The 144,179-nt window shown below is 37.2% G+C and overlaps 10 protein-coding genes across 12 annotated transcripts; 6 read left to right on the forward strand and 4 right to left on the reverse strand.

The window, feature by feature from the left end:
* Positions 1-1,606: 1,606 nt before the first annotated feature.
* LOC306868782 (F-box/WD repeat-containing protein 9-like) lies at positions 1,607-17,759 on the reverse strand. The gene is made up of 9 exons (XM_079415154.1): positions 17,603-17,759; positions 17,443-17,479; positions 16,997-17,109; positions 16,690-16,837; positions 8,799-9,543; positions 4,693-4,841; positions 4,384-4,584; positions 4,236-4,301; positions 1,607-2,468 (listed from the first exon to the last, which is right to left on the reverse strand). The coding sequence occupies exons 3-9, from the start codon at positions 17,104-17,106 to the stop codon at positions 2,394-2,396; spliced, it is 1,494 nt and encodes a 497-aa protein (XP_079271280.1). The 5' UTR covers positions 17,107-17,109; positions 17,443-17,479; positions 17,603-17,759; the 3' UTR covers positions 1,607-2,393.
* Positions 17,760-20,015: 2,256 nt separating this feature from the next.
* LOC306868335 (uncharacterized protein) lies at positions 20,016-23,925 on the forward strand. The gene is made up of 4 exons (XM_079414439.1): positions 20,016-20,997; positions 22,500-22,649; positions 22,775-22,866; positions 22,939-23,925. Exons 1-4 carry the CDS (start codon positions 20,158-20,160, stop codon positions 23,804-23,806), a joined length of 1,950 nt encoding a protein of 649 aa, XP_079270565.1. The 5' UTR covers positions 20,016-20,157; the 3' UTR covers positions 23,807-23,925.
* Positions 23,926-24,660: 735 nt separating this feature from the next.
* On the reverse strand, positions 24,661-30,337 carry LOC306868796 (mitochondrial thiamine pyrophosphate carrier-like). Of its 2 annotated transcripts, none has more exons than XM_079415174.1 (7): positions 30,249-30,337; positions 29,539-29,707; positions 28,908-29,063; positions 27,837-28,007; positions 27,447-27,621; positions 26,552-26,682; positions 24,661-25,883 (listed from the first exon to the last, which is right to left on the reverse strand). In XM_079415174.1, the coding sequence occupies exons 2-7, from the start codon at positions 29,668-29,670 to the stop codon at positions 25,707-25,709; spliced, it is 942 nt and encodes a 313-aa protein (XP_079271300.1). In that variant the 5' UTR covers positions 29,671-29,707; positions 30,249-30,337; the 3' UTR covers positions 24,661-25,706. The 2 variants fall into 2 exon arrangements, with proteins under 2 accessions (XP_079271300.1, XP_079271301.1); XM_079415175.1 differs by having other exon boundaries at positions 24,824-25,883; positions 30,218-30,329.
* A 3,631-nt stretch (positions 30,338-33,968) lies between these two features.
* On the reverse strand, positions 33,969-43,942 carry LOC306868790 (N-acetylglucosamine-6-phosphate deacetylase). 2 transcript variants are annotated; one of them, XM_079415166.1, is made up of 12 exons: positions 43,872-43,942; positions 42,924-43,041; positions 42,503-42,639; positions 42,226-42,365; positions 38,150-38,204; positions 37,506-37,718; positions 37,343-37,431; positions 36,967-37,111; positions 36,701-36,808; positions 35,734-35,802; positions 35,494-35,595; positions 33,969-34,660 (listed from the first exon to the last, which is right to left on the reverse strand). In XM_079415166.1, exons 2-12 carry the CDS (start codon positions 43,004-43,006, stop codon positions 34,587-34,589), a joined length of 1,215 nt encoding a protein of 404 aa, XP_079271292.1. In that variant the 5' UTR covers positions 43,007-43,041; positions 43,872-43,942; the 3' UTR covers positions 33,969-34,586. The 2 variants fall into 2 exon arrangements, with proteins under 2 accessions (XP_079271292.1, XP_079271291.1); XM_079415165.1 differs by having other exon boundaries at positions 43,857-43,930.
* Positions 43,943-49,774: 5,832 nt separating this feature from the next.
* On the forward strand, positions 49,775-50,736 carry LOC306868345 (noggin-2-like; the record flags this gene model as incomplete). Its single annotated transcript, XM_079414450.1, has 1 exon — positions 49,775-50,736. Exon 1 carries the CDS (start codon positions 50,107-50,109, stop codon positions 50,734-50,736), a length of 630 nt encoding a protein of 209 aa, XP_079270576.1. The 5' UTR covers positions 49,775-50,106.
* Positions 50,737-54,818: 4,082 nt separating this feature from the next.
* On the forward strand, positions 54,819-62,176 carry LOC306868798 (uncharacterized protein). The gene is made up of 12 exons (XM_079415177.1): positions 54,819-54,888; positions 58,428-58,487; positions 58,568-58,669; positions 58,787-58,844; positions 59,490-59,545; positions 59,679-59,762; positions 59,835-59,930; positions 60,534-60,623; positions 60,717-60,776; positions 60,855-60,935; positions 61,018-61,149; positions 61,538-62,176. The coding sequence occupies exons 1-11, from the start codon at positions 54,876-54,878 to the stop codon at positions 61,089-61,091; spliced, it is 774 nt and encodes a 257-aa protein (XP_079271303.1). The 5' UTR covers positions 54,819-54,875; the 3' UTR covers positions 61,092-61,149; positions 61,538-62,176.
* LOC306868784 (elongation factor Tu, mitochondrial-like) lies at positions 60,354-67,735 on the reverse strand. Its single transcript, XM_079415156.1, has 10 exons — positions 67,453-67,735; positions 66,915-66,961; positions 66,429-66,567; positions 66,183-66,349; positions 65,468-65,737; positions 63,316-63,448; positions 63,080-63,184; positions 62,000-62,151; positions 61,792-61,911; positions 60,354-61,704 (listed from the first exon to the last, which is right to left on the reverse strand). The coding sequence occupies exons 1-10, from the start codon at positions 67,487-67,489 to the stop codon at positions 61,534-61,536; spliced, it is 1,341 nt and encodes a 446-aa protein (XP_079271282.1). The 5' UTR covers positions 67,490-67,735; the 3' UTR covers positions 60,354-61,533.
* LOC306868794 (hsp70-binding protein 1-like) lies at positions 67,517-74,843 on the forward strand. Its single transcript, XM_079415172.1, has 8 exons — positions 67,517-67,748; positions 68,397-68,516; positions 68,665-68,872; positions 68,966-69,190; positions 70,265-70,420; positions 71,456-71,552; positions 71,661-71,772; positions 73,112-74,843. The coding sequence occupies exons 2-8, from the start codon at positions 68,397-68,399 to the stop codon at positions 73,190-73,192; spliced, it is 999 nt and encodes a 332-aa protein (XP_079271298.1). The 5' UTR covers positions 67,517-67,748; the 3' UTR covers positions 73,193-74,843.
* LOC306868783 (N-acetylmuramoyl-L-alanine amidase-like) lies at positions 74,616-83,663 on the forward strand. Its single transcript, XM_079415155.1, has 5 exons — positions 74,616-74,696; positions 77,962-78,771; positions 82,844-83,054; positions 83,136-83,430; positions 83,544-83,663. The coding sequence occupies exons 1-5, from the start codon at positions 74,642-74,644 to the stop codon at positions 83,556-83,558; spliced, it is 1,386 nt and encodes a 461-aa protein (XP_079271281.1). The 5' UTR covers positions 74,616-74,641; the 3' UTR covers positions 83,559-83,663.
* Positions 83,664-86,035: 2,372 nt separating this feature from the next.
* Positions 86,036-102,121, forward strand: LOC306868771 (uncharacterized protein). The gene is made up of 17 exons (XM_079415119.1): positions 86,036-86,286; positions 86,757-86,937; positions 87,865-88,042; positions 88,503-88,587; positions 88,726-88,880; positions 89,011-90,498; positions 91,994-92,443; positions 92,580-92,948; positions 95,476-95,619; positions 96,117-96,686; positions 96,852-97,307; positions 97,421-97,936; positions 98,076-98,609; positions 98,948-99,159; positions 100,684-100,975; positions 101,069-101,231; positions 101,649-102,121. The coding sequence occupies exons 2-17, from the start codon at positions 86,833-86,835 to the stop codon at positions 101,980-101,982; spliced, it is 6,051 nt and encodes a 2,016-aa protein (XP_079271245.1). The 5' UTR covers positions 86,036-86,286; positions 86,757-86,832; the 3' UTR covers positions 101,983-102,121.
* The last annotated feature ends 42,058 nt before the right edge of the window (positions 102,122-144,179 follow it).

Genomic DNA, 144,179 nt, shown 5'->3' on the forward strand with positions numbered 1-144,179 from the left:
CTGGTCGTCCCAAACGTCTTCCATTTAAGGATTATGGATGCCACTGTGCTCTTAGGAACCTTAAGTACAGCAGAATTTTTTTGTAACCTTGGCCAGATCTGTGCCTTGCCACAATTCTGTCTCTGAGCTCTTCAGGCAGTTCCTTTGACCTCATGATTCTCATTTGCTCTGACATGCACTGTGAGCTGTAAGGTCTTATATAGACAGGTGTGTGGCTTTCCTAATCAAGTCCAGTGTAAATATATGAGTGTCACAGCAAAGGGTCTGAATACTTAGGACCATGTGATATTTCAGTTTTTCTTTTTTAATAAATCTTCAAAAATGTCAACAATTCTGTGTTTTTCTGTCAATATGGGTGCTGTGTGTACATTAATGAGGAAAAAAAATGAACTTAAATGATTTTAGCAAATGGCTGCAATATAACAAAGAGTGAAAAATTGAAGGGGGTCTGAATACTTTCCGTACCCACTGTAGTAACTAATACATATATTTTACGTCTTAATGTGTACTTTTAAAGTACTAAAATGTTCCATTTAGGGGTAAATAAGGTACAATGTTGTAGCTTTTACACTTCAGGATACCTCCCAAGTGCTGATCAGTGTTGGGAAGGTTACTTTGGAAATGTAATAGGCTACAGAGTACAAGTTTCCCTTTTTAAAATATAATAAGTAATGTAACTGATTACATTTGATTACTTTTCTAAATGTTTAAGTTTTCAGCTGTCAGTTATTCTGAAACCGTTAAAGCTGGCAGGGTTAATCTTACAGTAGCACTGATTACTGTGAGACTTTCAAATTCCTTCATCACTTGAATTAAGATGATATTACTTTCATTTTAAAGCACAGCCACGGCAAAAATCAGACTTTAGCAGCTCTTTATACTGTGAGCATGTTCTGAGGTTAAATACAGATATAAAATCATGACAAGAAAATAGTTTAATAGCTATGATACTGCTTGGAAATTAAATCTTTGCATAGCTATGACAGGAAACACTGGCATCTAACAATACCTTGGAAAAACAGTTCATCTAAAAAAATAAAGCATATACATAAACCCGACTAGGAAATAAAACTGTTGTGGAATAAGCATATGTCCTAAACTCCTGAAACATCGGTGTCTCATATTTTAGAGCAGTCAATGCAATTTATAAAAAATCAATTAAATCTGTATGTGTGTGTGTGTAGGTGTAAGAGAAATATTCAGATCATTAACATCTTCATAAGTAACTGTAATTTAATTTTTCTCAGTAACTGATTACAGTTACATTTTGTAATTATGTAATTCCATTACATGTAACTAGTTACTGCCCAACACTGCACAAGTGACATAAGTACCTTTTTTTCCTAAGAGTGCATACAGTAAAGGAACACATAGCGTTAACCAAATAACAGGTTTTCACCATAGCATTTTATCGCTAAATTATGATTTTTACAGTGTAATATGTGTGTATCATATTATACATCTGTTGGCATATGTGTGTGTGTCAGATTTCATCAGCAGCAGAGCAGCTTGTTCAGTACTGTCAGGAGCACAGGAGAGCCGATCCGCTACTGACCGGGATCAACGCCTCCTCCAACCCGTTCAAAGACAAGAAGACCTGCGTGCTGCTGTGAACTGCCTCTGCAGCAGTCGCCATTTTATTTGCAGCATTAAGAACGACACACTGACGAATCCAACTGAATTATCAAATTGTGCATTTATAAAGCTTTTTAAAAATCAAAGACAATTTGATCACAGGACATTCAGTCAGTCAAAGAACAATACAACAGCACTGTCTACAATAACTATAAATAATAAATAAGTTAAAACATTATAAATTAGGATATTTAGTAGTTTGCTCTGGTCGTGAAGTGCATACATTTTAAAGCATTGTGCCTCATTTGTAAACTGTATACTTGTGTGAGTACACTGACAAGTATACAAAAACAAATTGAACTTAAATCACACATTTGTAATAACTGATTTCCTAGTTAGTGTACTATATATAGAGAGAGCTAGATACTGAAAACAGATATATTTTTATTCTTGTCTGTGCATTACTATATTATACTGCATGTGCTTCAGAATTCACTGTATTTTCAATTTAAGTATATTATTGGCATCAATTGTGTTGAAATGTTCAAGAAATGATCACATATCACAAAAGGTGTTCTTGTGTTATGAGGCACTGAAATGTTTAGCACTCTGCCTGTGCAATCGTAGTGCGACCCCTTCATGAAGAATGACAGAAAACTAGGAATGTCATATTTTTTGTATCAGACACCTAAAACATTCATTTTCATATTTTTTCCATTCAAATTAAACAAATTAAAGCATAATGCATTGATAAATTCCTGGAAATACAGAGTTGAGGAACTGATTGGTTTCTTGTTGTTCCCTGCTATCAGATGCTTTTAGACTCTAGGCCTCCAAACTTCCACATTCATGTCCCCGGAAGCGATGGCCAGCGTTCCTCCTTCAACACTTAACTGAGAAGAGAAAAATCATTTATTTATGATTTTATAAAAGAGTAACAGTGGTATCCTCCAAACAGAAGTATTTATGAGACATACAGTAATGGCTTTGAATGTGGCTCATCCAGTCAGAGTTATAATGCATTTGTGTGTTGAGTCTTTGTTTTTAATTCAAGTCTTATATAATGTGAAGCTCTTTTTGCATTGATTCCAAACAATTCATTTGTTTTGAATAATCTAAGTTTTTTGGTTTGCATCCATTAAATTCCAAATAAAAACAGTATATAATGATATTAAGTATCTTTCATATAATTTAATAAAAATATTTAATTCAATGCATTATAAAAACGAGGCACTAAAACATGGTTATATAATAAATAATGACGAAAAAGTAAATGCACACCTGAATATTAAGGTGCAAGTTACTAACAAATTATATCAACAAAGAGAAAGTATAACTGCACAACTCGACCAATAGGTTTTGTAGATAGATAGATTTCTGACTAAATATAATTCTTTCATGTAAAAAATTAAAGTTTTATTTGAATTCCCAGCAAAAATAAATATAATGTGATGAACAGATCTAATTTGATTTAAAAAATGCAATAAAACAGTTATACATAAATACTGAAAAATATTTTTAAAATATTATTACAATTTAAAACAATTTTCTATTGTAATTTATTTAAAATTTTCATTTATTAGTGTGAATTTTTAGCAGCCATTACTTCAGCCAGCCAGTAGGGTTGGGAATCGAAAAACATTCCAATTTTAGAATCAGATACTTAAGGTCAGGAATTGGATATTTGTTGTAAAATTTCAATTTCAATTCCGCCTATCAATTCCTGAGTGCACATCTTTTATTTAGGTGACGGAAAGGGGCTGTTAAAATTTATTTGTCTTTGAATCATTCATTCAAGAGATTCATTGAAAAACACTGATTCATCCAGTAAAGAAAATCTAAAAGTAAATCAGCGAAATCATTCCATTCATAAATTCCGTGAGATTTTGTTGTCTAATATTTTTTTCTTTAGAATTGTGAAAGGACAACAACCTCCATTTAAAAAAAAAAAAAGTCTCAATTTATTTATACACAAACAGCTCTTTTCTAAATCGAGTCTAGTTTTTATGTAGCCGGCTGATTTTTGTTCAAGGTATTCAGCTGCAACTAAACATTTTACAAAAGGAGAGACAGAATAAAAATGTTTGACTTAATTTTTTTTAACCATACTGGGAATCGATAAGATTCAAAACCGATAAGCGAAATCGGAATCCCAATCCTAGTCTTCAGTGTGAAGTAACATTTCTTATTATTAACTATTAAAAATTGAATTCTTATTATTAAGAACTTTTTCAAAGTTGTAAATAAAAACTAAAAATTATTGGAGTGCATTTTACAAGAAAAAACATTACTTTTTTTTCTTCTTCAAAATGTTCAATGTATTACTTGCCATTTCTTTGTAATTGTTTGTTTAATTTAATAGCGATTTCTGAGTGGAATATGTTCCTAAACCATTTTTTTCCCAGTGTATCAATGTTGAAAAGAGTAATGCTGCTTAATACATTTGTGGAAACGGTAATACTTTTATTTCAGGATTCATTATAAATGCCTTTACTGATATGTTTGACCAATTTAATGCATATCTGCTGCAAAAAATATTAATTTCTAAACAAAATATCTCACTGACACAATATCTTATACAACGCTAGTGTATAAGATATAAGATTTTGGTTATATCGTCTGCTTCTATTACCACCTGAATATACAAAAAAGAAACATACCCCATTTACTCCTGCCTGATGGTGAAGGGTGCACAGTGTCTTGGGTGGAGCGCATGGAAGGTGGACCTGCATCCAATAAGAGATGTGAGCTGCCAATAACCTTGGATAAAGATCAAATAAACAAATTTTTAACTGACAGAAGACTTACCTTGATAGTGCGGTCAGAGGAGCATGTGTAGAGAGCACCAGGAGAATAGTGAACGCCGGTGACCAGTGACCTGTGGATGTTAAACTGGGATATGGGCGTCAGGGAGCTGTTGTGCATGGAGAAGGTGTGCACGAGTCCACGGTTATCCCCGGCCCACACCTCTCGACCACTGTAGGACAGAGACAGCAGGTACGACCTCAGCTGTAGATGTGTGAAGAGGACACAGAGAAGTGCATTAGCTGACTGTAACATAGATACTTGTTAGGATTGTGTCATTTATTCATTGACTTGTAGCTTGTGTGTGCATACCTTAACTTTCTGCAGGAGTTTTTCCGCCCTGCGGTCAAACAGAGCGACAGTTTGGTCTTTACTGCCTGATAAGATGTACTGGTCATCAGACGCCAGGCACAACACAGCATCACTGTGAAGACGAAGACTCTTGACCAATGGATCTGCAGCTATATCACATGAATGAGAGTTGTCAGCAAACACAGTTAAAACGGGCACATTACAATTACATTAGGGAAGTCATGGCCTAATGGTTAGAGAGTCGGACTCGTAATCCAAAGGTTGCGGGTTCGAGTCTCGGGCCGGCAGGGATTGTAGGTGGGGGGAGTGAATGTCCAGCGCTCTCTCCACCCTCAATACCACGACTGAGGTGCCCTTGAGCAAGGCACCTGAACCCACAACTGCTGCCCACTGCTCCGGGTGTGTGTTCACGGTGTGTGTGTGCACTATGGATGGGTTAAATGCAGAGCACAAATTCCAAGTATGGGTCACCATACTTGGCAGCATGTCACTTCACTTCACAAATGACTACTAGTGTCTGAGTGGACTTCACAGGGTATTCAACCATCTTCAAAGTGTATACAACATGTGTGTGTTGAAATATACACCATTCAAATGTTGGGGGATGGTAAGATTTAATGTTTTTGAAAAAAGCCTCTTATGCTTACCAAGACTGCATTTATTTGATAAAAAATAGAGTAAAATCAATAATATTGTAAAATATTTTTACAGTTTAAAATTGTTTTCTATTGCAATATATTTTAAAGTGTAATTTATTCCTGTGATGCAAAGCTGAATTTTCCGCATCATTACTCCAGTCTTCAGTATCACATCCTTTTATTCTGCTTAAATTCTTTATTTGTTATTTGTCAGTATAAAGCACAGAAGCTTTGATATTTTGTTATTTAATGCAAATACATTTATATATTTCTAATTGTAGCTTAGTTGTTCAAATAGTTTTTGGGGCTTCTCTATATGTTATAAACAACCCAAATCACTTATTTTCACATTAAACATTGCAACAGTCATTTATCTCTAAATTTAGTGTTTTAGGTACGAGTATTAATTAAAATAAATATTTAAAAAATGTGACTAAATTTGAATCATTGATATGCAATGTTGCTATTATGAACAAAAACTAAAACGATTACAAATAATGTTCGGTAATTAAAATAAAGCTGAAATTAAATTAAATAAAAATATTATATATTAAATATATTAGATAAAATACTACATATATTTTAAATTATAGTTGTATACTTGTATATTAAATTATACTTATATATTATACTTAAATAGGGGTGCTCCGATCAGGGTTTTTGAGGCCGATCACCGATCACAGAAAGCAGTATCTGCCGATATGATCACCTATACCAGGGATCCTCAAATCTGGGCATTTTCTTTAGACATTTTTCAAAAATATATTAATCTCACCTAAATGTTTGATATAACCATAGATATAGATTCCCCATTCGACCGCTCCAAGCATGTACACGCGTCTGCCATCTAAATAATAGGGAATCTGCCTTTACAAATCTATGGTTGTACCTGCATGAATGTGACGTGACATGTGTTTTAGGTTGTGTAGTGTAGACGGAGATCGTTTCTGAAATGCAGTGAAAACACCAGGGTAGACGAGGATCGTTTTCATTTTAAAATGCCGTATTAAAAATGAAAACGCACTAGTGTAAATGGGGCCTTAAAAGGCTTTTTCAGCATTGTGATTCTTTTTTACACAGTACAGTCAGACAATCTTTCATAGATGTGTTTAAACACAAATATAAGACACACATTATTCAATGCCTTTCACTTTTGAATTTACTTCTAGATTTATACATTAAGTTGCTCAAGCAATTGTCAAAACATTTAAACTACTTTTCTTACAACATCACAAACATTGTAAATTAAAACGGACCTCTGACAGAAACATTCAGCTCTTCTGCCTTTTCTTTAGCATTTAAATCTTTATTACAAGCAATCCTGCGCTTCATAAAGAACTTTATCCTACCTCCTCGAATGCCATCTATTATTGCCTTGTTTATCAAGTGCTCTTTTCATTTATGCCTAGCCAAAAAGCCATAGCCTGTGTTGACTGTGGAACACAGTAGACTTTAATTATATGCATTTATTGTGTAATTACTACATTTTCATGTCAATCTCTGTTCATATTTACCGCAAAGCGTGCAGCGCAGCAAAAATAATCTTGATGCAGAAGTTATCTCTGTACTGCCAGACCGCAACCGCGTGCAGTGTGAAGGCTTTGAGTGCGGAGAAAATATGCACCTGGCATTATATGCGTGATTTAACTTTTTTGGTTAAAATGATCTGAAATCAATATTTGAGAAAGTATCTATCGCCATACTTTAGCCCGATTCACAACGGTTATTTTATAATAATGTTTTCTAATTTGAGTGGTACGGGGGTACGGGTAGGTTTTCGTGGGAAATTCGAGCATGGCACTGCATCATTACGTCACGTCTGTAAACAAAGGAGTTGTCCGGTTACTCGGCAGTCGCCATCGCATGTGAGGATCCTGCAGGTAGTGGCTCGTTTATAGCCTTTTCTCACAGCAGCATTAAATGTATCATTTTGATGGCAGATTGTAATCCAGAAAGGATTGTGTTTATGAAACACATGTGAATGAAATTAAATTATATTCCAGTTTTAAATGTGATTCTGATTACAGATAGTCTGGGATTACACAAGATTTGTATTTTAAAGAAAACCAGTTTGAAGGGAGCATAATTGGCTTTTTGGATTAAAAGAATTTCTTAATATGAAATTTGAATGGTATGATAATTAGTTTAAACTGTACAGAAATTGAAATCTACATGCTAATACACACTATACTCAGTCACGCAATGCTGATGTTGTTAACATTAATAATTTGAGAATAAAATATAACAATAATAATCATTTGCACGGTTTGATGTGATATAAGCTAACCGATCTTTAGATTTAAATCACCATTGGTAGCGCGATTTATTGTAATGATTTTTTCCTCAGTTGGTCAGAACAAACGTGGCAGATTTGTTACTTGTTCAGATGACAATATACGGTGAAAATTCTTATTTGGTCATATATTCCAAGACGCAGGTTAGAATCTGTGATTACTAAATACAGTATCCACACCAGTGCGGTGACTGACTGCCACACATACTCCTCAAAACATCAGATTCATCCGTGCTGCAGCCGTGCCGACTCACAACCACACTCAAGGAAGATAATTCCACAAGTAACTGCAATTTCAGGTTTTCAAACAGAGATGGTGACAAAGAGGCAAAATTTACAGACTGCAGCTTTAACTTAAAAACTTAAAAAACCTAAAATTATAAATGTTGACTTGCCAACTAGCTGAAACAAATAGGCTGAAGTACTACAACTGCTAAAACTGAAATACATTCAATTAAAGCTATCTAGAAATATATTAAAAAAAAAAACAATCTAAATAGAGAAATTAAAAAACTAATAAAAATGTCAAAGCACATAGCCAAATTACCAAAACCTAAACTAAAATTATAATGAAAATTGACAATATAAAATAAAAGATAATTCAAAATATCAACAAATACTACAATAGTACATAAATAATACTAAATCACTCTGGACCCCTCACATCCAGCACACTCGCTCTTTGAAGTGTTACTGTCTGGTCGACGCTACAGAGCTCTGAGCACCAGAACAACCAGACACAGGAACAGTTTCTTCCCTCAGGCAATCCATCTCATGAATATTTGACAATAAACGTGCACACAACTATAATACATAATCCATTCACCACACTCACTTATTTTATTTTTATTTCTCATTAATTTGCACATACGTAATTTGAACATACTTGACCTGTACATACATAGTTGTCTATATTATATATTGTGTTTTTGCTGTTTTGTACATTGCCTATTTGGATATTTGTATATTATTCTTTTATTATCTGTGTCCTGTCCTGTTGCTGTCTTTCTGTTGCACTGCAGAGCTTCTGTCACTACAACAAATTCCTTGTATGTGTAAACATACTTGGCCAATAAAGCTCATTCTGATTCTGATTCTTCTAAATCAACACTTCACATTCACAATAAAACCAGGAGTGTGCTTAAAGAAAATAACAATTCTGAACCTTGACTCACCTCGGGTGTCAAAGATGCTTAATTTCTGGTCATGTGACCCAGCCAGCACCATGTCCCTCTCACAGGACAGACATAATACAGCAGCTTTGCACTGGATGAGTCCCCGTTCTGCTCCTCCAGCTTCAAGATCCCAGAGCCTGAGGGTGCTGTCAAACGAGCCAGACACCAGCAGAGGTCCGCTGGATGCCAGGCACCACACCCAACCCCGGTGGGTACTAATGGTCCCGCGTCCCGCTAGAGTGTGCATCAGCTTGCCTCTGGGACCCTCCCGAAGGTCCCACAGGTTCACGTTTCTGTCTCTAGAGCCGGAGACGCACATCGCCTTTTCTCCACCCAGGAGGAGGACACAATTCACATCTGCAATGTGGCCAGAGGGAAGGATGATGTGCTCCAAGGGTGAAGAAGAGCTGGATGACTCAATCAGATGGGGACTATCAGAGGCATTCTGGGACTGAACTTGCACATTCTCTTCTCCTGCTCCCACTGCACCGTTTAAATCGACATCCAGCTGCATCTCCACCAAGTTCTCACTGTTCACCCCACCAGCTGCCTCTTCCTGTCTAGCTGCCTGAATCTCATGCCCTGTCCAGCAGCCAATCATCTGCTCCAGTTCCAAGCATGCCTTGGACCAATCAAAATCCTCCTTTGGCCCGACTGGGAAAGATGCTGCGGGACCCGAGAGTTTTTGAGCCCGAAGCTGCCATGCCAAGCGATCCTCGCCAAGCTTTCCCAACGTCTGACATACCTAAACATAGAAGAACATCAAGAGTTCAAGAGGTGTTTTTGAAAGAAATTAATACTTCCATTCAGCAAGGATGCATTAAATTGATCAAAAGTGACAGTAAATGTTAATGTTACAAAAGGTCTGTTCTTTTGAACTTTCTATTAATCAAAGGATCTTTAAACAAAAATATGAAGCAGAACAATTGTTTTGAACATTAATAATAATAAGTAATGTTTCTCGAGCAGCAAATAATCATATTAGCATGATTTCTGAAGGATCATGTAACACTGAAGACTGGAGTAATGATGCTGAAAATTCAGCTTTACATCACAGGAATAAATTACATTTGAAAATATATTTGAATAGAAAATAGCTATTTTAAATTGTAATAATATTTCACAATATTCACAGTTTTTACTGTATTTTTGATCAAATAAATGCAGCCTTGATGAACAGAAGAGACTTCTGGAAAAAAAATATTATTGACCTCAAACTTTCAAACCAATAGGATCTCTGAGCACAAAAACAATTGTTTATCATATAAAAGTAAGCAACAATTCTTAAAATGTATTATTACTATTATAGAAAATTAGCTCAAAAGGGAATTGTATACAATTACAATTAATTATGATTAATTACAATTACTTATATTGGCTGACAGTAATAACTGTAGCAGAAATAAATTCCCATCAACTAATCTGTTCGTCCAGCGAACATTCAGTGTAAGTTCATATCAACTCTAAGAAAGGATATTTTCTTGGCCACAGAAAATACTTTCCTAAATATTAATGCATTAGAGCATGTAGTAAGGATCAAAATCGTAAAGGGACATTAATATGCAAGGTAGAATCAGAAACTTGTGTAATTTGTGCACACAACTTTTATTAACTAAACACTAACGCAAACTAGTCTAACAAACAAACAAACAAACAAACAAACATACAATCACTCATACATGAGGAAAGGGCAAATGACAGTTGATGGATGAAACCATCAGGAAACCAGAGAATGAAGCTATGAAAAGAGTCAGTTAACCACCTGAATAAAACCATCAGCGCCGTTTATAACGGGGTCTATAGCTTATACTAAACCTCTGTTTTGTTATATTAAATGTACGATACTTGCAATGCCTTTGTCGTTGAACGAATGTCCGGATGCAGTCTCGGATGAAAGTTCTGATGGTTTGAAGGTTTGGTGGTGTTGGAGTTCTTCAAGTTCTTCCGGGTTTGAAGGGTGATGAACTCCAAAAGATGTTATTCTGGCTCGGTGGTAATTGGGAGTTTCTTCCCAGGTAGAAAGGGAAAAAGAGCTAAGAAAGAGATCTGCTGAGATCCGAGGATCCTTTGTTGAATGGAAAGTCAAAAACTTAAGGATCCAGAAGAGTTCTAGCTCACATTCTCCTCATCCTCATAGGATCTAACAGAACCGCAGACTGTGAGGACGTCACTGATGTGAGAGCTTTATCTGCTGTAGATGTCACACCTCTGGGGTGTCAAAGAGCCAATGGAGTCCTGAACTTTTGGAGGGAAGGTTTTACGACTCTTTGTCTCTGAACATGGTAATTTGCATAGGTAATTCGCCTGGGTTAATGCACAAACTATTAGGACTGATATGTTGCATAGGTATCAAATGTAATGTTCACTCTCAATTAGAATTGATAGAGACTAAATATGATGCAGCTAAAGTGATATTAACTAGTGATCTATCATAAGCATGCAGAAAACAGTATACAATACACAAAAACATATACAAGAACAGTAATAATATACACAATGACCTGAAGATATGTGTGTTCATTCAAAGAAAGGTTTTTCTATTAATTAATTAGAGAAGAGTCCATTTTTATGGCATAATGTGACCAAGATGGCGGCGCGAACACATCGCGAGGCTCAGCGTCTCTCCAGTTTTTGCAATTTTGCAGTATTTTTCCTGCTCATCTCGGGTCTGTTCTCACTGAACAGCTTTGCCTTAACATCATACACCCGACAGGAGCTTTTGGATATCGGTCTGCACTTTTCCAACAGTTTTATAACCAATCATCGACTCATCCCGGAGATCTCCAGAACACCCGAGGCTACGCACTCTGCTCGGCCGGGCGGAAGTGCTCACAGGCGGCGTCGAGATCGTAAACAAAGGCGGGGGAAGCGTGGAGGACTAAGAGCTAAGCTAAAGCTAACACCGCACCGGCTCTCTTTACCCAGCATTTTCCTCGCTAATGTGCGGTCATTGGTGAACAAAATGGATGAAATACGACTTCGCATCACCCATAGTAAGAAACTTTTGGACTGCAATGTCATGGTTTTCACTGAAACATGGCTACATAGCGACATACCAAATAATGCTATTGATCTAACCGGACGCTACACGCTCCGAGCAGATAGAACGGCAGATGACTCCGGCAAGACCAGAGGTGGAGGATTGTGCATTTATGTGAACAAAGCTTGGTGTACGAACTCTGACACTGTTGGAAAACACTGCTCACCTAACCTAGAGTTTCTCATGGTTAAGTGTAGACCTTTCTATCTGCCGCGGGAGTTCACTTCCACCATCATAATTGCAGCCTATATTCCCCCGGATGCTAATGCCAAGCTTGCTATGAACGAACTGCATGCGGCCATTAGTAAACAACAGACTGTACACCCGGAAGCTGCATTTATTGTTGCGGGTGATTTTAATCACTCCAACTTAAAGACAGTGCTCCCCAAATTCCATCAGCATGTCTCCTGCCACACTAGAGGAGAAAAAACTTTGGATCATGTTTACACAAACATCGCAGGAGCTTACATCGCGACTCCCCTCCCCCACCTGGGACAGTCTGATCACCTTTCTTTGTTTCTCACCCCCAAGTATTCACCCCTCATCAACCGTGTGAAGCCATCAGTGAAGACCATCAAAGTGTGGCCAATGGGAGCAGAGTCTGTACTTCAGGACAAATTTCAACACACGGACTGGAGTATGTTTGCTTCCCAGGCTGCCAGTGGCTCTCACACGGACATTGACATCTATACCACCTCTGTACTGGATTACCATCAATACCTCCATTGACAGTGTTACAACAGAGAAACAGATCACAACGTACCCTAATCAGAAGCCATGGATGAACAAGGAAGTGCGGCTCCTGCTGAAAGCCCGCAACACTGCTTTCAGATCAGATGACGCTCAGGCCTACAGCATATCCAGGGCTAACCTGAAGAGGGGCATCAAGAAGGCCAAGCACTGCTACAAGCTAAAGGTAGAGGAGCATTTTTCCAACTCTGACCCCCGGCGCATGTGGCAGGGCATCCAGGTCATCAGTGACTACAAGCCATGCAACTCCACTCCAACGGTCACAGACGTCTCCTTCCTTGATGAGCTAAATGACTTTTATGCTCGCTTTGAGAATAACAACAAGGAGACAGCCACCAAGATCACACTCTCAGGAGACCATCAGACCTTCAAACTCACCTCCACAGATGTCTGCACAGCATTGAGCCGGATCAATGCATGCAAGGCCACTGGCCCTGACGGCATTCCTGGAAGTGCTCAGGATATGTGCAGAGCAGCTCGCAGAGGTCTTCACAGACATTTTCAACCTGTCCCTCACCCAAGCAACTGTGCCAACATGCTTTAAGTCCACATCCATTGTGCCAGTGCCGAAACACTCCTCCCCGACGTGCCTGAATGACTACCGCCCCGTAGCACTCACACCCATTGTAATGAAGTGCTTTGAGCAACTGGTCCTGGCACACCTCAAGAACTGCCTCCCACCCACACTGGACCCACACCAATTTGCCTACCGTAGCAATAGGAGCACTGAGGATGCAGTATGCACAGTACTGCACTCGGTACTCACACACCTGGATAATAACAACACTTATGCACGGATGTTGTTTGTTGATTTCAGCTCAGCATTCAACACCGTCATTCCCTCCAAGCTGATCACTAAACTTGGAGACTTGGGTGTTAACACCTCCCTCTGTCGCTGGATTATGGACTTTCTGACCAACAGACCTCAGCATGTTAGGTCAGGCCACACCTGCTCCACCACCATCACACTCAACACCGGCGTACCACAGGGCTGTGTGCTGAGCCCATTCCTCTACTCCCTCTACACCCATGACTGCAGGCCTGTGCATGGATCCAACTCCATCATCAAGTTTGCTGACGACACCACAGTGATTGGCCTCATCAGAGACAACGATGAGACTGCCTACAGGGAGGAGGTACAGCACCTGGCTGCATGGTGCGCTGACAATAACCTGCTCCTCAACACCAGCAAGACAAAGGAACTTATTGTGGACTTCAGGAAGAAGAAAAGTGGAACGCATGACCCCATCCACATTAACGGGATGGTTGTTGAACGTGTCTCCAGCTTCAAGTTCCTGGGAACCCACATCTCGGAGGACCTGACCTGGACCACCAACACATCCAGCCTAGTCAAGAAGGCTCACCAACGCCTCTTCTTCCTTAGGACACTGAAGAAGAACCACCTGTCTCCAATCATCCAGCGGAACTTCTACCGGTGTGCAATTGAAAGCATCCTGACCAACTGCATCACAGTCTGGTATGGGAACTGCTCAGCTGCTGACCGCAAGGCACTACAGAGGGTGGTGAAAACCGCCCAACGCATCACAGGGACACCACTTCCTGCCATTGAGGACGTCCAGAGAAAACGCTGTTTACGTCGAGCTCGCGGCATTCTTAAGGACTCCTCTCACCCTGACCATAGACTGGTTAACTTACTGCCTTCTGGGAGGCGCTTCAGGAGCCTCCGATCAAGGACAAGCAGACTCAGGAACAGCTTTTTCCCTACAGCTGTTTCCCTACTAAACTCTGCCCAATGATACCCCCCTCACACACCACCACAAACTCTTCACCCCTCCCCATCATTAAAATCGGTTAAAAAACAAAAACAAAAAAACATCCACACACTGAGTACTATGCACTGGAAATTTTTATTTCTATGCACTTTCAATGTTCATTGCACTAGTATTTATATATCTTAATGTATAGCTTATTCATATCCATTTGTAATTATATTCATAGTTTTTTGCTCATAGTGTACATACATTTACTGTACAATCCATCTGCATAGTATGTTCATATCACCCATCTGTATATCATACTGATAGTATTTAAAAAATTTGTAAATTATGTCCATAGTACTACTGCCTTATCTGTATATTCTGTACATATGTAACATATTGTAGGCACTGTATATCCTGTACCTCTGCTTATTGCACTTCTGGTTAGATGCTAACTGCATTTCGTTGCCCTGTACCTTACATGTGCAATGACAATAAAGTTGAATCTAATCTAATCTAATAATGTCTCTTTCCTAAGGAGAAATGAAGTGAGTTTCTCTGCCCGCATTCCTTTGAGCAATAAAACAAGTGCTATCAGATGGGTTGCCATGGAACCAGAGGCCTGTTCTGCCTTTCTTAGGTGTTAGATGCATTTCGGGGGAAGGGTCCACAGACCCTCATAGTTGGCCCTTTGGTTAGGTGAGGGGGCATAAGAGATTATTTGTTAAATATAACAAATAGTTGTGTGTCTGACTGGTCCAAATGCTACATAATTATGATTAATAATAATAATAATATATAAAAGACATTATAATATAATACAATAATTTATAGAATAATAAAAACAATATTAATTAATAATATTAATTAATGTTTGCCTACAAAACCACCACTGGCTCTGCACCCCTTTAGCTAAATTCATTAATTCAGAGTCAGAATTACGTGCCTCTAGAAGCTTGCATTCTGCAAATGAACGTCGCTTTATTGTGCCATCCCAAAGAGGCACAAAATCACTTTCACAGACTTTTAAATTAAATGTTCCCTCCTGGTGGAATGACCTGCCCAACTCAATCCGAGCAGAATTCTTCTTCAAGAATTGGCTAAAAACACATCTCTTCCATCTTTATTTGACCCTCTAACTCTAGCACTCTCTATTCTAATTGTATTCTTAAAAAAAAAAATAAAAAAAAAAACCTGTCCCTTTTAGACTTGCACTCTATTCATTTACTGCTTGTTTTCTTTAAAAAAAACGAAAAAACAAAACTCGCCTTTCAATATTTTTTGTATTGTATCTATTTGTTGTCTTTTTCTTTATTATACAATTAACAAAAGCAAAATAGGCATCTAACACTATCTTGCTCTATTCTTTTTCTATTCTATCTGTTTTCTTTTTATTTATTACATAATTATAATAATTACACCATATGTAAAGCTGTACGTTAAAAATCTGGGTGTGGTGATGGACAGTGCCTTAAAGCTTGATAGACAAGTCAATCAAGTTGTGAAGTCAAGCTTTTATCAGTTGCGAACTTTGGTAAAAATTAAGTCCTTTCTTTTACTAACTTTGAAAGAGTAATCCATGCTTTTATCACCACGAGGCTTGATTATTGTAACTCTCTTTATTTGGGGATCAGTCAATCCTCCTTAAACTGCCTTTCAGATGGTCCAGAATGCGGCTGCTAGAGTCCTGACGGGAGCTCGAAAAAAGCGTGAGCATATTACCCCAGTCCTTCAGTCATTACATTGGTTACCTGTGCGCTAAAGTGCTCTTACTGGTTTTTAAGTCTTTAAATGGTTTAGCACCCTCTTATCTCTCGGATCGAGCATTCGCCGGAGCTGCTCCGAGACTTTGGAATAGTCTTCCTACAGAAATCAGAACTGCCCCTACACTATCCACTTTTAAATCCAGGTTAAAAACGTTTTTATTTGATCTGGCTTATTATTTGTGATTTGCATTTGCTCTGCCCTGTGTCTTGCAGTTTAATTTGTGACCTTGTCTTTGTTTTTAATTGTGTTTGAGGTTACTTATTTTGTACAGCACACTGGTAGTTGTACTTTATAAATAAATTCAAATTGAAAATAATCAATTTTTTTCATAATTGAAAAAAAAAAACTTGCTACATGTAATGCATTAGGCTAACTGAGACTTGTCATAACATTTGCATATTATTGCTCTTTTGTTAGTTTTGATTGCTTCCATTGTCCTCATTTGTAACTCGCTTTGGGTAAAAGCATCTGCTAAATGGCTAAATGTAAATGTAAATATAAAAATGTGTTAATATTAGTAAGAACTGCATACCCCTTTAGTGAAAGAAGCTTGCCCTGAATAGAAGAAAATTTCAATTTTGGCCTCTAAACGTCTCTTGAATTTGAAAATGTTTACCCGCGGTAGCACGTTCATGACACACTGTGCTGGGAGATGTGAAGCTATCTGGGTAACTATCTCCCATGGCAACGACAGGAGGTTGATTCCATTGCTAGAAGGGGAGGGGCTTGTCTCCATAGCGCTGACGGATGGTTCCAAACTCAATCTGTGAGGGAAACGTCAGAACGCACAAGTCTCAAATTTCAACTAAAGTTTGCAAACATACAGAGCTCAAGAAAAGGCATGAGTCACTGCAGTCAGTGATAAACCATACAGTAAACTATAATATATTACAGTGAATGTTGAAACAACTTTTAATACAGACCTCTCGGGTAAGGAATGTGGGGTGTCGTGGGTGAAGTTGGGTGGATTGGCACCAGCAGGGCATCTCTGCTTCTCCTCCTCGTCCTCCAGGGCGACGCTGGTTCTCGACATCCACTGAATCACAAGAGCATAAAATTATGCTGACATCACTTTCTGTTATTCACATTTACATGAACCAATTTGCTCTGAACAGATTAATACTACACATGTTTCCCTGATTACCTCCAAGCTGAATAGTAATCAACATTATGCTCTTCTTAGGAACTAACATAGAAACAACAACAACAAACTGCTATAGATACAGATTATAGATGCCAGTTGTCTAATTCTTAGATGCTTACTGTATAAATCTAATTAATTAGGAATGGATAAATTAACGTATTAGGCTACATCTAATAGACCATATAAATAGGATTTAGGTAAATATGAGATTTGGTGGACACATACCTTATTTTAATCGAAAATCCTTGTATTCAAAGACAGACTGAAAGGGTAAACAATCCACATTTCTCATCCACCTGGTTTTGGTCATGGATTATTGATCGTTTTAATATGACACTGCACAATTATCTGTGTTCACCCTGTTTTTAAATCTGTTTTCCCTTACGTATGTTAAAGGTGAGCGCTGATGTCAGACGAAAGAAAAATCATAGAAGAGTGAAACGTATTTTTTGACCATCTTCATCGGAGAATATATGAATACAGTAACAGTTATATTGACATCTCTATGACTGGCACAAACAGACGCTCCTCCGGCGCACACTATTTGCGTCATCGGTGTTTCCGTGTCGGGCGTCGTGATGACAACAAACTCAAAACTCAAGGTAAGTAAAATAAAATTAAATAAATAAATATTGATACCTTCTAATAGTATTTATTTTTTTATTTCATGTACTCTCAATTGTATTTAATCATTTTGTAATATTGAACAAAAACAAAGCAAACATTTCATAATATACTCTTTCACAAACTTTTTTTTTAAATCATAATAGACTTAATTTCCCAATGGCACTTAATGTTAAATATTCCACTATCCATGATAACCCTTTTATTTTAAATCGGATCTTATCTTCAAATTAAACACTATTGTGATATTGTGGGTCGTTAAGAGATGATGTCTGTTATGCCTGTAAAAACAAATGTAATATCTCTAGTTGCAGTTTAGCAGTTAAATCATCAGGAAAACACAATGATGCAAATGTGAAGTTGTAATGAAACACACTGAAATTATACTGTAGTAGCCTAAATGCAAAATATCTGAAAACATGAGATAAGGCAATATTTTAGGTGAGTTGTGAATTTTTTTCCATTGATATCAATAAAAAAATATGTAGTCAAATGCACTGAGATTATTTACTCAATACTCGTATATTTAACATACATATTTAAAATATACGGCTTAATTTTATATTTAAAATGAGACAGAGGCATTTCTAAGAGTTTATATCTGTGTCAATAGGTGTGATCTCACTCTGTACACAATTACAGTAAGGTCAAAGTCCTGCACATTTTTTCTGTTTCTCCAGCACATCCCTGTAGAGACACACAACCTCATTTGTTTGCTTTTCTACTGCAATAGAATTCACTTCTCTGTATAAGACAATAACTAAGGTACAGTGGTGAAAGCATACTTTGGAAATGAAATGTTTCACAAACTATGATCTCATGACCCAATCAAACAACTGGGATAAAGAGTTTACAGTGGTGAAACTTCTAGCAGCAGATGATCAATAATTAGTTGGATATTTGGACCTCAAAGATGATTTTAGCTAATGCAAAGTAAGGCTAGTACTCTAACATGTTATAGCACCTTTTATACATAAAATGCAGTTCAAAAATATAAACATTATTCAGAGAATAAAACATATAAAAACAATAACAGGGATCAGCAATGACAAAAATGCATATAGAAAATAAAGTAGCAATTTATTTTACAGGCCTACTTCACATGCACATACTATGTAGTTAACTATAACTAGTAATAACCCTGAACCTACCCCTAACCCTCACCTTAACACTCGTAATTACCTTATAATGTGGTACTTTTAGGTAAGTACACTGTAAGTAGACATGCGGTAAAATAAAGTACAAACTTGTTTTCTATAGCACCTTTAAAATTAAACTCAAAATTTTAAATTTAAATTTATAAAACATGGGGGGGGGGGGGACAATAATAAGCAACAAAAAATCACAAAACAAGCATATAAAAATAAATATACAACATCAATTCACACCTTTCACACACACACACACACACACACAAAACAGTTCCATATTTAAAAATATAAACATTATTTAAAAGAATAAAACAACAATAAGCAACCAAAATGACAAGAAAGCACATTAAAATGAACAAACACAAAACATATAAAAACAAAACAAAAACAAAATGTCATTTCTATACCACCTTTCACGCCTAAAATAAGCTCAAAGGTCAAAATATAAACAATATTTAGGGAAAAAAACAAACGAAAAAAACCAATAAGAAATGTGAATGACAGAAAAGCATATCTACGTAAAATATGCGTTTGCTTTATATAAAGAGAAAGCTCAGATCGTGTGTAATTTTGCATGGTAAAAGCTGCCAGGTTAGGTGCATATGTCATGGAGAGAAGCTGAACATGATTTCTTCAGGATTTCATAGCAGAAATAAACTGCATCAGAAGACCTTAATGTCTCATCTTCGGTGCATATCTTTCCATCTTTTATAGCCTCGTTTTGCTCTAGTAATTTACAGAACAAAAATCAAACCCATAATTTCTTCCCTCCACCTTGAGTATTCAGATGCTTATCATTTTATTTAGCAATGACATTTCTGGGTCCACCCAGTTTCTTATGTTCACATTCCACTCATTTGAACTTCACACTGACTGGACATTTACAAACCAGGGCCAATCTACGGAGGTGTTACTGATAAGGTAATGAGTAATGAGAGGATGTGGCCACTCCCTGGACCGCTTCCCTTCTGGGTGAGATTAGTATGTGAAGACTAACCTGGAGTTGATACGGACAACGACCGAGAAAGCAACCGAAAAGCAAAGAAATTTTGGGAGTATGAGAGAGAGGAGTCAATGAGAAGACAACATTTTGAAGGCTGAAGGCATCAAAATCAAGGTGGAATATCAATTTAAGTGACATTTAAGGAGGAACAGCACCATCATCATGGTAACCCTGAACACTCAATCTCTCACCGTGCCGGTGGGAATAATCCGCCTCTTTGAGTTTGCGCTAACGCTCATTACCTTCAGCCTGGTGGCTTCTGAAGGCCACAACAGCTCTTCATTCTGGGCCTGGTGCATGTTCACCTGGTGCTTCTGCTGTTTCATGACCCTCCTCATCATCATCCTGGAGTTCACCAGCCTCAATGCCAAGGTGCCCATCTCTTGGGACGACTTCACAACGGCTTTTGCGATGTTGTCCACGCTTATGCTGTTGGCCGCTTCGGTCATCTACCCCACTTTCTTCGTACTCTCCTCACATTCGGTCAGGATTGCAGCCGCAGTGATGTCCTGTGTGTGCTTTGGCCTGTACTCAGCCGAGGTGGGACTGACCCGAGCCAAACCCGGGGAGATCAGCGGGTTCCTGTCCACTGTGCCGGGCTTGCTGAAGGTCCTGGAGGCGTTCGTGGCCTGCATCATCTTTATCTCTCTAAATTCGGCCTTTTACAGCAGGTTCCATGGGCTCCAGTGGTGTGTGGCCGTCTACTCAATCTGCTTCATCATTGCTCTCCTCATCATCATCCTCACCATCGGCAGGTTGTTGGCTCGAATCCCCATCCCGCTGGACAAATGTCTGACGGGGTACAACATACTGGCGGTTTTAATGTACTTTACAGCTGTGGTGATATGGCCTATCTACAGTTTCCAGAACAATCCAAGACCTCAAGTCTGCAATCACTGTCCCTGGGACAGCCTGGTTGTTGTGTTCTGCATGACTTGCATCAATCTGATCGTCTACATCGTGGATACGGTTTACTCAGTGCGTCTGGTGTTTGTTTCACCTGCCTAGAAAACCATAACGGTTGAGTGATAAATTGCTTGTGATGTTCCTCATTTGTAAGTTGCGAAATATAAAATCTATTGAATGTAACCTGGCATCAGCTTGGATGAGAAGTACAGTTGTTATATAGGTAGTTTTAAATATGCCCAAACTTATTTTGTTGACTGGCAAACTGACCGGCAGTTTATTACTATTAATCCTTAGAAATGTTGGCTTTTTCAGAATTATTACAAATAAACATTTTTGTATGACAAATATATAATACTCTTGAATAACATGAATTTTATGTGTGTGTGTTTATGCATTATGTTTCATAGACATTTGTCATTCTCTGTCGCTTCTGCTGTTGTTTGCAAACAAACCATCCAGTGAAACTGCAGAAAGCGAAAGAGAGAAAACATATCAATTCATCTCCATCATTATGTATGCCATTTATGGCATCAAAACTGTAACATTCAATATCAGCGTAATATTGATCTTTGATCCTAACAATGACTCAGACGAACGCTTATGTAATGTATGCTAACACGGATGTATGCTAACACGGATGTATGCTAACACGGATGTATGCTTACAGAAATAACAGCAAATATTTGAGAAATACTGTTTCATTCAGAAATGCATTACAATATATGAATGCCATTTCAAGTTGACTGAGGTGAATATGTGCACTTTTTTGCATTAAATTACCTGTAATATCTTTGCTCTATTTCAAATTCTGTCAGATTATAGTTTGCCAGCTAGTGCAAGTATACTTTAATCTCCAGTAACACTTCAGTTTAAACACAAACTAATAGGATAACAATGTACGGTCAAGTCATTATCATGACCAGCTGACTGCAAACAATTAAATTATTAAAGTATTTTTTGTTGTTGTTCTTGTTGTTGTTTTTTTAGTTTTTAAAAATGTATCTTGAACACAACTTTTTGTTGTTGTTGTTGTTTTTGTTTTATCATCAATACTATTATATTTTAACCTGGATTTCAACATGAAAATAGCAGCTGGCATTTAAAACAACACACATGCAGACAGAAGCAAAACAGTTAAAAGGTGTAATGTGACACCTTCTGGTTGTCATATGCTAGTGAAAAATGTTAATTTGATGGCTTTTGATAGGACTTTTTATCTCATAATTTTGACTTTTCATGTCATAATTCAACTTTTTATATCATAAATATGACTTTGTATTTCAATATTTCAACATTTATGTCATAACTATGACTTTATATCTCATATTTTCAACTTTTTATGTCACAATTTTGATTATTATGTGGTAGAAATGGGCTTTGGTAGCAAATAAAACTGAAGATGTTGAGAAATAAAGAGAAAAGTTCTAAATTACTTTACAAGCCGTAGACAAAGAAAGCATTCTGCAACATTGTTTGCTTTAACTGTAAAACATTCTTGGCCTATCCTGTTATCAGCACAAGTAAAAGAATAATCCTAATTAAACATTCCTGTTTCCTGTTTAAGAACCAGAAGGTGTCTTGATGTGGGACTTAAGCCCATAGGTGAAGGTGATTATAGAAGGAGCCTGGCTCGAGACCAGAGTTCAGAGTTTGGAATCAGCTCATACGACAACAGCAGACCAGCAACCAATGAGAAACTGGAGAAGGGTCATAAATGCGATAAGCTCGAAATGGCTCGACTGATAGTTTGATAGTGTCAACATGATCAAACATGTTTGCTGCCACCTGAGAAAGAACTGAAGTTTTACCACAAAGAGGAACTTTTGGCTATTGATTTTTCAAGGTTCCCTGTGCAATACAAATTACGCAGGACGACGTGAGGAGAAACTGGATTTGTTATGGATTTGTTGATATTTATGGCACAGTGAAACTGCACAAAGAAGCTCAGAAGAATGTAACACGGTTATGAGAAATCAGAAGCTTTGGAAATCTGAAAAAAACAAAGAAACAAAGGCTTTGGGATTCCTGAAACAGTTTTGTCATGTTGCACGTGGATTTCAGATCACTGATTCTGCCTATTGGCATTGTTCGGATGGTGGAGGTGGTTCTAACTTGCATCTGCTTTGCATTGGCGGCATCAGCGGGAATCCCGAATGAAGCCAAGTCCCATTGGGCTTGGTGCATGTTCTGCTGGTGCTTCTGCTGTTTCACAACCTTCCTGATCATCATTTTGGAGTTTACCAACCTGAACAGCAAAGTGCCTATTTCATGGGAAGACTTCACCATGGCTTTTGCTATGTTGGCCACACTTATGATGGTCACCATTGCAATAATCTACCCCACGTTCTTCGCCTGCTCCTCCTGCCCCAGGCAGATCGGGGCATCTGCGGTGTCCTGGTTGTGTTTTGGGCTGTACGCCGTCGAAGTCTGGTTGGTCCACAAAAGACCTGGTGAAACCAGCGGTTTTCTCACCACCGTTCCTGGTCTCCTCAAGATCCTGGAGACATTCGTCGCCTGCATCATATTTATGTCTTTGAGTCCCGTCGAATATAAGAAGTCTCCGGGAACAGAGTGGTGCGTGGGCGTCTACTCCTTATGCTTCATTTTTTCATTGTTGATTATTTTCCTCACCATCGCCAAGCTGTCTTCCATCTTTCCAGTTTCTTTTGACAAAGTGGTCATTAGCTTCAACATACTGGCCGTGGCTATGTATGCAACCGCTGTTGTTATCTGGCCACTGTATGCGTTTGACAAAAACTCACGTCCAACAGATTGTAAACGCTGTCAGTGGGATGATCTGGTGGTGGTGACCTTCATGACTGTCATTAACTTCTTGGTATATATTGGAGATATGGCCTACTCTGTTAAAATAGTGTTCTTTAGCCAACATGGGCAGGAGTAACCAATGTCATAGCTATCTTTGGATTATCATGAAAATATTATGTATGTAACATGAGTAGGCTAAGGATTTTATATGGAGTGGACATATTAGCGAAATACGCAAATTTCGCGGGCAAGAAAATCGGCCATTGTTTGTCAATAGGTGTAGCCTATGCAAAAATCGCTTACTGAGAGGCTAATTCCAAACTAAGCAGTTTCAACAAAGGTAAAATTAGTGTTTAATGTTGAACAAAAAGTCAATTTGATGCGGAAAACGCGCGGGAAAACATTTCGCCTCACGCAAAATACCAAATCGCTTGGATTCTAATTCTTGATATGAACGGATTTCGCTCACGGAATTTCTCAATACAAAGGTAAATGTGGCCGCACCCTAATTATTCAGTCACATTAGGCCTATGTAGGGTTGAGTACAGAGTTCCCAGGATGTCGCACATGGTTAATGTTTATTCATAGTAAATCATTTCGTGGGTTAATTTTGAAACCCTACTACAGTAAGGTATCGATATGTCATTCCACTATAATATACTTGACTGTAACACAGTGATTTTTTATTTTTGTTACCAATATGTTACAAATCTTATTTTTGTCTGTTGTTGTAGGCTACATTTTCGCAGAAAGCCGAAAGGTTTGATGTGATAAATATTCAGACAAGTTTATGAGATTTCGTAGCTGTTTAATCTAAAACCAGCATAAACAGAGTCCAAAAAATGAAGAAATGGTTGAAGTTTACTCAGTTGATTTTAATCTGAAAAATTTTTTTTTACAAAAATTAAATTAAAACATTATATTTTTACCTTGTGTTTGTGTTTTGGTTATAAAATTAATGACATTTTTTGTTAACAATTTTTTTTTTTTACAATAATATTAACATTAACTTTGTCCATTAACATTGACATTTTTTTGGCTTTTTAACATTATTGAGGAATCTTAATATAACTAAAGATAATCTAATAATTAGGAAACATTTTTATATGAAATAATCAATTCTCCAAACATTAAAGCTGAACAGGACAACAACGAAAATTAAAATAAAATAATTTTATTAGAAAAATAGTTGTTTTTTTTAATCTTACATGTCACCCATTTGTATGCCATACATCTTTGTAATATGAAAGCGATGTGTTTTTGTATATGAGTACACAGGTGTAAAAGTAAAACCACTATGATCCTCAGAAGAGAGTTTGTTTTTACTAATGTCAGTGAAATACAATAAAAATGCGTAAATATGGGCACAAATAATGCCAGAGTAACAGGAAACATAAGTTCAAACTGGTCCAAACAATCTTCATCCATCCGTTAATATGGAGCATAACATTTTTTTAAATTTCATCCATAACATTTTTGACCATTCACTGTTTAAAAACCTTAACAATGACATAAAGCACACACACAAACAAAAAACCTGAAATTAAACTGTAGAAAACAGATGACTGAATATTTCATGCACTGTATTGAGTATGTTTTTTAAATGCAAAACTGCAAAAGCTAGTAAGTTAAAACATTCTGATTTCCAGTGTTATGTATACAAACAATAAAATAGATCCTAGTGCAGAGTACAAACCAAAACATACAGACATTATGACAAAAGTTAAATTTAAAATCTTAATATGTGTAACAATGTTTTTCCAGTCTCCAGTTGAGAGAGACAAGAGGTAGAGTTCACTGTTTCATGTACATTTCAGCTGATTGTTCAGTTCAAGGCTTTAGTAGAGCGAGTCAGAGGTAAAAAATCTGGTGTGGTAAAACAGCTCCTGACTCAGAGCCTGTGTTTTGAGAGCAGCTACTGGTTCCTCTTTACTTTACGTCCTAATACATCTACACACCATAAAACACACACTGAGTTCCATCTGATGATCTAAAATGTCTTTCAAGGACCTCTGTAAGGTTTCCCTCATTGCTCACTAGCTGCTCTTGAGGCTGACAATGGCATTGATGAAGAACTCGTACCAGAAGAAGGTGAAGCCCGTGGACAGAGCGGCTTTCAATAGACTGGGGGAGAGACCCTTAAGGAAACCCCGGAGCCCTTCCTCTCTGCCAATCCTCACCACACAGTCTGCAAATCCATGATATGTCCGTACCTGCACAGAAAATACAGGAATTTTCATTTGTATAACATTTGTATACAGACAATTTATTTGTATAACAGATAAACAACAAAGAAGTCTTTTATTATGTTCACCAAGGCTGCATTTGTCTGATCAAAAACACAGTAAAAACGGCAATATTGCGAAATATTATTACGACATAAAATAACTGTTTTCTATTTGAATATATAATTTATTCCTGTGACGCAAAGCTGGATTTTCAGCATCGTTACTCCAGTCTTCAGTGTCACATGATCCTTCAGAAATCATTCTAATATACTGATTTGCTGCTCAAAAAACATTTATTATTATTAGCAATGTTGAAAACAACTGTGCTGCTTAATATTTTTTCGGGATTCCTTGATAAATGTTGATCTTTTGTAACATTACAAATGTCTTCACTGTCACTTTTGATCAATTTGCTTAATTTCTTTCAAAAAGTGTCTTATAGACCCTAACATTTTGAGCTAAAGTGTATTCAGCTCAGAAATGCCTACAATACAGGTATGAATCAGCAGAAGTGGAATGCCTTAGGGTTTAGACATTAACAACAGTAATAGTGAAGTTAGTTTAGCAAGCAGAAATAGTTATTATAGGCACACTGAACCTACAGTCTTTTGGTTAGCAGCTCAGATCTTTAACCACTACAGCGCTCCACCCACCTGTCCAAACTTCATCCTTGCCTCTTCAAACCCACCCACTTGTAGTCTCTTTTTAATCAGATCAAAGGGATACGTGATTGTTTTACTGATGACTCCAGCACAGCTACCGCTGATCAGACTGTGTAAACCTCCTGAAAACAGACAAGACACCACAGCAACATCAACACCAGGACAGAATGCACCTTACACAAGGATTAAATTCAATGTTGATTCATGGATATGTGCTTTAAGAACAGTGTTGATAATGTAAACTAAAACTATAAGAAATAGTTTCAGGTTCTTTAAATACAGCTGAAATAAATAATAAAACATAAATATTATATGAAAGCATTTAAAAATCTTAACAGAAAATGAGAAATGTTGCCTTGAAAACTTAAATGAAATAAAGGCCTGGATTCACAGGCCTTTCATTAGGCCATAGTTCAATTAGGACATTTAAGTAATTTTTATGAACTTGCCTTAGAAAAAAAACATTACTGGTGTCCACCCTGAGACAAAACAAAGGCATCGATACGTTTTAAGATCAATCAGTGGAGTTTTTTTTCAGTTGAAACAGCTCAGACTTACATTTTAGTCTGGGACTAGGCTCAAGACTTGTTTGTGAAACCTGGGGAAAATGTTTATGTTGAAGTGCTAAAATTACTAAAACTAAAATAAAAATTAAATCTAACTAAAAAACAATTCAAATGTAAAAAATGCACATAACAAAATCACAAAAACTTTTTAACTAAAATAAAAGTAAAAACTGAAAATATAAAAATAAAAGCTAACTGGCTGAATAAAAAAATAAAGAATTTTGTTTAAACAAACAAACAAATAAATAAAAGCCTATTCAAAATATTAATAAATATCATACTAGCACATACAAAACTGAAATAACACCACATGCTCTGACCTCTAGATTTGGTGTCTTGTGGCTCCAGAAGATTCTTCAGGATATTATAAAAGAAAAACTGCAGGCCTGCGTATGGAAACACTGCCACTAGGGTGGGTGTGAGGCCCCTGTAGAAGGTGAAGGGCCCCTCTGTGCGGAACATTGTGGCCACAGCATGTCTGAGGTTACGATAGATCTGTACATATGAGAAAGCCTTTGAGTCGTGGTTTCATTAGAGCTCACCAAAAAGAGAAATGCAGGGATTTTGCACTGATACTTGACTTGCGATTTATTCTGTTATTTTTTAATGCGTTTCTTTTACTTGTCCACACTTTCAGATGCATTCAGACAAAGCACATTAAAATGATTTTGCAACAGGTAATATCACACTCCTGAGGTTTGACCCCTGACCTTGGGTTCGCCCTGAGCAGCGAAGCGTGTGCGGAGGGTATCCAGCGGCTGGCAGGCGACGGTGGCGGAGCAGGCTGCCAAACCGCCGCAGATGAAATGCGCTCCTGGTGTCCGGCTGTTATAGCTCGTCTTCTTATGGACCAGCTCTGTCAAGGCTTCGAAACTCGCAAACTAAAACAAAAAACGACAAAAGAGAAACAGTGTGAAGGATGACCACAAACGTTTGGTCTATCTTTCTAAATTACTAAATAAAATCAGCTACATGTCTACAATAGAATATAACAAAATGAAATATTAATTCATTTACTGCTACAAGATCAAAGCAGAATATAATATAATAGAACATTTATATTGGTTTATTGCTACATCAACATACCAGCATTACTAATATAAACTAAAACTATAAAAAAAAAACATTTCCAGTAACTGAAATAAAACATTACATATCAAATAAAAAACTTTAACTCAAAAAAGTAAGCAAAAATGAGAAATGTTGATAATTGAAATAAATATTTGTTTATAAAAATGACTATAACAAAAACTGAAATAAAAATGAATTAGAAATTGAATAGAACAAAGAAAAAAAGAAATAAAAATGGCACAAGTACACACACATAAGCAATTGAAAATATTAACAAATAAAACAGTGAAATAAAAAAATTGAAAGCTCAATTAAAATATAAAACAAATAAAAAAAATAACAGAAGTAGATAAAATAATTAAAACATTAATTAAAATTACAAAAAATTAAAACTGAAAATATAAACATAAACGTTAATTCAAAATATGAATAAATACTATAGTATATGAATAATACTAAAATAATACTGATCAGGACAATGTATATTTATTTATGTCAACAAAATAGAATAGAATAGAATATTTTTTAAACAAAATCGTAGCAGAAGAGAAACTTTTTCTACCCTTACAATAGGGTCAGTTTACAATTTCAAGTTCAATTTAAGGACAAAAACATTTTTTAATGTGGCTTAATAATTAAACAGGAAGATGATTCTGGCCTCATGAAAATGTTATATATATTATGAATACATATTATTTATCTCCAAATACCTGAACAGCCCCATAACACACAGAGAGCAGCTGGGCAGGAATGTGACCTTTCCAGAAAGCAGGAAGTCCTTCTTCAGTCATAATACAGCGTGTGGCCTGCCATAAACCCCAGTACTTTCCCTGACGACTCCTCCAGGACACCTTCTCGATCTGCAACTGCAGCATGCACAAAACAGTCAAAACGATCCTGCTGTGCCACAATAAAACCAGTCTGAATGTGAAGATTTGAGAAAGGCTAAAAGTGTAACACACTGCCACCTGGAGGCCTGTCCCTCAGTTGCTATGGCAGAGAAACTACAAAACAAACGAATTCAAGCTGATAGACTGCATCTTCTGTGCATTTATAACCAGTCTAAAGCAGATGAACAGGCCTCTTTGAACTGAGCATGCTCAGTGCAGCCGTGGATTTGGGAGTGGTGCTAAAATTCCACAGGAAAACGTGACTCATGTTTTAGGCACGATGATGCTCAAATGAATCAGATGTACTAGAACAGAGACTGCTGTGTTAGCTGTGGATGAAAACAGCTTTAGTTGAATGTGTTAATATTTATGTTTTCATTTCATTATTATGTAGAGAAAAACAGTTCGGAAACTCCAGAGCCCTTTGGCTCCGCGAAATGAAAGTTGTTACCTGAAATCTGATTTTGATGACATCCAGAGGGCTGATGAGGGCACGGGTGACCATACCTGCCGCTGACCCGGCCAGAGCAGCTTCCTCTGGGGAGAGAGCCGTGCCGGGGGAGTCTGGATCATAGCCCACCATTCCTGCTCGGATCAGATGACAGAAACACAGCCACCGCCTATGGACAAACAATTCAGTCGAATTAAATCAAATAAAAAACAATCAAATATTTTTTTTATTTATATACATAATCAAGTTGGCTGATGTGGTTGGATAATAATTTGAGTGGAATAAATTAAAATAATGCAAGTAATAAAATAAAAAAATTGAAAAATTATAATATTAAAAAAAATCAATATGACTGGTGTGCATGGATGACAACTACAGATAAATAAACCAAATAATAAAATAATATCAAAATAAAATATAAGATATTTGAGTTATTTTGGTTACACTTTTATTTTAAGGTATCCTTCTTAATTATACATTTAAGCACTGAGTAATATTAATTAAATACATGTACTTACTATGTGGTTAGGGTTACTTGCATGTAATTACGCACATTTTTTGTTATTATAATAGAAAGTACATGTAACGTGTGCAACAAGGACAGCTTAAAATAAAGTGTTACGTTATTTTATATTGAGTATTTTCAAAATATAAAAACATGTATGTTAAATGTACTCACGATGACAGCAGTTGACATAAACACAACTTACACAACTTTTATGAGTGCATGGCAGCAGTGTGATGTTAGAGGACAGGACACCTCCTCATGCTCCTCTGTGACAGAGAGGCGCGACTGTGTTTACTGACCGTGTCTGACTTTACACCGAGCACATGGTTCCTACCGTAGTACTTTACATTTGAATTGTGTATTTTTTATTAATGTTAAGTAGTTAATCTTAAAATTAAAATATAAACACATGCTCATAAAGCGAGGTGAAAATGTTACCACCCCTACACACACGCAATATATATATATATATATATTTTTTTTTTTTGTTTCATGTCTATTACTGAATACGTAATAGAAAACATGTAGAGTAAATACAAAGCAGAGGAAAAATTCTTAAATATTATGAAAAATAGACAAATAAAAATATAAATAAAATATTATTCTTTACCACATCAAACCTCTGAATGATACAAGAAACAACATGTATATACAGTATACACCATTATCCCCGTCCCAAAGAAACCCAAAATTACAGGACTTAACGACTGCAGACCTGTTGTTCTAACATCTGTGGCCATGAAATCATTTGAAAGACTGATTTTGGCTTATCTGAAGGACATCACTGTCTGGACCCCCTGCAGTTTGCCTACAGAGCAAACAGGTCTGTGGATGATGCAGTCAACATGGGACTGCACTTCATCCTGAAGCATCTGGACAGACCAGGGACTTATGTGAGGATCCTATTTGTAGACTTCAGCTCCGCTTTTAACACCATCATCACGGAAACCCTTCAGAATAAACTGACTCAGCTCTCGGTCCCCACCTCTGTCTGTCAGTGGATCACCAGCTTCCTGACAGACAGACAGACAGACAGCAGTTAGTAAAGCTTGGCAAATTCACATCCAGCACTCGAACCATCAGCACTGGAGCTCCTCAGGGCTGCGTTCTCTCCCCACAGCTCTTCTCCCTCTACACCAACGACTGCACATCTAAAGACCCCTCTGTCAAGCTCCTGAAGTTTGCAGACGACACCACAGTCATTGGCCCCATTCAGGATGGTGACGAGTCTGCTTACAGACAGGAGGTTAAGGAGCTGGCTGTCTGGTGCAGTCTTAACAATCTGGAGCTTAACATGCTCAAAATATGAAAAATGGGTGGGTTCAAACAAAAGGTGCTATCTTCTAAATTGTGTATCAGATCCAGATGAAAATACCTGTAAATAAAAGCTGAAATGTTAATCTCTTGGGTAGGAAAAGGTGCACAGGCAACAGGGATGACAGCAAGCTTGAGAATACTGTCAAGCAAAGCCGATTCAAACACTTGTGAGAGCTTCACAAGGAGTGGACTGAAGCTGGAGTCAGTGCATCAAGAGTCACCACACTCAGACGTCTTCAGGAAGAGGGCTACCAAGCCACTTCTGAACCAGAGACAACGTCAGAAGCATCTTACCTGGGCTAAAGAGAAAAAGATCTGGACTGTTGCTCAGTGGTCCTAAGTCCTCTTTTCAGATAAATTTACATTTTGTATTTCATTTGGAAATCAAGGTCTGGAGTCTGGAGGAAGACTGAAGAGGCACAGAATCCAAGCTGCTTGAAGTCCAGTTTGAAGTTTCCACAGTCAGTGATGATTTGGGCTGCCGTGACGTCTTCTGGTGTTGGTCCATTGTGTTTTATCAAGTGCAAGGTCAATGCAGCTGTCTACTAGGAGATTTTAGAGCACTTTATGCTTCCATCTGCTGACAAGCTTTATGGAGATGCTGATTTCCTTTTCCAGCAGGACTTTAACACCTGCCCACAGTGCCAAAACCACTTCCAAGTGGTTTGCTGACCATGATATTACTGTGATTGATCGGCCAACCAACATGGCTGACCTGAACCCCATATGGAATCTATGGGATATTTTCAAGAGAAAGATGAGAAACAGTCGATCAAATACAGACGAGCTGAAGGCTCAATAGTGCCTCAGCAGAGCCACAGGCTGATCACTTCCATGCCATTCCTCACTGATGCTGGAATTTGTGCTAAACGAGCCCCGACCAAGTATTGAGTGCATAAATGAACATACTTTAAAGAACATACTTTAACTTTTCTGCTTTGCAAATCCTTTTTTTGACTGATCTTAGGAAATATTCTAATATTTTGAGATACTGATTTTTGACTTTCATGAGCTGTAAGCTCTAGTCGTCAAAATTAAAACAAAAAACTTTTGAAGTGTTTTACTTTACATGTAATGAATCTAAAATATATGAAAGTTTCACTGTTTGAAATAAGTTACAAGAAAAAATGAACTTTTTCACCATATTCTAATTTTCTGAGATGCACCTGTATATATTTATTTATTTATCTATCTATATTTATATATGTATTTACAATCTTCCATATGCATAATGGAGAGAAAGTAATTAGAAACAAACTAGTATAAAAAAATAGTCACCATACATATCACCCTGCAGCCCAAGGCTGGTTGCCCACTGAAGCTAAGCAGGGTTGAGCCTGGTCAGTACCTGGATGGGAGACCTCCTGGGAAAACTAGGTTGCTGTTGGAAGAGGTGTTAGTGAGGCCAGCAGGGGGTGTTCACCCTGTGGTCTGTGTGGGTCCTAACGCCCCAGTGTAGTGACGGGGACACTATACTGTCAACAAGCACCGTCCTTCAGATGAGACGTTAAACGAGGTCCTGACTCTCTGTGGTCATTAAAAATCCCAGGATGTCCTTTGAAAAGAGTAGGGTGTTACCCCAGCATCCTGGCCAAATTTCCCATTGGCCTCTGACCATCATGGCCTTCTAATCATCCCCATACACTAATTGGCTTCATCACTCTGTCTCCTCTCCACCAGTAAGGTGGTGTGTGGAGGGCGTTCTGGCGCAATATGGCTGCCGTCACATCATCTAGGTGGATGCTGCACACTGGTGGTGGATGAGGAGATCCCCCCTTTCTATGTAAAGCGCTTTGAGTACCCAGAAAAGCAATATATAAATGTAACTAATTATTATTATTATTATAAACTTAACATTACAGTCATTACATTAATTATTCATGAATGCTTACAAGATGAATACAAAGATGTCTTTTTATTTATTAAATTCATTATTGAGAACATAATACAAACATATACCTAGAATAGTTAACAATTATTGAATAAAATAAAATAAAATAAAAGAGTCTGTCCTGAGGTATAGATTGTGAGGCCCCGCCCACATCCTAGTGTGACCTCCGCTGATTGGTCAGTGACGCGCGGAAAGCAGGAACTGAGGGTCGTGGGATTTTGAAAGCGATTGATGGTGAAATAGTCAGGTGCTGGCATGTGCGTGGGTATTTAATGACAGGTGATGAAGAAACATGAATCAGGCTGTCAGGGCTTTGGTACTGCTCCTCTTAGTGCAGTTACCGGCTTCATTTCACTGCAAAGATGCGCCCAGTGGAGATGATGGAGGATGGTGAGAGAAATACCATATGGATCACTGGCCATGTCTCAAAACCAAGCGGCTCACTTTGTTTTGAAACACACACACACTGCGATTCATCTAAAATCCTGACAACATGCAGTTTATCATCTAACTGAATAAATAAAGCTGTGTGAGTGAGATTAATTATGTTTTGTCTTTCAGGGGACTGGGTTCCAGTATAGAAGATGAAGGTGCAACATTGAGATCAGAGATGTGAACTCAATAACACACACACAGTTCATTAAAGAGTAAGAACTACAGACATACACATTTAGAGTTAGTTGATAGTATTTAGACGCATAAAAACACGAGTTTCATTGCATTTTTGTTTTATTCTGACACATGAAAAATACTACAGTAATTTATAGTAAATACATCCATATATGTGTTTTCTTCATTCAGACTCACAAAAATAAATGTTTATCAATAAAGGAACATTTTTATTATACTGAAAAAATGATAAAACCTTACAAATGTGAACAAATAAAAAGAATAGAATATAAACATTATTGAAATCAGTTGGTTAAACTGTCCAGTTTCACATTAGATTGGGAGCATTGAATTATGTAGGTTATTACTGAAATAACTGGACCATTGAGATTTTTTTTATTTTTGCCTTTCATATTTGAACAAGTTATATTTGTGTTCGAAATCCATACACACAGTATGTGATAAAAATGATTCTGGCTCTTTTTAAATGCCCCAAGATGCATTATGCTACAGCACATGAGCATAAAGTGTGTCATAATGGTGCTTGTATACATGGAGTAGTTTTTTATATTCAGGAATTAATCAATAGAATTCAAATTTATGAGAATAACACATATGTTTTTGCAGTAATGCATCTTTTTGGTGATCCAAGTCCAAAGAGAGAAAGAAATTCTAACAAAAAAACTCTAACGATCCCAGTAGAAGACGGTCTTCCAGATGATGTCACTTCCTCCAGACCTGCTGTCCAGCAATGTAGGTTTCCCTGACTGTCAGTGTATCATCAAGCACTACAAAATCTACAAAACAACACAAAAATAGGCATTTCATATCAAAAACACTTTATTGTGAACACATCATCTATCCAGTGGACACAATAATGCCTTAACCACTAATAATAAATAAAATAAAATATACATTTTTTAAATTCCGACTTTTAACCCTTTTAACCTTAATTAAATTAATTTTAAAATACATCCAAATTCAAAAGAGTTATTTTAATTTCCAATAACTTTAATATTTAACTGTTAATGACCCCCAAAATGTGCAGTTAGATCTTCATATATTCTAGTATATGTAGTATATTCTTCTCCAACAAAGATGATCACATTTGATGACAAGGAAATCAAAGCAAAAGTGGTAATGCTGTGATATGCTATTAACACATTAAATGTGCATGATATTTTTTGAAAATTGTGTATGAGTTTAAAGGAGTAATTCACCCAAAAATGAAAATTTGCTTAAAATTGACTCGCCCTCAGGTGATTTCTTTTACCAAAAGTAAAAAGCTGATAAAAACATCACAATAATCCACACCACTCCATTTCATCAGTTAATGTCTGGTAGTGAAAATCTGTGTTTGTAAGAAACAAATCCATCATTAAGGCATGTTTGGACTCTCATTCTGATGGCACCCATTTACTGCAGAGGATCGTGACGAAATGCTAAATTTCTCCAAATCTGTTCTGATAAAGAAAGAAACTCATCTACATCTTGGATGGCTTGAGGGTGAGTAGACTTTCCACAAATTGTCATTTTTGAGTGAATTATTCCTTTAATAAGCAACTATGTAAATTTTATAAAATAAAAATTCAATAAAATTTAAAATAAGCCCCAAAAGACGCATTTATACCTGCATCAGTGCCGTACTCCAGTGTTCCCTTCCTGTGACTGATACCCAGCAGCTGAGCAGGATGCAGCGATGCAGCTTCTAATGCAGCTTCTATTGTGCAACCTACACACACAGACACATCAGTATAAAACCTCTATGATGGACACACAGTCACATAATGGGATAACATGCAGTGGATGTCCTCGGGATTCCTACACAGTGAACATGCAAGTGTAATCAGGCACACAAACACACACTGACCTGATGCCTCTCTGAAGTGTCTCACACACATGTCCATGGTCGCAATGCTGCCACTCAAAGTTGTAGTGCCTGAAATCAAGAATGAATGAATAAAAACATGCTACAAAAAATTAGAGAATTTTTTCTTGTATAGCACCACGCATCTACGTAAACAAAACACTCAAAATCCTTTTATGAATAAGAGCAATACATAATAATACCATGCAAAGCATTTCACAGTAAAATAACATAATTATAAAAATGCATAATAAAATATCACAAAATAATACAATATAATATGGATCAATAAAATAATTTTTCCAAAATCTTATCTACTAAAATACACTAACATTCAAAGTTTGGGGTCAGTAAGTTTTTTTTAAAAGAAATTAATCCTTTCAATTGAGAAAGGACACATTAAATTGAACACAATTGACAGTAAAGACATTTATAATGTTACAAAAGATTTCCATTTCAAATGAATGCTGTTCTTTTGAACTTTATATTCATCACAGTGTCCTGAAAAACAGTTTTCACAAAAATATTAAGCAGCAAAGGATCATGTGACACTGAAGACTGAAGTAATGCGTCACAGGAATAAATTACATTTTAAAATATATTCATTAAAAAAACTGTTATTTTTCTTTATGAATCAATATAACCCAAACTTATATCTTTTTTAACTCCACCTTGTTATTTAAATAACATTATATTAAAACAATTAGACTAAATAATTAAAAATACTCTAAAACAACCCTACAATCAGCAACCAGCAACAGTATTACAAAGAATTTTACTCAAACTTTTCTGTATGGTTTGAAATGCCTTTCACTTTCTAAATCGAATTAATCTAAAAAAGAAAAAAGGTAAATAGAAACTGTCAAACTCAACACTGCTTCAACTGACATACAAGCAATTTGTCACCAAATTTAAGATGCATCTGGGTTAACTTGCTACACACTGAAAGCAGATAGAACATGACGCAGACCTGCGACGTAAGCATGAAGCCCCTGGATGTCTATTTGCTGCTGTCCGAGTGTGTGTCGACCAGGAGGAAGACCCATCGCCGTCACAGCGTCAGTGACCAACATCAACCCTGCCACACACACATACTCTATTCTTACACACACATTAACTTTAATACAGTGAAAACCTGACATGCATTTCATTAAACTAATTTGTATTGTCATATATATATAGTCAGTATTATGTACAGGTTTGTAGTTTTGTGTGTGTGCGTGTGTGTGTGAATACCTGCGGGATGAGCTCTGTGTGCGATGCGCAGCGCTGCAGGGTGTGTGTGTATCCCATCTGCGATCATACCGTAGTAAACCGTCCGACCTGGTGGAACACGATCACTTGTGAGCAATCCCACAATGCCCGGGTCTCGATGATGAAACTATAACAAAACAAAATAGCATGCGTCATCCATGGTATGCAGATTCAAGTTTTAAAATGATTAAATTTATTTATTTTCATGGTACGGTAGCGTACTAGGAATATGATGTTATTTTAAACATGTATAAGTGTGCACAAACTCACAGTATCTGATCTAATGCAATTACCTGCTAATTACTGAATGTGCATATGTGTGTGTATGCCTTTACATTAATATGTGTGTAATACTAACAGGCAACATTGCATTAAATAAGTGTGTAATGAACGTGGCTCCATTCTGCACAGCCTCTTCAGCCTGAGAGAGATCAGCCATAGAGTGACCTGGACAGAGGACATTTTTTGGAAATGCTCAGCCAGTTGAGAAATTAATAATAAATAAGAAATTACATACGCACCAAGTGACACTGCTATGCCTCTTCCTGACAGTTCACGGATTGCTGCTGCGCTATTGGCCAGTTCTGGTGCAAGGGTTACCATGGCAACATTGTCCAGGTGCCCATAAGTCTCCATTAGGTCGGCCACACCACCTGCTTTAAAAGTGCGGAGAAACTTCAGTGGGTGAGCACCTTTCTTCTCTTCACTGATGAATGGCCCCTCCAGATGAATCCCTGAAACAACCGGGATTAAAATCATTTTAAAAATTCATTTTGCAGTAAATCAAATCAAATCAAATCAAATTTGTGAAATAAAATATCAACAGAACTAGACAAATGTCAACACCAATGTTATTTCTGTTTTTCTAGTTCTAGTAATTTTATTGTCTGTTTTTGTCATTTTATTAGTTTTTTATATATATATTTTTTTGTTTTTATTTCAGTTATTTTAGTAAATCAATTTAAACTAAATAAAAATGAGAAATGTTTTTATATGGTACTTAATTTCAGTTAACGTTTATTTTATTTCAAGTAGTAAAAAGTTGTTTTTATTGTTTCAGTTTTAGTTTAATAATCCTGGTCAACTCACATTACAATTTGAATAAAGTAAATAAAGTCTATTTATTTTGTGTGCACAGTGTACACTATGTCTGTGTACATCTTACCTAAAACTCCTGCCCCTTCAGGTCCTCCATCCTGAACTTTGAGCTCAGGAATGACCTGTGGAGAAAAACACTGCAACATTACTGGTGCTAAAAGATAAAGCAGCACAACTTTTCGCAACACTGATAATATTAAAAACTGAGCAGCAGATCAGTATTAGACTGATTTCTGAGGGTCATGTGATGCTGAAGACTGGAGTAATGGTGCTGAAAATACAGCTTTGATTCACAGGAATAAATTATAGTTTAAAATATATTCAAATAGAAACAGTCATTTTAAATTGTAATAATATTTCACAATATTACTGTTTTTACTGTTCTTCTGATAAAATAAATGCAGCCTTCGTCATAATATATATATATTTTTTTACTGTATTTCTGATTAAATAACGCAGCTTTGGCTAAAATATTACTATTTTTACTGTACTTCTGATCAAATAAATGCAGCCTTTGTCATAATATTACTATTTTTACTGTATTTCTGATCAAATAACGCAGCTTTGGCCACAATATTACTATTTTTACAGTATTTCTGATCAAATAACGCAGCTTTGGCCACAATATTACTATTTTTGCTGTACTTCTGATCAAATAAATGCAGCCTTCGTCATAATATTACTATTTTTACTGTATTTCTGATCAAATAATGCAGCCTTGGCTACAATATTACTATTTTTACTGTATTTCTGATCAAATAACGCAGCCTTGGCCACAATATTACTATTTTTACTGTATTTCCGATCAAATAAATGCAGCCTTGGTCATAATATTACTATTTTACTGTATTTCTGATCAAATAACGCAGCCTTGGCTACAATATTACTATTTTTACTGTATTTCTGATCAAATAACGCAGCCTTGGCCACAATATTACTATTTGTACTGTATTTCTGATCAAATAAATGCAGCCTTGGTCATAATATTACTATTTTACTGTATTTCTGATCAAATAACGCAGCCTTGGCTACAATATTACTATTTTTACTGTATTTCTGATCAAATAATGCAGCCTAGGTTATAATATTACTATTTTTACTGTATTTCTGATCAAATAAATGCAGCCTAGGTTATAATATTACTGTTTTTACTGTTCTTCTGATCAAATAAATGCAGCCTTCGTCATAATATTACTATTTTTACTGTATTTCTGATCAAATAATGCAGCCTTGGCTACAATATTACTATTTTTTACTGTATTTCTGATCAAATAACGCAGCCTTGGCCACAATATTACTATTTTTACTGTATTTCTGATCAAATAAACGCAGACTTGGTCATAATATTACTATTTTACTGTATTTCTGATCAAATAACGCAGCCTTGGCTACAATATTACTATTTTTACTGTATTTCTGATCAAATAACGCAGCCTTGGCCACAATATTACTATTTTTACTGTATTTCTGATCAAATAAATGCAGCCTTGGTCATAATATTACTATTTTACTGTATTTCTGATCAAATAACGCAGCCTTGGCTACAATATTACTATTTTTACTGTATTTCTGATCAAATAAATGCAGCCTAGGTTATAATATTACTATTTTTACTGTATTTCTGATCAAATAAATGCAGCCTAGGTTATAATATTACTGTTTTTACTGTTCTTCTGATAAAATAAATGCAGCCTTCATCATAATATTATTATTTTTTTTTTTACTGTATTTCTGATAAAATAACGCAGCCTTGGTCATAATATTACTATTTTTACTGTATTTCTGATCAAATAAATGCAGCCTTGGTCATAATATTACTATTTTACTGCATTTCTGATCAAATAACGCAGCCATGGCCACAATATTACTATTTTTACTGTATTTCTGATCAAATAATGCAGTTTTGGCCACAATATTACTATTTTTACTGTATTTCTGATCAAATAATGCAGCCTAGGTTATAATATTACTATTTTTACTGTATTTCTGATCAAATAACGCAGCCTTGGTCATAATATTACTATTTTTACTGTATTTCTGATCAAATAAATGCAGCCTTGGTCATAATATTACTATTTTTTTTTTCTGTATTTCTGATAAAATAACGCAGCCTTGGTCATAATATTACTATTTTTACTGTATTTCTGATCAAATAAATGCAGCCTTGGTCATAATATTACTATTTTACTGTATTTCTGATCAAATAACGCAGCTTTGGCCACAATATTACTATTTTTACTGTATTTCTGATCAAATAAATGCAGCCTTGGTCATAATATTACTATTTTTACTGTATTTCTGATCAAATAAATGCAGCCTTGGTCATAATATTACTATTTTTACTGTATTTCTGATCAAATAAATGCAGCCTTGGTCATAATATTACTATTTTTACTGTATTTCTGATCAAATAAATGCAGCCTAGGTTATAATATTACTATTTTTACTGTATTTCTGATCAAATAAATGCAGCCTAGGTTATAATATTACTGTTTTTACTGTTCTTCTGATAAAATAAATGCAGCCTTCATCATAATATTATTATTATTTTTTTTACTGTATTTCTGATAAAATAACGCAGCCTTGGTCATAATATTACTATTTTTACTGTATTTCTGATCAAATAAATGCAGCCTTGGTCATAATATTACTATTTTACTGCATTTCTGATCAAATAACGCAGCCTTGGCCACAATATTACTATTTTTACTGTATTTCTGATCAAATAATGCAGTTTTGGCCACAATATTACTATTTTTACTGTATTTCTGATCAAATAATGCAGCCTAGGTTATAATATTACTATTTTTACTGTATTTCTGATCAAATAACGCAGCCTTGGTCATAATATTACTATTTTTACTGTATTTCTGATCAAATAAATGCAGCCTTGGTCATAATATTACAAATTTTTTTTTTCTGTATTTCTGATAAAATAACGCAGCCTTGGTCATAATATTACTATTTTTACTGTATTTCTGATCAAATAAATGCAGCCTTGGTCATAATATTACTATTTTACTGTATTTCTGATCAAATAACGCAGCCTTGGTCATAATATTACTATTTTTACTGTATTTCTGATCAAATAAATGCAGCCTTGGTCATAATATTACTATTTTACTGCATTTCTGATCAAATAACGCAGCCTTGGCCACAATATTACTATTTTTACTGTATTTCTGATCAAATAATGCAGCTTTGGCCACAATATTACTATTTTTACTGTATTTCTGATCAAATAAATGCAGCCTTGGTCATAATATTATTATTTTACTGCATTTCTGATCAAATAACGCAGCCTTGGCCACAATATTACTATTTTTACTGTATTTCTGATCAAATAATGCAGCTTTGGCCACAATATTACTGTTTTTACTGTTCTTTTGATAAAATAAATGCAGCCTTTGTCATAATATTATTTTTTTTTTTTTACTGTATTTCTGATCAAATAATGCAGCCTTGGTCATAATATTACTATTTTTACTGTATTTCTGATCAAATAAATGCAGCCTTGGTCATAATATTACTATTTTTACTGTATTTCTGATCAAATAAATGCAGCCTTGGTCATAAAATTACTATTTTACTGCATTTCTGATCAAATAACGCAGCCTTGGCCACAATATTACTATTTTTACTGTATTTCTGATCAAAGAAATGCAGCCTTGGTCATAATATTACTATTTTACTGCATTTCTGATCAAATAACGCAGCCTTGGCCACAATATTACAATTTATACTGTATTTCTGATCAAATATATGCAGCCTTCGTCATAATATTACTATTTTACTTTATTTCTGATCAAATAACTCAGCCTTGGCCACAATATTACTGTTTTTACTGTATTTCTGATAAAATAAATGCAGCCTTCGTCATAATATTACTATTTTTACAGTATTTTAGATCAAATAAATGCAGACTTGGTCATAATATTACTATTTTTACTCTATTTTTGATCAAATTAATGCAGTCTTGGTAAACATAAGAGCACAAAGACATAATTATTGCAACGCATTTTATTCCTAGATGCAGTCTCAGATACTCTAAAATCTCATGGAAAAAGAGCAGAGATGTATTTGTGTGTGTGGTTGAGCGTTCAAGAGACTAATGAAAAGTGGTTATTGATGTATGGATTGTACCTTATGGTATATGTCTGGTGGAGACGTGACGAGGGTCGGGCAGAAGGAAGTGACACCGTGTTCTAGAATCTTTTTGGCCACCAGAGCCACGCCTCCTCTGATGTCACTGCTGGCCTGAGAGAAGTCGATGCCATATCCACCTATGAGTGAGAAGACGGCAGGAGCTTAGCATTACAAGGTATCAGTAAGAACACAGAGACTTCTACATAAACTGGTGAATGTAACAATGTCAACCTGCTGTGCACTTCTACATTAGTCTTATGCTGGTCTTGTTTACCATTTATCTGTACATCTATAAATCCAGGTGCAATGATTTTATTCTCGCAGTCAACTTTGTGATCCGCAAAACCCTCCTCATCGAAAAACAGCTTCTCCGGGTTCAAAATCTTGCCCTCACGAACCCACAGGTCTTCCCTACAAACACAAAGATTGCCTTTCAAAATCACTGTAGAAAATGTGCATATTTCATCTGGAGTTAATTACAGCTCTTAACGTTTTAACCAGGTTTTTATATGGAACAAATAATTACACAAAGTCATTAGCATATAATATTTTCCAACATTGTGAAGGGCAGCTTAATATGTGAGAATGCATGTGACTATGTACTATTTGCAACAAACTTCTTACACTAAGAAAATTGTAATATAAAACTATAATCATAATTGTAAAGAAATCAGAGGTGTGTCATCATATGTTACCATTGCAGCTTGTGATCCTTCAGTATCCTGCAGTTCGCAAACTGTGTGATCGGGGCTTCTGAGACACTCTTATTGGACGGCATCTCTCCCGAAATCCCACCCGACACTTAAAAACACCCTGTGAAGAGAAACCAGAACTATCAGGTCTTGCTAGTGGATCATATTGGTTTGATTTTATCCACTGGACATCTTCAACACACACACACACACCACATACAAACAGAAAAAACTTCCATAAGAGAACAAAACGTTATTATTATGTACTGTGACAACTTAAATAATGTAATGCAGTAATGCAAGGTTTTCAAATGAATCATTTTGACCTAATTTATTAATTGGACATCTCAAACCCAAACAGACTGCATGCAAAACAGAAAGTACTTCCAAAAAATATTATTAAAAAGAATTTAGTATAATTTAGTAGAAATTAGTATGATGCACACTTTCTGAAAGTAATATTCTATGATTAGCCTATTCTTTAGCACCTATATAATTATGAAAACGTCAATAACGTGCACTTTTTAGGTACTTTTTCATAAGTTTTATTAAAAGTGCTATACAAATAAACTGACTTGACATCCATGAAATACAATGACCCAACAATCATTGCCCTTTTGAACACATTTTATCTCTTTTTATGACACAGTATTTAACTTTGTACTGTCAAACATATTTTCCAGACAAAGAAACCTCCCATGTAAATGGACAGCCAGCTCTGTCAACATCTGCTTTATTAATATTTTTTGTTATTTATTATTATTCAACACATAATGGCACAGTTTTTAAAACAACAAGCGATGCTTTTACACTGTTACAACAGAAGGTAAACAAAAACACCAGAAGTGCGGATCAAACTCTTTATTCACTCATCTTACAGATACCGGATCATGAGAGGGACGTGATCACCGGCTGTAGTTTTAAAAACACACTTACCGTTAATTCACATACTTTTACTCTGATGCTCCGCTCGCTTGTGTTCGCAAGGAAGTCAGTAGAGTAAGTGTGTCACGCGCGCTGTCAGCTGATGAGGAGGCGTGGCCAAAATACACGCGCTCCAATCGCGTTTAAAACCTCAGACACAAATGAGAAGAATAAATATGAATATATCATTTAATTTTAATTTTGAAGAAATGAATTAATGATTAGAGTCATCGAATTAAAACATACAAAATTAACGTTTTGAAAGGCCACTTTTTGTGTGTTGTCTACATCACTGTCTAAAAGGATAATTAATCTTTTAATTGTTTATTTGGGGCATTTTTATTTGGGCTTTTTCTCAGAAAATATTGCTACATAATTATTAGTGACTAATTATATGAATTAATGAGCAAATCATGTAATTATTAAGATTACAAAATATTCATTGAGTCCAAATTCCTACTTAATGTGTCACATAATGACATTATTAAAAAAACATGAACATCACAACATGAATTACTATTAAGTAAACATATAATGTTAATTTAAACACTTTTTTAAAGATTTGTAACATTTAATAAAAAAAACTAATAATTCCCAGAAAAATATTAATTATATTTAAATTTTCATCACTGATTTTATTTGTACTCAATCTTATGCATTCAGCCAATATATTACACAGCTAATGGCTCTATCAAAACAGAAAGAATAATGAATAAACTTTTTTGGGCGAAAACACAACTTTGCTTCCTCAGATTTGATGGTGAACATTTGAACCCAGACATTTACCTGATGAAAGTCATAACTGAAGTAACTTGTGTGCTCGATGCGTGAAAACAACGATCATTGGTTCTCACGTCAAGCACACACTTTTGAGCTTCTGTTTACCATATTTAATGTGCATAAGATAAAATAAAAATGTAATGTACTTTTTAAGTTGAAATAAAATTGTAAGGAGTAAACAGTACTGTTTTTTCTTCAGAAATTGAATCAAGTAAAAGTACAAGTAGTTAGTTTAAATTGTACTTGAATAAAGTAAAAATCCCCCAAAATAATACTTAAGTAAAGTAATCAAGTAAAATTACTCAAGTATTTTACACCTCTGAATAAATGTTTTTCTCTAATACACATTGGCCACAATTAATGGCACCCTTTTATTCAATCCTTGTTGAAACCTGCTGTTGAGTGTTTGCTGCTAAAAAGCTCATTTTTAGTTTCATCTGACCATAGAAGCCAGTCCCATTTGAAGTTCCATTCGTGTCTGATAACTGAATATGCTTGCTGGAGATTGTGTTTCGGTGAAAACATTTTCTTTTTGTGATTTGTTTCTTGAAGTCCTCCTGAACAACATGTGGTGATGTAGGAGCTGTTTGATAATTTTTTAAGGTTTTCTGCCCTGAGACTCGACTTTTTCTGCAATTCTCCAGCTGTGGTCCTTGGAGAGTCACTCAAATTCTCCTTCTCACCGTGCATTAAAACGATATAGACACACGTCCTCTTCCAGGCAGTTTCATTACATTTTCTGTTGATTGGAAATGTTTAATTATTGCCCTGATGGTGGAAATGGGGATTTTTACTGCTCTAGCTCTTTTCTTAAAGCCACTTCACTCATTTGTGAAGCTCAATTATCTTTTGCTGCACATCAGAAATATATTATTTGGTTTTTCTCATTGTGATGGATGATTAAGGGAATTTGGGCTTTGTTTTCCCTCCTATTTATATTTCTGTGAAACAGGAGGCCATGGCTGGATAATTTCACGTTCATAATCATGCTGGTGTGCTCAAAATTGTGAATATGAATGGAAATATATTTCTGATATATTTTACTCATAAGAATTTCTAGGGGTGCCAATAATTGTGTCCAACATGTATTTGAGAAAAAACATTTATTTCATAATGATATTTCCCCCCATTTTAATTTCTTATTCTCCAACGAAAGCTTAGATTTTTGTGATTTTTAAAAAATAAAAGATCAAAAGGATTAACAATGCACATTTATTTTCACAGCCTTCTTTGATCATATTTACCAAGGGTACCAACAATTCTGACCACGTGTGTATATTATTATATTTTATATTATATATAAATATATTTAATAAACATAACATGTTATTCTTAAATATATACATGCATGTGTTTGTATTTATATAATAAATATACACTGTATATTATGTAAACAAAAACTTTTATTTTGGATGTGATTAATCGCTTGACAGCACTAACACACACATAGTTATGTGTGTGTCACCCCCCCCCCCCCCCCAACTGCTCCCCGGGCGCTGCAGCATAAATGGCTGCCCACTGCTCCGGGTGTGTGTTCACGGTGTGTGTGTGTGTTCACTGCTGTGTGTGTGCACGTTGGATGGGTTAAATGCAGAGCACGAATTCCGGGTATGGGTCACCATACTTGGCTGTATATCACTTTCACTTCACTTTCACTAATATATATAGTTACTTTACTGTTTTTCATTTAGCGAAAAATCCAATAAATAAATTCAGATGTTGTAGAAAGTTGCATGTTTACTTGTATTTTATATTTTTTAAAAATCATTATTTTCAAAACAGTGTCAATGAGCAGCAGGTTCTTTGTGTGACGACTTACCCCATATGCCAATATATCCCGCTACAGGTCAATGTGTGGTCAACAAAAGTAGAATTTTGTGCACAACACAATTTTTTTTACTTTTCTGAATAGGATTTGTCTATACACAAATGTAAATAATAACACACAAAATCAAAGCAAGTCAAATACAAGGCAAATGTAGTATGGAAACGTATCCAAAATGACAACAGAGTGCCGTTCATTCACTTGTGTGTATTTGTAAGCCACTGACACTAATAATGTCAAGCACAGGTTACTTTATCTCAGCCGCTCTGTGTGCGGTGAGGCTACACATTGTTTTCAGTGCACATTAATATCAAAGGACAGATGTGAGCTGCCGGCTTTACCGTCAGACACAAACCCCTCACACCTGCGTCATTACTGTTGGGAACAGCCCTGCAGGGCCAAACACGCGCCGTCATTTCCTGCCAACCTCTAACCTGTGTCAGACAGCTGGCCTCTCACATTCACAACATCACACATTAAGAAAAACAGAGCAAACAAACTCTCTTCATTACTAAAACGACACATCAGAGTATTTGAGGTTATGCAGTTATTATGGTGCTGAAGTTTGTTTGCTCAAGCAGGTATAGTTCCTTTAAATTAAATACATTTTCCATTTGATAAATGTTAAGGAGCTCCTAACAAGCACATTAATGAGCATTATTGGTAAACGAAACAAAGAATTTTAAGCATTAGAATACTGTTTATAACCAAAGAGTTGAAATTAATCAAGGGTTAAAATTAAAAGGAAAAACAGAGAACAGAAATATCATAATGTAAAAAGGAATATTTTAAATATAAAGCATAGTATAAAATTATTATAAATGTATTAAACAATACTATAATTTAATTAATGAAATGTACTACAAAAGTATTAGCTTTTAAATTATTAAATAGTATTACTATTATAATAAATATTAATGTTATTAGTTATTAATTATTTTCATTAATAATAATTATTATTAATTAATTATTCAATTAAATAATTGTAATTAATTTAAATAGTTTCATTTAATTTATTAAACAGTTCAGTTAATACTAAACCTGTCAGAACTAAACCTGTCTGTATATTAATAAAACAAACAGAAAAATACAGATATATTAATGACAACTACTGTACTTTTAGAAGACATCATTATAAGGCAATAAAGAACATTAAAAACTAGATAGGAATTTTTCATTCACAAATTTATCACATTTCCCTTTATTTGCATTGATGGTTCCGAAGAAAGTTTAACATCCATGGAATCTTTTAACTGCAGAAAAATGTTCTTTGTAGTGAAAAAAAAAAAAAATAGAATCAAATAAATATCTTTTTTCTATGACATCACTGAATTTAAAAAAATAAAATAATAATAATATTAATAAAAACAAAAATGGTTAAATTCTAAGTGCATTATGTATTAAAAGTTTATTAATGAATGAATGAATGAATAATTTAAATAATATAAATATTTTAAATAATATCCTAAATAACCTCTAAACCCAAATTAATTTTGAGAGAAAAGGAATTATCATGATATTATGATAATTGATGTTATGATCCAAAAAATGTTAATGACCTCATATTGTTAATGGGCTTTTGCGTGTATATTTGTATTGATATATATTTCTGCATGTGTGTTGTTTTGGTCTGTCTAGGAGCTGAAGCATCACCTCACTGAAGGCCGCTCCGGCATGCTTGACCTGATGATTAGATTTATTAAACCGCGTGGGTGAGGTATGTGTGTTTGTGCATGTGTTTACTGTGTGTGTGAGCGGATGTTTTAAGGGGGTGTCAGTGACGTAGATCCTTAAGGCATAAACTCAGTGCTCGTTATAGGTCAGAGGTTGAGAAGTGAGCTAACTGATTAATTTAAAGTGATAAAATGCGTCATTCACTCAATGTGACGAAGTGTCAACTTGAAGGCTGTGTATCCGTACACTGCCACGTAGACGGTCTACATCCAAACCTTTAGTGTGGTCCAGATACTACAGTTATAGTGTGGTGTTTGAAAACCAGTCCTGTTTAACATCAACTGCAAACTATAAAACTTGATTCATTGAGCCTGGAAATCTGTGTAATTTACTATTTATTGCAAGAATTTACGTCTTGTAAAGCTATTCTGTGTGAATACAGTAAGCTGAGAATCCCATAGAATACAGCTGAGTTTCATTACTGTAAAAAAAAAAAAAGGTGAGCAAACTTAAAAGTTTATTGATTAATTATGCAGTTCATTTATTAAAGAGCTAACCTGCACTTTACTGTATATTACCCTTTCATGCATGAATTATTAAATTATTTTACTTTTAAACAAGTGAAAAATCATGCAAATAACTGCAACTTGGTGCAGTTCTAATATGGATCGGTAACCAAAGGTTTAGGTGCGGCTATGGCAAAAGCTTGATCACCCCTAGATTTTAATTTTGACTTTGGAACAGTTAACAAACTCTGGTTGGCAGACCTAAGAGACCCTTCTTTCCAGATGATACTCACACAACAAGTCAGAGAGGTAGGGGGGACCGAAGCCAATTAAACATTTAAAAATAAGCAAAAGCACTGTAAAATAAATTCTAAAGCGTACTGGGAGCCAATGTAAAGACATTAACACAGGAGTAATATATTTGTATACGAACACCAGTTAAAAGACGTGCAGCCGCATTTTGGACCATCTGTAATCAGATATTAAAGAACTGTTTATTCCCAGATACAGGGAATTACAGTAATAAATTCTAGAAGAAATAAAAGCATAAATTGCCGCTTCAAAGTGCTTAAAAGAAAGGAAGGAGAGAGAGTATAAATAATACTAAAATGAATACAATGACAATGTTATGCACTTCACAGCCTGAGAGGGTCTTTTATTATTGGTATGGTCACAGTGAAATAAAAAAAATATTAAATTCAATATTGCCAAGGAGTGAATGTGTGTCTGACCTCAGTGTGTTTCTGTCCACCACAGTGACCCTCAGCATGTGTGTGTTCAAATGTTTAAATTGTTATAATGTTTTCTTCTATTATGATCTTTTTATTGTTATTATTGTACAGTAGTCAAGTCGTTTGAAGTGGATCAAAAAAGTGGTCATCATAGTTGTCCTGAGACAAGAACGCATTTTGGCTTTAGGTTTTAGGACAGCTTTGATGCAAGGTTTTGATCCACTTCAAATGTTGACTATAGTGTATTTCTCCACGTATATTTCTGGGCACTATTGTATTTTTTAACAGGCATGCCAATAAAGCAATGTTTTTATTTGATTTTGAGCGCGAGAGATCAGTATAATACTAAAATGACAATGTTTTGCAGTTTGTGTTGATGTGGTTCTGTGTTGAGGGGTGTCCGCTCACCTGCGGCGGGTGTTGTAGTTGTACCGGGTGACACGCGTCGAGCTGAAGCCCGCGGGGCGACGCTCGTGACGCGTCTGGCGTCTCCAAAGAGAACCTCCGCTCACCGGCAGACCGGCTTCAGTTCAGCAGGAAACATTAAAACCTCTAGTTAACTAGTCAGCTACCTGTTAGTGAAATATAGTTTATAGTTTAGGGAGCGTTGATATTGTTTAGGACGATAGTTTTCCTCACAAGCCTTTTGTTACCAAGAACTGCGATTCAAAACAGGTTTTCCTTCTTGAGCTTTACCTATATTTTCTTGAGTAAATCTGAGTTTTGATTAACTTTTCTCGACTTGAATGGAAATGAAGGCGTCTCCAGCGCTCGTGCTCTGCGTGTCCGTTACCGTTCACCTCGCGCTCGCTCAGCTGCGCGTGCGCCCGTCGCCTAGCGACCACCTGCCGGTACCGGACCTGCACGAGGACCCCGACCCGGCGCTGGAACCGAGAGAGAAGGACTTAGCCCCTCGGTTGCTGCGGAGGAAACTCGGCAGCAGCTTTGACCCCGTCTTCTCGTCGGTCGGTCCACCGCCTCCCGGTAACGGGTCCGAAATCACGCGAGAGGACAACATGAGTCTCGCCGGAGCGATTCCCCGCGAGTTCCAGCAGCTGGACTTCACCGGTCTCAGAGCGGCGGCGAAAACGGAGCGCAGGGTGCGCCGGTGGCTGTGGTCGTACACCCGGTGCCCGGTGCTGTCGGTGTGGAAAGATTTGGGCGTGCGTTTCTGGCCGCGATACGTCAAAGAGGGGCAGTGCTCGGCCGAACGCTCGTGCTCTTTACCGGCGGGCATGTTTTGTAAGCCGGTGCGGTCCGTGAGCGTCACGCTCCTCCGGTGGCGCTGCCAGCAGGGCTCGCGCGCGCTCAGGCGCTGCTCTTGGATCCGCGCGCGCTACCCGGTGATCTCACAGTGCGGCTGCGCGTGCTTATAGCGGCGCAGAGTCATCTCTTTAGGTCTGGGGATGACATTTGAATCGGACTTGTTCTTGTCACCCAACCATATAACTTTGAGAAGGGGATCAGTGGACTTTACTAATGGAAAGACACATATAGTCTATTCTCTGGTTATGTTTTAAATGATTTTGTTGTGTGACGCATGAAGAAGAAAGAAAAAGACAATAAAAGTACTGATGACTTCACTAAGTTGAGCATTCGAATTGTTATTGCTAGCAGGCTATAAATATATATATATATGTGTGTGTGTGTGTGTGTGTGTGTGTGTGTGTGTGTGCTGTCAGATCGATTAATCGTGTCCAATATAAAAACATTGTGTTTACATGTGTGTACTGTGTACACTTATATTTTAAGAAATATTTAGGCTACATGTACACTGAAAAAAAACGTAAAAATCTGCACTAACATATTTTAAGTTGGCCTAAATTTTACTACTGCTCTTTACAATTTACCTTTTGTGGAGATAAATACTTACCTAAGTTAAGTAGGCTAAATTTAATAAAGAAAATAAGTAACTTTAGCTTGTCCAGTAAAAGTCTGAGTAATTTTTACTCAGTCAAAGCTTTCATTTTACTCAATAGCACTGAATTAAACCATTCTTTTAAAGGGCATGTGTTACTCAGAAACATACTCAGTAAATAATTAAATAGATATTGTGTAGATACCACATCTAATGAGTAATGCGACCAGAACACAATGAGGTAACATTCTCTGGATCATTTCTGAGTACGTGTGACAAAATGAACTCCAGATATAACAAGATCTCAAGTTACTAAACCTAACAACAAAAGCAATGATAAAAAATAAAAATAAAATCATTATTAATAAAAAAAAAAAGCCAAAAGCTGAGTAGGTTTTACTTAATTTTATAATATTGATATTTACGTTTTAATTTCTACAAGCTAGAATTGAGTATAGAATTTACTTGTTTTTATATTGCCTGAACTAACTTTTTCATGTAGAAATTACATTTGTTTTTCTGCAGTATTTAGATCACCACCAGTGGTGGAAAGAGTACTGAAAACATATACTCAAGTAAAAGTACCATTACCTTCCAAAAAATGTAGTGTGAGTAGAGCAAAAGTACTTGTCCAAAAAACTACTTGAGTAAGAGTAAAAGAGTAGCCTATTCAAAAGTGCTCATGAGTATTGAGTAGTGAGTACTGTGGATTCTACCCCGTCATAATAAATGCTGTACACTGCAATTTATACATTTAAAAAATGTTGTACATTCAGTAATTCACATTATCTTGTTTGTCATAAAGAATGAAGAATATCTATCATCCAGCAGTTTTAATTTTGACTGCCAACTCTTTAAAACACATCAAAATAGCACGGAAACAGTATTCAGTTGAAGAAAAGATGAAAGTTAATCTCAGTATAATCATCCCCATTTAAATCATAAGGTTTGAAAAATAGATTTAAAATCATGTGTAAGGCCACTGAGACAGCATGCTTTTGTTGCACATAAAATATTAATATTTAGAATAGTGCAAATACAAACACCATTAGAAACTCATAGTTCAGCATCACACACCATGATATCATATGGGTTAAAATGAGAGCCCATATTTCTCTCCAAAACGGTGCCAGTGAATCAGCAGCATCCACAACTGAATGGAACAAAAAGTGTTGAACTTCAAAATTGTTTATTCACGAGTGCACTTGCTAAATGAAGGCAGATTGTATAAAATGGATAAAAAAAAAAGTTTATTAATGAGCTGCAGTTTTATTACATCACGCGCTGACACAGATCATCAATAAGGTGCAGATTGGCAGGGCCGCGTTTTCCTAATGGGCAACATGGGCTGCAGCCCGGGGCCCCGAACACTAGGGGGCCCCCGAGTCAATGCTCTTTTGCATTTTAGACATGATTGCCAACCGTTCCGTATAATACTGAATCGTCCCGTATTTGCAGGCATACACCGTATGACCACCTAGATAACAAATAACAAATACATTTTTAGAATTGCGAACGTAGCCGCTTAAGGAAGGCATTAAGACCAAGCAGAATCCTCTGCGGGACTTTTTGTGTTCTGCAAATCATTTTGGTCGAATGCAAAGACGTGATTATAGATAAGCACAACAACCATCTAGAAAACATACTTTAATCTAGGCTAACTTTTACTATTTGCAATAGTTGGACCAAGGCTATGGAATAACCTTCCTTTATGTGAAAGTTAATCTCTCATCTCATATTCATCTTTTGATGTCAAACCCAAATGTTTACAGTCTACAGCAAAAATAAAGGAATTGGAAAAGTGCACACACACAGCAGTGAACACACACACACACCGTGAACACACACCCGGAGCAGTGGGCAGCCATTTATGCTGCAGCGCCCGGGGAGCAGTTGGGGGTTCGGTGCCTTGCTCAAGGGCACCTCAGTCGTGGTATTGAGGGTGGAGAGAGCGCTGGACATTCACTCCCCCCACCTACAATTCCTGCCGGCCGGAGACTCGAACCCGCAACCTTTGGATTACAATTCCGACTCTCTAACCATTAGGCCATGACTGATATATTTTTATAATATATATAATTTATATTATATATAAGTATATATTTAATACATTTCTTAAGCATATAGGCTATGCATGTAATGTATTTAAACACACAGTACACACACATATAGGGTGATATCATGCAAATTGGGCCACTTTTTTGTTAATTGCTTGGATCACTAACAAAAAAACCCATGTATGACATTTAACTGTGTTCTTATGATTAATAAAGACTGCTTTTAATATTTTTGTGTTGAATTGATTTAATCAAATAAAATTGTTCAGGCCCTACAGGTTTTGAAACATTAGCTGCCCCAAATATTTTGAGATGGCAGTGTTCAGGTAAAATGGACCGGTTGATCAGCAAAAATGGGCCAGTCAAACTGCAAAGTGAAATAGAGACATTTCTGATAAAAACACATTTAATTATGTTTAATTTTATAATGTAACAGAACACTGCATTTAAATTACATTTAAATTACATTAGAACATCCATTTGAATTGCATTAAAACATTAATTTCAAACGTAAATAAAACGTACATTTCATGAACAAAATGTAACAATAACAATTAGTGTTATGGCAACAGTTTAAAAGTTATCAGCCAATGACTGCAAAGAATTTCAAACAGATGAGTTATAAGACTCAAACCTTTCAATGAATTTCATCAATAAAAATGAAAAAATGTAACAAAAACCTGAACATTTGGTGTGTGTGTGTGTGCGTGTGTGTGTGCGTGAGTGTACATTTGACCCTCATCTTTCCTTTCTGATCCTTTCTGTTTTTCATGCTGTCTGTAATAAAATGTAAAAAATACAATATATAATAATATAAATAATTTTAAAAAGGAAAAACCACCAGAATTTCTACTTAAACTCAACTCAGAAGGTGGCCCATTTTAACTGAAATTAATGGCTTATTTTATCTTAACACATTCAGGTAAATTGGGCCAGTAACTAAAAATTATTTTTCTTTATAAAAATCTGGATTATTTAACAAAATCAGTATTTTATCTAAGAGAGGCCATCAAGATTTTATTGATTTATCATCCTTATTATTGAGAAGTAATATTGGATATGTCAGGTCACTCACCTTGCCTTTTTGTGGTGTGGTCTCAGAATGAGGCATTGCCCCTCCCCGTTAGCAACCTCAGACCAATAAATTCATTTGCTAAATGTCAAGTATTGTTATGGCAACGTTTTGAAATTATTTGCAGTCATTGGCTGTTAACTTTTAAAGAGATAAGACACTTCAACCTTAAATGGCCCAATTTACCTGATTTCCCCCTATGTAAACAAACTTTTATTTTGGATGCGATGAATCGTGACTAATCAATTTTTTAGCACTATATGATACTTAATTTAATTAATATTTGCATTAAAATGCTAAGCATATAAGTTACGTGGAAGTTTGTGAAAACAGTTATGTACATGTGAGGATTGTGTTTACAACATATTTACTTTCTCACTTCTCCTTTTTTACATTTGATGTTTTTCTCTGTTACTCCTTCCTTCCGTCTCTTCCGCCACATCTGTCTTTCTCCTCCTCTCTTTTACCATCAGTTCTGGTTTGCCCATCTTTGCTTGAACATCAAGGTTTTCTTTCTGATGCTTCAGGATGACCACAACAGGTGAGGCCATTACTGAAGGTAAAGACAGAGGAGCAGTTAGTCAAGTGCTGATATTTATCTGGACAACATGTAATATAATATTTTAAAAGAGAAAAAGGGGTATCTATCACAGTAGTTCATACAGACCAATAGTTATGCATATAATATACAGATTGTGTGAATTGAAGCAATAGTTTTTGTAATTGTAGGTGTAGATGTTTAAATATTTAAACTTATTTAAATATGGAATACACTGAATTGAATACATTGCATGTTGTTTTTGGTCTCTACTAATTGCCATGCAATTTTTCCACACTGTTAAAGTTAAATAGTTAAAAGTTAAAAACTAAACTAAAATATCTATATCTGGTGCTGGATAGTTCTGCGTTTGGGTGCATATTTGATGGTTGAGCTTCAGAAGTTGTAGCATCACTTCAGAGAAAATACAGTTGCAAATGTTTGTTTCTGGGCAATGTGTTAAAGAAAGGAAACGTGTGGCATCTACTGAGAAAACTACACGCAGACCCTCCCTTGGGATCTGTCTGTGAGCGTGTATGAAAAGAAACCGAGTAAGACTGAAAGTGTAAGGGTGTGTAGCAATTTATAAGATCAAAAGGGAATTGTATATAAATAATTACAATTATGATTAATAACAATTATTTATATCGGCTGACAGTAATAACTGTCGCAGAATTCAATTGCCATCAACTGATCTGTCCGTCCAGCAAACATTCAGTGTAAGTTCGTATCAACTCTAAGAAAAGGTATTTCCTTGGCCACAGAAAACACTTTCCTATTAATGCATTAGAACATGCAGCAAGGGTCAAAATCGTGAAGGGACATTAATATGCAAGGCAGAATCAGAAACTCATGTAATTTGTGCACACAACTTTTATTAACTAAACACTAACGCAGACTAGTCTAACAAACAAACATACAATCACTCATATATGGGAAAGGCTAATGAGCGTTGATGGATGAAACCATCAGGAAAACCAGAGAATGCAGTTATGGAGAAAGTCATTTAACCACCCGAGTAAAACCATCAGCACCATTTATAATGGGGTCTATAACTTATACTAAACCTCTGTTTCGTTTAGTTAAATGTTATACTTGCACTGCCTTTGGTCGGGTCGAGTGTCTGGAATGCAGTCTCAGATGAAAGTCTCAATGGTTTCAAAGTTTTGGACTCCCGATCACGTTCTTCCGGGTTGAAGAGTGATGAATTCCAAAGATGTTCTGAGGTAGAAATGTTCTTTCCAGGTAGAAAGTGGAAAAGAGCGAAGAAATAGATCTGCTGAGGTCCAAGAAGCTTGGTTGAATGGAAAGACAAGGCCGCAAAGGCCTGGCACAAAAACTTAGAGGGTCCAGAAAAAGTTCTAGCTCACATCATCTTAGGATCTAACAAAACCGCAGACTGCTTGGGCATCTCTGAAGTGAGAGCTTATCTGCCATAGAGGTCACACCTCTGGGGTGTCAAATACCCAATGGAGTCCTGGATTTTTCTATGAATTAATTAGAGAAGATTCTATTTTATGACGTAATGTGTCTTTCCTAAGAGAAAGTGTTGCTCTACCCGCATTCCATTGAGCAATAAAACAAGTGTTATCAGATGGGTTGCCATGGAACCAGAGGCCTGGAGTCGTTGACAGACACACCAGCACCAGTATGTGTATTGGGTGGGGGGGGGGGGGGTCTGTGACCATTTGTTAATCTAATAACTAATTGATTTGTTAAATCAAATGCAAAATTGTGTGTCTGATTGGTCAAAATGCTACAGGTGTCACATGAAGCACATCTAGAAGATGATGCTGTTTTTCAAAAGAAATTTGTCAAACCAAGTCACAAATCCACAATTCCACAAATCTCATTACATTCTTTTCAGTAGAGTGTTTCTTCCTTGTAATTTCACTAATGATACAGAACGAGGTTTAGATCTAAAGAAGAGATTAAATCTGTTTGTTTTCATTCAATAATTTTGATTAAAATGTTAAAATCACAGAATTAACACATCACTCTAAAAAATATTTGTCAAGACAACTTTTTTTTTTCATTACTTTGTTCATCAAAATAATTTAACCAATTTCACCTTCCTTTTTTATGTTATACAAGATTCAACTCGATTTTTTACAAGCAATTTAAATTGAAATGACTTAATCCAAAAGCCAATCTGAACAGCAACTGATTTTATCTATTTTTGTATTTTAACCCTCAATTGTCATTCGAGACAAATTTGGACAAAAACTTTTTTTTTTCTTATTTTCTTTTTTTAAATAGTTTCTTTAATCTGAGCGGACTTTTCGTAGGTTTGCCACCTGAACACACACACACACAAATAAAAGAGGACTCGATTCAACAACGTTAAGTGGTAAAAAAAAAAAAAAAACCTTAATTTTTCATTCGTGCCCTAAAATGTGCACCCATAGCAAATTAATGGGAAATACTGAAATTAATTAATTTATATTATAATTAAATGTGACCTTGGACCACAAAACCAGTCATAAGGGTCAATTTTTCAAAACTGAGATTTGTACATCATCTGAAAGCTGAATAAATAAGCTTTCCATTGATGTATGGCTTGTTAGAACTATATTTGGCTGAGATACAACTATTTGAAAATCTGGAATCTGAGGGTGCAAAAAAATCTAAATATTGAGAAAATCGCCTTTAAAGTTGTCCAAATGAAGTTCTTAGCAATGCATATTACTAATTAAAATGTAAGTTTTAATATATTTACAGTAAGAAATTTACAAAATATCTTCATGGAACATGATCTTTACTTAATATCCTAATGATTTTTGGCATAAAAGAAAAATCAATCATTTTGACCCATACAATGTATTTTTGGCTATTGCTACAAATATACCCCAGCGACTTAAGACTGGTTTTGTGCTCCAGGGTCACAAATATAACATAAAATGAGCATATTTTATATATAAATATGGTACTTTTAGAGGTAAATAAATAAAAAAATGGCATAAATTGATAGTTTTTATTTTACCGAAGACAGTGATATGACATTTATTTAAAAATAAAATTGGGATCACAACTGAGACCTTTGTGCCCAAATTTGTCCACGAAAGACAAATTAAGTGCTGCTATATGAAGGATGCTTGAAGGTTAAACAGAGTTTGATATAATAGTGATAGTGACCTGATGTTTCTGAGAATTGTTTCTAATATTATTTTCTTGTTTTTCTTGGTGCAGTCAATTACACGTTAATTAACTGATTCAGATAGTACGCTGAAAAAATGGATTTAATTTGAAACAATTTTCACACAGAAGTTGCTAATAAATGTCATAAATAGTTAGAAAGAAATTACAAGATTTGATTAAACATGACATAGTTTGAAGTAGAAAGACTGAAATAGTATCATCTTGTAAAATGTACTCCAATAATCTTTATTTACAACTTCAAAAAATAATTTTTACAGTGCGTTAAAATCTTTTCTGTAATGTGTGCATGGTGTCTGATTATATCACATGTGTAAATTTATATAAACCAGCATGATGAAGTGAACTTTCAACTCTAAAGAAAGACCATTCATACATGTCTACAGGCTACACAGCAGTTATCACAACCACGTTTGACGATGTGTCCGCCAGCAAACCTAACAAAGGTATGTTTGTGCGTAGCATTACATCATTATAAATCAAATTCTGATTCACTTATTCATTTATTTGTGTGTTTTGCATTTAGCATCTCGACCTGATTGGTTACTCTACACAGTTCCTGCATCAGCCTTTCTGATTGGGATTGTTCTGTTCACTTACATCTGCAAAACACAACATCGCAGGAACAGTTAGTGTAAACACACCCAAACACATACACACACTGGCGCAGAGAAATACTCAAACAGACCTAATGCTCACTTATTTTATTAGATTGATGATCAAACAAACTCATTTTTTCTTGCAGTGCCCACAAAGCAGAGGACAAACACAAATGGACACTTTGCCACATACATTGACTTTGGGTGATGCATTTATGTTTTCCGATACCTTTTTCTTTCTCTTTCAGTGTAAAATGGGTAAATGTTTGCCAAATTTTACACTTATATCAGAAATTCTTTTTTATGAAATTAGTTGAAAATGTACTCACCCTCAGGTTATCCAAGATGTAGATGAGTTTGTTTCTTCGTGGGAACAGATTTGGAGAAATTTAGCATCATATCACTCGTTCACCAATGGATCCTCTGCAGTGAATGGGTGCCGTCAGAATGAGAGTCCAAACAGCTCATAAAAACATCACAATAATCCACACCACTCCAGTCCATCAGTTAATGTTTTATGAAATGAAAAGCTGCATGTTTGTAAGAAACAAATCCATCATTGAATTGTTTTTAACTTAAAACCATCGCTTCTAGCCAAAACCTTGGCCTTCACTGCAGAAGATCCATTCGTGAGCGAGTAATGTGATGCTACATTTCTCCAAATCTGTTCCCATGAACAAAGAAACTTTCTTGGATGGCCTGAGGGTAATTTTTCAGCTTATTTTTCATTTTTGGTGAACTTTTACTGTTACTATTAAATCAGGCCATGCCCTTAATTTTTTTTGCCCTGGAAACTAACAATTAAAGAAGATGGTTATTTCATGTTTTTGAATGTGTGTTTTGTCGCAGGTACATTGAGAGCGGTACTCAGAGGTATTTGAAGAGCACTGAAAACAACAAGAAGGGTAAAATACTACAGTGTTCAAATATCAAATCATAGTTTTCAACATGATATCTCTATGAAAAAGATGATTGACATACCACAAAAATAAACCCTAAAAAGCACAGTCACTATTTTGTTGTTTTTTGTTTCGACAGATGAGACACAGTCATATGAGAATGTAGAAACAGCTATCTACAGCAATCAAGACAAAGTCACATTCTATGTTTCTGCAGATGAAGGTATTTCCTGATCAGCAGTAATTACAGTATGTGAGTGGTTTCATCGTGCAATTAAATGGGTGTTGGTTTTAGATTATCTTAACCCGGATGCAATTGGGGAAGAGGAAGTGGCAGGGCCACAGGAACATCACAACACCCTACAACTGCCTAGCAATTTGACAGATACTGGTGAGCGATGAGGAATTAACAACTTTATTTTACTTAAGTTATTAATAAAATAAATTAATAAAATTGCTACAGAAATTGCAGAAGGCCAGTATAGACCCAGGTTATTTTAGTATTTTTTGTATACTATTATAATTATAATTTAGTATACTATAATAGTTTTAGTATTTTTGTTTTGTGATTTTGGCCTTTTTATTATAATTTTTAATATACCTATTTAGGTTTAATTTATTTTTGACTTTCTTTACTGCTTCAAAATCATTCTTCAAAGACATTATTTTTTCTAGTTAAGGTTTTAATCTAATATTTATACTTTATTTTATTTATCAGATTTATTGCAGTTAACAAAAAACTTTTCAATAATTGTAATTTTATTTAACTACAATAACCCAGCATTTTACAGCTAAAGAGGACAGAAAATGGTCTGAAATTGTTCAAGGCATATTTATTTAATTGAAATTATTTTTCCTAATTAATAAACATTATCACTATATATTCCAAAGCTTTGACTACTTATTAAAGCTCCTCAATAGATGGAGTTCTTAATGTAGTTTGGACTGGAGTCCTGTAGGAAAGGACATCTGATCCAATCTGATTTCTCTCCAGATGGAGAGTCGTATGAGAACATGGAGGGGTGTTTATATGCTCAACCTCGCAAACAGACACAGAAACTCCGACACACCACTGAAGACGAGGGTGAGGGATCAAACACATGGATCTGATATTCTATTAACTTGAACATATATTAGACAAATTAATGTGTGGTAATCACTTTTAAATATGCCATAGACTACATCAATCCCGATGAAGATGGAAAACAAGATCTTGCTCTGGAACACACGGACACTGGTAAATATGTCACTGTGTATTTATATGCACATGTTCGGTGTGAAATACTGGAAGAACAGTCATTTTCTTACCTTCCAGAGTCGTATGAAATGATGACCGGGCCAGACGGTCTATACAACAACACAGACTTCACAGCAGCCCAGGACACCACGGAGGATGGTGAGTGTGTGTTTGTATGTGTGTGTTGAAGACATGCATGTCTCTTTACATGTGATTAAGTGTGTGTAAACGCTTGTTTCAGATTCATATGAGCAGATGAATGGAATCCCAGTCTCGTTCCAGACAGAGATGGATGGAGGAAGACAGGGTGAATGAAAGATATGCAGAGAAATGGACAACTACAGTCAATCTGCAATTAAAAGAGCCAAGCCAAGTACAGTTTAAATTTAGAAACTTTCCTCAAATGTACTGTTTTTCACTTCGTGAATAATTGACAGCTCAGATGAGACAGAGGATAATGAAAGCAGAGAATGTTTAGAACATTTTGATGTGCTGAAATGGACACAAATTATTCCACATTTCTAATCCGAGTGATACTTTACTTGCTTTATGTAGAAAATTGGTGGGCACATTTTTTTAAGGGTTCGCAAAGACATCAGCACTCAGGACAAAGACATCCTCCTTAGCAAACAGATTTAATTTTGCAATATAAACAGGGCCGCCATTCAATTCTAGTGGGGACATTTCTAGAACTTCAGTCCAAAAAGGCTTCGGACACCAGAGTCTCAAAGAGTTTCCTCTTTTCTTGTCGTCTTTCTCAGCCCCAGTTGTATTTGTCATCCTCTGTCACGGTGAGGATTTCTGTGACCAGGCCCGTGCCGATGGTTTGGTTGCCATCTCTGAGCGTGAACCTTTGGCCTTTGTCAAGAGCCATGGGCTGCCTGAGGGCCAGGATCAGAGACGCGTCCTCTCCCGGCATCACCATTTCCTATGAAGACAAGAGATGGAGAGAGCAACAAATTTAGAGTAAACATTTCTGGTGCCGATATTCAGTATTTGCACGGTTAAAACGTACCTTCCCCGGAAGCAGCTCTACTATACAAGCCATGTCCCAGGTGTGAGAGAACATGATTGGCATGAAATTTGTGCAGAACGGCTTGTGTCTGCCGCCCTCCTCTTTGCTCAGGACATAGACCTGAAGACAAAGTGTTTAAATGATTGATTGGTTTGTGAAGTAGGACAGAGCTGTTGAACTGATGTTAATTGTTTTAAAATTCACACACCTGAGCTTTGACCTTCTGGTGTGGGTGGATGGATCCAGGTTTGCACATCACCATGCCTCTCCTGACATCCTCCCTCTTCAGACCGCGAACCAGAGCACCCATGTTATCACCCGCCTCTGCCCGGTCTAGAGACTGATGGAACATCTCGATACCTGAGGGAACGAGCAATAAACACAGAAAATCAGAGCGACAGTTGAATATCTGTGTAAAGCTGAATCATATCCCTCTTGGACCCCAAAAAGTGATTAATTGCTTAAAAGATTTGATTTTAGCTATCCTGTTTGGTGATCAATGAGAAATAATTATATACTACAATAGTATTTATTAATGTTTTGAATTAGCTTTTACCTTCACATTTTCAGTTTTCATTTTAATTTTAGTCATTTTATTGTTGTGATTTATTATGTGTATATTTTGTAGTTTTAGCAATTTAAACTTATTTTATTTTAAACAATAATAATTTTTGTTGTTTTAGTATTATTTATATACTTTTATAATTTTTAGAACTTTTATATATTCGGTTTACATTTTAAGTTTAGTTTAAGTTTTAGTCATTTGTGCTGGTCATTTTTATTAGTTTTTTGTTGTTGTTGTTGTTGTTGTTAAATAATTTCTATTCAGCTTTGAATAATTTTTATTTCAGTTTTAGAACATCAGCTTAAACTTATTTATATTTCAGCTAGCTGCCAAGGAAACGTTTCTAAACTTTTCACCTAATAGTTTTATTTTATTATTTTCGTTTAAAAACATTAATCTAATAGTTATTATATATATATATATAATATATATTTTAATAGTTTTAAACACCAAAGATAACTGTGTTTCCAGTTGGCTTGCCATAATAGTGGTTAATACATGCAATTCCATGCTTTCAGTTATATTAATATTGAAAATAAAATTATCCAATAACCATATTCAAATACCAAAGGGGGATTTGTTTTCTCATCACAACACAATAAGACATCAATGATGTTTAATGTAAGATCCATAGCAAATACATTAACCATATTTTGCACACTAAAGTACTGCCTATTAAGATGACTTGCATGTTTATGCATTAAGCAGGAAATATTTTCTCACCAGTGATGATAGACTTAAAGCAACGATTGTGTCCAAGAAATTCACATTCATCTCCTTTCTTGATCATTCCTCGCTCTAGTGTGCCAGTGACCACAGTACCACGACCTGCACACAGGATTCACACAGTTAAACACACAAACATAAAAAAAAATATTTATTCATTTCAGAGATTAAGCAAAAAAGCACAACTTATCACACAAATACCACAACTGCACTACCTCAAGACGAACACACACCTGGAATAGAATAGACTCCCTCTACGGGCAGCAGGAATGGTTTATCCAGATCTCTCTTTGGCAAAGGAATATAATCATCTACCACCTCCAAAAGCTTCATAATGGAGTTTACACCCATCTCCGGCTGTCTGTTCTGAACACACACAATCATAACAGCAGAACTGAAATTTGTGATTTAACAGTTCAAAACACATCATTCCAGTCTCTTCACCACTGCCTAAGTACCTATACATATACAATTTAAACAAACTGTCTTCTGTTTGGATGTTTTAAAATGTAATTTCTTCCAGTGGTCAAATCTGAATGATCAGCATCATTGCTCCAGTCTTCAGTGTCACATGATCCTTCAGAAATCACTCTAATATGCTGTTTTGCTGCTCAGTTCTTAATTATTATTTGTGTTCAATGATTAGTTGTAAAAACATTAGAGGTCAACCGATATGGGTTTTTCTCTGGCTGATGCCGATGCCTATATGCCGATTCTTTTGGCCGATTTTCTTCCCCCCTTTCATTCTCTTCCAGCAGGAGGCACTATTGGAGCGGAGATATAGCAGTTTCCCCGTTAACGGCAGTAATCAAATCAGTGCTGCACTCACAAACGCTGCTTTATCAGGCATTATAAGACAGACGAAATGAAAATAACATCTAAGCTTTTCTGAAGACGGTCGGTTCTTTTCAAAAATACATATCATATAAAACACCCACATTTTAATTTTTAAGATGCGCAGTGCTCAGTTTATTCAATGAAGAAGAAGCCTTTTGGAAAATCTACTTGTGGCGGTCAGTTTTGATATTGTGACGAGCCACCACAAATAAATCAATGTATGGGAAACACTGGACACTGCTATGAGTCAAATGGACAATCTAAGTGATAACAAAAATAAAAGAGTTCACACATATTACACAGCCTGCTGCTCATAACTGCTTCACACCGTGTCTACACCGGACGCGACAGTTGTCATGTCACGCCACGCCACAACTGCTAAAGTCTGTCTACACTGGAAGCGACAAAGCGACCGTTGAAAATCATTTGAAATTTGTGTCAATGTCATAAATAGGCAGCAGATTACTGTCAGGGATTTGTCATGTCGTGCCGCATCCAGTGTAGACAGTGTCACTGATTATAATGAGTTCTATAGTCTGGTGTAGACACGGTGTAAGAGTGCTGGTCATGAGCAATGACCAGTGTTGCCAGATAGGATGGACGATTTCCAGCCCAAAAGCTCACAAAAACCCGCCCACTCCAACAAAAAAACACCCAAACTTTAAATGTCAAAATAATGTGATAGAATGTGTCAATCAAGGCTGATATGAGCCATTTTTAACTCCTTAAAACAAGATAATGATGACAAAACCCGTCACTCATGAATCTTCACATCTGTCTGCCGATCCCTAGCGATTGGCTAAAAGTGTGGCCGCCAACATCAGCACCAGTCGTGTTTGCAGTGTGCATGTGTTTAGTAACGTCATGATGACTGATTGAATGCAATATATGCACACTTGGGCTTGTTTGTTAACCAACTAGCCTATACAATTTATATGTTTGAAAACCGCCAAACTGACCCCAAACCAGCCCAACTTTTGTCCACCCGCACAATCGAATTCAAAACCGCCCAATCTGGCAACATTGGCGATGACATCGTGGAGGCTATTGTTGGACCCACAGACACATTTAATGAGGAAAGTTAACGTGCATGTTATAATCGACCAAATTTCGTCGAATTGCACGTGTTTCTACTTTCACAAGCAAATGACTGGTTGCACTTATGAATATGATAATTTTCCAGCATCAATTCCAGTAAGATAAAAATGTAATTACGCTTTCGAAACGGTCTGTTTTGCCCGGCCATCGTTAGCTGAAGCTGTGTGTGAAGAAGCTGCGGCTGCAGAGTGTGAGCTGCTCCATCTCACACGCAGCCTCTGAGGGAAAGAGGTTCGCCGGTACAGCTTTCCACAACAATGCTTAGCTGCCCGCAGATGCGCCTGCCTATAAATCGGCCTAATTTGCAGCACAATCGGCCGATGACGATTAATTTAAAAAAAATGGCAAAAAACAGCCCGATCAATCGGTCGACCTCTAAAAAATATTTTTCAATATTACTGTATTTTTACTTCTTTACAAGATACATACTTTCTCCATCTCTATCCTTACCTCTAGAGCACAGAGTGCTGATCCAATAATAACTGGTGTGTTTTCACCGTCGTAGCCGTACTCTGTGAGCAGCTCTCTGATCTCCAGCTCCACCAGGTCCAGCATCTCCTTGTCCTCCACTGCATCGGCTTTGTTAACGAACACCACCACATGCTCCACACCGATCTGCCGCGCCAGCAGGAGGTGCTCACGCGTCTGTGGCATCTGACCGTCGGTCGCCGCCACCACTAGGATGCAGCCGTCCATCTGAGATGTTCCTGTGATCATGTTCTTCAGACACAGACATGCTTTTATAATACAGATGTAATAGTCATGTATATATACGCACACAATAATTTTGGGTCAGTAAGATCTTTTTAATGTTTTTAAAAGAAGTATCTTTTGCTCGCCAAGGCTGCATTTATTTATTTTTTAATTTCTATTTTAACATTTTAAAAAGTAATTTATTCCTGTGATTCAAAGCTGTATTTCAGCATCATTACTCCAGTCTTCAGTGTCACATGATCCTTAAGAAATCATCCTAATATACTGATTTGCTGCTCAAGAAACATTTATTCCCCTATTATCATCAGTTTTTTTGTGGAAACCACGATAATTTTTTTTAGGATACTTTGATGAATAATATGTTCAAATGAACAGCATTTATTTGAAATAGAAATCTTTTGTAAAGTTATAAGTGTCTTTACTATCACTTTTGATCAATATAATACAGTACCTTGACGTAGTCAGCATGTCCGGGGCAGTCGGTGTGAGCGTAGTGTCTGTTAGCGGTGGTGTATTCCACATGCGAGGCGTTGATGGTGATTCCTCTAGCCTTCTCTTCAGGAGCATTATCTATATCCTCATATGTCTTATAACGTGCACCACCGGCCTCGGCAAGGACTGACACAACAGATGAAGAAAATACAGTCAGTGCAACAATGTTTGATTACTAGGAGCAAAAAGCAAGTCATCAATTTACCTTTGGTGATTGCAGCGGTCAGTGTGGTTTTGCCATGATCTACATGACCAATAGTCCCGATGTTCAAATGGGGTTTACTACGAGAGAAAACCTTCTTTGCCTCTGCTGCATAATTCCTTCGATTTAGAGGAACTGCACACTATGAGGGAAAAAAAACATTCATACATTTCAACATTACTATTACTATTATGTAAAATGTTCCTATATACCTTGGTGGCATTATTTGTCAAACATTGCAATGTGTATATATATATATATATATATATATATATATATATATATATATATATATATAGTCATTTAAACAAAAAAGGAAAATGTTGGGTTTGGGTTGAGTTAATTTGGATTTAGTAATTATGCAGTTTACGATATTTTGATTTGACTTTACTCCCTACGATAATCATATATGATACTCTTACTCCAATGCATTTCAATGAAGTCTTCAATTGTGTAAAGTTATGGACACTTGAACATGAAAATACTCACCAGTTTATAAGAGCTGTGCAGTAAACTCGGGGAGGTCAACTGCAGAGCTGGAAAACATGAGGATACACAAACCTAATAATTCAACTACATGAGATTTACACTGTCTTATGATTCAAATATGTGTCCGAACATTACTTTAACAATGATAACAATTAAAAACAGGGCCCATTATCACATTAATCAACCCACCACAAAACCAATGAATCAAATTCTCAGTCTCTTTGTATAACTGTCAAAAATAGCACGAGACTGAAACAATCCTAATCCATTTCCCAGAAGTCGAATCTTGACACAGGACAGGTTCTCAGTTATATATGCATGCACGACCTGATGCGTTACTGTCATTTAAGTTGCTGTATCTCTATGGTACATAAGACACAGGCTGAGGAACTTGACCTTGCTAACGGACCGCCCGAGCATCCTTCCATCCACACTGACTTTCACATATAAACGATAGATTCCACATGCAAAACACTCGTAGCTTGAAAACAATGTCAATGTCACGCGATAAGAAAAAGAAACACATTTTGTAACTTACCGGAGAGGCACGCGCGGACACCCACGAGCGCAGCCATTTTGCGGACAATCACAAACACGCATGCGCGGAGACGCACACATACGGCATCAACACTGGACGCGTTTTGCTCCTTACCGTAAATATTCTAAACAAACTGACCATGCTGTATCCCAAATCGCCCTCTATGACGTGTTTACGCGTCGCCGGTTATCGCACGCGTCGCGGACGGTGTGCGGCGAGAGATCTGGAATCTTCTGGAGACGCAGCGGTGCGTTTATATATAACTTAGACTACTTCTAAACACAGCGTTTTCAAAGGTAAGACCGCTGTGTTTACCTGGTTTATCTTTCCTTTGTACCTGCAGTAGAATGTGATTCAGTTTAGCTGTTGGACGCTTGTCTGTGAGATATATTATATCTGTAAGAAATAAATACATTAAAACATATTATCTTCGATAAAATAAATGTACGTCAGAAAGAGATTTATTACCATGTTTACACACACAAGGAATTTGACTAGTTTTCAATGCTGAAGAAAGTACAGAATATAACACTAATATAAGAGAAACAGGGAAATGAATAATAATGCACTGTATATACAGATGTAGAAGTGTACATACAATTGTAATTGTTTAATGTACAGATATGTTGTTTGCAATAAAATAAGTATTTATGTATATATCTGTAAATAATCTAAACAATTGTCAAAAACATCTTCGATAATATTTGTAAGTGAAATAAATCAAATAAATATTAAAAAAAAATTAAAGCATTTTAGTTCTCAATGTTACAGGAGCACAAAAAGTCAACCAAACAAATATTTAGTATTACAAATTGAAAATGTGATTTTGTGTCTATAATTTGTCTTTACCAATTTTTAATAATGAATGTATTTATTAGGCCTATTTAAAAAGCATTTATGGACTAACAGGAAAACGATGTGTTGATGCATCTTTTTCTCCTTAGATGGCAGAAGGCAGAGGTAACAGGCATCACCCCCGTAATTTGCAAGGTGTGCTTCAGATGGCTGTGGAGGCCGGTTCTGCTTCTGAAGATCCAGCTCCACGACAACCCATGACGCAAGAGGTTGGAAAAACTCATAATGCTCCTTCTAAACAGTAGCGCCAACCACCATGCAATCTCTGAAATGTGTCCCGACAGATTTACAAGTGTATGCTGTTATGTTGATGTTAGTGTTGCATATTAAAATGCTTTCTCTTATCCAACTTTCTAGAGGATGGAGTTTCTGAGAGGAGCTCTTGCAGAAGTGTGTAAAGGACAGATGGATGAGGTCGAGCAGATGAAACGCTGTTTGGAAGTGCTGTGTAGAGATGAATGCAAGGAGGGAGGGAGCGAGGAGGAGGAGGAGGAAGAGGAGGATGAGCGAGAGGAAGCGCTGGAAATGCTTTCTGAGCTCTGCGAGAACTTGGACAATGCAAGAGGTGTGTGTGTGTGTGTGTGTTTGCTTTTCAAACCTTCTTGTTGTCTTTCTTGTAACGCCTAACGCGTGCATCACTTCTCTGTGTGTTTTGTAGATCTGATGAAGCTGGGCGGTCTGGATTTGTGTATGTCGCGGTGTCTCTGTCACTCCGAGGCTGGGATTCGATGGAGGGCGGCTCAGCTCATTGCCAGCTGTGCCCAGAACATGCCAGAGGTGCAGTTCTACCTGCTCAACCAGGGGGCGCTGCTGAAGCTCCTGCAACTCACAGATCATGACACAAACAGCACAGTTAGAGTTAAAGCACTCTACGCAGTGTCCTGTAAGTATAAATGTGCATAAAGGTAGAAGTCTTGATTGATATTGACCAAGTTTTTACATGAGATATCAGGATATTCAAAAAGTGTCTGACAATATATGTGACCCTGGACCACAAAACCAGTCATAAGAGTCAATTTTTCGATATTGATATTTATACATCATCTGAAAGCTGAATAAATGAGCTTTCCATTGATGTATGGTTTGTTAGGACAATATTTGGCCGAGATAAAACTATTTGAAAATCTGTAATCTGAGGGTGCAAAAAAATCCAAATATTGAGAAAATCGCCTTTAAAGTTCTTAGCAATGCATATTACTAATCAAAAATTAAGTTTTGATATATTTACATTATTACATTTACACAATATCTTCATGGAACATGATTTTTATTTAATATCTTAATGATTTTTGTCATAAAATAAAAATCTATGATTTTGACCCATACAATGTATTTTTGGCTATTGCTACAAATGTACTCCAGCGATTTAAGACTGGTTTTGTGGTCCAGGGTCACATATGAACATTTTCATGACCACGTCAGGATTTAACCGTACTAAAATTATTCAAAATTTATTTAATTGTGTTAAGAAGAAATTTTGTTACATCTGAAATATTTCTGAATTGAAATAAGCTACTTTATGTAGCTCAAGATGCAAGGTTCCTCTGCATAACAATGCAGATACAAGAACAAATTCATATGCCTGTGCACATTTTTTGGGAAATCTTTGTGTGTACAGCTATAAACTAATCCAAGCAATTATTAATGAAAGAAAACAACTGAGTTTAAATGACTCTGGGTCATATTCTCTTTTGTTTTTGTAGATGAGGGATGTTTGATTTGACTAAACATTTCTATCAGTTGACAGACGAGCTAATTTCAAAGTACTATAGCATTTGATGGGATGCACATCTTTGTGGAAACATGGAAAAATGTTGGTCTTTTTAAAAGTTGATAAAACTAGTTATTTTTGGTTGGTGACCCAACATGGTTTTTTAAAAATTGAAAGCTTCCAGTAGCAAGTCTCCTCGTTATACCGTCTCTGGAATTAAGAATCTTCAACTCTTGTCTCTTGCAGGTTTAGTCCGTGAACAGGAAGCTGGTCTGCGGGACTTCCTGTCACATGATGGCTTTTCAGTGCTGATGAGGGGGATGCAGTCAGACAGTGAGAAACTGAGAACTAAATCAGCGTTCCTTCTGTTAAACCTTCTGACCAGTCATCCAGAACACAAAGGTAGTTCTGATTCTGGAGTCTGTTAGACCATCAAGAGTCCAGTTTGAATGAGTAACAGTTTCCATCACCCTGTTTTTATGCGCATTTGAAGTATCGTATCAGAAACGAGTGATGGAAATGCTGAATTGAGAAAAAAAAAAAAACACACTTACCGAATAATTTCCTCCTTGCGCATCAGAAAAGTAATGTGATTTTGCGTGATGGGACGGCATAACCTGACTAACCAGCGGACGGATCTCGTTGCACAGCATCTGAAAAGTTGTTATAATCATTCTAAAATGCCCGAGCAAAGTCTGTCATCAAAATCTATCCACCTCCGATAGCAATGACCGCATTTATTGTGCTTTGTCTGCTCACTGTGGGGTGCAAGGTATTTATTTAAAAATGATTACATTAGTGGCTTTCCATACTTTTCTTTTATTTAGTGCCAGTTTATCAGGAAGTGATTATTTTGTTCTCTTTGACTCGTTGGATGGAAACGGTGCTTTATTCGCAATTATTCCATGGTCTGTCTGAATACTCGATTCTGATTGGCTGGCAGGTGTTGATTAAATTCTTATAAGTGCACAGGTAGTTCCAGGTCAGTTTAATCACCGTTCCATATTAATACGCTGCTTTAATTGATGCACACAAACCAACACACATCACTCGCTCACACACACACAGAGAGAAAGGAGAGGTCATAGATCGCAGATTGTGCTGCACACACACATCGGGCGGTTCTTTGCCTCCATGTCGTGCATTAAAATTAGGGGTGGGAATTGCAGGGTGCCTCATGATACGATATAATCATGATAGATGGCTCACGATAATATCACGATACAGCGATTCTGCGATGATCGATTGACACCAGATATCGATTCTCGTATCGCATGGAGAAGTATCGCAATATATCGATTTATTGTCCCACCCCTAATTAAAATCCTTTAATGCACGGCTAGCCGTTGATTATCCCTTACATGTTTTATGCTATCTTCCAATTTTTGGATGGAAACATAGCTAGTGTTTCATGTGTTCGATCCTACTTTTTTTCAGATACAGTGTTGTCTATGGGGATGGTTCAGCAGCTGGTGTCAGTTCTTCGCTCCCCTCATTCCTCTGTACATGAACATGTGCTTGGTGCCCTCTGCTGGTTAGTAGCATTGTTGTATGATGAAAACAAAACTGCAGTTTGCTGATGGAACTACATTTTGGAGTTTGAGACTTGGTTTCTGACAGTTTTTTCAACATGTATTTGTAGTCTGGTTGAGTACTCTCCCCGCGGTGTGAGCGATTGCAGAGATCCAGCGCTTGGCTTTGAGGAACTGCTTAACCAGCGAGTGCAGGACCTAAGGGGGCGAGAGGAGAGCCTGGTAAACTATTATTTTATAATTTTTTCGTTCCTTTACTCCGTTCTTCTCACATTCACATTCAAATCTATTGTTAAAATCAACATTAAATCAAAATGGACCCTATTTACTTTTTCCTGGTCTTATTTTTTTGTGATTTGTAGGTGCATGTTCTTCTAAACATGCACCTACGGGGGAAGTCGTGGCCTAATGGTTAGAGAGTCGGACTTGTAATCTGAAGGTTGCGGGTTCGAGTCTCCGGCCGGCAGGAATTGTAGGTGGGGGGAGTGAATGTCCAGCGCTCTCTCCACCCTCAATACCACGACTGAGGTGCCCTTGAGCAAGGCACCGAACCCCCAACTGCTCCCCGGGCGCTGCAGCATAAAATGGCTGCCCACTGCTCCGGGTGTATGTTCACGGTGTGTGTGTGTTCACTGCTGTGTGTGTGCATGTTGGATGGGTTAAATGCAGAGCACGAATTCCGAGTATGGGTCACCATACTTGGCTGAATGTCACTTCACTAAAGACAATCCATCATCAAAACTAACTTGTTTTGCCTCTGAAGTGACTTTGCTTCTAAGCTTATGTCACCTAGGCCGCACATGTAGATATGAGCAACGTGGGTGGGAAAAATAATATAGATGCATTATGCAATGCTTTAAGCTGCCCTTGTAGCTAATGCAGCCTTTCTAAAATCTTACACATTAATTAAATGCTATTTAACATTAACATCATACAATTCCTCCTCATTATTAGCAAATAACAATAGATTTGCCACTGTTCATGTGCCAGTCAGAGTTTGGTATCGTGTAGGGTATCAGAGCGAATCAGACAATTTAAGATTCTGTCAGAACGGTGTTGAAACACGAGGAACAGAAGACTTGCCACTGTTCATGAACCAGTCAAAGTTTGGTGCCGTGAACCAAAACTATTAAAAACTATTATTATTATTGTTATTTTACATTTTTTTTAAACAAAATATAAATATTGGGTGAAAAACTTGAAAGAAAATTAGAAATGTTGCCTTGGCTAATAACTGACATAAAATAATTAGTATAAACAATAAATAAGTAAAGTAAAAGTTATATAATTGCTAAAAAATTAAATAAAGCTAAAAAAGAAATCTTAAAAATAAAAAATAATAAAAGTAGGTCTACTAAAAATTAAAAATATTAAAATTTCATTTAAAATGTTAATGAAAAACTATAATTTATGTAAACACTGAGCCAGTCAGTTGCCAATGAATTTAAGCATTTTCCGCCATTGTTTTTTTTTTTATATTCTTATTCACATTTTGCCAGTGTAATGGGCTGTGAATAATGTTTCATTATGACGTAAATGTTTGACATTTTCTTTCCTGCAGGAGGAGCTGGAATTTTGTGAACGTTTACGAGTGGTTTGTTTCCAAGGGCAACCCCAGGACAACAATGGAATGGATCGCTGAGGTCTTATTGGTGATTCATGCTACGCAGTGAACAGTCAACACAAAAGAAACGACCTGAGTTTGAATTCACTCTCTGTTCAAGAGAGAAATCAAATCTAGAAATAGAATTGATGAAGAGATATACTTTTAAAAAGAGAAAAAGAGACGTTTAACTCTGAATATTCAGAGTTCATGTGTGCTCTTGCATATTAATTTACCATGAACTGTGCACAAACACTTGTGTTATATTATGAATATGTACATTTTGTATAATAGGTCAGCTTGTTATTGTAAATGATGTCCTGTTTAGGGTCAACTTGTTTACTTTTCCTCTTTACACCTGAACAACCATACAAATACAAAGCCATAATATAGGCTTAATATATACTTCACATCATTATAAAATATTTTGCAAATTTTAAAATAAATGTAAAAGTGATACAAGTCTCTGTCCAAGTTTAATTCTGATCTAAAAAACAAAACATGGCCGTGAGTTCCAAGATTCAGAAGCATAAAAACACCTGCACAAATATCAACTTTTTTCACTATTGCATAATCAGTAAAAACTATGATTCTGTGCTTTAAACGTTATATCAGAAGTGAAACAGCCACAATGTGAATTTTTGGACGTAGTATTTTAGTATTGTCCTGATTCATCTGTATTTTTCAAGAATCAATTGCAATATGTGTAACATGTAGCTGATTATAATAATGTAATATATTAAAATATACATAGAATAGAATATACATAGTTTTGATCACACGTTAACTCTGTTTCAGAACAGATTAAAATGATCAAAAAATTATTTATGGTTTATTCAGGATAATTGGGACTTTTTTTTTTTTTTGTCCAGTAATTTCTGTGCCAAAATTTTCCCAATTTACCTGAATTCACTTCTATCTAATGTAAGCTTTTCCAAATTTCCATGAAAATCCTGTCTATTTTTCTATTTTGTGAACTGTTTAGGTTGTTTACCTTGTGATAAAACAATTTCAAAGGCTGGAGTAAGACCAAAATAGAAGCTTCATCTGTCAACAAAGTTTCCACTTATTCACAAGAATTAATATTATTATTATTTTCTAGAATTATAAAACATTGAATGAGAAAACACTAGCAATGAGAAAACACTTTTCGCTAAGATTACATGCAAAGGAAAGCTTTAAAACAGGTGTTATAGAGTTTCTCAATTTTTAAGTTTCTTTGAAGTAAATCTTCCCCCCATACAACACTTTTACAGTATATTAAACTTTTTGGTGATGTTCATTAAGAAGTTACGATTTTTGACATATCTTTTCTGACTTTGTTTTGAAATGAAGTACTTGGGTTTTGGTTTGTTCAGCTGTAAACAGACTGAAAGCATCTGTCACTTTCTCAGAGCTAGATCTTGTGCTTACATAAGTGTTAGCATGTATTTATAATGCGTATGAGGTGCAGGGTAGATGCATTCAGTGCTCTCAAGTTCTGTCCTCATGGATTGGCACTTGCGTTTGCTTCTTTCTTTGCTTGTGGTGTTTGCCACTGAAGGTAAGCCATATGTTCAAGGTTTACTCGCTATGCTGAATAGTTTATGTGTACAAGCACTAGATATAATACCTGTATTTTTTTCACCTTTCTTGTCATTTCAAACACAGATGACGTTTTTCCATCATGAACTAAACTTTGAAGAATGTCTAGAATGCTCTTTTTCATAATCAGGTCAAAACATTATTTAAAAAGCAACATAAAAGTATAGTAAAAGTTTTTAATGTGACAAGCTGTACGATAGCATTGAGTAACAGACCAACATTTATTCATTATTCACTTAAAGCTGCAGTCCGTAACTTTGTTTGGTTAAAAATTATCCGAAATCAATATTTGAGCAAGTACATAACCAGCCAGTGTTCAAAACTGTTGCATTACTTTAGCCCGATTCACAACGGTTAGCTTATAATAATGTTTTCTAATTTGAGTGGTACGGGAAGGTTTCCGCGGGAAATTCGAGCATGGCACTGCATCATTACGTCACGTCAGTAAACATAAAGGAGTTGTCCCGGCTAGTAGGCTATGGCATGTGAGGATCCTGCAGGTGGCGGATCGTTTAGCCTTTTCTCACAGCAGCTGGAATAATTAAATGCATCATTTTGATGGCAGATTGTAATCCAGAAAATATTATGTTTATGAAACATGTGAATGAAATTAAATTATATTCCAGTTTTAAATGTGCTTCTGATTACAGATAGCCTTATTACACAAGATTTGTATTTTAAAGAAAACCAGTTTGAAGGGAGAATAATTAGCTTTTTGGGTTAAAAGAATTTCTTAATATGAAATTTGAATGGTATGACAATTAGTTTAAACTGTACAGAAATTGAAATCTACGTGCTAATACACTATACTCGTAGTATCACGCAATGCTGATCTTGTTAATTTGAGAATAAAGTATAACAATAAGAATAATTTGCATGCTTTGATGTGATATGAGCTAACCGATCTTTAGATTTAATCAGCATTGGTAGCGCGATTTATTGTAATGATTTTTCCTCAGTTGGTCAGAACAAACATGGCAGATTTGTTCAGATGACAATATACGGTGAAAATTCTTATTTGGGTCATATATTCCAAGACGTAGACTAAAATGTGATTGCGAAGTACAGTAAATATACACACTGGTGCGGTGACTGACGACACATTCACCTACATTAGATTCATCCGCGCTGAAGCTGTGCCAGAGTATAACCCCACGCAAGCAAGATAATTCTGCAAGTAACTGCAATTCCAGGTTTTCAAACATAGACGGCGACTGTTACGTCTAATGACGTATAAACTTTTGCTTTTATTATTTATACCAAGTGTTATGGGTGTTTGTGTTGTTGTTCTCTTTCTCCCCCTCCCACTCCTTCTCTTTTCTAGTGTGTTTGTGCCTAATAGGTTAATGATGATCATCTGCGCTCATCCACCTGTGCGCTGTCCACGCCCTAATTGGTGCGTGTTCGTTGGTTTCCAGTATAAGAATGGTAGAGAGAGCGTGGGGAAGGAAAGAGACATTGCGGCGTTCCGCTCTCCAAGCCCATAAGCGCTTATCGCGCTTGTTGCAATTTTTGATGAGTTTAATATTTTCCTGAAATTGTTTTCTTTAATTATTTGTTAAGAGTTCTTTTTGGGTAATGTAGGGTGGAGGATACCCATTAGTTTTCTCCTGTTTAATGGTTAGTTAGGGAGTGAGGGAAGTTATATATTGTTTTGTTTATTTTCTTTTAAGTATAGGTAAGTTAATAGTTATTTTCTACTTAGGTAGAGGTATTTTTGGGTTCTTTTGTTTCGGGGGTAATATTTTTTTTTGTATGTATTTGTTTTGTTATTTCCTTTTGAACTCTTAAGCTAAAATAAAGGGCACTTCAGCCAGTCCAAATTTAACCTGTGGTTGATTGTGATTTTCTGGGCCTGGGGAGCTGGAGATCCTCAAAGTCTCTCCATTGTTTATTGTTCGTCGTTCCCGATCGACCCCTAGTTTGAAAGGGGAGGACGCAACACATAGGCTGTGTCCAAATTCAGGGTCTGCATCCTTCGGAGTACTCATTTGAAGGATGTTACGTCACAGCGCCGCGACGAAGGCTGTCCAAATTCGTAGGATCCTTCAAATGCGGCCCACAAATACGTCCTCCTTTTCCCCGAATTGGAAGGATGGGTGTGGTGGATCCTTTCCCGTCCTACCTATCCCATAATTCTTTTCGGCAGAGCGTAATGGCGGACGACGCGAGCGGTAGCGGAGTGGGAGAGGAGTTTCTCTGACAAAACAAGCTAAAGTTTATGCTTCGGCTCAATGAATTTGTAGGAGAAATTAGTAGAATACTTAAAAACAAATAAAAATAGGCTATAATGGCTTACCTGGATGTGACTGTCTTGTAGTCTGATATAAAAAAACTCTCCGACAACGAGCAAAGAAAGTATTTAATTTATTTAATTGCTTTATTTCTTCCAAAATAATTAAAATGAGGAGAATAACTCTTTGTTTGTCCATTTTCCCGCTTCTTGCTTGGCGCTGTCACGGTTGCTAGGCGACAGGATATGAGCAACGGGTAAGGGAGGGAACTGAAAGAAGGGTAGGCTGTCCAAATTCACAAACACCGACTTCCGGGTTTTGCGGACGTCGGAGGATCCCTCCTCCTTCAACCGGGTAGGAAGGATCCTAAGGAGGATGCAGACCCTGAATTTGGACACAGCCGTTGATGGCGACAAAGAGGAAAAACTTATAGACTGCAGCTTTAAAATAGTGGAAAAGGAAGGACGTGACGTGTGGCCAAGTATGGTAACCCATACTAGGAATTTGCTCTGCATTTACCTATTCATGTGCACACACACATCAGTGAGGAGTGAACAAACACACACACACACACACACACACACACCATGAACACACACCCGGACCATTGCTGTACGTAATCCCAGGTTTGACCTCAATGACAAAACATAAGAACCTATAGCATTTTACATTCATTGATATCAAATGTGTCAATACACAAAGTTTATGTTTGTGTATGTGTAATATATTAATTCCAGTAATGTCATTTTCACAATACAGTTTTGACTCATGTCAAAGAGTTGATTTTATCACTTGGTTTCAGTAAATGTGTGGGATATTTTATGGATTGGGGAGGATGTTTTGGGGTCTAAAAAAAAGTCACAGTACAACAATGAGCTCTTGATAGTTGATTCCTCATGATATTACTGCTTTAATAGCTGTGGTTGAGTGAAAATGGTTACTATTAAAATGTTCTTGTTTTCTGTGTTTCCCCCCCTGGTTTTCCATCAGCCACCACCACAAAGCACATGAAGGACTTCATCAGAGCTGTAGAGAGCATTGAAGCTGTGAATCCAGGTCTTCAGATGCTTGATGTGGTGAAAGGTCTACGTAAGGCTGCTGGCTTTGAAACCGACCTCATCAAGCATTACTTCGGCGACCTCAGTGATGCACATGACCTTGTGGCAGAGCTATCAGTCACTTCCTATGTAAGCGAGGTCATTAATCACAGCCTGGCAGAATTGGGTAAGGAGAAAGGTGTTGTTCTCACGTTAGATGGTTCAAATGTGGCGTTGGCCCCAATGCTCCTCGGACTTGAGGCTGGGCTGCAGTCCACCGTCCAAAATCTTTACCCTTTAACCTTGACCGACAACCTGGTCGCCTCATTTCTACATCACGTCCACAATGAGCAAACCACTGTTCCTTTTGGCACTAAAGGATTCTGGGATAGCATTTCATCCCCAAAGGTCTACACTCTCTCTGATTTGCCCTCCTTGGCGACCGACGCTCTAATAACCGGAGGTATAGACGGGTTCATTCTCGGGTCAGAAGTTTCCACGTCTAATCATCGTGATCAATCAATGAGTGACCTGCTGAAGAGTTACTACAGCCACCAGCCTGATGCCGCAGGGTTGGACGCATCGCCCCGTCTGATCAGTCAGAAACGAAGGATCAACTTCAAAAAGCTCGTCAGCTTCTCTTTGCTGAAAAGCCAGATGGTCCAGGCTCTAACAGTTCGCCGCAACCTAAACGAGTCTGAGCGGAAGAGGCTGGATGACGTTATGAACGAAGGGTTTGACCAGTTTGTCCATGTGTATGCTGGTAATTAAACATTTATGTTAACAATTTTATACTGATAAAATATTTTAAATATAGTATTTTTATATGAATACATTACCTTAGTATAAATTTTTAATGATTTTTTTTAATGAAATTCTAAGCTGACTCTGTTTTATAGTTAAATCAGTTTACTAAGGACTAATGTTAACAAAGACTGATTTATTACATATGAAAATATTTAAATTATATTTTTAAATAAATAATTTATAATTTGTTTTTAAACTGTATATTTTAAGCTGATTTAAAGATGCTGTATTTTTATGACTGTACTAAAGCATAAACATACCATAATATATTTATTTTTTAAGAAACATGTTAAGTTTGCATACTCATTTCTCAAAAAAATGAAGCAGCCATTCTATTTTGAAATGCACATTCCATGTTGGAATGTGTTTTTGTTTTGGTTTGTGGGATTCTGCCCACTGCCAATTTACACAGTAGTATTTCGACACCCTGGGTTGCCAGCTGACACAGCATATTGTATCAGAGATTGTATCACTGGATCAGAGATTGCAGATTCTACCCGTCCTAAAAGCCTCTGCGTTGATCTAAAAAGCTCTATGACCAGAGGCTGAGGAGACACGGAGCCAGGGTGACACCACAGGCCTTGAGGGCCATGGTGGAGCTGGCGGCTCATGGGACCGAGGGGGGAACCCAGAAGACCGCGGTGGAATCCCATGGCAGAGGCAGGCCGACGATTGACTAAGGCAGAGCCAGAGGGATGAGGGAACCTCATGCCATGGTAGAGACAAGGGCACATGAAGCCAAGGTGGAGCTAAAGGGTGGAAGGCCAAGGTGGAGTCAGGGGCTCAGTGGATGAAGGTGGAGACAGGGGATCCTCATGCCAAGGCAGAGCTGGAGACTGGAAGGTCCAAGGCGAATCAGAGCACCCAGATGGAGCTGACTGAGGATGAGCTGAGGGACTAACAGGAACCAGCAGAGGCAAGACCAAGGAACAGACAGAATATGTAGGAGGAGGTGGGAGAGGGTCTGGAACACAGGAGATTCTGAGCTGGGCGGAACCAGTGAGGACACAGGAGCTTCTGGAGGCTCAGAAGATGCAGGAGACTTTGGTGACTTCAGGGCTGGGGGGAGCCAGTGGAAACGGGAGAAACATAAGTTATAAGAATAATTTATATTCTGGAACGCTCTTCCAGAATATAAATTACTATTACAGAGGTCAGCTGTAGCTCACCCTCAGCGACTGGAGTGTGGGCAGGGGTTCCCTCTATGCCCTGATACTCAACAAGTACACCCTTGGGGATGTTGCTGGCTCACACACCTGGTCAGGTCGGGCGATGGTCGGCTAAATTATTCGTTCTGGAACTATCATCGTGGCAGACTCTCTGTGCATTCCAAACGGGATATATCGCCCTCCGAAGGGTACTTTGGAGTTAAAACAAACATGGCCACCATATTGAAGGGTCGTTCCAAATTGAAGTGCTCAAAACTGGCCACTTCAAAAGGCCCTTCGGAATGAAGGATTTCAAATGGTACAGCTGATGGACACTTAGGGGCCCCATGATCCTTTACACAGGGAACCGTCCGGAGTGAGAGCTTAGAAGGGATTAGGGCATAGGGATGAGCCCTTCCAAATGGAACGTAGGGTCTGTCTCTGTGTCTGCAGTGGGCTCAGGCATTAGCTCTGTGCAGCGCAGGTAAGGTGACTGGCTGGGCTTTGGATTTGGAGTGAGGCTGATGAAACCCTCCTCTGCAAGGCCAATGGTGAATTGTTTTCACCAGCACATGAAAGCAAAAAAATCCCCCCCAGGACCTATCACGGGCAGGCTTACCCTGGACCACTCACTAAGGCTAGTGTGGTAAAATACACAGAGGAAGCGGTCAGGGAATGTGGTGAGTATAGCCAGTTCTATAAAGTCTCTCGTGTGGACTAGGCAGAGCAGCTGAACAGCTGGCAAGTCTATGGGGGGAGAAAACTAAACAAAAAAAGAAAGAAAACACTGCAAAATTCAAACAGTTTGGGCCCTGTCTTCTGCCATGGGAAGCTGTAGTATAAGTAAAGCTCATAGACAAATAATCAAAGAGAACAGTCTTTAATTCAAAACTCACTTAGGAAAACACCTTAAGATAGACGTAGACAGGATAATGGAACTCATCAACACAAGGAATATACACAAGACCAATCAAAGAACTAATGAGTTTATTAATCAGAGGATAGTTAATTAATCACCTTCCATTGTCAGCTGTGCTTGTTCCTGTTGCGTGTCCTCAATCTGGCAACCCAGGGGAGTCTGAGAAAGAGGGGAAGGGAGAAACAACTCTCTCCAATATATTGAATTTGGACTTCACCCATTTCAACTGCTAGCTTTCAATATTACATACTGCACCTTTAATTTTTTTGCTACAGGTCCTTTTAAAAAAATTAGCATATTGTGATAAAGTTCATTATTTTCTGTAATGTACTGATAAACATTAGACTTTCATATATTTTAGATTCATTACAACACAACTGAAGTAGTTCAAGCCTTTTATTGTTTTAATATTGATGATTTTGGCATACAGCTCATGAAAACCCAAAATTCCTATCTCAAAAAATTTGCATATTTCATCCGACCAATAAAAGAAAAGTGTTTTTAATACAAAAAAAGTCAACCTTCAAATAATTATGTTCAGTTATGCACTCAATACTTGGTCGGGAATCCTTTTGCAGAAATGACTGCTTCAATGCGGCGTGGCATGGAGGCAATCAGCCTGTGGCACTGCTGAGGTGTTATGGAGGCCCAGGATGCTTCGATAGCGGCCTTAAGCTCATCCAGAGTGTTGGGTCTTGCGTCTCTCAACTTTCTCTTCACAATATCCCACAGATTCTCTATGGGGTTCAGGTCAGGAGAGTTGGCAGGCCAATTGAGCACAGTAATACCATGGTCAGTAAACCATTTACCAGTGGTTTTGGCACTGTGAGCAGGTGCCAGGTCATGCTGAAAAATGAAATCTTCATCTCCATAAAGCTTTTCAGCAGATGGAAGCATGAAGTGCTCCAAAATCTCCTGATAGCTAGCTGCATTGACCCTGCCCTTGATAAAACACAGTGGACCAACACCAGCATCACTGACTGTGGGTACTTGACACTGGACTTCAGGCATTTTGGCATTTCCCTCTCCCCAGTCTTCCTCCAGACTCTGGCACCTTGATTTCCGAATGACATGCAAAATTTGCTTTCATCCGAAAAAAGTACTTTGGACCACTGAGCAACAGTCCAGTGCTGCTTCTCTGTTCAAAAGTGGCTTGACCTGGGGAATGCGGCACCTGTAGCCCATTTCCTGCACACGCCTGTACACGGTGGCTCTGGATGTTTCTACTCCAGACTCAGTCCACTGCTTCCGCAGGTCCCCCAAGGTCTGGAATCGGTCCTTCTCCACAATCTTCCTCAGGGTCCGGTCACCTCTTCTCGTTGTGCTGCGTTTTCTGCCACACTTTTTCCTTCCCACAGACTTCCCACTGAGGTGCCTTGATACAGCACTCTGGGAACAGCCTATTCGTTCAGAAATTTCTTTCTGTGTCTTACCCTCTTGCTTGAGGGTGTCAATGATGGCCTTCTGGACAGCAGTCAGGTCGGCAGTCTTACCCATGATTGCGGTTTTGAGTAATGAACCAGGCTGGGAGTTTTTAAAAGCCTCAGGAATCTTTTGCAAGTGTTTAGAGTTAATTAGTTGATTCAGATGATTAGGTTAATAGCTCGTTTAGAGAACCTTTTCATGATATGCTAATTTTTTGAGATAGGAATTTTGGGTTTTCATGAGCGTATGCCAAAATCATCAATATTAAAACAATAAAAGGCTTGAACTACTTCAGTTGTGTTGTAATGAATCTAAAATATATAAAAGTCTAATGTTTATCAGTACATTACAGAAAATTATGAACTTTATCACAATATGCTAATTTTTTGAAAAGGACCTGTATATTTAACAGACATTTTATATTATTTTACTGTTAAGTAATATAATTTAAGCACTACCAAGTAGCCCACTTTATGACAAATTTGCAATCTGTCAGCAGCAATATTGGGTTCTCACATTACGTTTTCCCTCTCAAGTCTGTCCCAACATCATTACAAGGTCTCAATGGGGAGCTGCAGCTTTCATTGGTTCTCCCTCCTATCTGTCTCTTCCTGTGCCGTACCTTTTCATCCACCACACATATCAACCCTCCAAGCCTTGCACCACCTTTGATCAATGTGCCAGTGACATGCGCTCCATGCAGCGCTACCACCAGCAAACCAATGGATGGTCTGACATTGGATACAGGTTAGGAAAGCCCCAATTTGGACCATAAAGCCCATTATGCAGTTTAATTTCCTATAATTATCATTATTCGTCCCCCTGTAGTTTTGTTGCTGGTTCTGATGGAAACATGTATGAGGGCCGTGGCTGGAATTGGGTCGGTGCCCACACTTATGGGTACAACTCCAAAGGCTATGGTGTCAGCTTTATTGGAGATTATACTTCCACCCTCCCCATCAAGAGTGCGATGAACATGGTGCGGTACGACTTCACAAGCTGTGCTGTGAATGGTGATCGATTGTCTTCATCTTACTCCTTATACGGACACAGGCAAGCTACTTCCACTGACTGCCCAGGAAACGCCTTCTACCGTGAAATCCAGACATGGGAGCGTTACCAGGTAAAAAGATAAACAATTCATGGGATTTATTATACTTGGTTCTGACTTTGCAGAATGTATTGCAATAACAGTTCAGACCTTAACTGTGTCTGTTTCTCTGCTTTGCTCTACAGAGTTATTTGCCTTGAGGACTGTGGCATCAACAATGAATGCAATCAGCTAATTGTGTCTCTGGAAGTCAGTACATGTATAACATGTATCGGTCATAATAAATGCATAATAAATTCCTTTTGAAAATCATATCTATTGTTATTTGTTATTACACATTACAATACAAATTAATCAAGTCAAGTAGTCATTAATCAAGGCCAATTGGCAAAATCTAATTTGCCTTTAACCGTTGGAAAGTAAAGTACCTTTACAATGTTCCAATGTTACTAATATTCAAGTACATTATTTTGATCAGACACATCACCACCCTAATTTACTAGAGATGCACCAATAGCTGATTAATTCAGAATGATATCTGGTGGTACCAATAGTTTGATTTTCTTAAGAAAAAAAAACTCTCTTAACTAATGCTCTAAATTATACAGGCAACTATAATATTATAATATTACAGGTTATCAGTGGTGGAAAGAGTACTGAAAAAATATACTCAAGCAAAAGTACCATTACCTTCCAAAAAATGTAGTGTGAGTAGAGCAAAAGTACTTGTCCAAAAAACTACTTGAGTAAGAGTAAAAGAGTAGCCTATTTAAAAGTGCTCATGAGTATTGAGTAGTGAGTACTGTGGATTCTACCCCGTCATAATAAATGCTGTACACTGCAATTTATACATTTAAAAAATGTTGTACATTCAGTAATTCACATTATCTTGTTTGTCATAAAGAATGAAGAATATCTATCATCCAGCAGTTTTAATTTTGACTGCCAACTCTTTAAAACACATCAAAATAGCACGGAAACAGTATTCAGTTGAAGAAAAGATGAAAGTTAATCTCAGTATAATCATCCCCATTTAAATCATAAGGTTTGAAAAATAGATTTAAAATCATGTGTAAGGCCACTGAGACAGCATGCTTTTGTTGCACATAAAATATTAATATTTAGAATAGTGCAAATACAAACACCATTAGAAACTCATAGTTCAGCATCACACACCATGATATCATATGGGTTAAAATGAGAGCCCATATTTCTCTCCAAAACGGTGCCAGTTTTAGCGTTTTGCAATAAAGAAATAAGAATAACTAAACTTGATCATTTATTTTACAATTTTAACATAAACATTGTTCTAGAAGGATGGCATCATGCCATACCTTTTATACACATCCTCGAATTGTTATGTCGATGAAACAATTTGTAAGGAAAAATGCATTAAATAGCAAAGTATTTCTGGGGAAACACGGGTCATCAATAAGGTGCAGATTGGCAGGGCCGCGTTTTCCTAATGGGCAACATGGGCTGCAGCCCAGGGCCCTAACACTAGAGGGCCCCCGAGTCAATGCTCTTTTGCATTTTAGACATTAACTTTTTTTTCTCCCTTTTCAAATCTCATATTGCATCAGAAAGGCATTTATTTTCAATTAAAATTAAGGAAATAATCAAAAAGTTGAAAATAAAAGTATCATATAGGGTTAGGGTAGGTGTAGGGAGGGCTTTATTGTCCCAATAAGGTGGCATCCATTTAATAATTTGAATTAAAACTGTAATTTACACTCAATGCGTTATTATTGCGTACTGTTTTATAATGTAATACAATACTGAGGTGCAGATAATTGCACTTAGTGCAAATAGCTGCTGCCTTATTAAAAACTTGTTAAAAATTTAATAAAAAAAAAACATTTATGTGACTCTTGATTTATCTTCCTACTCTGCTTGAACATTAATGGCAAACATAAGAATCTGTAACATTTTAGGTTTTTGATCTCAAATATGCAATGCACAAAGTGCACGTTTGTGCTAATTTATTAGATATGTGAGTTTTGTTATTCTAATGTCAAAAAGGCACATATGGAAACTGTTGTAATTCCTACACCGTTCACCTGATTTGGATGTAAATACCCTCAAATTAAAGCTGACAGTCTGCAGTTAAAGCACATCTTGTTCGTTTCATTTGCTTTAAAAGTTCTTAGGCATTTTCGTGCTAAAATTACGCATATTAACAGTCACTAAAGTATGTATGTACATGACTGAACATTGCTAATGAATATGGAACAGATATACAGACGGATATTGGCCTATTAGGCCTACTCTATCATGCAAGAGACTGATTTTACACTTATTCATATAGCAGATTTAAAACAGCTGACTTTTAAAAATCGTATAAAAAAGCTTTTATCATATTATGTATAAATACTTAATACATTTTTACATAAAATCCCTAAAAAATATTACGTTTCATATTTTACAGTTTTATATATGTTTAATGCGTATTTAAAATTACTAAATCATTTTACCGTTTTGAACTGTAGCATTTTACATCCTTTTTAGTCTTAAAATTAATGACATTATGTCATCCGCGCACTTAGTGTAGTGAAGTAGTCCGCGCTCCGCACCGCGCACGCAGCAGCGCACTGATCAGGTGTCGTTCATCTCTCAACCTGCTGTGAAAGAGTTACAGCGAGGCTGATACACAAACTCCATTCCCCTCCCCACCAACGTCACCATCCCTCTGAAACTAACAACATGGAGTCCGGTGTTTAGAGTGCAAAGGCGGTCTTCACCGTTAGCTAAATATATATGCTTTTCCCGGTGCTCCTGAGGGAAGGCAGCGACGCTCCGGGACCTATAAAGCGCAACGCACACATGCTCTCTATAAGCGTCAGTGCGTTCGTGCCACTTGAATCCATATAGGACATGGAGAGAGCGATGTGATTGGACGCAGAAGATTCCAAAGACAGGCCGCTTTCCGTGAGTGCTGCACAATTCCATCCTCGTCGCACACATCCAGAGAGATGTTTAACAGATTGTGTCCCTGGAGAAGACTGATAGTCCAGTCTTGACATCGCAAGTTATAAACGCATGCAAACTGCATTATTTTCGGGAGCCGGTGTATGCCCCCCCCCGCCCCCCAGTAAAAACGGTCTCCTTCGATATTATCAGCATAGGAAATGAGGCATGATAAAATAGGTCAGGCAGAGTGACACTCCTCAGGAATTAAACACAAAGATTTAGTTATTCAAAATGCACTCTTTCAAAGGCTGGACAGCACAGAACACTATAGCTAATTAATCACCTCTTGAGTGGATAAACATCTTGCAAGTTTTCATCTATAGATTTTCTTTAAAGACCCCATAATAATTTGACTTTTGAAGCTTCAGGTCCATGTCTATGCATGCATAAGGTCAGAATGCATCTTAGTTGTTTGTATTTTTGTCCAGAAATGGAATTGCTCTTCGTAATGTAGGACGGGAGAGGTGGACAGCAGTTGCACCCAAGCTAGTGCACCAGGGGACCATGGAGCCTGAAGAGGATCTCTCGACCAGGGACCCCCAAGATCTGTTGTCCAGCCCAGGGCTACTGCCTTCAACATCCACCTCCTTACTCAGCTGCACCTTCCTGGTATAGTCAAGGCACCTACCAGTTCACCTACATATACTGTGCCCTATATGTATTCTTTTTGTGAAGACAAATACATACTTTTGAGTATGTAGCAAAAGAATAGACAAGCATTGGGACATACTAGTTCATCATACTTCTGTTACTTAGTTACATGCATCCTGTCACTGTTTAAACTGCCCTGTCAATCATCTTCTCACAGTTTAAATCCTCCAAATTTATTAAATTTAATTTCCTACCATATTATAAATGAAGCAGCATGTTGATGTGCCAGTAGCAGGTCTGTCGTGCCGAGCACTCTCATGATGACCCATTTAAAAAATAATGACCAAATGCATCTTTATAAAAGTTCACAATGTTGTTGCAGATTAAATGTAATGTGCATAAAATTATATAATTATTTTTTCATCAAGTTCAAATGTTGATTATTATTCACACAAATTCCCCTTTATCTAAACTTTTCTAATTAAATGTCTTTCTCGCAAATCCGTCATGTTTGTAGTTTTATTTTTAGTTTTTTTTTACTATTTATGTGTGTTTGTAGATACTAATTTCAACATATATTTAAGACACACTAATTCTATTTTGGAATAATATTATTCAGGAAGGATAGTATGTAATTTGGGACACAGCGTTTAACTCCCCTTTTTCTTTTTGGATTAATTTATTCACTTTTCCAATGAAAGAAGAAAATAGACTTATAGAAAATAAACAATATAACTATACTATAATTATAAAATATAACTATAAAATAGAAAATAAACTGTTACTCTATTAATTAAAAAAAAATATGTGGAAGACATTTACAGTGATTATATACAATTTTGATTCCAATCTTTTAACAATCAGTGTACACCTGTGTGAGAATCGTGCAACATTTTATTTCTTCCCTAAACATGTTGGACTTGTTTCAACCCTCTGAACTCACAGGGGGGGTTATTGCATTGTGATGATATGGATAAGGGTGATGGAAATGGAGATTCAGATGGTCCAAAATGCTTTTTCCCCACACTGGAGCATTGTGGTAAAGTACAGAGAAGTCCACGATCTTTAGCCTTCCCCTCATCTCTCACATGGGACTCGGATTCTGAGAAAGAAACCTTGGACGGTAATTGTCTCTTTGGTTCATTCTTACTTTCAAGTCTGTGAAAAATGCATTTCTGAATCATACACTCTGAGAAAGTACCTACTTGAGAAAGTATCACTGGGGCAGTACCTTTTTAAAAAGGTACACGTTTGTTCCTTTTAGGTACTAATATGAACTATTATGTACCTTTAAGGTACATAATACCTTTTTAAATATTACATAGTACCTTTTTAAATACACTCTTTACAGCTTTTGTACCTTTTTACAAAATAAACTCAGACCGACTAGAAATGAGAATCTGCAATGATTCAGCTAGTTTCAGACTGAACTCTGCATTTGTACTGTGAAACTCGTCTCTCTGTGAACAGCGTTAATGGTTTTGTTTGTCTACATGCTGTAGATATATCTATGAGTCTACTGCTTTCTGTTAAGTCATGTATATTGTTTGTGTTTCTGTGTGGATTCCATTGGCTTATGTCAGAGGAAGAACTTCAGCACTTTTCTAACCCTCATGGTCTGGCTGCTCACAGCCCAGGAAGTCCCACCTCTGGACAACAAGAAGACAGGTGAGATACAGATGATTATATGGAAAAACAGGTTTATAGAAAAGTGCATTCATCAAGTTTTTTTTAACGTTGAGGGGTTTGATGGAAATAAATATTAAGCTGCAAGCTATTCATCCATTTTAATCCTTATGCTTGCAGATTTGGCATTGATCCGTGCCAAGAACCTGTGGAAACCAAGCACTTATTTCTTGAGAAGATCCCACTTGACCCCCTGGAGGTGGAGAATCAAGGAGATGTTACATACAAGGAGACAAAAACTACAGACTCCAGCCTTCCTAAGCGTACAGCAAAACGTAAAAAAAGCTTAAAAAAACGTTTAAAAGCTTAAAGTACCTCAATGCATGGTTTGATTGTCAATAACACCCTGTCATATATAAAAAAAAACTACTTAAGTTAATAAAGCCTTTTGCTGTTTTCTTGCAGTGGAACAAGACAAAGTGAGCCATCTACCAGATACTACACCAAAGGGGGGATGCCAAAAAGACAAGAAAGATGAGCAGAAAATGCTTAATAGTAGAGGGCGAGAAGAGAAGATCACCAAAGAGCCAGATGTGTACACCTTCCCAGGAGACTCTGAACCAGAAAGTCCACCACCTGGACCTTGGGCGCACTGCACCTTCATCCAACGCCGAAGAAAAAAGAGGGCCATATTGAGGCCTTTCTCTGTCTTAGATACTTGGCAGCGCACAACGGGAGCCGGCAAGAAGACCAGAGGAAAACCCTCGGGAGCAAAGGGGGGTAAGAAAACCACAAAGGTTGGGGAAGGGATGTTTGAATTTAAAGAGGAAAAGGAAGAGAAGGTACGGGGAAGGCAGAGGTCAGTAGTAGAGCACAAACTGGATGGAGACCTCTCCCAAGAGATTTTTACATGTGTAGAATGTAGCATTTACTTCAAAAAACGCACCCATCTACGTGAACACATGCAAGAGCATGGCCAGGTTGGTAAATCTGGGAAGAAATGGCAATGTGGAGAAAAAGACTCTTGGAGTGGACATCTTAATAAAAATGCTTTTGAATGTATAGAGTGTGGTCTGGAGTTTGTAGACAAGGTACTGCTGCTGGATCATCAGCGATGCCATGAGGAGTCACGGCAGAAAATCCTTGAAGAGATTGGAAAATTAAAAGAGGGGGATAAACAGGTGGCACAGCAAGCCAGTTGCAGTAAGGCAACGGAGCCAGTCAACCAAGAGTCAACAAATGTTAGCCAGTTTGTGTGTCTTAAGTGCAACTTTAGCTCTGATTTGCCTCAAGAACTTGCAGAGCATGCCAAGATGCACAACACTCGAACAAGAGCTGGTGTCTATCGAACCTCACCCCGCTTTCAACAGAAGTCCTGCAAGAAAGGACAAGTTCAGTCCTCTGCAGATGTTATATCAACTCTTGTCACATCACCTCTCAACAAGAGGTACCCCATCCGGGCATCAAAAAAATCTAAAGAAGCAAAGCCCGAAAGTGGCGCTTCACAGGTGGACTCTAGTTCATTGCCTTGTCAAAGTGCTTCTGCAACCCCAGGAGAGGCCACAGAGCAACCTAATAATACAACTCTATATGAAAATACAGACCCTGTGGAAGAGTTGAGACAAACAGAAGAGCCCAGGACAACTCTGAATAATCCTGTGGAAGAGAATGTTCCACAACCTCAGCATCTCATGTTGTCTACGCCAAATCCCAGGGCTGCTCCACGGCGTAAGGATGTGGCATTCAAAAGTATAGGGAATAAACGCTCAGCCCGGGCCGCAAGGGGTAAACTGGGGCGCACAAGAGCGAGTACAAGACTAGATCCTAAGTTCACCCTTACTCCCGTTATGAAAAAACAAGTCCAAATCTCAAACCAGACCGAAGATAAGTGCCAGAAAGAAGACATTCCAACACCAGAACCAGAACATGATCCAAAACAAGACTCCAAAACAGGTAAGTCAATAACAGGTTATTACACCAAGACCAGTCAGTGCGTAGCCTTGTAGCTAAACTGGCAAGGTGGTAACAATGGCAAGACTTCAGTGCTCAGAGAACAGTAATATGCACACTGTATAAAACTTGAATACCCTAAATGTTGCTCAGATACACTATACTTACCAGTGCAACATTTACATACTGAAAAATAGAAGCTGTAAAATGTCATAAACTAATGATATATTTACTACTAAATTGTTAATGTATTTTCAGAAAGGTCTGTATTTTTTCATCAATTTCTCACCATCTCTTTATAACATTGTCACATTAAATAATACTGTCATTAACCACCACAACAGAACAATGAGAATTTGCTTTCACAATTCCAATTTCATATAGGCAAAATCTGAATAAATACATTACCTGTACTTCTGTTTTTTGTCTTGTAGTGAAGCATGTATATGTGTGTGTGCACAATTTGTATTGTTGTGTTATTGTGATGCCTGGATTTGATGTGCCAGAACCATCCTTGAACCAAAATTTGTGTAGTGCTACTTCCTGTTTGATTGGCCGCTGGTTAAAGGAGTGTAGTGAGACTCCCCATTCCATTGGCCAGTTATAATTGTGAGGTGTTACTTCCTGTTCCTGTTCCATTGGCCGATGCTCACTATTAGCCACTGCTGGTGGTGTACAGAATTTCTTTCTTAAATTTTTATTGTAAGAGAAGAACCTTTCTCAGTGGCAATAGTCAGCAAGGACCAATACTTGAATGGAGGGCAAATGGCAATCCTTGAAATTCTGGAAGTTCAGCCATAAACTTGGGCAAATCCCAGGTTTCACCCTGGTCTGAACCTGGTCCCTTCCCCTGCAGACTTTGTGGAGGTACCTGCCCTGGCCTTGCAGCTGAAGAGCAGCTTCTCAGCCAGCCTCCGAGGGGCAACAGAGAGACTGGGGTTGCTTGAGGGGCAGCAAGCCCAGCTAAGAAACGAGTTACCCCTCATCCTCATAGAGTCTCTCAGCTCTGACCTCCAAACTCCCCTCTCATGCAGCAGGGTGATGGGTGAGTGATGAGCAGAGCCACAGAGATCTTAAACGGTTGCAGAGTAGCCAGGCAAAGCTGTTCCTTTTGTATACAGTGAGCCCAAAAATGAGAATTATGTCATCATTTACTTACCCCAATGTTCCAAACCCATATGACAATCTTTCTTCCATGGAACACAAAAGGAGAAATTCTGACGGACATTCACAACACTTTTGACTTTTTTGGAGCAACTTTTGTTGTATAGAAAAAAGTACCATGGACAAAAGTAGTTTGGGACAACATGAAGGTGAATAAAAGATGACAGACTTTCCATTTAGGTCAACTATTCCATTAACTTGTCACCATTCTCATTGCATCCCACATAATTTTGTTTGCATTTGACCATTAAATTGCGCAATACTGGTCTTGAATGTATTTTTCTTTTTATAACTGTTGAACACTCTGTAACAATCCACATTAACCCCACCCCAGAGACGGAGCCACCTGCTAATGATCCAGATCTCAAAGCCAACTCCTCACCAAAGAAGAACAGCAAAAAGCTTGAAGTACAGGGGGAGGAACCCAAACTCAAAGAAGACAAATCTGATAGTCTGGAGAAGAGCGGAGAAGACACACTTGTTGCTGCAAAACTAGAGGATGAGGATGATGATATCGATGAAGATGAAGAGGATGTTGTTAGTCGTCTTATTGATGCATTAACTGAGGAAGATGATGAAGATGATGATAGAGAGGGGTTGAAGAGTGTGGAAAGAAAATGCCCTTATTGCCCAGATCGATTCCATAATGGCATCGGACTAGCCAATCATGTTAGGGGTCACTTGAACAGAGTGGGTGTCAGTTACAATGTTAGGCACTTCATCTCTCCGGAAGAGGTCAATGCCATTGAGAAGAAATTCTCCTACCAGAAAAAGAAGAAAAAAGGTGAGGATGCTTTTAAATGTAAATGTAACCTACTATTGTTAATGTTCATTAACTTGATGTCTCATTAAACTTTAATTGCCTGCCACAGAGAACCAAAGGCTTGTTTTGATGCTCTTCTCTCCATTGCTACCTTTAGTTGCCAACTTTGACCCGTCGACCTTCAGCGTAATGAGATGTGAGTTCTGCAGTGCTGGCTTTGACACCAGAGCTGGTCTCTCCAGTCATGCCCGAGCCCATCTCAGAGACTTTGGCATCACCAACTGGGAAGTCACGGTTTCTCCCATTAATATTCTCAGAGAGCTTTTTGCCAAGCATCCAGATCTTGTTCTACCCACTGCACCCACTCATACTCTCCAGTCAAGTGAAGAACAAAACTCTGATGAGGAGCAAGAGTGCAGGAAAGACATGAAAGACGAGGAGAACATGACAGCAGAACCCACCACTCTTTCTTCTCACTCTCCAAAACGGCACTGGAAGGAAGAGCACATTATAAGTGACCTGGAGGGTAAGTGGATGGGATTTACTTCTGCTTGATTTCTCAAAAACTTTGTAATTAAGCCACGAGTCATGTCATAGTTCTTACTTGCAAAGTTTTTTTTTAATTAAATATATTATATTATTATAATATATTAATATTATATATTGTACAAACGGTCAGATGTTCTTTGATTCTACTGAAGCACAGGATGCTCTTTGAAACTTTGTAAAGTCATGCTGGATAATGATGAGGTATTACACAAACTTGCGGAGTCCATATTAGTGCATGTTGTTATCTAAGGAAAGGGGGATATAGAAAATTAATGGTACGATTGTTTTAAAAAATATATGAAATTGAACTCGTTACAATCATTTTTGGTGGAAATATTTGTATTGCATTTGCAAAAATGCAAAATCTCTAGTGGGGTCAGACTAGTTTCAGGTTTCACTTTTGATCACTTTTTTGTTTGTTATTTTTTCTTTATGTTTAGATGTTTTAACTGGCTTTTCAAAGGTTAATTAGGCAATACATTAAGTGTGTAGGCCCATTACTTACTCATGTTACTAATTAAATGAAAAGCCTTTACCTCTTTGTGGTCAGAAGTCCAAAATAGACTAAAGGAAACCTCAAAAGCTTGTGCATGCCTTGGGTTTTTTGTAATGCTGTCAGGGGCAGTTGTGAAAGCAGATGTAAAGATATTTGTATGGTGCAGAACACTTGCTAATTTCTTAATGCAATCTTCATTCATGTAATTGATGTCTGGTATTTTAATATTTTGCTTAGTCTCCGCCTTTATTCGGTTCGTCACGCCTTGGTGCGTTAGTGCACGTGTGCGGGGCAAAATGGCTGCTTCCACCTCCCCGCAGACACAAACAATAGCGGAAAAATTGTCTGACTGTAGGTGCTGTAATAAATCCGATGCGCTGCAGCGGCTGAATGGTGAGTGCATGCACTTCCGCGCCGTGCATGGGGATGCATGAGAGATGCATGTGCTCGGAGCTTCGCCACTTTTAAAGCTTGCATGGCATGCAATCGTGTTAACATTTTAAGACAAGCTCCTGTCATACCCGATGTGCGTTTTAAATAACTGATGCAAGGAATGGTCCAGCGAGACAGAGTGCACGTACGAAAGCGACTCACCATTCCCCTGCCGCCTGAACAGTTTTCGATCTGAAAAGTCACGATATGTGACATTTTGTGCTCAGGTGCTTAATAAAGGCAGCTTTTGATGTCTTGTCAAAATGACGGCTTCTTTTTTCCAATGCATATGTATTTATGATTCTCGAATTTAGGATGAGTCTTCGCCATTTTACTCGAGGTGCTTTTTTAATGTTGAAATGGAGTGTGGCATCACTTTTTTCTTGGTTCTCATTTCTTTTTTCGCGCACTTTCACAAAAACATTTTTTTGAAAAAAAAAAAAATGTCAGCGCTACTTGTTTTCTTTTACGCTGTCCTGAATAAGTTATTAAACGGTGGATTTTCGTGTTTAACTTATTGCATTTAATGTAATTTTTTCTCTTTATTGTCTGGTTATTTCATGAAGTATGCCATTACAGTGAATTTTCATTTTCAGTCTGAGCAGAAAAAGGGCTGATGTTGCTAGAATTGTGTCTAGGACAGATCAAATGACAGAACAGAAACGCCCACCGCAGGAACGCGTTCAAAGCTTATTATATTGAATATGCTGAGAAGAGCAAAACCAGCAGGAGCTTCAAAAGAAAATCACTGTGCTGCTTGAATGTAGACCTGCTGAATTTACCTCTGGTGTGAATAAAGTATCAGTCTGTATGTTCATCTAATAGTTAGTCTCGAGAAATCAAAATGAAACAACTTTAAGTCAGACAAACCTGTTGTTTTATAATCTATTTGGTTGGTGCTAGTTGTTTTTCTAGTTGTATCGCCAATTTGTCCATTTTAAAAACTCTGTCATTGTTTAATTGCTGCCAATAATTGCAATCAAAGCCGTGAAAGTTGTGTGCAGGACAAGACTTAGCATGGTGCTGGGGTGGGCTATTCTCCCCCTTTAACATTTTCTTTGGTGCTTGAGATAGAAAAAAAAGAAATGAGGTAGAAATAGTTGTTTAGTCACAGATGATTTTGTTATATTTATGGCAAAAGAATTGGGAGACTGTAATGTCATGATTGGACCAAAATTTGATTGGAAATTGTACCAATCAAATATATAATTGGTAATATATATAATTGTGTATAATCTCAAAGAAAAAAAAATGATGTGAATTTTAAGGGCTATTAGAAGGATGAAATTATGTTAAAATTCCTTTGCTGAAATTGACATCAAACTACATATTTTGTGATTACCTTATAAGTTACTGACGCCATAATAAGGAAAAATATTTAAATATGTCTTTTAACAGATAATCTTACAGAATTACCTGGCCATGCAATTAAGCATGAATTAATTATTATTATTATTTATTTGATCTGTGCATTAGATGAAGGTAAAGCTAAAGGAAACATTCATTTGAGACCTTGGTGGCTTCGACTCTACAATTAGCTAATTAAAAAATGTTGTCTCTGTCTATGCATATACAGATAGGGAGGAGGCAGAGGATGGGGAAGAGGAAGAAGAGGAGGTCCAATTGCCTGTTACAGATAAATTGGCCACAAGTCCAGGAGAAAAGACCCTGTTCTCTATTGAGGAACAGAGCCCTGAATCCAAAGAGACAGACGCTATGGGTAATTTGAATTTTAGACTTTTAATCTATTTTTAAAATAATAGCTCACCCATAAATTAAACCTCCATCATCATTTACACACATTATGATTTTGTTCCACACCTGAGAATATTCTTTAAACATTCACCTTTTGTGTTCCACAGAAATTCGTACAGGTTTGGAATAACCTGATAGTGAGTAAATATGGACAGAAATGTTAATTTATGGATGAAGTAATCCTTTAAAAAACATCTGAATTTGCTAGTGTTAATTACATGAACATAAATATTTGAGCTGATGGGATGTTATGTTACATATATTAGTGTCCTTATTAGTCTGGTCTGTCACCTTGATTTTCTGTCTCTTTACATGACATTTTACAAAAAAAAATGTTGATTTCCACAGTGGAGAGTCAGAAAAGGTCTATTAACTCTGCTTAGTGAATAAATTGGAAAAATTTGGTTAGCAGTTCCATCTATCAAAAGATAGATCCTGAATCACCATTTTTCTGTTTTCCAGGCTCTAACCTGTTGAAATGTGAGTTTTGTGGTGCTGCCTTCGAGACACGTCGTGGTTTGTCTAGCCATGCCCGCTCTCATCTACGCCAGCTCAGTATCGGCATGTCAGAGAACAGTGGCTCACCCATTGATCTCCTCTACCAGATCACTAAGGAACGCTCCATTGATGCACACTTCACTGGCACCTCCCCTACTGTGGAATCTCCTAAGAAGCTCCAGCACCATGCCTCTATTGTTCCTATACCTAGCCCCACAAAAGATGTTGAAACTGAAGAAGGACTGCTGGACACCAAGCCCCCTGTCCCGTTTTCTATTGTGGGTTCCGCTATTAAAGTTTCCTCTTCCCCAACTACTCACTCTGCAGCTGGCTCCCTGCCTTCCTCTCCATTTGTAAAGTCTCGGTCCCCTTCCCCAGTGCTTAGAAAGGCTCCCATCTCTTCCCTCCTACCCGTGTCTTCCCCACTGCGATCACAGGAGCATAAGACCTTAGGAAAGAACCAGTGTACAAACCTCTCCAGTCCAAACAAACCATTCTGGGCACCGCAAGAGACGGATGCCCCATTGAATCTTAGTAAGAAAGCATTTAATGTACTAAATAGTAATAAAGAATTTCAACAAGCTGTTTGTGATTTGTTTTTGTTGTCTTGTGGTCATCAATTTGTTCTTTTTGCGTGTTTATTGTCTGTCCTTTTTACAATCTCTTTAACTTTTCTGTTCCTCTCACACTCCTTTCTAGCGATGGACATGGACTCTAAAGACATTATTTGCCAGTTGTGCGGTGCGTGGTTTGAAACAAGAAAAGGCCTCTCGAGTCATGCTCGTGCCCATTTGCGCCATTTTGGGATTGACTACTCTGAATCCAAGGGCTCCCCCATTGACTTACTCAATCGGTTCATCTTGACTGATGACTTTAAGCACAGAGCAAATTCTTTTCTCTCAGATGGTCCAGAAGACCTGAGGTCCCAGAAGACCAGCATGACATCCCTTTTACCCTCCACTTCCCCTAAGAGATCTCTTCCCTCCAGCCCTGTCCTATATAAAACAGCAACCTCTTCTTTGAGGACAACAATTGGCTCCAAAGCTACCTCCTGTTCTAGCCACCTCTTATTGGGCCCACCCCAAAAGAAGCTGAAAGCCTCTTCGTTGCAGGTCCTTCGTTTCAGTAGTGGAGAAGTGATGTCCTTTCCTATAGGTAACAACTTTTATGTGTTTTTGCCTGTCCTTGTCTATTACTAGCTTCCTCAATTATGTTAGGTAATTTACACACCAAAACTGACTTAAGTCTGATAAATTGTTCTTTACCAGAGCCGATGAAAGATGTGGGGTGTGAATTCTGCGGAGAACTTTTTGAGAACCGCAAAGGCCTCTCCAGTCATGCTCGCTCCCATCTGCGCCAACTTGGGATCACCGAATGGTCTGTGAATGGCTCACCTATTGACACACTAAAAGAGATTATAGTCCGCCGAGGCCTGCCGTCCATCATACCTCTGAAGTCCCCCAAATCCCCCTCTTCTTCTCCGAGCCCTGGACTGCCTCGGCCCGCACTCCAGTCCTCTTCCCCACCAGGGAATGTGCTTGGGCGCCCACCTTTCCATTTTGCCCAAACTCCAAGCCACGATCAGCCTACTACCCGCAAAATGTCTCCTTCGACATCTACTGCCAGTTCTTCCCCAACCGTAGAGCTGGTTAAACCAAAACCAGAGCCTGAAATTGTAGAGGTTACCATGAAAGGATCAGACATGGGAGTTAATGAAAGCTACAACCCAGAGCCACTACCTTCCAGTTTAAACACTTCAGATAATGTTTATCCAGTCAACTTGGGTATGTTTTTCTGTTTTCACACCTGTGATATATCTTTGTTTGTTTACGTTTAGCATTTTCAATGATCTTAATGGATGACTTAATCATTCCCAGCTCAATCTGTTCCCAGCTCAATCTTTTACTGTTTTTTCTCTTACAGTTATGACTCAGGAGAAGGAACCTTCCCGTGACATTCGCTGTGAATTCTGTGGTGAATTCTTCGAAAACCGCAAAGGCCTCTCAAGCCATGCACGTTCACACTTGAGGCATATGGGTATCACAGAGTGGTCTGTGAATGGCTCGCCCATTGACACACTTTGGGAAGTCATGAGGAGACAAGGCACTACCCCTGCATCTGTTGCCTTGGGCATAAAGGAGGAACCAGGACAGGATGGTGGGATTTCATTGAACAGTCCAGGCTATCAGTCCTCTGCCCTGTCCCGCAAATCACCTCTTAACCTGCTCCACTCTGGCTCGCGTCTTCATAAGCATGGGCTGGGAAGCATTGCCTTGTCAACCTCACCTGTGGGGAAGATTTTTGGAGTGCCTCCACTGAAGAAGAAGGTGCTGGTGGAGGAGGGACAGCCAGGAGGGAAAGCACTGCTCATCCAATCTAAAAATTTCTCACCTCCCCCACAGGACTATTCCTTTAAGGGTAAAGCCTCAGTGGAGAAGCATGGGGTAGGCCACATGGGTAAGGTTATATTTTTGCCTGACTCCTTATTTGGTTCTTTTTCTTTACATTGTTTGAAGACTATTTGTAGTGCAGTGCATGTGTTGCTTCCATGTTTGCAGAAGAATGAATCTCAAATAAATAAAAGACCATTAAGAATTCCAAGACTAAAAATAGATTCAGTCATGTGGATGGTTATAATGAAAAATTATATCAAAACTGCCCCTATCTATAGATCTTTCTGGTCTAATTGTGAACTACTCATTGTTTGCATGTTTGGCACAATATTTATTGGTTTACTTGTTGTGCGAATAGTCTCAAGAAAAATGTGACTTCATCTTTTTGTTTTTCCTTTTCAGATGCCAGTTGTGAACTCTGTGGATTCTACTTTGAGAACCGGAAGGCACTGGCCAGTCACGCTCGAGCACATTTACGACAGTTTGGCGTGACAGAGTGGTGTGTAAATGGTTCGCCTATCGAGACGCTGAGTGCCTGGATACGCAGCCGTCCACAGAAGGCAGCAGAGATGCAGCAAAGTTATGCACAAGGAGCCCGCTATGCCCCCAAAAAAGTATGAAAGCAACTGGAACCATTTTGTGATTCTTTACTACCCTGCCCAGTCATTGCAATTCTGTGGTGTCTTGCTGTGAAAATTTGAAAAGCTTGCTTTTTAATTAGTGGTCGACCGATATTGTTTTATAACAGCCGATGCCGATATCTTGGAAAGCAGGGTGACCGATGGCCGAGATATAGCCGATATAATTTTATTTAATGTTAATTAATATTTAAGACATTTTAAATAATTTGAAAATTGATTACAAATAAATGTGTAAAATAAACATACTTATACTTTAGATGACAAAGTATTTTTCACAAATAAATAAAATATAAAAAATATATTTTATTATTAAAAAAAGGACGTAAACACTGTAAGGGCACTCAGTATTCTGGGAAGTTTGTGTGCATTGGGAATCATATTGTTCAAATTAAGCCAAGGTAACAGTCATTTTACATACAGCACACAATGAAAATGACATGAATATGACAGTGGGCAAATGCATAAAACGCAGCATAATTTGAAATCAAAAGTTTAATATTAAAACTCTAGCATTCAGTTCGCACTGAAAGTCAGGCAGAGCACACGTGATCATGCATGATACAAATGCACAGTTCACAAGATCTCACAACTGGATTTAATAAGTTTGCAAGGTTTGTGAAATTAAATGTCCATTAGTCATTCAAAGATTTAATTTAAATGATATAAATGTGTATTTGCTGGATGCTAACAGCAAACGCTAAAGTATTATAATGTTTGCCTTTCTGTTACTAATAATATAAAAACAAAAGTTATAATACTTTTTGTATACATTTAATTCCTTTGTTTAACTGTTCTATCTGATTATTAGACAGACTTACTTTACTTACTTACTTTACTTTTGTCATTTAGCAGACGCTTTTGTCCAAAGCGACTTACAAATAAGAAAAAGTAACTAAAACTAAAAGTTACAACTCTATAAATACTATATACCTACATATTTAAGAAAATAAAGAAATTAAATAAAATTGACACATGCATATAACAACATTTCAATAATAAATATATAAATGAATAAACTAAAATAAAAAGCGATACTTCTATCCCTTGCCAGTGTCCCTGCCCGGTGGAGTCGCACGGTAGAGTCGATGGTCTTTACACTCTTTACTTTTTACTTTTGTCATTTAGCAGACGCTTTTGTCCAAAGCGACTTACAAATAAGAAAAAGTAATTAAAACTAAAAGTTACAACTCTATAAATACTATATACCCACATATTTAAGAAAATAAAGAAATTAAATAAACTTCTATCCGTATTAGACAGAATTGTTAATGACGACAGCAAACAAGAGGGAGAATGTGAGAGCTGTGTGGTCAACCGTTGCCGCTCTCAGCATCGTCAAAATAAAAGTCCTGTCTCGAACGCATCGGCCAAAATGAAAAATTATCGGCCGATGCCGATATAAAAAAAGAGCCAAATATCGACACATGTATCGGCCTTGGCGATATATCGGTCACCACTATTTTTAATGTCAATTAAAATGGCTGTAATTTTTTGCAGAGGTGCGGTTCTGCTCTCTCACCATCCTGTGACTCTGACCCTACAACTCCTGTTTCTCAAAAGCCCACTGTGGCCAAATGGGCATCTCTCACTTTGCCTCAAAAGAGAGCAATAGGACGGGATGTCAACAGTTGTTCCTGGGGGGTGTCATCACGGGGAACTGACGCAAAAAGCAGGAGTGGAAGTTCTACTCAGCATAGCCTTATTCCACAGCCTGGCGCTCATCATTCCAATAATGCACTTCCACATGCGCAGGTGGCGCATAGTGAACTCAACGTGCGTTTGCCACGAGGTCTGAGCACAGCTTCACCTTAATCTCTTCCTATTCTTTTTCCCTTATCTGCCTGGAAAATTATGCCTAATCTACCGATTTCTTTCTCTTAAGGATTTGAGAGACGGCCACTTAAGCACCCATCAAATGCTGAAGGAGGGGAGGGAGAGAGTGGCCCCCCGAAGCCTCGCTCCAGTACCGTTCCTGCCCTTGTGCCAAAGCCCCCCTCCACCCCACTGGTTAGACTTGTGGGTAAAATTTACTCACTCAAGTGCCGGTGAGTTGCATATATTCTGTACTTGGATATTAGATTTGTTCCATAACCTAGTGAGCTACCTTGATATCTTGACTGCCTACTATCTTATATATTAATTGTATTTTATACATTATATTTATTGATATGTTTTGCTAAGTAAAATTATATTTATATAATTATATAATTTAGCATCTCTCTCAACTCATAAAATATTTCAAATGGTATATTTCTTTCAGCCTACAACTACGTATGTCTTTTGGAATAGTCTTTGTTATGGGAGCATGACCATGATGCCTTAAAATATGAATATCATACCCATATTCAAGATCATATTTATGTCCTTAGCACATTTTGGTGTCTAGATAGTATGTTTAAATAGCTGTAAATGTGTAATCCCTCAGAACCAATTGTCATTTATTTATAATTCATTTCTTTTAGTTTCTGTGATGTGGAGTTTCACGGCCCTCTCTCAGTACAGGAGGACTGGATCAGGCACTTGCAGCAGCACATCCTCAATCTTAACTACAACAAGACTTCTTCACCCGCAAATGACACTCCTGCCCAAAGTGACACTCCTGATCCCAAACCCCTAGTGTCAGCTGCTACCTCCACGTCCACTACGACCATAGCTCGCCCGACTACAACCCCGTCCACGCCCTCCCCAAAGCCCACAACTACACCCACATCAGCCTCCACACCTACATCCGCCCCCAGCCAAGCCTCCGCGGGGCAGCCGGCCGCAGCAGAGCCAGTTCCTTCTCCTACTAATTAGGCCATGTGTCCTTCCTACATATGTATGAGATGCCATCATCTTCACCAGTTATTTCCATAATTTGTTTCTGTATTACTCATCTTTGATTATTTCAATCTCTGATCAAAGGGAGAGATTTTTAAAAAAATCTCAGCTAGCGACCCACTTACCCTGACCTACATCGCAAGCATCTGTTATGATTCAGGCGTGAGGTAGGTGTGTTGCCATGACAGTTCTCATCTCCCTTTTGTCTCGTAAGGATCGACCGTTATTTAGGAACAAGAAAAAGTCACAGTATAATGCAACTTTACTTTTGTTTGTTTCGAAAAGCAGAATTAGTATGTGGTGAGTTCAGTTCAGTAAGCTATTTGGCCCTTATGCCCAATGATTTGTTGTTTAAAATGATCTCACAAAACTCTTTAGCTTACCAAATGTATTCTTAAATTGTCAACAAATCAGGGAATTACAATCAAAAAGGCACAGATATAAAGCTCAACCTTAAATGGTTTCACTATGAAGCACTTAAACAAAAGGCCTTGACCCTTTGAAACAAAGCTTATCTGGTTCTAGCATTTGCAAGTTCACAGTTTGTAACTGTTTTAGCTGTGATAATGGACTACAAGCCTGCACAGCCATGCAGTTATCAGAAGATATGAGACGTTCGTTTTGAGCAGACACAGATGGGTTTGTGTCCAAATGGGACATGCCTTTTCTTTTCTGCAGTCCCACTGCAATCTAGACATTGATAATCTCAGTTGAATCTTGCCACTTAGAGTTGATGATCAAATTTGTCTGGAACCGATTGCTGCTAAATATTTAAATAAGCTAAGCACACTTAGTTAAATGCATCGTTTTAGCACGACCAACAAAATGAGCATGCAAATTCTGTCATTCCTTCCATTTGTATTCCATACGTATTTATGCCTTTGTTGCTTTTTTGTATGGCACATTGTTTTGTAGCGTGTTTGCACAAGCTTATGCGATGCTTTGCATAATGCTTTGATGATTCCGATCCTAGATCGCTCCATTTTCTCTCCATTTTAATTCTGTGCTTTGCACAAAGTAAACTCTAAATGAAACAGTCGACGCAGCTGTCTAAAAGTCTTTGTTGCTTTTTAAATGATAATGAAGCTTTCTGAGAAATTGCCTTGGAAAAAGTTGATGGCCCGAGGTATTTTATGCTCATAAAATTAATTTTTTTCCCCAGATGCATTTCAAGAGAACCCAAATTATGGCTCATCTGAATGTTAAACGAACTGAAGTATTTGGCTACACTACATTTGAATGTTTCACAAGAGTAAAAGGTTAATGCACTTTTATCTGCAAATAATTAGGGAGTGTTTGTGTGTGTGTGTGTGTGTGTGTATATATATATATGTATGTATATGTGTGTGTGTATATATATATATATATATATATATATATATATATATATATATATATATATATATATAATATTTTTAGTTTTTCTGGGCATAAAGTGCTAAGTCTATGACAATTAAAAATAAATAATAATTGTTTTTGCCTGTACCAATTTGAAGGCATTTTCACAAAAACGTAAACTGTAGAAATTTGCCAGTGACAGAATGTGCCAAAGAGAACGTCACACATGTCTCTGTAGCTTTAGCTTTTGCAAGTTCTTTGCAAGTCCATTGTTTTGAATTTGAGCAGTTGATGGCGGCAGCAGATTTGCTGCTGTGGATTTGCTTGAAAAAAAAATAATAATTTAAACTTACGGTTGAGTTATACTATACGAGTATACTATACAAATTCACCATACTTGTGGTGCCAGGAATTATGACGATTTTTACCGCGAATACGGTGACTCTGCCTCCCAAACACGCGAGTGCTTTTGGTAAAATTTCCATATCTGCACAGGAAAGCAATAACAAACCGGTCCACTATGGATGTTTGTTGCAGCTTTCACAACTTAACTCTTGACTGTTAGGCTTTTAGTATTCCAAAAGGGAATATTATTGATATATCTAACCTAACATATGTATAGACGAGAAGAAGATATTAACAGTTTAACACTTCAAATGTGATCTTGATCATTGTGAATTTATTTAGATTTTTAATGCTGTGTATTTTTAATGAGACATGCGTTCCTTTACTTGCAGTTACATACCAGTGGAATAGATCAGTGTTTTATTTTTTATTCTGTCAGTTTTTCTTTTAAGATACAGTGCATTGGTGCTCATGCGAACGAGCGGATGTGAATGGATTTTTAATTGAAGATTGTTCCAAAGGGAGATTGTCAAGTCTTTGTGTAAGGACTCTAAAAATGTGTCTTAAATGCAACTGCTCTGTACATTATGTTCTTGGTTAGTTGGGTCATTTTGTGACTGTTTCCCAGTTGGCATGTGCTTTACAGCTGATGGTGTACGTTCTCCTAAAGATCTGGTTTAGACTGCGGTGTCTGTACAAGTATTTGTGTGTATGAGAGAGACGAAAAGACTTTTTGTGGCTGAAAGAGAGAAATGCCATGGAAGTGTTGACCATAGGAAGATTCGTGTGAATCTACTCTTGAATGAAAATCATTAAATGTGATAAGAAATCTCAGCGAGTTGTGCACGTATCATTTTTTGATTTATAACACAGGAGGCTGATCAACAATACCATATTTCATTGGACGGAGGACAGCAACGTTCCTTTGCATATGTCTTATCAGTGCTGGGACTGTTGTAAACAGTACAGTTGCAAAACAAACAGCTGGTAAATGGTTAAAGTCAACACGATGGGAACACAGTTATAACAAGCTTCCTGAACTGCTGTACTTGTAAAATGCATGCTGCTTTTCATGAATTGGGCACAAATCCCATGTTACTTATATTTGTTAGATAAACTATTTCGTAAAACTAGCTTGCAATGGAAAGCATTTTTGTACACATTGTACCCAGGATGTTGGCCAAAATCAACATGGTGATTTGGTCTGTCCAGTCTCAGAGGTCTTGACTTTAACTATGCAGCAGTTACTGTAAAATTACAACATCATTTTAACAATCTGTTTTGTTACTCATTTTATTGTGATAAAATTTGCTAAAGCAAAAATCGCGAAAGTGACATGATTTGGACTCTTTCTACAGACAAATAATATTGGTGATTTAATTGATTTGTCAAGTCTAATATTATGAACCAACATTTAGTCCTAAACTAGCTAGGCTAGTTTAATGTAAGCTAAACCTTTGACCCAGTTACCCATTCTGGTGTATTTTATTTAATTTTATCTTAGTATCTTATTTTATTTTGCACAGTATGGGAATTTTTGTATCACTTAACAGTAAGGTTCTATTTGTTGACATTAGTTACATGAACTAACAATGGAAAATAGTTCTAAAGTCTATTAATCTGTTGATTTCATCATTATTATAATCAAAAGTTGTACCGGTTAATACTCTTTAATGGACTAATGTTAACTACTGGTGTCTTGTTGTAAAGTGTTACAACAATTTCTTTAGTTATTATTACTGGTTAACTGATTATTTTATTTTTAAGTTAAGAAAGGATATGTAATGTTTTTGTCAAGTCTATAAATATTGTGAACTAATATTTAGTCCTAAACTAGCTATAGGCTCTATTGAGTGGCAGTTTAATTTATGCTAAACTTGCCTTTTATTTAATTTTATTGTATCGCATTGCAGACATTTTTAAACACGATTTAGACATTCTCATACCATATAAAATAAAACCCCTCATATAGTTTGCTCTCCTGAGGTTGGCTTTCACAAAAAGAGAAAGAATCCAAAAAAAAAGAAAGAATATATTTTTAGGATTTTTAAAAATATATTCACAATATTAATACCAAGTAAATGTGGAACATATTACAAATACACACCAGAGGAGGGCGCTATTGAGCTACAGAACGTTACATATTTATTTAGACTTCTTACCAACCTTATGAATCACGGCCACTAAAGAAATAACGATAGAACTTTATTTTACGGTGTCCTTGTTACACGTTACATGTACTTACTATTATAATGACAATAAATAATGCGTAATTACATGCAAGTAACCCTAAGACAAACCCTAATCCTAACCGGAAACACTTTATTGAGTGATATTAATTAAATACATGTACTTCTTATATGGTTAGAGTTAGGATTAGGGTTTGGCTCAATGCTCATTTTTTTGTTATTAAAATAGTAAGCAGGCTACATGTAACGTGCAACAAGGACACAATCAAATAAAGTGTTACCTCCTAACCCTAACCAGTAAGTACTTGTAGGCCTAGTTAATTAATACTATTCAGTACTTAAATGTATAATCACACTGTAACAAGGACACTTTAAATTAAATTGTAACCGAAATAACCCATTTGCTAACATAGTATTTACAGTTAAGAGTATAACATGGAATATGTTGTCAATATTTTTATTTTTTGTGATAGTATTACAGTAGTTTCTCGTCATAGTTGGCTGCATACAGAAGCTTTTGATGGCAGGAAGTACTGAAAGCATTCCATGTTTAGTGATTTTCTGCAATTGACATTCTCAGATAGAACTGATAAAATGAGGAGTCCGTGTCTTTAGATAAACATTTTTGAGCGCATGGCATTTCAAACCATTTCAATCTGATTGCTACCCAATCTGGAAAGGCTTTTTGTTATAATGGATATTTCTGAATTCATATACTTCTCAGTTTATTGTTGTGAGTGTGAGCTGTCTGATGTATTATAGGCATAATAATTATACGGTGTGAATAATCTTAGGACATTTGCACAAAAGAAAGAAAAGACGCAGACATTTCCCAGGAACCATGGCGTTAAGTGGAACGATAGACAAGCTACTGTGAATGGGGATGTATCAAACTAAAACAAACATCAATGCAGACGTAAAAGCCAAACAATGCCAGATCCAAGCAAAGAGGCAGAAACATGGCCAGATGCTGTGAGAGATCTGTGTCTGACAGCATGGGGAAATAGCTCAGACATAAACTATACTGACACACTTGTGTCTCTTTTAAGTGGAGAAAAATACCAGTCCTGTGTCTCACATCAGGTGGAAAGACTCAAAGTCAAGGCTAAATCTGATCAAAGACATTGCATGGAACAGGGAACCACAAGGCCTATTTTTGTGCAAGTATAGCAACTTGGTAAAACTATTTGTTTGCATTAGTTAACTACATTTGATAACATGAACTAACAATGAAAAATACATCAAATAAAAATTAATAAACAGTTGTATCTCTTAATATATTATATAATAATGGGTCAGATCAACTGATTGACTGATTCTTATAGTTTTCGCAATCGCTGATTGCGATCTACACGGTACATACACGGTTTACAGTATACAAACAGTTTTTTATTGCATCGGTTTTACAGTGTATCAGCATTATATTGGCCATTATATTAATTTTTTTATTCTAAAATTAGACACATGCAAATCACTTATGTATTTTAGACAATATTTTCACAAAATGTTGAAAACCAAAAATGCTTAAGAGGTTTGTCCATATTCTGGAATTGATAAGAAGCAACTAACACTTCTGTTGATGTCTGCCATGCCAATATATCAGTTTACCATTAATTAGTGACTGATTATCAAATAGTCAAAATAGATTATCAAATTATCATTAGAATTCATGAAGCTTTATGAAACTTTTCCATTGTAGTACTATATATTTTGTATACAGTATAGAAGATAATTTGGCATGTGTAGGCCTATAATATAACTTGTATGTGCCGTACATATGGAAGAATTGACAATAAAGCAGACTTGACTTGACTAATCTCTCACAAAAAGTATGAAAAGGTTTTACAGGTTGTTTTATTTTAACTATTTTTTGACTATTTTATTTTGTGTTCAGAAAGAGAAAGAAATTCATACAGGTGTGGAACGACATTAGGGAGAGTAACTAATGACAGAATTTAAATTTTCGAGTGAACTATCCATTTAAATGCAGGTTAAAACTGATTACTTTACTACTTTATAGTGGTTTCTAATGGTAGAATGGCTGCCTAGTTTACTGCACACTTTCTACTGAAAAACACTAACTCTTTCTTCTAGCTTGCTGTTTTCCTGTCATTATATGTCTTATGAAAAAGTGGTCTGGCATACAGATGTACCAAAGGTTTTACACAACTCAAGTGTGCCACACAACTTTCACAGAGCATTGACTCATAAAGCTTTAGCAATGTCTTTGGCAAAGTGGTATAGGTCAACAAATGTTTATTTTTGGGAATGTGCTGTCTATTTTTGAGAATTTGTTTGGTCATGCAGTTCCAAAAATATCAATTTTTTAATCCACAAAACACTTATGGAAAATGTTTGTAATGGACTTTTCATAAAACTGTAGAAATGATGTTTTTAAATGATTACTAAGATAAGTGGAGTTAAAATACTATAATATTATGTAACACATTATTATATATGAAATATTATAAGGTTATAAATTGTTACAATTATTTTGTTAATGTATACACACGATGTGTTTATCATGTCGAAATATTCTATGTAAAATATCAATATCCTATTTTTAGGCTGATTAGAAGGAGCCATGTTTTCCTTCAGAGTGGGTTAGAGATGAGGGATGAGTGGACAAGCTGCTCTAAGTATTTCTAATAAGCCATCATGCGTTCTCTCTAAGGGCAGCGGGCCGTGTTTCTCTGGATCTCTATCTAATCCCCATCATTTATCTGCATCAGTTCTTGGCAGCAGAACAGAGGTCTCTGGAGATCTCACTGAGCTGCTAGTGATTCCCTCATGAGACATGCAGAGAGATTCTAGATATCTTGAAAGATTAAGTTTGCATTGATCCACCAGATTGTCCATCCATGCCTCATATTTGAACCGTCCTATTAAGATTGAGCTGTTGTTCTGCATGCAGACATACATTACCATCAAATGCCAGATTGTTTTTGTTGCCAGATCTGATTTAGATGTTAGTATTGTGCTTTGAGCGTTGTATTGTTCTGTATAAGGTCATGATGAGGTGAAGCTTTGATGGTTCAGATCCACACAGACTTAGTTTGAATCATAGGCACTATCCAAGCTAACGGAACGTTCTCACTAATGTTTTTTAAAAGTTATGTAAATGTTAGGACAAAATGTTCTTAAAGTAATGTTTATGGAACATTCTCATAACACTGAGACAAAAGGTTCTTAGAAAAACATTTTCAGAACATTGCCCGCTGAGATATGAGTCTCTATGTGTTCACTCTGTCTGGCGGCCATTTTGAAAGCTGTCTAAAAACTTTCACCAAAAGAGGAGCCCCTTAAATGTGCATTTTTTTAGACGTTTAAGCCTATATTTTAGGTAAATTTCACTACGTATTGTAAAATTAAGAGAGTTCAGACGTTTATAACCTAGAACTAGCAATGGGGGTGTCAAAGGATAATTTAAGAAATTGATGAAAAATGCAACTGGAATTGCCTGTGACAGACTGTTGCAGTGTCTTTTGTAACTGTGAGCTGTTACTAGGTGTTAAATCCTGTAGTAGGACAGTCATTAACAAAATGTCACATTTGTGTGGCGGTGACAGGCAGAGTAGGCTATGTGAGCGGAGTCGAGCCTCAACAATTTCCCCTCCGTGCTCTGAGCATTTAATAAGTCCACTCCGGGCTCACTGAAATCAGAAACACCTCTGCCTTCGCTCCGCAGCTAAAGTATTTCAGTATCACAGTTCTGTTCATAGGCCTATATTGAAAAATAAAATAAATAAAAGATTGTTTCAACGTGGCTTGTTGTAACACTAGTGCGCAAACTTTTTTTCCCTACCACATGACAAGCTAATTACATGGTTGTCAGCATTAAAAGGCATAATTGCTGCTTTTTGCAGTGCAATTATTATTATTTTTTTTCTTTGTGATGAAAATATCAGTACATTTTCGTCAGTTATTTTACCTACGGATCGATGCATTTCTTACAAATTTCTGCTCATTCGAAATCGGATAAAGATGAAAGATTACATTTGTTTGAATGCATTATTGAGAGAGCGATTGCGTGTGAATAAGTAGTAGCTGTTTAAATCATGCTTTCAGCTCAAAATATTCAGTATCTAGAAGGAACAAACTAATTCCTTGAGAACTATAACTTCCCGCTCATGTCCATTGCCATCATTCACATTCTTTCTGATTTGAGTGATCCTTTTCTATCTAGCTAGCTAAATCTGTTTAGCATGTGAATTCTTGCTTAATATGCAGTTTAATCACACCGCTCCGCTCACATAGCCTACTCTGATTGTGAGTAACTGTTGCTGTCATGACAGATCTATTTCAGAACCAGCCGCTATCAAAATAATCTGGCTGCGGGCCTGGGCAGTGCTCGAATTGAATCAAGTCTTATGGGGGGTCCCCACCATCAGACTTTTTTTTTTTTTTGGTGGGGGTGGGGGTTAGTCTCGCAATATACAATTTATACAAAATAAACAATATATTTGATCATAATATGCATAACTATATACTATTTAATGTTGCATAACAAAGAGAGATAAGCTACTATTCTTCTTTTAAATGGCTTACTCCAAGTAAAAATGTCTGAGGGACCCCCCTAAGTCTATTTTTTACTTCTTATGGGGGGTCCCTAATGCCTTATGGGGGGTCCCGGATCCCCCCAGCCCCCCTTCAATTCGAGCAGTGGGCCTGGGCCAGATATTATTGCTGGCAGGCCACTTGTTGCCGACCACTGACCTACAGGCTACTATTTATTTAGCAAAATCCTGTCATTTTAATAAATATTACATGAACTTTATAAAAAACTATTGCTGCTCCAATGAAGCTCAGTGTGCTCTCTTTACCCACTAAACATTGGACGTTGGATAGACGTGCTGATCATGTCTATATTGGGTCCGTCGGTCCATGACCAATTCTGGACATCTATTCGACGTCCAAACTAGGTCCACTATTTGGACGTCCAACCATGACCCAACTTGGACGTAATTTTGACGTTCAACATTTGACCTAATCTGGCTTATTTTTTTTGGACGTCATTTTGACGTCTATGGCAGTTGTGATATACACATTAGACGTGCGGTAGACGTCGAAAAAAGACGTCGCCTGGCGTTACAAAACAACCCCATCAATGGACGGAAATTGGACGTCCAAAATGACATGGAAAAGACGTCACTACGACGTCACATTGCGCAGTGGGTAAGCTCTTCCACATTGAACGTCTATGTAAATACTTCAGAAACAGACTTTAAATATTAACTGGTGGTTGTCACTTCAAGTTAATCGATTTTCTATGGGTTCTGTCGACTCAAATCTGCAGACTGGCTCTTATATTTGGCAACTAGCATCAACTTCTCCAGACTGTAAATCTGTGGAAAATCAGAGCAAACATCGTGTAGTGTATTCCAGCCTTAAGAGACTATAGATAAGTTTACATCCATTTAATAAGAGGTTTCATAATGAGGCTAGTTTCTGTGTTCATCCCCATGAATGAAATGTTTTATTGGTTTATTTTATTAGATTTTTGTATGCGTGTTACGTAGCTGAATGTGGACTAGTATAGATGCTGCAATGACACTTCATTATGAATATATAACTGATCGACTTGAATGCCTTGTTGCTTGATTTTAGTGTTCTGTTATTTTTTGTGATTGACTTTGTATCTTCAAAAAATATATATTTTTACAATTATTCTTTAAAAATTTTCCTTAAAATAAACAAGATTTTTTTTTATAAAACATGATGTGAGCTTAATGGGAACAGGTGTGTGCTTAAAGGGTACAAAAACGTACCCATTAAGCACAGCCGGACTTTAATTTAATTATGTATATCTTAACTGAAATGCTTTTGTCATTTAACACAAAATTAACTGTTTTATGTGAGAGATTAATATTTTATTTTAACACAACTTTTTGTACTGAAACCAATATCTTGTGCACTAAAAATGTCTCCGTGTAGATTTTGGTGAGTTTAATAGGTACGTTTACCCTAAACATTTTAATTCATTATATTTGGGGTAAAAATTTAATTACTACAATGTTGTAAGAAACATTTTAGTCACCTTTAAATAATGTTCTAATCACAACAAGAAAACAAGACATTTAATGTTCTTAGAATATTAATAATAAACATTCAAGTAGCTAATGTTATATTTTGGGTGAAAATGTTAGTAGATTGTTGTAAGAAACATTTTAAGAACCTTTAAATAACTTTAAATAATCATGAAAAACAAACAAACAAACAAAAAACACAAAGTTCCCACAAAGTTTTAATAACCTAAATTTGTTACCTGAGTTGAACAGTAATCTTTCAACTTTTATTGATTTATGGCCAACTTAACTAAACGGGGCAAATTAGCATTAGAGCGCAATTCCATAAAAGCGCCGATTGGAGGTGAAAATTCTGCGGGTGATTTACTGACAATGCACACATTAAAGAACACATACACAGCATCTCATTTTCATAATGACCAGCGCACTCTAAGCAGCGCAAATTTCCGCCTGCTTTAAGACATGGTTAGGGGGGAGGGGGGGGGGGGGCGTTAAAATAATGATGCAAATACCAGTAACTTGGCGAGCGCAAGTGTAAGTAAATCGCGTTGTGTGATTCATTTTAATACTCTTCTGCCATAAATTTTGCATCTGAAAGGGAAACTCCTACAAATGCATATTCAATAAGGTCAATTATTAAAATGTTTGCAGTCAGTAAGATTTGTATAGCAGTGATTGGTGGAGAGTAGCTATTGACTTCCATAATAAATAAATAAGTCAATGGCTAACATCAGCTATTTGGTTATCAACATTCAATAGAAGAAAGAAACTCAAACAGGTTTGGAACAACATGAAAGTGAGTAAATTATGACAATGTTTACTTTTGGTGAACTATCCCTTTAACTTTTTGGAATATTAATAATACAATAAATAGAAAAGATTCAAACATATGTCACCGACATAAACGCCAAGGCTCAATGCAAAAGAAAATGCTCGGTGCACTCTAAAAAAATGCTGGGTTAAATACAACCCGGTGCTGGGTAAATATTGTGCAGAACACATGCTGGGTTGTTTTCAACCAACAGTTGGGCAGTAACCCATCCGCTGGGTCTAAACAACCCAATCGCTGGGTTCGTCCATATTTTACCCAGCATTTTTTAGAGTGTGATGACTGATGTGTGTAAAAGTTAAATACCTGACTTCTGCGTATGTTACTGTCTGAACTGATGCAGGCGTCATCATCAGCATACATTTGTTAATAGTATTATCAATAATTCATAATTGCATTTCACCATCCATTTAATATATGCTAATGGTATAAAAGCTTTTGTTATGCTATGATTGCTAATTGCAAGAGGGATGTTTATTGCAGATGTCGTTCTGCCCCGAGTGAGTCATGTTCAACTATTGCAAAAGATGTATTAAAATAGAAAGCTTAAAGGAAGAGAGGAAATCTTTCAATGTTTGTTCACCAGTTTGTTGTCCAATATTTGTTAAAACACTTAAAGGAAGAGTTCACCCAAAACTGAAAAGTTGCTGAAATTGTACTCACTCTCAGACCATCCAAGATGTGGATGAGTTGTCTCTTCATCTGAACAGATGTGGAGAAATGTATCATTATATCACTAGCTCACCAATGCATCCTTTGCAGTAAATGGGTACCATCAGAATGAAAGGCTACAAATTTGTAAGAACCCAATCCAAGCCATTTTTAACTTTAAACTGGTGCTTCCAGCTAAAATACAAGTCCTCTGTCCATAATACTGTATCGCTTTCTTCAGTGAAAAAGTCTCATCTGAATCAGGGGAGTAATATGCACAGATCAAACACCATCCAAAACAAATCTTAACAAATATGTCAGTGGATTTGGAGAGGACAACAGGAGATTGACTTTTTCAATGGAGGAATTGCTATTATGGACTTGTATTTTGGCCACAGGTGATGGTTCAAAGTTAAAACACCTTAATGATGGATTTATATCTTACGAGCACACAGCTTTTCACAAGACAATAATTGATGGACTGGAGTAGTGTGGATTACTTGTGGATTATTGTGATGTTTTTAATCAGCTGTTTGGACTCTCATTCTGACGGCACCCATTCACTGCAGAGGATCCACTGATGAGCAAGTGATGTAATGCTAAATTTCAATTAATCCATTTTAATGAAAGAAACTCTTCTACATCTTGGGGGCCTAAGGTTTCATTTTTGGGTGAATTATAAGTATCTTTGGTGAACAAACATTGAGATATTTCCTCTCTGCTGCTGATTTGAATGTACTGATGTGTAGAGTATTTTATTGTAAGAAATTACTGTTAAATCCTGGCAATTTTGAGCAATGCAAATCATATTTATACCAGTTTCCTTCTCTAAGCCACAATATTTTAACTTTGTTTTATTTGTTTGACATTGATGCTTTCATTTACAGTAATTTTTCAAATCCCACCACTCAAACGATTTCATAAATCAACTTTTGTTGGTGTCCAAGACCACACGACACAGTTGGGCATTTGTTTTTTTCCAGAAGTCTCAAATCGACTGACATAAATTGTGGTCAGGAAACCTTCACGAAGAGTTCTGGCATATTGCATTGAAGTGAAGTGCAGGTCTTTTGTACAACAAAGCATCTTCTGTGTTTCCAGCTTTCCAAGATCTTTCATCCATCACTCAGCAGCTGGATGAGATCCTCTTCCAGTAAAGTCATCTGGTCAGGCTCTGCGTTTCTGTTCTCTGTGACCAATTACCCACATTTGAAAATCCAGACTCTACATGAGCTTGAGATGTTTTTCTGTGTAGTTCAGCTTGATCCAGGCTGCTCCTGTTGAGTGTTGTGTGTTTGTAGAGCCATATTTAGCTTGTCATTTGCTAAATGTTTTCCAGAAAGGATGCAGGTTAATTCCCTGGCAGTATGCCATAGGAAAACAGCACGACAGCTCAATGAAACCGTTGTTTTATGCTTTGAGTATGTTTGTGTGTTTTTGTAGGTAGTTGCTGTCCAACAGATATTTTAGCAGGAAACTTGTTGAAAAATTCAGGATTTCTATTAGTTTTGCTATATTTAACATGCACAAAAGCAGATAGGTAACAATAACAAAACATTTTTAGAATATATTTTTGTTTGCTGGGTGGGTGGTTGCTTGGTTTTTAGGTCAAAAGTCAGTTGTGGTTTGGGTCCAGACAATCACGTTCACTTGGTTTATTGTGTTGCCAAATATATTTTTTTTAAATGGTATTTGCAACAATGTATTCAAGCATTTTTTAAAACAGTTAAATGCTACATTCTTGACAAATAACCTCATTGCATATTGAATTTATTATCATTAATATTATACAATAGTTTTTTAAAACATTACTTTGCCGCCTTAATTAAATTCAAGATTCAAGATTTTTATTTGTCACATACACAGTTATACAGAGTATAACCAGCAGTGAATGTAGAAATTTGGGTAAAAATGTTTTAACATTTTAAATTTTGAACTCTGATCCTGTTATGAGGATGAACAAGCAGGCAGAGGCGAGGATCTAAGTGCAAGGAGTGTTTAATGAAGAAACGGCAAAACACACTGGACACAAGGAGCTGACGAATGAACACGAACATAAACATCGACTGACCAACCACGAGTGGAACACAAGCACTATATATACACAAGGGAATGAGCTTAACAAGGTGGCGTGGTAAATGGGAAACACCTGGGGAACCTAATCACAGGGAACCAATACGCAAATGGACTACAAACAGATTACAAACAAGGCACAGGAAACACTTCAACGTAAAAGTCCAGACAGAGCACAAAAGAACATGTAACATAGCCTCCCACCTAAGGAGCGGATTCCAAACGCTCCAAAAAAATACAAGACAGATAATACGCAACAAAAGTCCAGGAGGGTGGTGGAGCGGAGGCGGAACAGGGGGATGGATGGTGGGCCAGGCCCTTGGAGTGGAGAAGGTGGAGCGCGTGACCAGAGCAGAGCAGGCAGAGCAGAGGGCCAGGGCAGGGCCAGAGGCCAGGGCGTAGCAGAAGACCACCAGGGTGGAGCAGGCAGTGCTGATGAGCACCAGGGCGGAGCAGATGACCACCACAGCAGAGTAGATAGGACTAAAGATCCCCACGGTGGAGAAGATGACCAGCACAGCAGAGCAGATGGGAGCAGAAATCCCCACGGTAGAGCAGGTGACCACCAAGGCGGATCAGGTGGAACAGGAGCAGGGATCACCGAGGGGTTAACAACGGCCTTTTTGACCGTATCAGGACAGTCAGAGGGCTCACCGGCGGCCTCCTTGGCCGTGGCTGAACCGGCAGAGAGTTCATAGACAGCCTTCTTGGCCGAGACATGGCAGACAGAGAGTTCAGAAACAGTGTCAGCAGTCATAATGGGAGATTCAATGGACACCAAAGGTTCAGAAACTGCATTTGCACCCATAACAGTGGCATCAGGGGACACAGAGAGCTCAGAGACAGTATTAACAGTCATATTGGGGAATTCAATGGATCCAAAAGGTTCAGAAGCGGCATCCACAGCCGCAACAGTGGCATCAGGGAACACAGAGAGGTCAGAAGCCGTGTTAACAGCCGCAACAGAGATCACAGGGAACACAGATATTTCGGAGGAGGAAGCCGCCACTGTCTCGGGAGAAACTGGCGAGGTGTGCAGTGCACAGCCCAAACGCACGAAATGGCCGTAGCCATCACAGGGAGCATGGAAAACAAAACGTTTACTTCCGAGACAGATGACGCCACGGCCGTCGACCTAGAGAACGTAGCGGACGGCGTCCTTGAGAGTGTAGAGGCCGGCGCAGGCGATCTGTTACGAAGATGAACAAGCAGCCAGAGGCGAGGATCTAAATGCAGGGAGTGTTTAATGAAGAAACGGCAAAACATACAGGACACTAGGAACTGACACCCGTTTCACACCGCAAGCGTGAGCGGCGCAGAAGCGGTGCGTATGCAGAGCAGAGCAGCGCGCGCACATTGTGCTTTCACACTGGTAGCGTTTGTCGCATACAGCTGAACCGCGGCTTGTACTGCATGCAATACAGACGAGTATCGTTATTTCTGTCATATTTTCCAGCGTTCTCCCCCGAACACTGTGTGCCATGTGCTTTGATGTACGATATGGCCAGCATACTCTGTGATGCGACCGTGTCCCCCTCCCCTCTGTCCCACACACATATGTGAATAACATATATTATATATAGGTAGTTTACACGATAAACTTAGATAAAAAAGTTTTCAAGATTGACGACCCTGTCAGGAAAAATTGTCTGACCGTTGTCACATTTTGTATGAGGAATATTAATTTTTGCCATTTAACAGGCAGGAAACAATTCAACATAAAAGTCCAGACAGAGAACAAAGAACATGTAACAGATCAAATAATGATTACATGAACAGTATTTTTTTATTATTTTTGAACAATACATTAATTTACACTTTTGTAAATATGGCAGTATGAGCCAGCTGGCTAATTTTCAGCTGCAAACCTTTGGCCAGATATTGAAACAACCATAACATTAAAAATTATAAACATTAAGATAATGAGAGAAAGGAATAAGAAAAAAACAAAGCGTGCAACATGAAGTTATAAAATACAAATTATCTTGCAAAAAGAAAAAGGCCATTGCTATATGGACTTTGGGAATGGACCTTTAGATGTCAAGTAAATGTATTGTGTCATGGCTGATATTATGTCTGGTTTATTTGTCGACCTGGAAATGTAAGGAACATCAGGTACATTGCAATGTGGGATATTACATGAAGTTTACTCAAAAGTTTAAAAATGCTTGTTGTTCACAGGATACATAATGCAGAATAGTATGAGTACTATTGTAGTATGCTTTCCCACCAGCCTGAAAGTACCGTTTATGTATCTGTTTCACAGTTGAATGATGTTCATGTTTCCAGTCTACTGTATGAGACGTGTTTTTCCCTGGCAAACCTCTGCTTATTAACGCATTCCTGATACCCATCAAGCTATGAAATGCATAAAATATGACTAAAACCATTCCAGCTTATGGTGACCGTCCAGCTCTTGTTTAAACCAGGATTCCTTCTCGAGTGTTGCGCAATGGACATTTCCATGATAACTCATTGTGATATGAAGGTGATGACTATTTCTTGGTCACCCATGAGCCTGTAAAAGCTCAGACACTGAACTTGTCACGGTTCACTCATTCATTGTTTCCTCCTTGTCCCGAGTATTGTCGGCTGTGTCCAAATTCAGGGTCTGCATCCTCCTTAGGATCCTTCCTACCCGGTTGAAGGAGGAGGGATCCTCCGACGTCCGCAAAACCCGGAAGTCGGTGTTTGTGAATTTGGACAGCCTACCCTTCTTTCAATTCCCTCCCTTACCCGTTGCTCATATCCTGTCGCCTAGCAACCGTGACAGCGCCAAGCAAGAAGCGGGAAAATTGACAAACAAAGAGTTATTCTCCTCATTTTAATTCTTTTGGAAGAAATAAAGCAATTAAATAAATTAAATACTTTCTTTGCTCGTTGTCGGAGAGTTTTTTATATCAGACTACAAGACATATCCAGGTAAGCCATTATAGCCTATTTTTATTTGTTTTTAAGTATTCTACTAATTTCTCCTACAAATTCATTGAGCCGAAGCATAAACTTTAGCTTGTTTTGTCAGAGAAACTCCTCTCCCACTCCGCTACCGCTCGCTTCGTCCGCCATTACGCTCTGCCGAAAAGAATTATGGGATAGGTAGGACGGGAAAGGATCCACCACACCCATCCTTCCAATTCGGGGAAAAGGAGGACGTATTTGTGGGCCGCATTTGTGTGGTCGTGTGGCCGAGCCATCACCATTCACTACATTCAGCTGAGCCTCGTTAGCAGCACCAGCTGCAGCTCCTTAACTCACCCATAAATACTCACCAGTTTCTCCTCTCCTTTGTCAGATCGTTGTGGATGTCTTCATGCATTGTTTCAGTTCCTGTTTCTACTCGTCCGGTTTGCTGTTGGTGTCTAAGTCCGTCCTATGTCGGTGTGCTGTGTACGTTTGTTCCTGTCTGGATTCCACGCTTCACCACGGATACTCTTCACCACCCTCCTGCCGTGTAGTCCATCCAGTTCCTGCGTCACCTGCCATCATTCCACTCCTGCACCTGTATTATCTGTTTTGGACAATAAATCTGACTTTCACCTGCAACTTGCTTCCTCTTCTCTGTTTGCCATGACAGAACTAGAATCCACCAACTAGAGTTATTCATACACAGATGTAATTCAAAGTTTTAAACAAAGAACAGGAGCGCATCCAACAGCAGAGGAAATTGTGCATTTATCAGTTTTATCATCGCTTTGATGAAACGTAGTATCTTGCATTTACATCTCCTCTGTTAAAACACACACTAACTCAAAAGTCTTACTCATGCGCTTACATAAGACTGTCTTTCACAATGTTCCTGAGATTTAAACAGTTACTTGCCAAAATATTAATTTATATCATGTTGTTCCAAACCTAAGTGGCTTTCTTAAATGTTTATGCTGGTCTTTTCCATACAGCATAAGAGAGATTTTCAATTAATAGTATTGTAAATTTAGCTCTGTTCCTCAAATAAACCATACTGATTCAGAAGACTTGCAATATAGTGCCTTGAGTTATATGGACTATTGATACATTCATAGCATGTTTATGTAGTTCTCTGAGTTTGACAGCCCTTTGTCACTGTATTATGAACATTATGCTAAAATATCTTTTTGTGTTCCAGAGAAGAAAAAATAATAATTTGAGTTTGACACGAGGGTTAGTAAATGATGACAGAATTGCACTTCTTTTCTTAAAGAAACTTTGTTTTGCTCTCGTTAAATGGATTTTATGTTTGTTCACTGGGACTGATGTAAAGCACAGCATGTTGTACTACAGGGGCCTTTGAAGTCAATGTTTTGCTGATGGTGATAAAGGATGAAAGCCAAGGACAGAAACCCTTACAGAACAGACATCCCTCTTCCTGCATATGGGACCTTAGAGACAATGTTTCCTTCCATAATACACAGATGTGTTAGAAGAACAGCAGCTCATCCAGCAAAGAAGTAACCACATATTCAGGACTGGGGTAACAATTTAAAAATTAAAGGGATAGTTCACCTAAAAATGAAACTTTTGTCATGTCCTTCTATACCAGTATGACATTTTTGTTTTTCCCTGTGGAACACGAGTTCATTTTTGTGCAGCAGTATATAATATGTACAGTGGCCCAGTAGTGAACAACACAACAAAATCGCCACAACACAACTCTTAGGGCTAATTCTGATGTGTTGAGACTTGTTTCCGTTGTGTTTTGACTTGTGTCTGTTGTGTTGGGCAGATAGCATTGTGTTGTGGCTTATTTCCATTGTGTTTTGCTCATTTTGTTGTGTTGCAGCTTGTTTCCATTGTGTTGTGGAGATTTTGTGTTGTGCACTACTGGACCACTGTAAATACAGTTTTTGCCATAGCGTGACAATTAATCGTGACCATGAAAAAAGAAAACATTACAACAACTATATTCCAAGTCTTATGGTGGATTTATATGAAGAACAGAATTACTTGTTCACAACTACTTTTATGACACATTTTTGCCATTATTTGTTCTTTTTGAGCTTGACAGCTTAAACGAATCAAACATTTCTGCTTTTGTGTTACACTGCTCTTCAAAAGATTGAGATCAGTGCGTTTTTTTTTTTCTTCCAAGAAACTCAATTGATTAAAAAAAAACAATAATTAAATCACAGTATAAGCATGCCTAAATATTTCTATTTCAAATAAATGCTGGACTTAATTTTTTTTTTAATCCTAAAAATGCATCATGGTTTCCACAAAAACATGAAGAATCACAAGTTTTCAACATTGATAATAATAAGAAATATTTCTTAAGCAGCAAATCAGCATATTAGAATGATTTCTGAAGGATCATGTGACACTGAAGACAGGAGTAATGATGTTGTTCAGCAATTGTATTTTAACATACATTATTTTAAATAGTAATAATCTTCCTCCTCCTCTCATGCTTGTTGTGTTGTCTTTTCTGTGTTCGCAGTCTTGCTAAGTGGGCTAGTGTTTATATTGGCCACGAGCTACAATTCTAATGTCTTTGAGATAACATGATGGAAAGTGTGTTTTCCCAAGCAAAATGTGTTTAGAGAAGATCTGCCAGTGTCTAAACAGATCTGACGGAGATAGAGTGTCTTCCCTGAAAATCAGCTTGCAAATAAATATTCAGTCTCAAAGGACTGTGCCTGTGGCTTTCTCTTTCTGAAGTGTTTTTCTGTCAGTTTATTTCCCCTTCATGCCATTTGCTCTACTTTACCTTCCTTCTCTTGGATTTGCAGCCAGATGTGATGACAGAGATCTTTGGTAGTCTAAATGAAACATGATTAAATAAGCAGCAGTCCATTTTGTGATGTGATTGTCTGCGTCACACATGAACATGCATGTGCCAATCTATGCTCATTTAATGTTTTCTTCATTTATGACATCTGGCACACTTTTGTGCCTGCATTGTGTGAAAGTGGGATGTTAGTGCCAAGTGTTTGCATCTACAAACGTGTTTATTTGTATAGAAAGTGTGGAGTGTTTCTCAGTATTCTCTGGGGCGAGTGCATCAAGGTTGCGATTGCTTTCTCGTAACTCTGATTCATAGTTTGGCCCTGATCTCGAAGGGACAAGGCAAGCTGCTTTCCTTGATAATCAGTTTCCACTGGCTTTTTCATAAACTATTAGCTTCTTGTACATGCATGAAAAGCCCTTGCTTTATATTGTTAGTGGAATGTGCTCATTTTCCTGGTGGACAGTCACAGTCGTGCAGCTGTGAGGTCTGTTCTTCCACCCAGATGTAAGTTTTATTTTAATGTTAACTGTAGCTATTTATTTTAGTTTTTAGTTTTTAGTTAAAACAGTTTCAAGGAATCTGACATTGATAAAGTGCAGGTGTGGGAGAATGCCTGAGTTTTGTCTTGTTAGTATCACTTGTTAGTTTATTTAGTGTTTTCAATAAAGTCAGAGAATTATGTGAATGTGGAATGTTGAGACTCTCCAGCTAAAATCAGTTTAAGGTGGTAGCAGTGGTTTGGTCAAAACTGGAATAAACAGGTCATCAGCTGGTCCAAGCTGATCTAAAGTTCTAAACTGGTGAATCATTGTTTCAAGCGGTCTCAGGATTATCTAAACGGTTGGTTTGCTGGTCCAAACTAGCAGAATTAGAGGGAAAACAGAGACTAGTGACTCAGTGAGTTGTCAGAAGTCTCGCTCCTGCTAGTATTGATCAGTTTTCCACAGAGCTTTGCCATAAACCCCTCTGCATTTAAATCACATTTATAGAGAAGTTACCAAGCCTTGCTGAGAGACTAGTAATATATATATTTATACAACAATTCTTTCCGGTCCTCGAATCTGATTGGCTGATAAGAGTGTGATATTCTAGTGATAACAGAACTCCAACCGTTTATGATGCATCGCTCCGCTTGCCGTATTTCTCACAGTGAGTGTCATGGCAGATGCCCAAATTCACTATAATTTAAAAAATAATACTGTTTTTGTGTCACAAAATGTAGTTTTAAGAGTTTTTTAGGTGAGAATGTACTTGTTTAGACTTAAAATATGTGGTTTGTTAATAAAGATAATGTTTGAACAATAATTTGAACATTTGCTCCTCACATTATATTTTATGTAGGCCTATATCAGAGTGCTTCCTTTGTACTTTTGATTCAATTGCCTAGCAGCTTTTATGATGGCTGTTGTTATTTTTTTAATTTAAGTATTATTATCCAATAAATATTTTTTTTTATAAATAATAGTAATATTAAATTAATATTAGTATTTAGTGTTGGGAAAGTAGCAGTAAAGCCTTTTACATGATAACAGGGTATTAAACAATAAAGTTATTTTTAGTTTCAACAAAGTATTGTAGGACGCAGACAACAAATGCACTTAGCAGCACTGTCATCGGCAATCACCCTTAACAGATGAAAGGATAGTAAGACAAAGACATTGCTTTCCTCAGAAAACTAATGTTTTATTATGAATATGAGATCGAGCTGAAGAATGAATGCTGTATCAGATGCAGGTAATCACACTCGCTCTGTCCATCTCTCTCTCTCATAATACTGTACATAATACGCTGCTTTTAATGCAGTACAAATAAGCTTTTAATGAAGCAACTCAACGTTCCTTCATTACTAGTTCCAAAGTGACGTTTCGGAATTAATAACGGAGGCTTGGGCTCAGCTGTTAAACTGTCAACTTTAGATTTGAATCCGTGGCGGAAGGAAGCAGTTGTGCACAGAAGAGGGACATTAAAGACATGTTTCTTATGTATTTACACACTTGTGCCTTCGAACTGTTGTATAAATCAAATATCACACTGTAGCAGTGCGATATGGCTGTATATCAGCACGCTGTTATTATCTACTGCACAATACAATTACAATTTGACATACAATTACAAAGAAGTAACAAAGTGAATTACACATAAAATTCTGAAGTAAAAAAACCCCTAAAAACTTAAATAGGAATTTATTGTAAAGTTTACTCCAATAATCTATATATTTTGAAGAGCTATAGTAATTAGTTTAGGATGAATTTCTCACAAAAAACCTAGCTGTTCTGCATCTGGAAGCATGATTTGATAAAATGCCAGCAGTGACATTTTTGTTTATCGTTTTTATAGTAACATTTGTGTTTGTCAGTGAGGCAAATGTCAAGTATCTGTACTGCTCATGTTCTATTTCTATTCTGAGTTCAATCCTAAAGAAAAAAAGCATGACAGACACTGTATGACCTTCTCCCCATATACAGGCACAGACCACATTACGTCACACAGCCCCTCTCTTGATTTTCTGAGAGCCCCTGGTGATGCCGGTTTAGACACTAATTCCCTTCCTTCATCTGCTTTTGCCGTTCGGAATCCTGTTTAATTGCCATCTGAGGCAGACCAGCATGAAGTGGCATCTTTTATTTATAGTCTAGCTTTCTTCCTGGCTCTGATGGACAATCGATGTCAGAAAGATTCGTGCAGTGCATTAGGAGGCTTTAGTGTCTCTTGTGTCATCAGATATATTCCCGTATCTGCTGACCTCCTCATTAAAGTAATTCATGCTAATATGGATTCAGTTATGAAGCTGTCAGAACAGGTATTTGTGGATATGCATATATGCAATCTGCAGTTTTACTAGTAAGTTTACTGTCCTAAAAAAATATGTTTTAGATTCTTAACAAATGTGCCATAATTAAACACAGCAAATCTGTAAAGCTTTGATTTCAAGGGGAAAAAAATAGAAAAGAAGATATAATCCTTGTGTATTATTTTATGCAAGTGAATATAACAAAAATATATTTGACCCCATGATCAAATAAAAAAAAGGTATTTTTTATTGATATGACCTGTTAATTTTTTTAAGGACTAGGACATTATTTTAAAGACAATTAAGTAAATGTTGCCCATTAGTTGCCATTATTTTACTTTATCAGGACATTAAAAAATTATTTAAAAATATAATTTGTATTTTATTAATTTATTTCATTTAAAATATTTTCTTTATATTTGTTTACATTTACACATTATATATATATTTTTAATTAATTGACTTATTTTTTGTTTTTTGTTTATGTAATACATAATACAATATATATATATATATATATAAAACTGATCATAATGCTGACTTTAATCAGTATTTAACATCAGTATTTTTGTCTTAAACCAGACTTTTTTTCTATATAATTCATTTCAATCTGTATTTATTTATTTATTTTTCCCCGGGTAAAACTATTTTTAATAAGTACTTTGTCTATTTTGTCTTTTTCTGCATAAATAAATTTTAATCAGTATTTTTGTCTCTTTTGTTTATTATGTAGAATTAACATATTTTTGTAATTATTAATATTATTGTATTTATTTTCTATTTATTTTTATTATTACAATCATTTTGTCCACAATACAGTATTGAGAATGTTTAATTGTAATGAAAATAAACTCAGAGTACAAAATATCTTTAACTTTCTTTCATTTATAGGGTGAACTATGACTCAGACATGCTCTTGACAGGTTACACTTTATGTGTGTTTTTTCCCTCTTTCTGTGTGAAAAGTGTCTGCTGCTGATAAACTCCATGTTCAGATGCTTGAGTCACATTCACACTTTCCATATTCCTCCTGCAGAACATTCCAAAGATCTGAGTTCCTCAAGCAGCCACTATCAATCCAAGGCTCTTCTCATCCCAGTGTATGTGTATGTTACAGCTCGCTTGTCACACCAGTTTGTCCTGCATGTCCTCCACAGTCTGCATCAGTGACATTACGTGCAGAGATCAGTATATCACATGAATGTCTGTTCCTCATCACATATTGAATGAGTCACTCTATATTACTGCTCTAGATTAATCAGCATGTTTGCACTGGAAGCCAGTGACATAAATGTTACGTGGCAAAAGCACTGTCATGACTGTACTGTTTGGGCCAGCCTAAAATATAGTCGATATGAGATATACAACAATATACTGCTTTATATGCTTTAAGAAAGGGGTTGCTCTGTCATATCGATGTTTAATTTGAAAGAGCAATATCTGAGCAATAAAATGCCGTTAATAATTGAATGCTTTTTTTATTACTGTTTCAGTCCTGCTCTGTTGTTTAAATCCTCACTATGGATTGTTATGGGTACCTGGGATTTGAAAGAGAAGATCTAAAACAATTCAGGGTTCAGAGCTCTTTCTGAGATCTAAATCTTCTTCAAAAAGGAGTTTAATGTTTGTAAAATGGGTTAATGTGTGTTTTATACTGTGATGAGACCCCTTTAAAGAGTGTGTGCTCATGCAGATGAACTCTGGTTGTGTTTGCAAGTCTATAAGACGAGAGATGGTGGAGATCATGAATATTAACACTTCGCTTACACATAATCACAGCTAATGTACCCATCACCACAGTCTGAATGTCTGCTTCATGACCTTAAACAGGGAGTGATTGATTCAAACAAGAGGCCTGAGGGCTTGATTACAGTTTCAGTGCCTGAAACACTGCTTCTAAACACTGTATTTTTGGGTGTTTACACAGAAGTAGTAGAGTAACATACCAGACTGACTGAATAAAACTTACATCCATCTCTGTTCAAAGCCCCTGTCTACCTCAGTCTTTTTCTTATTACAGCTGCCTTACTCTGTAAATTTTTTTGTCTTTTTTTCTGTAAAAGTAAACCAAATCTAAATAAAAAATGGTATGTATTAATATTTTATAAAATATAATCATTAATAATTAAATCATTAATTAATAATTAAAATGAATAGTTATTAAAATAATTTGAATCTGTATTTTTTTTTTCTGTAAAAATATATTTTAATCAGTAATTTGTCTCTTTGGTCTTTTTGTCTGGAAAATTTGTAATCAGTATTTTTGTCTGTTTATATTTATTTATTTTATTTTTTAAATCAGAGGTTTCCTTTTTAAGACACTATTAAAAGCACTTTTTTATATCATTTTTTCTGTAAATATCTTTTCACCTAAAAAAATATTTTCACATGATTAAAAATAAACAAAATTTTCACTTGTAGTATTACACAATCTATTAATACACAGTATTGCACAATATACACTATATTGCCAAAAGTATTGGGTCACCCCCTTCTAATGAACAGGTTTGACTACTTTAGTCATTTCCATGAGTACAAATCTTAATGATTAAGCATATAATGATATTCTAGGGAATTGTGTGCTTCTAACTTTATAGCAACAGTTTGGACAGGACCCTTTTCTATTCTAACATGACAGTGCTTCTGTGTATAAGGCAAGGTTCAAAAAGAAATGATTGATTCAGTCAGTGTGGAAGAACTTGACTGGTCTGCAGAAAGCCAAGTCCTGATCCCAGCTGAACACCTCTGGTGTGACTTTAAATGCTGACCTTGAGCCGAAAACTCATCACCAAACTAGTGTATATTGCACAACAAATTAAGAAAATTCTTTCTGTATTTTTTATTCAGTATATATATATTTTTTTTTCTGTAACAATCCCCTTTTTTTTTTTTTTTACTTTTTCAGATAACAAAACAAAACAAAAAAACATATATTTTCCACATGAAAATATTTAAATATTCTTGAAACTATTTACATTTTCTTGACAAGCAATACTGCACTATATTAAGACGTTTTTTTTTAAGCATTGTAATATAAGTTCACGGCCATCATTGCATTCACATTAGGCTTTGGATTCAGTTACTTATGTAAACCATGCTGCTTTACCTTTTGCATGTTTTGCATGTTTTTTTTTGTTTTTTTATTGAGCCTAGAGGTCAGTCTGTGACATTAATATCCTCTTTAGAGTGGTACAGCCTTGAGGTTAATTTGTAGGCAAATCCAAAAGGCGAATTTACCATAGCATTTTCCTTTGGGCTTTTGTAATGTCTTTTTTCAATTAATGACTAAAATAAGGTCTGTAGTAAACATTGTCTGCAAATTTATGTTTTGTTCTACAACATAAATTTTACAATATTGTGAAAATTGTGATGGAACAAACGATGTTGATGTTAAAAAACTTTGTTAAAACAAACCCTTCAAAATTCATTTTTGAGATATGAGGTGTGTGCAATTTATGTTGTAGAACATATTGTCCATGATTAAAATCTTACTTATAAATTGAACATCCCTATTTTTTAAAAAACAAAACATCAAGGAATTTCCAGAGGGCTCATGGCTTGAAAATGCTAGTTGTCTTCCAGTTTTCTGCACTACAAATCTCAACAGCTCCATCCTTTTTTGGTTTGCAGATTCACAGGTAAAAGTTCACCAAGCTTTAGTATGTAGTGCTTTACATGCTAAACCAATCAGAACACCTTTGTAACCCAGCAACACCTGATAACAAACCAAGCATCACAGTGCTGATCTTTAGAGAATGTGTAATTCTCAAGAAAAATGAAGAAAGGAACTATTTAGTGTGACATTGTTTACTACTCTATCATCCTTACATCTACCAAAATATAAACAAATAACAGACTGAAATGACGCATCTTGTTTCCACGGAGCCGAAGCAATAGATCAAAGACATACATTCTCCGACGTTGATTAAGATCCAATTCTCTCTGCCTCTAAATATATGGTTTTTGGAGACAGGTTAAATTTAATGACAGTCTCTTGGCTCAATTCATTGCACTTGAGCATTAGAGGAACACTGAGTTCAATCTAGCTTATTAAAGAATCACGCTGGTGTCCTCTCAGACATCTCGAGGCTTTGAGTAACTCTACAAACCAAATTGGTAACCACTATATTAGGCTTTACAGGAAGCGTCGTCAGTTCTCGAAATGAGTGGGCTTGAGTATGTTTGTGTGTGTGGCGGAAATCTTACTTTCTTACGAACCAGGCCATCTCTCTGGCTTTACGGTGCAAACTGTCGGGTTGATATGCAGCCAGCTGTGTGTGTGTGTGTGTGTGTGTCTGTGTGTGTTAGAAGACTGATTGCAATGACTTGGCCAAAATAGGAAACAAATGGTTTTTAAGTTAATCAGAGAGTGCTATCTCACTCTGCACTGGAAACAGATCTCAGTTCAGTTCTTTTGATCATAAGGGTTTTTTTAAGGTAATTGCATCTTTTTTAAAGTATTTTGGGCTTTTGTCTCTGTTTTTAGTTAGACGTTAGAAAAGTGAGGTGATTAATTGGAAAGGAGAGAGAGGGAATGGAGACTCATGAATGCCTCACCTACATAAACGTGACTATATCATTTGTGCAGACTGTAAAATATGCACAGAATCAAATATAAAATATATCACCTTTTCAGTTTGAAAAACAATAATTGCAGGAATAGGCTACTAAACAGTTAAACTATTTAACTAGAACTATTTATATATTTATATTTATATCTACTTCTATTTCTTTCTTTCTAATAGGTTAATTACTAAATGGCTTTTTATTTTTTTATTTTTTTTAGCAATTAATCCCAGGCTATCCTCATTCTAAACCGAGTTTTAACCCCAGGTAAAAAATAAATTAAAATAAAAATCCTTTCACACTTGTAAAGTAAAAGCAGAGTTATTACCTGGGAGTATGAAACGCTTTTGCTGTGTTTGAATGATGCGGTTTTGAATGTTACGGTTAGATGCTTAGCCAATCGTGTGCCTCAAATTCACGTGTTTTGGACAGTCACGGAAACGCTGTGCACTTCACTGTTTAAAACAGGTCAAATGGTGACAGCAAACATGTGAAGAAAAGACTGTTTCATTCTTATCTTTATAGTCCCTTCAGGACAAACTTGAAAGTCCAGCGGACGAGGTCGCGCGCTGCGGTTGTCCAGTCAATGACTGTGAAGCCACAAATATGCAAATGAGAATATTAACCCGGGGTTTAGGAATAGTGCGAAACGCCATCTTATGAATACCCAGGATTTAAATGAACTAAATTATGAAATTTGATAAATGTAACCATTTAAAACTGACATTTTATAAATATTGCTATGGCTGATGTTTTATAAAAGCAACAAGCCACCTGATGCTGTGCATTCCACTGATTTTCTCATGGTTAACAGGAGTTGTATTGGCTCTACTTTATGTTTTAGCTTTTGTGGTAAAAATCTCTTTAATACATGACCTCTCTTGCTTTATTTTGATTAGGCCATCAAAAACTGAACAGAACAGTCAAACATATGGGAGGAAGAACCAAGATCAGACACAATAGCCGGCGTCACAGGAAGCTCAGGATGTTGGCTGACTTCTTGCGATCCCAAGATCAAGTGTGTTGCCAGGCTTGTGTTGGCAGAGTCTTGGGGGGGGGCTGATTTTGTAGGAAATGATATGGTTTTAAATGAGAGGTTGTAAATGTATGGTTGCATGCTAAAATTACTTGATTAGAGGAGAAAATAGGGTGGATAGCTTCCAAAATGAGGTTGACAATCCCACTGGGTTTGTTTAGGAAGATGTCCAGTCCTGGTATGCAGGCACCAAAGATAAATAATAACAAACACTCATTTCTGTACAGCTTAACTTTGAGCACATTTGTTGTGTTTGGCAGACCAGCAGGCAGTATGCACTCGACCCGAAACAGACCAGACAGTGTGGATGCATTTGAACTGGAGTGCTGCATATTCAGGATAAGCACTAATGTGAGTGGTGCTCAATAAATCCTGTTCCCTAGATAACACACTTAAGGACAAAAATAGAAGATGCAGCAGCAATTAAAAAATCTTTCACCAGTGGCTCAGTGTTTAGATGGATCTTATGTTTACCTCTCCATGTTTTGAAAACTTTAGTGTTTGTCTTAAAATTTATGATTAACAATTTAACCTGATTCACTCAAGAAATATTATTATCAATGTTAAAAATAGATTTTGCTGTTTGATATTATTGTGGAAACTGTGATATACTACCATTCAAACATTTGGGGTAATAACTACACTGTAAAAAGTGATGTTGACTGAACTCAAAAAAAATTTAGGAAACACCTTGCATTAAAATTATTAAGTAAATAATAATTAAAAAAAATAAGTTAAGTGAATTTAACAATTCACTTAACTTCTTTTTAAAAATTATTATTTACTTAATAATTTTAAGGCAACGGGTTTCCTAGTTTTCAACATTGATAATAATAAGAACCATTATTAATATTTGAGCTCCAGTAATAATTGCAGCAAATCAGCATATTATAATCATTTCTGAAGGATCATGTAACACTGAAGACTGGAGTAATGATGCTGAAAATTCAGCTTTTTATCACAGGAATAAATTACATTTTCAAATATATTAAATTAGAAAAGAGTTATTTTAAACTGTAATAATATTTCTCAATGTTACTGTTTAACTTTATTTTTTATCAGAAATACAGCCTTGGTGAGAACATTAAAATATATATATATATACTTGGAATATATATATTCCTTTAGTCAGATAAAAAAAAAATTGCATGTGCTGCTTTCAAACCTTTTTTTTTTTAATCTTAACCAATCATGTGAGTTTGAGGGCAGGACGATCTGTTTGCCTATAATAGCAGATGGAGAAGTGCTTGGAAAACCTGTTTGAAAATCACATTTATTTTTTGCCATTTTTGGTTGACATTAGATGCAAAAAGTAATTCATATCAGTACATCCTTCCTGAAGCTCTGCTTCATTGTTTTCATGCTTTCAACATCTGGCCTGTCATCTCAATCACATCCGTGCAGTCACAGCACTGATGTTGGTTTCCAGGGAGCAGAGAAGTTAAAGCGTTGAGTGAGTAATGAGAGATCTGTTTTCTCTCTGTAGATCTGTGCAAACAGGTTTGACCTGGTTTAAAAGAAAACTCCAGTCTGTCTACTCCTCCACACACCAACAGCTGAACATCACAGGAAATACTTCGGTGTTCTAGACGTGTGTTAAATAAAGCCTTATGGGTTTGTTTGGAAGTCTAGTTCAAAAGTTGATCCAGATATTGGCCTGTCCTTCCAAGTTTCCAGCTGCTATGTAATAGAATTGTGTGGAGATTATTCTTATGACACAGCCTGATTAAAGCATATATTCGGGAAGAAATTACATTTTATAGTGTTACTGCACTTGTAAATCACAATCATATGTGCACATTAAACATTGTTTTGTATGGGCCAGATGACTGCAGATGTTTTGCTGGATACCAAGGACTGCCAAATACACCCTTGTGGTGGATTAATGGTGTGTTGTTTCACCTGTTCTTTGTTCAGCAGGCCAAGGAGCTGCCAAGAAATACCAGCATTATCATCCAAACCTGAATTGTTAAGTGTTGAGGACGGTGTTGAAAATTTCACAGTCACTATGTACATCAATGAACAGAGATGTGAGAGATGTGAAAGCTGTGAAAGTCCACCATCATCAGCCACTGGTCATCAACTGCACCTTTACACATACTTACACATGCAGTGTTACAATGTTTCATTGCTGCTTACAAGGTCAAAGTTTACCTTATGCCTTGTACACAGCATAACCTATTGTCTAGGTCTTTCGAGCTTGTTCAGGCTTGACAAAAATCTGCCTCTAATTTATGAGATGTGTATACGGTTGAAACCTTTACCATTAAAGGGGTCATCGGATGTCCATTTGATATAAGTTGATATGATTCTTTAGGGCATTGGTCTCAAACTCAATCCCTGGTGGGCCACAGCTCTGCAGAGTTTAGCTCCAACCAGCTCCAAATCACACCTGCTTGGAAGTTTCTAGTAATCCTAAAGACCTTGATTATCTGGATCAGGTGTGTTTGATTAGGATTGGAGCTATGCTGTGCAGAGCTGTGGCCCTCCAGGAATTGAGTTTGAGACCTATGCTTTAGGGTCTTAATGAAAAGTCTATAACATACTTTGGTTAGAATTTCTCAATGGTAGGGTAAAAAACACCTTTTTTACCATGTCAAAATCAGCTCTGTTTCTAGAAAGCCATTCTAGTCCATGTTGCTTTAAAGGGACCTATTATGCCCCTTTTTACAAGATTTAAAATAAGTCTCTGATGTCCCCAGAGCGTATGTGAAGTTAGCTCAAAATACCCCACAGATAATTTTTTATAGCTTGTTAAAATTGCCACTTTTAGGGTATGAGCCACAACGCGCTGATCTTGAGTATGTTGCTTTAAATGCAAATGAGCTGTTGCTCCCTTTAGCAGTGCTAGCCTCTCTTCCGTGGGATGATGAGCAGACTGTAAACTTCAGCCGCAAAACTTGCTAACTAGTACATTATTAGGAAAGGTGATTTGCAAAGATTCATAAAACACCCTTATACTCACTTCTTCTGTAGGTGAAGCTGGATCACGAATTATTCGCGCGAACATAGACGCATTTAGGCAGATCGGAGATCGGCGCATTCACTTCAAAACGAAAGTAACATTAATCCTCTGCGTCTTCAGCGGCTCAGATGTCGGGAGTAAATGACGACTGCTATGGTCATTATTACATCCAACAACAAAACACCTCAATCGCTTAATCGGAGACATCTTGTCTTCCTCTGCACCGGAGGCAGACAGCTCTCAGCTCACTTAGGGCGGGTCTAAGGTAAGACGGTCTTGTCAATCAACTGTCGTGGGAGGGGCCTGTACAGAACTACGTGATTCTGACAGGACTCTCAGAACAAGCCTGATTTGAGAAAGGCGATTTTAAAACAGGGATTAAAAAAAAAAATCACTGGGTGGATTTTTATCATTATAGGATGGATGTGTACACACACTTCCAACACATATTTATGTTCAAACAACTTGAAAAGTGAATTTTAAATCTGATGGCCCCTTTAAAAAAAATGCATTGTTTAATTCAAAATATTGAATCAGTTAATGCCAGATTGTTCAGAAAATTACACAAAAAAATATATAGGCTATATATATATATATATATATATATATATATATATACACACACACACACACATACTGTATTGATACCCACTTGTCTATGTTTCAGCAAGTGCTTCAGGCAATAGCTATGAGAAATAAGGATTAAAAATAATAATTTTTAGTGTCTTACCATAATCGTCACTGAAAAAAGGGTAAAATGTACTTTGAAACAATATTCACTCAGAAATTTCAAAAAAATTTCACTTATTGAATTGAGCATGAAAGTTGACAAACAGAAATATTTTCTTGTAAAATGTACAACTTCCAAAGATCTCCAAAAGTCTAATTTTATTTACAACTAAAAAATAATTTTAGTTAGAAACTAAAATACATTTTTACACTTTGTTATATTTATATTGTTATATAAAAGACATGCATTTTTAGGGGAAAATACACACATTGTTGTGTAAAAATACAAAATTGTTGGTACCCTTCCATTAAAGAACGAAAACCCACAATGGTCACTGAAATTGCTTTGCTTTTGAAATTGCTTTTGAATTGTGGTTCCACAGAAGCATTTTTTTTTAAACTAACGAAACTGGCCTGGACAAAAATAATAGTACCCCTTGAAAGATTGAAAATAATTTGACCATATGGACATGTTAAACTAAAGTGTGTCCTGTAATCATCATCACAGGTGTCTTCAAACAGTCAAATCGGTCTGTCTGCCTGTAAGGGTGAAAAGTAGTCACTTTGGTATCAAAGTGTGCACCACACTGAACATGGACTACTGAAAGCAATGGCAGAGATTTGTTTTAGGAGATTAGAAAGAAAATTATAGACAAGCATGTTAAAGTTAAAGGCTCTAAGATCATCTCCAAGCAGCTTGATGTTCCTGTGACTACAGTTGCACATATTATTCAGAAGTTTAAGATCCATGGGACTGTAGCCAACCTCCCTGGATGTGGCCTCAAGAGGAAAATTGATGTCAAATCGAAGAGACAGATAATATGAATGATAACCAAAGAGTCCAGAACAACTTCCAAAGAGATTAGACGTGAACTCCAAGGTCAAGGTACATCAGTGTTCGATCGCACCCTCCGTCGCTGTTTGAGCCAAAGTGGACTTAATGGAAGATGACTGAGGAGGACTCCACTGTTGAAAGCAAATCATACAAAAACGAGACTGGAATTTGCTAAAATACATATTGACAAGCCACAAAGCTTCTGGGAGAATGACCTTTGGACCGATGAGACAAAACTGTAGCTTTTTGGCAAGTCACATTAGCTCTATGTTCACAGATGTGAAATGAAGCATACAAAGAAAAGAACACTGTACCGTGAAACATTGAGGAGGCTTGGTTATGTTCTGGGGCTACTTTGCTGCATCTGGCACAGGGTGTCTAGAATCTGTGCAGGATTCAATCTCAAGACCGACTCAAGACCATTCTAGAGCAAAATGTGCTGCCCAGTGTCAGAAAGCTTGGTCTCAGTTGCAGGTCATGGGTCTTCCAACAGGATAATGACCCAAAACACACAGCTAAAAACACCCACGAATGGCTAAGAACAAAACATTGGACTATTCTGAAGTGGCCTTCTGTGAGCCCTGATCTAAATCCTATAGAATGTCTGTGGAAAGAGCTGAAACATGCAGTCTGGAGAAGGCACCCTTCAAACCTGAGACAGCTGGAGCAATTTGCTCACGAGGAGTGGGCTAAAATCCCTTTCGACAGGTGCGGAAGTCTCATTGAGAGTTACAGAAATTGCTTCATTGCAGTGATTGCCTCAAAAGGTTGTGCAACAAAATATTTAGTTAAAGGCACCATCATTTTTGTTCAGGCCAGTTTCATTAGTTTGTTTTTTAAAATGCTTCTGTTGAACCACAATTCAAAAGCAATGTCTGATTTTCATTAGTTAATTTTCAGTAAATTTTTATTTATTATTACTTTTGTCAGTTTTATGTTATTTCAGTGACCACTGTGGGTTTTTATTTCTTTAATGGAAGGACACCAAAAATTTTGTCCACATGTGTAGTTAGAATTAATTCCTTTTAATTTACAGAGAAAAGCACATGAATTCCTGCATCACTCCTCACATTTTTATTGTTTTGGCAGACACAGATTTACGGTGCATTCAGGGTAATTTATCATTTTGATCTTTGGAGATTGAATCCATGACCTTGGCGTTGCCAACACAATACTCTGCCAGAAGCAGTTTCATTTATTTTTATAACTTCTAGCAACCACAGTAATGATTGCTTATCAAGTCTTTATCATAGTTTTTTTGTTTGTTCTTTTTTTGCTTAGTTTTTTTAGCTAAATCATAAAATAAAGTCAGAAAAATGATCATTTGTGTGTTTGTATTGCTCTCTGATCATATGTTTGTTTTAGTTATTTTATTTCCCAGTTTTGTTATCACAAATCATTAGATTAGCATAAACAGCTCACTGGACATCATCCCTTGATACTCCCATGATAAATAAGAATATCCGGGAAGCCCTAAATTTACTTGGCAAGATAGGAAGGATGGCTCTGCTCAACCGACGACACTATATATATATATATAGCCCACAGGCATATGAATATTTGCATATTTACTTGCCCACGTTTGAAGAAATTGAATAATAACAGCACTATAAATACAAATGAAAAGATTTCACTCAGTTAGTTTTTAATGAAAAGTGAAGATGTTCAAAATGTAACTCATGAAACTATTGATTTATAACTCCACTAATTACAAAAAGTATTAAATTTAAAAATAATAACAAAAGCAACAACATGCCAATCTTGTTTCTCCTCACTATTTTCCAGAGACATAAAATTAGATCAGTTAACCTCAAAACTGTTGTCAAATGACTAATTCTTACAAATGTTGACATTCAGGTGAAATCACAAAATTAAAAATAGCCATAGCCATTCATCAAAAATTTTGAGTTGAGATTTTGTGCCATCTATGAACAAGGGAAAAATTAAGTGTGTGTGTGGGGGGGCATCTTATCTTACCATTATTGAGATGGGGTAAGATGCCGAACTTTATTATTCTACAATGTCCTCATTTGTATATCTGTATAGTTGTATGTACATATGTTTAAACTGTATTTATCTGTATTAGAACGTCTACTGTCAGTGTCTTGAATGTTAACTGTATGCACCAAGGGTCTGAGAGTAACGCAATTTCAATTCTCTGTATGTATGTGCCGTACATGTGGAAGAATTGACAATAAAGCAGACTTGACTTGGCTTGACCATATACATATCATCTGGATCAGTATCACTTTTCATGCACATATCATTTACTTCATGCGTAATTGCTCGGTTAATGGAAATGAACTGGGTTATATTTGAGCAGAAAGTGTTTGAGGCAGCAGCTGTGATGCAGGGTTCATAATGAAGATGGACAGTCTTCTCTATATTGTACTCTTGAGATTGGTTTAATAGATGTGGAATTGGGGTAAAGCCATCTGGTTTGAGTTCTCCACTGGACTCCCACAGTGGAAATTAATCTGGCATTCAGTGTATTCAAGTATTGTAGAACTGGACAGTGTTGAGCAAACACACACGCACACTCAATACAATATAAGTGGTTTTATCGTGCAAAGGCTTTATGTTATAGAGATATAGTCCCTTTTTTACTCTCTCTCATGTCAGTCCAAACTCATACGATTTTCTTTCTTTATCAGAACACAGAAAGAGATATTTTGAGGAATAATCACATAACTCATATTTTTGTCGCACTTTTTTTGAAATCTGAATGATCATATTGGATGGAAAGATTATCTGTGAATAAAGTCTAATGAGTTAGAACTAGTTTTATTTCACTATGGCCATATGGAAAACAGAGTTATGAAGTTGCCTCAAAAAGTCTTCATTTGTGGTGCACAGAAAAGTAACATCATGCAAGGTGAGGGTGAGTAAATGATGGCAAAAAATTATGCTTTTTTGGTCTTTATTTATTTGACTGAAGATACAATCTGATATCCTGAAGCATTGCCAGAGAATACATTTGAACCTAAAAACAGTTTTCTGCTGAACTGGTTGTGAAAATATATAAGCATTACCAAAATTAGAAGGCCTATTATTAAGATAAAACAATCTGGTTATCAGTCCGTGCTTTTTTATTTCAGTTATGTTCCTTGTCATCTGTTTATCCTTAAAAATTGAACTTTTTCTGTTTCTCCTTAATGCTAAGTATGGCGATAAAGTTAAATTTCTACAGAATTCTGAACTTCCAAGTTCCCGAACTCAACTGTTTCAAAGTTAAAATGCCATTGTATGGTGTAATGTTAATATGGAATAACCAAAGTTAACTGATATCAATTAATAAATAAATAGTTCTTTATTATGTAATCCATGTTATGTATTATTTGAAATAGATGGCTTGTTTCAGAAAGTCAAGGAAATGCAGTCTGACTACAAAATTTCAGGGTCACTAGTCCTTTGCCTTTGGCCTTGTTCTTTCCCCCACAGGGCAGTAAAAGAAATAAAGGAAGACGAGGGTCAGTGCATTTAAAAAACAGCTTCTGATTCTATGTAATGATATAAGTTAGCGTGAAATGATTTGACCTTTCCATTTGGGCCAATCAGCAAGTTAAACTTTGGATAATTTTAGAACCTAATTCTGATCATGCTTGGATTAAAGTATGTAAGGCCAGGTTTTTGGAGTTTGTTAGCGTATTTTCCATTTTTGGTTTATGCAGAAGGTCTGTGTTGCTAAAAATGGCTAGTCTGGAGATCTGCACAGTATATTATTGCCATCCGGTTCTGGTCAAGTTGTTTTTGTTCCATTTCGTTTCTGCAGCACAACTGAAATTTTGAAATAATTTCAATATTTTCAATATTTTCCTACACTATGGTGAGGCTGCAGATGGATGTCGAGAACAGATGTCCTTGCAAACATTCCCTGATCGTTGTTAGCAGCTGAGAAATTGAGCTCAACGGTCTCAATATTAGCATTATATTACTAAACGCCCTGGTGTCACACCAGCATACGAAGAAGCTTAAAAATCTTTAAAAAGTTCAAAATATTCCAATATAGAAAACATAAATATCTCCATCTACTTATCATATGCCATGCAAAATGAGAATTTTATAAGCATAATGTGCTCCAACAACTCCTTAATTAACTCCTTAATCCAATAAACTCCTCAAACATGAAGAAAAGATGGTTTAAAGGGATAATTCACTTAAACATTTTCCACATTTACTCACCTTCAAGTTAAAAACCTGTATGAGTTTATATCTTTTGAACACAAAAGATGATATTTTGAAGAATGTTGGTAACCCAATAGTTGGTGCATGGTACCCATTGACTTCCAGAGTATTCAGCGTATGAACCTCAACAATGGTGACAGTCAACAAAATATTCAGATCGACTTCAACTCCAACTCACCATTGTTGAGGTTCATACGCTGAATCTTGATATCTGTGTGAGTCAACATGATCCTGTCCAAACAGCTTCTGAATGACTTAAAAATATTCAAAATATTAAAGCAGAACAAGATTTCATGCAGTTGTATTCTAGGGCTACTATAATGTGAAATAATTAAATCTAAATAATGTTCTCAGAGATCAAGCTCTGGGTGAGATCAGGGAATCAGGCCACTATGTGATGGCTGAATCATCAAATCAGTTTTTCTTCTTGCAAATTTTTAACAAATGTGCTTCAGAAACACACAGTTACAGCAGTCAGAGAAAACCTTAAGTTAAGAAGTCAAGGGTCAAGAGCCCAACTAAAGCAAGCGCTTACATCCATAACGGTGACTTCAAACTTTGTTACAGTTTTTCTCGATTGCTAACACACTATAACTGATTCATTTGGCCCAATTTTCCAAACCATTCAAACAGTTCTCAAAACAAAGACACGTTTCTCAAAACTTGTAACACATTTCACCTGTTTGCACACATGTTCCAATTTGCTCAGTGTTTTCTGCAAACTTTTACACAAAAACAGCATCATTTTGCACAGGTTTAACCATGTTAAAGTCTAAAAAGTCGTGACGTATTGTCAAGTATGGTGACCCACACTCGAAATTGGTGCTCTGCGTTTAACCCATCCAAGTGCGCACACACAGCAGTGAGTAGTGAACAAATGCACACACACACACACACACACACACACACACACACACACCCGGAGCAATGGGCAGCCATTTATGCTGCGGCGCCCGGGGAGCAGTTGGGGGTTCGGTGCCTTGCTCAAGGGCACCTCAGTCGTGGTATTGAGGGTGGAGAGAGCGCTGGACATTCACTCCCCCCACCTACAATCCCTGCCGGCCGGGGACTCGAACCCGCAACCTTTCGATAACGAGTCCAATTCTCTAACCATTAGGCCACGACTTCCACGTGTTTGTGTTCTCATTCAGAAAACACAAACACACAATATAATTACATCAAGCATCAAAAAATGAACTCAAACAGCAGACATTTATCCCTGTGTGAACTTTAAGTAGCAAAACTGATGACACACAGGTCAGAATCTCATGATGATATGCACAGGAGCACAAGTGATTATGTATTTTGGAAAATTAATCCTGGTAGTGGGAGACAAAGAGGAATAGGAGGAGAAAAGAAAAAAGAAGGGGATGAGGTCAAAGGTCATTTGTTCCTGATGAAATACAAAACACTATGGTTGACCATGTTTTTCTGCATGGATTGACCATGAGGGAAGATGGCCTACAGGCTCATCTACAAGGTTTCAATACTACGGGCACATACAATATAATTAGCAGCAGTACTTCAGGTGAGAGAACGTTCATTATTCTATGTACAGTAAAAACTGTAGCACATGATGTACACCCTCAAACTCATTACTGTTGAATTGATTTGTAGCCATGTAGTCCTTACATGTACTCTATTTTTGCAGAACTGAGAGACGACTGTCCAGGGGAGGCAGAAAAGTCTTTTTATTTCAGAAGACTAAGAAACTGCAATAACAAATAAGGATACTACCAATACTGTAATGCAATTTAGCTGAGGATGCTGAATGAATGAATGTATTTATTTACAGTAACTGACAGTATATTCCAGTGTGTGTTTACTGTATATTCAGTTGTTTGGACTTTGAACTTTTCTCTTGAAGTGCTTTTCATCTACTGTAAGATCTCTTTACAGTCGTGTAATGAAAGTAAACTTTTCTTAAAGTTTATTGCTGAATTTTACTGTATCTGCACCCCTATATTTATGCCATATACTGTAACAGACATTGACTAGCAAAAGGATTCCTGTTTCCCAAAAGGAGGTTTTTGTAACAGTGTTTTGAATTGATCTCACTGGTGTTCTCTAGACAGGAAAGTAGTCTGAGTATTTGACAGGTTTGTGTATCATCTGAGGCCAAAGTTTGAGTCTGACAAAAGAGATTATGTTTTTGACTAAACTATTTGATTTTGACCTGGAAGTTTGAAGTTTGCACAAGTTGGTGTGTAATTTTGAGATTGTGTTTATAGTTGTGAGAAAATGGTGAATTGTTTCTGAATTGTGTGTTAGCAATTGAGAAAAACTGTATTTTCAGTAAAACAGTGCTTAGGCTTCCTGGAGGCTAAGTGAGGGCTGCCCGTGCAGGGCCAGGGCTAAGGAGCCAACGTTTTGCCAATGAGCAAATTCTCAGGGGCCCTGTGCTGGCAGCCTGTTAAGGGCCAGCGCAGGCTTGTTTGCAGGGGTGTGTGTGTGTGTGTGTGTGTTTGTCCATGAGAATGTTTCTTTGTGTGTGTGTGTGTGTGTGTTTGTCCATGAGAATGTTTGTGTGTGTGTGTGTGTGTGTGTTTGTCCATGAGAATGTTTGTGTGTGTGTGTATGTGTTCTCAGGGAAGGGTGGGAGAGATATTGTATATGTTGAAAGTGACCCAAAACACACATATTAGCACTCATCTGTCACCACCTCAGTCTCCGGTGGGTTAATGAAGTTGCCCTTTTACGTAACAGCTGACCATGATCTGCACAGCCTTCAGTGGGCCAAAGAGCTTTGAACAAATTTGATCTTATTTTAAATGAAAGCAAATCGACTGAATGGAAAAGCTGCTTTAAAACTAATTAGCTTTTTTTTCATAAATGCATAAACAATTTGGAGCCATTTAGGGGGATTCTGAACAACCAACATTTGTGAAAATTAATATTATAAAAATCCTTTTGAGGTTACATGAACATTAAACACACATTACAAGTCTTGTAGCTCAGTGAACAATAAAGGAGAAGCACTGTTTCCTTGACATAATTTAAAGTGAGTTTCAAATTAAAAAAAAAGTGAAAGAGAGACAAAAGCATAACAAGGATCACACAATTAATACCTGTGACTCCTGATGATGTGTTATGAAAGAGTCGATTGGTCTGTGCAAGAAACTGAACATTATTTACAACATTATTACCTGTAATCCAGAGCCTCAGAAAAAGAGTCTGGAGTGATGCCTGAATTAATCTTTTTTTTTTTTTGAACTGGCTCTTTTTAGTGAACCCAGTTCACCATAATGGGCTGAACGTCTGAAACAGTTTGCAGCTTGAGCAGCACAGATCTATAGGTTACTCAATCAAAACTCACTTTTGGACAAGCCTGACAGTCACTCCGACTCGAAATAAGCCAAAATGCTGGCGTATATGATCCTATGATGCTGTTTTTTGCCAACTCATTCAGCACTCCAGCAGTTTCTGAACAAAAGTTCATAGCAGTTCACACAAAAATGAAAATTCTGTCATTAATTACTCACACTTATGTTGTTCCAAACCCGTGAGACCTTCGTTCATTTTCGGAACACAAATAAAGATATTTTTGATGAAATCCGAGAGCTTTGTGACCCTCCAAAGACAACAAAGCAACTACCACAATTAAGGTACAGACACGTAGTAAGAACATTGCTAAAATAGTGCTATCAGTGGTTCAACCGTAATTTTATGAAACTACGAGAATACTTTTTGATTAAGAAAACATTAATAAAAAGTCAAAGTAAAAAAGACATTATTCAATGATTTCTTCTTTCCTGGGCACACGCATGCGTCATGATACTCTCGATAATGGTGGCAGATTGTCCCAGGGGAGAATAAATTGTTGAATAAATTTGTTATCTCAGAACGATAACTGTTTCTATAGCAATGCATATTAGGCACATATCCAATCCAACAGCGCGATGTGGAAACAACTTAAAATATGCCGTCATTTTTGCTCATAAAGGTAAGAGTAATACATCATTTGGAACTGTAAAGGGTCTACTTTTATTTGTGTGCACTCACACTATTAACAAAACAATGTGCTTTTATAAAATAAAGAAAACAAACAGGATGCTCTTTTTGCCTTCTCGGTCTTGAACACGAGCGCTTCACAATGATGAACCGAAATATCAATACTTGCCTCACAGAAATGAGAATTGATAAATATATCTGTAGAAAGCTTTGAATAACTATTTTAAAACGAAATAATTCAAATCGAAAATAAAAACTGAACCACGGCTCAATTCTTTTGGACCATGGCTAAGAGCCTTGAAAATGATGATGCAGCCCTGAAGGAGGCCTTCAACCTCGCTCTGGAAGACCCCTTGGGAGATGGAGCAACTGCATGTTTCGAATATCTGGGACTCCAATTATGTCCATCACCGCAAAGACTTCCTGAGGATGTCAACAGTGGCCACCCTGCCCTCCTTCCCTCTTCGAGTCATGTCGACGATCATCTTCTAACTTCCACTGAGAAATGAAGGGACAGAAGAAAGTGCTCGAGTTGCTGCATCTGCCAGCAGTTCTCTCTGAGAGCAGTTCATTGCTGGCTCCAGCCTCTGAGTCGGCTGAATCCACCGCGTCACCCCTGAGTCAACCAAGTCCCCTGAAGCGGTCAAGCTCAAGGTAGCTTTGAGAGAAGTCTCCCAGTCAATCTCTGTTCCTGTGTCTGTCATGTCTGTCCCAGTTAAGTCAAAGTCAGTCATGTCCAGTTTTGATAATACTGTGTTTATGTCGGTCCAAGTAACCCAAGAAGTGGGAGATCTTTCAACCTCCTACCCCGGGAAGCGTAGGGGTAGGAGGGCCCGTGCCAGGAGGGCTAGAACCCTTTGTTCAGAGACCTGTCATGCACTTATCCTGGAGGATCTCATGTTGCCTGCTGCTTTGGTCAAGGCCCTGGAGTCCAGTTCTGAGCAGCCTGCACTTCCTGTCATGTCCATAGAGGCCAGTTCTGAGCAGCCTATCCTCAATATTATGACCACAGAGATCCATCCTGAACAGCCTGGCCTTCCTGTTATGACCATGGAGTCCAGTCTTGAGGAGACCTCTCTCCCTGTGACGGTCATGGAGAGTAGTCCTGAGCAGCACACTTCCCCTGTCACGGCAACAGAAGCCAGTTTTGAGCGGCCTATTCTTCCTGTCACGGCCACAGAGGCCAGTCCTGAGCAGCCTGCTCTCCCTGTCAAGGTCATAGAGTCCAGTTTTGAGCAGCCTGCTCTTCCTGTCACAGTCACACATGTCAGTCCTGAGCAGTCCACTATCCCTGTCATATCTATGGAGGCCGTTCTCAAGCCGCCAGTTCCCACAGGCACTGAGTATGCTTCAGCCCTTGAGCCTCCAGAATCCGTTCTAGCCACTGACCAAAGTCTAGTGTTGGCTCTAGTTCTAGAGTCTGCTCCCGAGCCCATCCCAATACTGTCCAGAGTCTGCTTCATCTCAGTCAAAGTCCAGTCCAGTCTAGAGTCTGCTCCCGAGCCCGTCCCAGAGTCTGCTCCATCCCAGTCCTTTCCAGAGTCTGCTTCATCCCAGTCCAGTCCAGTCCAGTCCAGAGTCTGATCCATCCCAGTCCTGTACAGAGTCTGCTCCCAAGCCCGTCCCATAGTCTGCTCCAACCCAGTCCTGCCTAGAGTCTGCTCCATCCCAGTCCTGCCCAGAGTCTGCTTCATCTCAGTCCAGTCCAGAGTCTGCTCCCGAGCCCATCCCAATCCTGTCTAGAGTCTGCTTCATCCCAGTCCAGTCCAGTCCAGTCCAGAGTCTGCTCCCGAGCCTGTCCCAGAGTCCGCTCCATCCCAGTCCTGTCCAGAGTCTGCATCATCCCTGTCCAATCCAGTCCAGAGTCTGCTCCCGAGCCCGTACTAGAGTCTGCTCCATTCCAGTCCTGTCCAGTCCAGTCCAGAGTCTGCTCCCGAGCCAGTCCCAGAGTCTGCTCCATCCC

The sequence above is a fragment of the Barbus barbus genome, assembly GCF_936440315.1.
Source record: "Barbus barbus genome assembly, chromosome: 4".
In the NCBI taxonomy this organism is placed as follows: Eukaryota; Metazoa; Chordata; class Actinopteri; order Cypriniformes; family Cyprinidae; genus Barbus; species Barbus barbus.

What these genes read in the sequence shown, in the direction of transcription:
- LOC306868782 (XM_079415154.1), bottom strand. Translation starts at nt 17,106, where the DNA reads ATGTCGAGAACCAGCGTCGCCCTGGAGGACGAGGAGGAGAAGCAGAGA. An exon ending in AAGCATCTTTGACACCCGAG is followed by an intron (nt 4,842 to 8,798) that starts GTGAGTCAAGGT and finishes CATGTGATATAG; the next exon opens with CTGCAGATCCATTGGTCAAG. An exon ending in CCTCTGACCGCACTATCAAG is followed by an intron (nt 4,302 to 4,383) that starts GTAAGTCTTCTG and finishes TATTGGATGCAG; the next exon opens with GTCCACCTTCCATGCGCTCC.
- LOC306868335 (XM_079414439.1), top strand. Translation starts at nt 20,158, where the DNA reads ATGGTAACCCTGAACACTCAATCTCTCACCGTGCCGGTGGGAATAATC. An exon ending in TCGAAATGGCTCGACTGATA is followed by an intron (nt 22,650 to 22,774) that starts GTTTGATAGTGT and finishes CAAATTACGCAG; the next exon opens with GACGACGTGAGGAGAAACTG. An exon ending in GCTCAGAAGAATGTAACACG is followed by an intron (nt 22,867 to 22,938) that starts GTTATGAGAAAT and finishes TTCCTGAAACAG; the next exon opens with TTTTGTCATGTTGCACGTGG.
- LOC306868796 (XM_079415174.1), bottom strand. Translation starts at nt 29,670, where the DNA reads ATGGTGGGCTATGATCCAGACTCCCCCGGCACGGCTCTCTCCCCAGAG. An exon ending in TCATCAAAATCAGATTTCAG is followed by an intron (nt 29,064 to 29,538) that starts GTAACAACTTTC and finishes TGCATGCTGCAG; the next exon opens with TTGCAGATCGAGAAGGTGTC. An exon ending in ACAAGACACCAAATCTAGAG is followed by an intron (nt 26,683 to 27,446) that starts GTCAGAGCATGT and finishes GTCTGTTTTCAG; the next exon opens with GAGGTTTACACAGTCTGATC.
- LOC306868790 (XM_079415166.1), bottom strand. Translation starts at nt 43,006, where the DNA reads ATGCCGTCCAATAAGAGTGTCTCAGAAGCCCCGATCACACAGTTTGCG. An exon ending in TATAGATGTACAGATAAATG is followed by an intron (nt 42,366 to 42,502) that starts GTAAACAAGACC and finishes TCTCACTCATAG; the next exon opens with GTGGATATGGCATCGACTTC. An exon ending in GGAGTACGGCACTGATGCAG is followed by an intron (nt 34,661 to 35,493) that starts GTATAAATGCGT and finishes GTTGTTTTGTAG; the next exon opens with ATTTTGTAGTGCTTGATGAT.
- LOC306868798 (XM_079415177.1), top strand. An exon ending in ACACACCACTGAAGACGAGG is followed by an intron (nt 60,624 to 60,716) that starts GTGAGGGATCAA and finishes AATATGCCATAG; the next exon opens with ACTACATCAATCCCGATGAA. An exon ending in CCAGGACACCACGGAGGATG is followed by an intron (nt 60,936 to 61,017) that starts GTGAGTGTGTGT and finishes CGCTTGTTTCAG; the next exon opens with ATTCATATGAGCAGATGAAT.
- LOC306868784 (XM_079415156.1), bottom strand. Translation starts at nt 67,489, where the DNA reads ATGGCTGCGCTCGTGGGTGTCCGCGCGTGCCTCTCCG. An exon ending in GGGAGTCTATTCTATTCCAG is followed by an intron (nt 63,185 to 63,315) that starts GTGTGTGTTCGT and finishes TCCTGTGTGCAG; the next exon opens with GTCGTGGTACTGTGGTCACT. An exon ending in TAGAGCTGCTTCCGGGGAAG is followed by an intron (nt 61,705 to 61,791) that starts GTACGTTTTAAC and finishes TTGTCTTCATAG; the next exon opens with GAAATGGTGATGCCGGGAGA.
- LOC306868794 (XM_079415172.1), top strand. Translation starts at nt 68,397, where the DNA reads ATGGCAGAAGGCAGAGGTAACAGGCATCACCCCCGTAATTTGCAAGGT. An exon ending in GAACTTGGACAATGCAAGAG is followed by an intron (nt 68,873 to 68,965) that starts GTGTGTGTGTGT and finishes TGTGTTTTGTAG; the next exon opens with ATCTGATGAAGCTGGGCGGT. An exon ending in GTGCTTGGTGCCCTCTGCTG is followed by an intron (nt 71,553 to 71,660) that starts GTTAGTAGCATT and finishes ATGTATTTGTAG; the next exon opens with TCTGGTTGAGTACTCTCCCC.
- LOC306868783 (XM_079415155.1), top strand. Translation starts at nt 74,642, where the DNA reads ATGGATTGGCACTTGCGTTTGCTTCTTTCTTTGCTTGTGGTGTTTGCC. An exon ending in TGTGGTGTTTGCCACTGAAG is followed by an intron (nt 74,697 to 77,961) that starts GTAAGCCATATG and finishes GTTTTCCATCAG; the next exon opens with CCACCACCACAAAGCACATG. An exon ending in GTTTGTCCATGTGTATGCTG is followed by an intron (nt 78,772 to 82,843) that starts GTAATTAAACAT and finishes TTCCCTCTCAAG; the next exon opens with TCTGTCCCAACATCATTACA.
- LOC306868771 (XM_079415119.1), top strand. Translation starts at nt 86,833, where the DNA reads ATGGAGCCTGAAGAGGATCTCTCGACCAGGGACCCCCAAGATCTGTTG. An exon ending in CAAAGAGACAGACGCTATGG is followed by an intron (nt 95,620 to 96,116) that starts GTAATTTGAATT and finishes TCTGTTTTCCAG; the next exon opens with GCTCTAACCTGTTGAAATGT. An exon ending in GGATGCCCCATTGAATCTTA is followed by an intron (nt 96,687 to 96,851) that starts GTAAGAAAGCAT and finishes ACTCCTTTCTAG; the next exon opens with CGATGGACATGGACTCTAAA.